The sequence below is a fragment of the Carassius carassius genome, chromosome 24, assembly GCF_963082965.1.
Source record: "Carassius carassius chromosome 24, fCarCar2.1, whole genome shotgun sequence".
Lineage (NCBI taxonomy): Eukaryota > Metazoa > Chordata > Actinopteri > Cypriniformes > Cyprinidae > Carassius > Carassius carassius.
This window is the reverse complement of record NC_081778.1, coordinates 19,595,861-19,717,756: the sequence shown is the minus strand read 5'-3', so window position 1 is coordinate 19,717,756 and position 121,896 is coordinate 19,595,861. Positions and strand designations below refer to the sequence as shown.

Sequence of the window (121,896 nt, the reverse complement as noted above, 5' to 3'; positions counted from 1 at the left end):
AACATTTCCTTACATAGCTTACTGCTGTTGAGATGTAAAGTATGTTTTTGGCCCACTTTCAAAGAGAACCTGGTGAAAACCAGTGTCAGCAGCGCACATGAATCTCCCAGGTCTGAAGTGTTGCTCTGCTGTCCATTTTTGGGTCCTGTTGGCGACAATCTTAGATATAGTGTTGTCTTTGCAACCCAGGACTTACAGCATGAATATTCGATTCCATAGACCATAATGGGTTCAGTATTGGATCTTCCTTGATTGTTGTCTTCACTCTGTCTGGTCTAATAAAACACACATTCACAGTAGTGAATAGATACCTGCTTCTCCTCTCAGGACTGACATATTTGACTCAGCTGCCTTTGAAGATTATATGTAAACAATGAGAAGAGTTCATATCTAACAGACACAGTTAAAAATTATCCAGGAGGAATGAGAGAGCTGGAAAACATTCTCTGAATTCCCCGCTAAGGCTCTGGGAGGCAAAAAGCCAGACAGACTTTTATCCCACTGACAAGCTTAAACCACTCAAACTTGACCATCCAAATCTCACACTGCATGTAGTTCTCTGTAGGATTTCTATTACAAATGATAAATTGTTATTTTTTTTTTAAGTTATATGACAACTAAAAAAAGTTGTACAACTTTATCATTATGACAACTTTCTACTAGAAATGACAATTTGACTCGCCAAATTGTACACAAGCTTTAACAGAAGCATATCACTTATCCCATTCACTTCCATTTTAAAGTATGTGCCTCACCATAACCTCTATTTTTGCTCATGTTTGTAGTTAATACAAAAAAAAAATGAGGCATAAGTCTAAATAATTTTTTTTGCAGTTATGCAAGTTAACTTATCTTCTGCTGAAACCAGAATACTCCTTTAATTTGGCCTGTCTGATAATTCTTGCTGCTAAAATGAACTTTTTCCTGAAATTTAGTTTTGTTAGTCGACAGCATTTGATTTGCACCACATCTTGCTTGCTTTGATTTAAAGCTTAATCCAAGTCTGACCATCTGAATACAATCTCCTTTCCTTCTGGTTTACTATTATACATTATTTGCAAACTCCAGATGTGCTTAATATAGTTCTTAAATAACAGCTTCATCTATCCTCTCGTGTTCTGTAGAGCTCTTTATATGACAGACTAGTGTACTTTTACTTTGGTCTCAGCAAATGAAGCCCTTCAGAATGACCATTTCTCTTCCTCCCCCAAACTGAATAACCATCAGCAAGAGGACAATTGCCTGAGATTAAAAAAATAAATAAAAAATTGGTTAAGTGTCCAAATACTTTCTATTCTACAGATGTCACTTTCTATTTCAGTGATGTTTGAAATAAACCATCCCAAAATAATTTCTCCTCCACATTATCTGTTCATTTACAAAGATTCCTTGAACTTTTGTTCTGCCAAGAACCAATCATAAACTCTGGCTGTGACACATGAAACCCTCCATGCTTTTACAGGTGCTGGTCATATAATTAGAATATCACCAAAAAGCTGATTTCACGAATTCCATACAAAAAGTGAAACTTGTATAATATATTCATTCATTACACACAGACTGATATATTTCAAATGTTTATTTCTTGTCATTTTGATGATTATAACTGACAACTAAGGAAAATCCCAAATTCAGTATCTCAGAAAATTAGAATGCAACTTAAGACCAATAAAAGAAAGGATTTTTAGAAATCTTGGCCAACTAAAAAATATGAACATGAAAAGTATGAGCATGTACAGCACTCAATCCTTTTGCCTGAATTACTGCAGCAATGTGGCATGGCATGGAGTCGATCAGTCTGTGGCACTGCTCAGGTGTTATGAGAGCCCAGGTTGCTCTGATAGTGGCCTTCAGCATTGTTGGGTCTGGCATACCGCATCTTCCTCTTCACAATACCCCATAGATTTTCTATGGGGTTAAGGTCAGACGAGTTTGCCGGCCAATTAAGAACAGGGCTACCATGGTCCTTAAACCAGGTACTGGTAGCTTCGGCACTATGTTCAGGTGCCGAGCCCTGTTGGAAAGAGAAATCTGCATCTCCATAAAGTTGGTCAGCAGCAGGAAGCATGAAGTGCTCTAAAACGTCCTGGTATATGGCTGCGTTGACCTTGGACCTCAGAAAATACAGTGGACCAACACCAGCAGATGACATGGCACCCCAAACCATCACTGACTGTGGAAACATCACACTTGATGTCAAGCAACATGGATTGTGTGCCTCTTCTCTCCTCCAGACTCTGGGACCCTGATTTCCAAAGGAAATGCAAAATGTACTTTCATCAGAAAACATAACTTTGGACCACTCAGCAGCAGTCCAGTCCTTTTTGAAGTGAGACGCTTCTGTTCAGTCTTCCCCATGATTGTGTAGCCTACAGAACTAGACTGAGAGACCATTTAAAGGCCTTTGCAGGTGTTTTGAGTTAATTAGCTGATTAGAGTGCGGCACCAGGTGTCTTCAATATTGAACCCTTCCACAATATTCTAATTTTCTGAGATACTGAATTTGGGATTTTCCTTAGTTGTCAGTTATAAAAATCTAAATTAAAAGAAATAAACATTTGAAATATATCAGTTTGTGTGTAATGAATGAATATAATATACAAGTTTCACTTTTTGAATGGAATTAGTGAAATAAACTTTATGATGATATTATGGTATGATATATGACCAGCACCTGTATATTCCAGACATACATTAATATTAGCGTCATCTAACTGAGAATAGAAGCAGTGAAGCACATGTCAAACACCAGATTGTTTAAAAGTCATAATAATATATACACGTGTCTTGGATTGCCTGCAGTGATACATGATAATGGCGAGCCATAACAGAATCTTTGACAGTGTGCACTTTGCAATGTTTATAGAGCGATGACTACAGCATCATCAACATTTACATCATTTTAGCCAAGACGGTTTATGATAATGATGCAACAAATGTCTGATAACTCCCTGCCGACCCAGATTCTTAAAAGAAACTATTAACAGGAACCACGCAGGCATGAAAAACCTCAATAGGCACAATTAATTTTCAAATTAAAGTTCTATATCCTGAATTCTGCATCTTGTTTTGAACTTATTTTCTCTGCCACTGAGTATTGCTTGTTTGATGTGGTGCCAAGTCGTTCCGCTAGAAGCTTAATGAAAAATTTGGTTCCACTAAATGTCGCTTTTATTTCTTTCAGTAATAATGTGGAATTTGGACAAGTCACTTGGCCCATGAAAGATGTGTTCCATATGTCACATGCACCCTTTGTGGGAACGATTTTAATTATCTCTTGGTCTGACCTTTACAGAGGAAACCAGAGCAGCTTGATCTGTGACCCTGAGGATCATGGGCCGCAACGATCACATCCTGAGACATCAAATTTATTTGATGGTTTGGTCTTAAACCCAACTCTGATTTAATCTTCAGTAACCAGTCAAAACAAATACAGATCATGACCATTTGATGCAAAGTTTAACTGCTAAGTCAGAGAAAAAACAAAACTCTGAAAATAAAACATTTCAGTTTATCAGTTATAAATGGGCCGGCTCAGAAGACAAAGTAAACCAAACAACCGACAACCATAGTAGCCAAGAAACACAAAAATCACTAAGAAACAAACTTTTTGACTTGAATGCCTCACATGGTTCAACAAACTATTCAAACACCCCTTCTATATTATTTCCTCCTGTTTTTTTCTGCTTTAATTATGACAAACCTAATTTTTGTGATTCAAGACTTAAGTGTAAATTGAATGTTATGTAATCGTAATCGATCATCAAACATAGCACCTACTTACCAATTGTACTTACCTAATCTGTGGCTACAGCAAAATAGCAGTTTTCCTGTAGTGGACAGTTACTGTCAGGAAGTAGTGAGTTCAAGTCACATGCATTTTTTTTTTCTACAAGAACATCATTGATATCCGATCTGCAGGTGTAGCCTTATGTTCCTAATGCTGTTGCTCTATGCCAGGATCTGCAACAGCTTCCTCTACTGACAGCGTAAGAACACATTCTGATTGGCAAGGTTAGTTTTTCAGTGAATACAAAAAATAAAGTGCTAGAAATTCTTTCAGTTATCTTTCTTATACAAGACAAACACACTACAGTCCAGACATGAAGAACAAAAGAGTTTATTTTAGTGAACCATCAGGATCAGAATAAATAAAGAGTGATTTGTCAGTGTTATTCTCCTCTCTCATGCAGATAATCCCTCCTGTCATTCCCGATTCCCTCCTGGAAGATTGGAACAAAGTTTAAATACTAAAATTGCCCTGTTCTCCCACTGTTGTTTGGTGCCCAGCATGGGGCTGTAGTGCATTCTTTAGTAAACCTGTCTAAACAGACTTCCTCTAAGAGCCAAGCGCTGCAGAACATGGCAGCTCCTCAGCTGACCTCTGACACACACAAATACTTGATGTCCAACCAGAGACTTTGGTCAAATGACCCCTTAAATATAAAATATAAATCTACTAATAATGAAACTTAAAAAAAAAGTAATATATATACAGTACAGACCAAAAGTTTGGAAACATTACTATTTTCAATGTTTTTGAAAGAAGTTTCTTCTGCTCATCAAGCCTGCATTTATTTGAACAAAAATACAGAAAAAACTGTAATATTGTGAAATATTATTACAACTTAAAATAATAGTTTTCTATTTAAATATACTTAAAAAAATAATTTATTCCTGTGATGCAAAGCTGAATTTTCAGCATCATTACTCCAGCCTTCAGTGTCACATGTAACATCCAGTCTATCACATGATCATTTAGAAATCATTCTAATATTCTGATTTATTATGAGTGTTGGAAACAGTTCTGCTGTCTAATATATTTGATGAATAAAAGGTTAAAAAGAACTGTAAAAACTATAAAAATAAAATTCTATATATATAAAATAATATATATTCTAATAATATATTTTCTTTACTATCACGTTTTATCATTTTAACACATCCTTGCTGAATAAAATTAATGATTTTATTTAAAAAAAAAAGAAAGAAAAAAAAAATTACTGACCCCAAATTACTGACCAGTAGTGTATATTGTTACTACAAAATATTTATATTTTAAAAACATAGCTTCTAATTTTTTTTTTTTTTACTTTTCATTCATCAAAGTATCCTAAAATAGTATCACATGTTCTGAAAAAATATTAAGCAGCAGAACTGTTTCCAACTTTGATAATGAATCATCATATTAGAATGATTTCTAAAGGATCATGTGATAATGACCTTAAAAATACAGCTTGCATCACAGAAATAAATGGTAATTTAAAGTATAATCCATTTAAAAACAATTATTTTAAATTGTAATAATATATCACAATATTAAATTTTTTTCTGTATTTTTGATCAAATAAATGCAGGCTTGATGAGCAGAAGAAACTTCTTTCAAAAACATTAAAAATAGTAATGTTTCCAAACTTTTGGTTTGTACTGTATATATTTATTTATTTAACAATTCCATAAATTACTCATAAGATTATCACATTTGGTGTGCTAATTCAAAGAATTTTCATTTTAGACCAGTAAAAAAAATTATGTAGAAAGTTAACAAAAACAATATGGACACCTGCAAAAGCAAATACATTCGGTATTCACAACAGATGGCAACAGAAAGAACAATTTTTAAATACTTTAAATACACTTTAAATACAAAATTTGCCCAATAATCAAGCCGGCTGAGATGTGTAAAAAGCTTTGTGTGAAAGTCAGGTGAAGGGCATCGCCTCTCATTTGAACTTCAGGTCCCTGTGTTGGCTTCAATGTAGTGCAGAGAGAGTGAGGAGTCCTATGAGCGTTCCTGAAGTCAGCGGGTTGTGCAGCCAGAGCAGGTGAAAGGTGAGACAAAGTTAATTGAGGGAGGGCGACCTTTCTGTGGTCCACAGGAGCTCGATGTAGAGCCATTTGGTCTGTAGACACCGCTTGACTGGGGTGTCGTCCGTACGTACCATAGGGTCCTCAAAACCCATGACCAAAAGCAGTACACTCAACGTAACTCACCTGGCAGAAAGAAACACAAGGGGTGAACATGCAACACAGGTATGCACAGTCACTTCCTGACCCTCTAAATAAAACCTTGCTTGTGGGAATACCAGTGTTTCTCTCTCTGTATGTGTCTCATTAGAGACCTGGCCTCTTGCTATGACATCATCAGATATGAGACAGTTAATTGGTTCCATATGGAGGGCGTCATATTGCCAGGAAGCAATCTGCCCTTGACAAAGTGTCACGATAATCATGCACCCTGTGTTTTGTGTTGTACATTGTTACAAGTGAATCTGAGAATCGTGTTTCACAGGTTCACTGGTGCCAATATTGAGTGTGATTGGAGATCCAATGACCCTTGATGATCTTTAAAACTAGGAGTTAAACTGTGCCGTCCACGATCATCAAGCCTCAGAGACATCCTTTTTCAAACAGGCAATCATAATTAACAAATTAACTTCCTTTAGGCGTTGCCTAATTCAACCTAGTCTCGAGCAAAAGCCATAAAGCTCCATGGTGCTCCCTCTGGTGGCAGCCACAAACATCTCTACACCAACATCGCCAGCCCATTATGCAGTGAGGTTCAGACATGCTTACAATCCCTGTGTTCAAACCATTGCAGTTCACAAGCAGATCACACACTTGAAAGATTCCACTTGTCATCTTTCTTCGAAGTAGCCAACTAACCTCTACTCAACCTTATGTTTCAGCAAAATCTTTTGCTTTTTTCATCAACCATGAATGTTCATCAGCTCTCCCAGCGTAACACACACTGATGCTCTCTGTGACTACAAAGAGGTGTTGATTTAAGACTGCAAAAGCAGCCAATAGACAGCTGAAGAAAAGGATGTTGAGAGATGATCTCTTGAACTTTAAGCATTCAGATGCTTAAACTTTCAAGATCTCCAAACCACCTTGGCTCAGATGACTGTATTACTACAATTACTTCCATATTTCTCAATCAGCCTATTTTACCCACTCCCATCAATCCCCATTTTACAGCTGTACTTTAGCCCTTGACAACAGAATACAATGGAAGGAAGAGCAACATCCTCCAGTGGACTAGACTGTGAACCATAACCAGCCATTTCAAGGCACAATAAAGCCTGACATCTTGCTAGAACTAGAAAGCACACATTCATCATTGCATCCAGTTAACTCTGGGAACATGGACCAGCAGGTTCGTCATGTTAATTAGAACATGTATTTCATAAAACTTGTCAAAACCTTATACGTTTACTTAATCCACACATTTTCACTGGTCAGTCAGATTTTATGTTCTGAAGGTTTTTGGCCTGTCCGGCTGAAGATACCAGTCCACTCTTGGTTAGCTGGACTTGGTTCAGTCTATGCTTTAAAATAAAAATTTCTTTAATTTAACGTGTTATAATTTTCAAAATAGTATTTAGAGTATATTTACAATCCAAGGTATCTATACATTACTGCCGCATTACATTGCTGAGGGTGAATAAACTATGACAGAATTTTCAATTTTGGGTGAGCTGTATTTTTAAGAGAACCACACTCCTGATAGTATCCGAAACAAATCAAATGATCTGAAATATCTAATAAGGAATGAACCATAGTGTGAAATCCTGTTAAAACCTGCTGATTTAGCTTAACAAACATCTTATGAATGTGTACTGAATTACAGCCAGCAGTAACAAATTTAATAAATTAAGCTTTTTGTCAAAGTACTCTGACAAAAAAAAAACTTGTTATCTAATCATACTGACTGCAGTGCGAAAGTGGTGAGCATGCACAAGTGACATGAAGCAGAAGTGCTGGAGGAAGACGGGATGAGAGCAGATCCCTTCGGATGATTATATGACTTTTATATATAGGAAGACGTCACTTCCTGTTTGTTGTTGGCGGCTGTACTGCGTTTGAGCTCCGTCACTATATTCTTTTCATTGACTATTTTTAACTCAAAAATCAATTGTATACATCATCGTTTCCGTTTATATAACGTGTGAATATATCCTCTATTGTATTCTACAACAAAAACAATCAGAGCGCCTCGCTATCACTAGTTTTATTTTGATCTCCCGGGTCCGCTATTAGCTTTTAGCCCGTTAGCATCAGCGGCGTGGTTGCAGCTAACTGCGCTAACATTGCTAATACTCTATTCACACACATTACCACTGCTGTACTCACTGTTACTTGCTTTAATGGCGGATGAATGTCTCCACTCTGTGCAGCTCGAGCTCGAGGCCGTGGGAAAGCAGATTCGCGACCTGGAGGTGAGGCAGGCCCAGCTGAGAGAGTGGAGAACCGCGCTGGAATCATCCCGGGCTGACGCTCACAAGTCCGGGGTAAGTATACAGCGATCTGTTAACAGTCCCACCACGTCTACTCCGTGTGTTTCTCTGCACAGGCCCGGTGCACCCAGGACGCGATCTTCCCAGATGTCCTTCACTGCGACGCCGGGACACCACGGACCCTGGGTGCATCCACAGCGGAGGACGCGAGCCGGGTCCCGGGCGACGACTTCTCCCCCTCCTGCCTTCGACATCTCCATCCGGAACCGCTTCGCTCCCCTCCGCGAGACAGGACGCGACGCTGTGATCACCGGAGACTCCATCGTCCGACACGTAAGTGCTACGTTAGCCGAAGGTAAAGTGCACACTCATTGTTTGCCTGGTGCTCGTGTTCTCGATGTTTCTGCGCAGATACCCACGATCCTGAAGGTCGACGAGAGCCCCAGAGCGGTCGTGCTTCACGCCGGGGTTAACGACACCACGCTGCGGCAGACGGAGACGCTGAAGAGGGACTTCAGCAGCCTGATCGAGACGGTTCGCAGCACGACGCCCGCGGCGACGATCGTCGTGTCAGGACCACTGCCCACGTATCGACGAGGACACGAAAGGTTCAGTAGACTTTTTGCTTTAAATGAATGGTTGTTGTCATGGTGTAAAGAACAGAAACTGCTATTTGTTAATAACTGGAATCTTTTCTGGGAGCGTCCTAGGCTGTTTCGCGCTGATGGATTACACCCCAGCAGAATCGGAGCGGAGCTGCTCTCTGACAACATCTCCAGGACACTTCGCTCCATGTGACTAGTAAGACAATTCTCTAATAACTATTATGATGAGTTTTGTTCCACCCGCTTAAATGATAAAAGTACTTGTGCTGTAAAAACTATTAAGACTGTGTCTGTTCCCCGAATAGTGAGGTCAAAATATAATGTAGGATCTAGAAAAAATCTTATCGTAATTAAACCAGAAAAATGTAAAGTAAATGAACAAAAACAATTTTTAAAGTTTGGGCTCATAAATATTAGATCACTCACACCCAAAGCAGTTATTGTAAATGAAATGATCACAGAAAATAGTTTTGATGTACTCTGCTTGACTGAAACCTGGCTAAAACCAAATGATTATTTTGGTCTAAATGAGTCTACTCCACCAAACTACTGTTATAAGCATGAGCCCCGTCAGACTGGTCGTGGAGGAGGTGTTGCAACAATATATAGTGATATTCTCAATGTTACCCAGAAAACAGGAGACAGGTTTAACTCTTTTGAAATACTTCTGCTAAATGTTACACTGTCAGACATGCAAAAGAAATCTAATGTATCTCTTGCTCTGGCTACTGTGTATAGACCACCAGGGCCGTATACAGAATTCCTAAAAGAATTTGCAGATTTCCTCTCAGACCTTCTAGTTACAGTTGATAAGGCGCTAATCATGGGAGATTTTAATATTCACGTTGATAATGCAAATGATACATTAGGACTTGCGTTTACTGACCTAATAAACTCCTTTGGAGTCAAGCAAAATGTCACCGGGCCCACTCATCGTTTTAATCATACACTAGATCTAATTATATCGCATGGAATCGATCTTACTGCTATAGATATTGTACCCCAATGTGATGATATTACAGACCATTTCCTTGTATCGTGCATGCTGCGTATAACTGATATGTCTCAGCGTTACCGTCTGGGCAGAACTATTGTTCCAGCCACCAAAGACAGATTCGCAAATAACCTGCCTGATCTATCTCAACTGCTATTTGTACCCAAAAATACACATGAATTAGACGAAATTACTGACAACATGGGCACTATTTTCTCTAATACATTAGAAGCTGTTGCCCCCATCAAATTGAAAAAGGTTAGAGAAAAACGTACTGTGCCATGGTATAACAGTAATACTCACTCTCTCAAGAAAGTAACTCGTAGTCTTGAACGCAAATGGAGAAAAACTAACTTGGAAGTTTTTAAAATTGCATGGAAAAACAGTATGTCCAGCTATAGACAGGCTCTAAAAACTGCTAGGGCAGAGCATATCCACAAACTCATTGAAAATAACCAAAACAATCCAAGGTTTTTATTTAGCACAGTGGCTAAATTAACAAATTACCAGACGCCACCTGATTCAAATATTCCACCAACGTTAAATAGTAATGACTTTATGAATTTCTTCACTGATAAAATAGATAACATTAGAAATACAATAGCGAATGTAGATTCTACAGCGTCTAACACTTCAGTTTCATCCATCGCACCCAAAAATAAACTGCAGTGCTTTACAAATATAGGACAGGAAGAGCTAAATAAACTTATCACTGTATCTAAACCAACAACATGTTTATTAGATCCTGTACCCACTAAATTACTAAAAGAGCTGTTACCTGTAGCCGAAGAACCGCTTCTCAATATCATTAACTCGTCGTTATCTTTAGGTCACGTCCCAAAACCATTCAAGCTGGCGGTTATCAAGCCTCTTATTAAGAAACCAAAACTAGATCCTAGTGTACTGGCAAATTATAGGCCTATTTCAAATCTTCCATTTATGTCTAAAATTTTAGAAAAAGTTGTGTCTGCTCAATTGAGCACCTTCCTGCATAAAAATGATCTGTATGAAGAATTTCAGTCAGGTTTTAGGCCCCACCATAGCACAGAAACTGCACTTGTTAAAATTACAAATGACCTGCTTCTTGCGTCAGATCAAGGCTGCATCTCATTTCTAGTCTGTCTTGATCTTAGTGCTGCGTTCGACACCATAGATCATGACATACTCATAGATCGATTACAAAACTATACAGGTATTCAAGGGCAGGCTCTAAGATGGTTTAGATCCTACCTGTCCGATCGCTACCATTTTGTTTACTTAAATGGGGTGTCATCTCATTTATCATCAGTAAAATATGGAGTGCCACAAGGATCCGTCCTAGGTCCCCTTCTATTTTCAATATACATGTTGCCCCTTGGTAATATTATTAGAAAATACGGAATTAGCTTCCACTATTATGCTTATGATACTCAGCTATATATTTCAACGAGACCAGATGAAACTTCCCAATTATCTAAGCTAACAGAGTGTGTTAAAAATGTAAAAGATTGGGGGGCGCGCAAGATGGCGGCTTGGAAGTAGCAGCAGTTTAAGGTTGCTCCTGTCACGCTTATTTATTTTCTATTAATAAGGTACGCAAACTCTGGATTTCAATTATAAATCTTCTGTAGTATGTCGCTAGAGACTTTCTGGCCGCAATCTTTGCCGAAAATGCCAAGACCTGCTAAGAAAACGGCGAAAAAAGACTCGGCCGTTGAGGGATCGGCCGACGAGCCCGAACAGAGTCAGGCAGATGCGGGCAGCGAGACTGACCTTAGCCCGGCGCTTGCAAAAGCACTTCAAATTATGACTGAGAAGATCTCTAATGCAATAGATGAAAAACTTGGCCCGTTGGCAGAAACAGTGCATAATCATACCCAGCAGCTGGAAAGTGTTAATGGTCGATTGGATGAGGCGGAGCGGAGAATCATGGCGGTTGAGGCATTTTCGGAGGACGCGCAATCTCGCGTTTTCACTCTTGAAAAACAAGTTGCCATGCTTACCGAACATATCGACGACCTGGAAAATAGAGGCCGGCGCAGAAATATCCGAATCCTGGGCCTTCGCGAAGAGGTAGAGGGTACCAATGCAGTTACCTTTCTTGAATCGTGGATCCCCGAATTTCTTGGCCTGCATACTAAGAGTGGTCGCATCAAGATTGAAAGGGCGCATCGTACGCTGGCTCCAAAACCGGGTGCTAAGGATAGGCCACGGCCACTGATTGTCCGGTTCCACAACTATGGTGACAAGCAGAGGGTTCTCGATGCCTGCAGGAAACGTTCAGCGGATGGGGATTTGCAGTATGAGGACAGAAAAATATCATGCTACCAGGATTTTTCGGCTTCAGTGATACGGAAGCGCAAGGATTTCAACGCGGTCAAGCAGCGACTCCGAGATATGGGTGCTCGCTATGCGATGCTGTATCCAGCCAAGCTACGAGTCAACATAGGAAGTACCCTTAAAGTATTCGAGACGGCGGCTGCTGTCTCGCAGTACCTGGATAAGAGTGATACAAATTCCAGCACGAGCACCTGATCCGTGTTGGGATTTCGACCAGACGAGTGCCTGGCGGACCTAGCTTCTTGAGTTCTAATAGCGACGTGAGTTTTAGTTTGCGTACTTTATTTTCTATTTCTCTCTTTTTTTTTTGAGTGACGGGGGCTATCTCGATAACTTTTTTTTTTGTATTTTGAGTGTACTTTTTTGTACCGTTGCTACTGGAGAAGTAACTGACTGTTTTTGGGATGAAGAATGTTCCCCTTGACGTGGGGAAACAGCCCCTTTTTTCCTATTTTTTTATTTCCGTACCGTGCTTTCTTTTTTTGCTTTTCTTTTTTCCTTTCATGTTGCCAGTTTGGCTTGTTCTGATTTATGTTATTGTTTACTGTAATGCCCTGACACACGCATATCTGTTTACTGGACCTAATGACAATATGGAAATGTTTGAAAGGGGGAGAGCACCATCTGTTCTATTCTTTAAGTAATGGCTGGTAACTTAAGACTTTGTACATGGAACGTAAGGGGTTTACACGGGCGAATTAAAATTCGTAAAGTGCTCACACGACTTCATAAGGAAAATATAGATGTAGCTTTATTACAAGAAACCCATTTGAGTGATAGCGAACATTTGAATCTAACACATTATAAATGGGTTGGTCAAATTCACTTCTCATCCTTTACGAAAAGTAGTAGAGGAGTAGCAATTTTAATTAGTAAAAGTATACCTTTTAATGTCACAGAGAGTATTAAGGACAAACATGGAAGATACATCATTATTAAGGGGACTTTGAACGCAGAGGAAATTTCACTTTTAAACATATATTGTCCCCCAAATTACTCCTCAGAATTTCTTACAAAAACTTTTCTTGAATTTAAAGAACGCGCATCTGGATTGTGTATTATTGGAGGAGACTTTAATTGTTTATTGAATTCATTATTAGACCGCTTTCCCCCCAGGGACTCTCTCTACACCAAACAGTCCAAAGCTCTTGCTGCACTGTGTGATGACTTAGAATACTTGGATGTTTGGCGCACTCTCAACCCGCATCAAAATAAATTCACTTTTTTTTCTCACCCACATAAGTGTCACTCTCGGATCGACTACTTTTTTGCGCCTAAGACTATAATGCATACAATTACACGCTGCAACATAGGAGATATTGTTATATCGGATCACGCTATAGTGGTGCTAGATATTTGTGTGAGGGGGTTTCTTAGACCTGTTAGACGTTGGAGATTTAATAATTTATTACTCAAAGATGATACATTTCTCTCATACTTTAATTCAGAGTTGAAGATATTTTTATCTATTAACTCAGAATCTACAAACAATCCCTCACTTCTCTGGGAGACGACTAAAGCATACATCAGAGGCCTTGCCATTTCATACTTTGCAACCAAAAAAAGAAAGCAGTTAGAGAAAGAGAAACACCTGGAGTCAGAATTAAATACTGCCACTAGTAGCTACTTGAACGATCCCTCCCCAACTTTGTTAGAAAAAATAAGTGCTGTGCGAACCTCTTTAAATTCATTGCTAACTTATCAGTCTCATTCAAATATATGTTATTCAAAGCAAAAATTATATGAATGGGGTAATAAACCTAGTAAATATCTAGCATATTTAACAAAGTCCAATTCTGACTCACAATTGATTACTTCTATAGTAGACCCCATGGGAGTGCGTTATTTTGATCCTATTATTATTAACAATATTTTTAAACAGTTCTACTCTGTTCTTTATCAGTCTCATCATTCTTCCCAAAAACATGACTACATGATATCTTTCTTTGACTGCCTAACCCTCCCTGTCGTTTCAGAAGAACAGAGGGAACTTCTCAATGCACCTATTTCAAGGGAGGAAGCAATAGTCGCACTCCATAGCTTGAAGTCTGGTAAATCTCCTGGGCCTGATGGCCTTGCATGCGAACTCTATAAAGAATTTGAGTATGTGCTTCTAGACCCTCTTTTAGCTATGCTCAATCATTCATTCTTGACTGACAGGTTACCCCCCTCACTCCGCGAAGCAAATATTTCTCTCATTTTAAAAAAAGGCAAGGACCCAGAAAATTGTGGCTCCTATAGGCCAATTGCTTTACTTAATTCAGATTTAAAATTGTTATCTAAGATTTTAGCGTTAAGATTGGAAAAGGTTCTGCCATATATCATTCATGAAGACCAGACAGGGTTTATTAAAGGCAGAAGCTCCACCCATAATGTCAGGAGGCTTTTAAACATTATTGAGCTTTCCCATAACCTCAGCTCTAGCTGTTGTATTTTATCCCTAGATGCGGAAAAAGCTTTCGATTCTGTGGAGTGGCCGTATCTGTTTTACACACTGGAAAAATTTGGCATTGGTGAATATTTCATTAAGTGGGTGAGAATACTCTATAAAGATCCCCTTTCCGTGGTTATTACCAATGGTCATAGATCTGTTAATTTTTCCTTATCCCGGGGTACAAGACAGGGCTGTCCCCTCTCTCCATTGCTCTTTGCGATAGCAATGGAGCCATTTGCTCAGAGGATAAGATAGAGTGCAGCTGTGTTGGGGGTGTCTCTGGGAGGTAGGCGGCACAAAATCTCCTTATATGCAGATGACGTGTTACTCTTTCTTTCGGACCCCAAGACCTCTGTACCAGCGGTTGTTGACCTCATTCAGGAATTTGGACAATTTTCCGGGTACAAGATAAATTTTTCTAAATCAGTTGCCCTATTTATAGGGAATAAGAAATCCCAAAATCAACCTTCCTCTTTTCCTTTTAAATATTCCGAGGAAGGTTTTATTTATTTAGGTATTAATATAACCCCTACTTTTAGGAAATTATACAAAGCTAATTTTACACCAGTGCTCGAAAAAATCAGAGATGATTTGACCAGGTGGATGACTCTCCCTCTGTCTTGGCTGGGACGGGTTGCCATGATAAAGATGAATGTCCTACCTCGGCTACTATACCCTATGCAGATGATTCCTATTTTACTGTCTAATAAGGTTATAAAAGAGCTTAATGGGTGGTTAAGTTCATTTATCTGGAGCAAAAGAAAACCCAGGTTGAAATTATCAAAGCTTCAGCTCCCTGGTGCAAAGGGTGGTTTGGATCTCCCAAATTTTAAACTGTATCAGTTGGCTTGCCAGCTTCGATTCATTGTTGAGTGGCTTAATGAAGATCCTAAATCAGGTTGGCTTGATCTTGAATCTTCACAGTCTAAATGCCCTTTGCAAAACTTACTATTTATCCGTGATTCTAAGCTGAGGAGAGCTATGTGTGATAACCCTTTAGTATGTAATACTCTTAAGGCATGGCGTGCTATTCAAAGATTAGAAGACAAGATCGACACAACCTCTCCTCTGTTGCCAATCCTGAACAATCCAGAGTTTCTGCCAAGTACTATGGACCTTGGTTTTAACCTTTGGCTGGCTAATGGTATACGTAGGATTTGTGATTTATTTGAGGAGGGATCACTATTGTCTTTCGATATTTTAGCCTCAAAATATAATTTACCTAGGCAACATTTTTTTAGATTCTTGCAAATTAGAGATTACATATTCAAAAATACTACACTCACTTCCAAATATTCACTTTCAGTAATTGAGAGGATGCTTTTAAACCCTCCTACAAAAAAGTTGATCTCCTTCTTCTATAAAGCCCTATGCTCCTATTCTACAGTTAATACCTCGCACCTCAGATTAACATGGGAAAGAGATCTTGGGGTGGTTATCTCGGAGAATGATTGGGAGATGGTTTGGTCTCTAGCCAATAGGCTTTCAGTTTGCAATAGAGTAAGAGCCATTCAGCTTAGGATTCTCCACAGAATACACATTACGCCTCTTCTAAGACACAAGTTCAACTCCGCTCACTCACCACTCTGCCCCAAATGTAAATCTAACATAGGAGATTATATTCACTGTATATGGGATTGTCATGTTATCCAGACCTACTGGTCCAGAATCATAGCTCAATTGAATAATATCTTAGGTTTGGCCTTGGATCCTGACCCTTTGTCTCTTCTCCTGGGTTTCCCATGTAAGCTTATTTCTAATAAGCATAAAAGACGTCTTTTTGACCTGTTAACTTTTGCTGCCAGGAAGAATTTACTTTTGTCGTGGATCAGCGATAAACCCCCCTCTATAAAGGGATGGCATTCAGTTATTAGAGAGACTATTCCTCTGGAACTCCTAACATCTTTTATTCACTCTACGACTGATACTTTTACTCGCACTTGGACACCTTATTTGGACAGCATAAATGCCTCTATTTCTGATATTCTGAGGTTTGGTATGATATAGTGCCTTCAGATGATCTATTACTCTTCTGGTCCTGTTGCACATTTCTGTTCACTGTAGAATGCCTTATGTTATGTATACTTTTGTGTTTATATTTGTTGTATGTCGGGCGATTTGTTACTTTGTTTTGTGTTTGTTTAATAAAAAAAAAAAAAAAAAAAAAAAAAAATTGTAAAAGATTGGATGACAAATAATTTTCTCCAATTAAATTCGGATAAGACAGAGATATTAATTATTGGACCAAAAAACACCACACAGAATCTTGTAGATTACAATCTGCAACTAGACGGATGTACTGTTACTTCCTCTACAGTCAGAAATCTGGGTGTTATATTAGACAGCAATTTGTCTTTTGAAAATCATATTTCCAATGTTACAAAAACCGCATTCTTCCATCTTAGAAACATTGCCAAGCTACGAAACATGTTGTCTGTTTCTGATGCAGAAAAGCTAGTTCATGCATTCATGACCTCGTATCTGTTACAAATTATCATTACTTACCTATAAGGCCCTAAATGGTTTAGCTCCTGCGTACCTAACTAGCCTTCTACCACGCTACAACCCATCACGCACCCTAAGGTCACAAAACGCTGGACTTTTGGTAGTTCCTAGGATAGCAAAGTCCACTAAAGGAGGTAGAGCTTTTTCACATTTGGCTCCCAAACTCTGGAATAGCCTTCCTGATAATGTTCGGGGTTCAGACACACTCTCTCTGTTTAAATCTAGATTAAAAACGCATCTCTTTCGCCAAGCATTCGAATAATGTATCTCTTAAATTGTGAGTGTAGTTGCATCTGCATTTTTATTCTTCAGCTTGGGTTAAACTAATTTTACTTTGTTGGATCAGCAGCTATGCTAATGATGTCTCTATTTTGTTTCTATGTTTTGCCACGGGATTTACATCCCGTGGTAACTAGGATTTACACAAGCTCCAGTCTGGATCCAGAACACCTGAGAAGAGATGATGCTGACCCTCAGAGGACCCCAGATGATCCTAACCTTGAATCAACAAACAGAACTAACAATTATTGCTACATGTGTGACTGCATCCTATAATTACTATTAATTAATAATATTGATAGTTCATCATCTAGCTGACTACATCTTGTATTATTATTATTATTTTTATTTTTCTAAAATCCTGTCAAACGTGCACAAACTACTAGCTTCTACTAAATATTGTAGAAACATAATTTTCTGTAAAGTTGCTTTGTAATGATTTGTATTGTTAAAAGCGCTATACAAATAAACTTGAATTGAATTGAATTGAATTGAATTGAACTTTTGGCAGAAAGGCAAACAGGCTTTGGCTTCCAAATGCCAGTATGGTCTGTGATACAGCCAGAGGAGCTCTTTACATTTTGCAAGGTGCTTGGTTCCTGAGAAAGGGCCCCAGTAAATATATGAGTGGCACAGAGGAAACCTCAACAAAGGCTGCACATTTTACTGCTACTGCTAATGCATTTGCCAGAGTAATGGAGAGTTACCTGGGTGTCCTCAGGGGCGTGATGTGGCAATTCCTACCCATTATCCCTAAAACTCCTGTCTATCTCCTTCTCATACACATACACTTCCATCAAAAAGTATAACAAACAAACAAACACACACACACACACACACACACACACACACACACACACACACAGTGATCAATGAACATACAAGGTGGTCAGGGGTGCTTTCTCTAGTGCTTAAGGATGGCATGTGTAAATGTCATTTATGGCGATGTGTATGGAATATGGGCAATGGTCCACAATAGTCAGAAAAAGCACTTAACTACCAGTGGCAATCTAGGGAACATTTAGGGAACATAGAGTTGAGAATGAGTACCTGGAACAACCTGAATATTAAATGAGAGAATATTAAAAGCATATAAAGGGTCTTTGTTTCAAGTGTTTTATCAAACTTATTTTAACAAGCAAAACAGACAAACTACTGGTTTAAATGCTTTTGTAATATTATAGCATATCACACAAAAATAATTTATATTATTTATAAATATTTATAAATTTGATCAGGTTTTGCCAAATTAACATTGGGGAACCACATGGGAACCAACAGAGATCATTCATAATATTTCCTTATGTGTTCCACAGAAGAAAGAAAATCTCTTATGGGTTATGACGGAATAGTGAATAAATTGTGACAATTTAATTATTATTGTAGCTATAATAGCTAAAACTACAATTTATAAAAAAAAAATGAGACCATAAAAAAACACTGAATGATAACTGACCGATAACAAAACCACTGAAGAAATCAAGCTGAAATTTTAAGTCAAATTGGAAATATAACATTAAAATGCATTTGAACGTGTCTTTTAAATTATGCAAATCGTGTTTCTCAGTTTGACTTTGTATAAACACAAAATCAAAATTAAGAGAGAACAGAGAGCCTGAGGCATTAGTCCAGTGAAACGGCTTCGATATACTCTTGATAGCTGTCAACACACACAGAAAAGACTTGAATGGCTAATCTGAGAGATCGTAGTCGTGTGGGCCCATAGGTCGTGGTGGCTCACAGACTCCACATCCCAGGGACCAGACAGGATGAGACCGACCCACCAGGGCTTTCATCCCAGTAGGGGCAATATGTGCTATTAAAGTGTGCTTGCATGCGTGGGCATTACAAAATGAGCATGAGTTTGTATCTTACCTTCTTATTATGGTTGGACTGCTTCAGGCCATTAGTGATACAAAGGAAATGAGTCTGGGATCACAAAACCCTGGAAAAGTGAGACAACACGCGTCAGTGCGGACATGTAAATCATCAAGTCTGTGGAACATCAGCAAACAGGTCTGTGTCCTTATTCACTGTGACATATACTGCCTAGACCTGACTCCATCCATAGAATGCCAGAAAAACATTTCAGTGAGTTAAGACAACTTAACCAAAATGTCCCATTCCAGCTCAAACACATCAAAACACGCTCCATAAACATGGACAAGAGAACTTAAAACAACAGTTCAGTGAATGGTTTTAGATGTAATGACATGCTCAAGACTGACAGTACACTGGAATTCATTGCTTTAAGTCCAAAACAATCACATACACCCCCCTGTGCAGCTGCTGAAGAGACCTGATTGACCAACTCAAACCAGCAGCAAGACCCAAGCACACAATCTTGACAAGAACCAAATACCTCTGTCTAGCCTCAATACCGCATGCCTCGCTGCCAAAACACGGGTGTGCATGTTTTTGAGTGGGCCTGAAACAGGGTTATAGTATTTGATTTGATGGTAAATTGAGGTCTTTTTGCTTGTATCCCTAAAGCCCTAATCTATTTAACACAAAGCAGTGAAGCTGCAAGTCCATGCCAACTATAACCATCAGCTTCTACCCCACCTCTCTCTCTCTGAGGGGCTACATGTACATAGATTTAATCTGGGGCTGATTGTAGGTTTATTTGAACATAATGAAAAAAAAACCAGTAAGATAAAATAAACAATGTTGAACAAGAGCAAAAATCAAGGGGGACAAAAAAAAAAAAAAAAAAAAACACAGGACAGCCATAATAGGAGAGGTAGCTATAATCCGAAATGTAGTGAGCTGCCTTCATAGGCAGCATCCTGACTAATGAACCTCATAAGTGACTGATTTTAGGCAGCCCCTCTGTGCACCACACAAATATTTAACTCACAGCTGATATAGATATTCAATTAGTTAGATATTCAATTCAAGGAGTTAGATGTTAGCATGTTACTAATGGCATGATAGTCTAATAAGCACTAATAAATAAAAATATATGCAGTCAAACCAAAATTAATTCAGACACCTTCAACATTTCACACCTTACCAGTTTATTCTTAATAGTTTAAGGAATTATTATAAAATATGACAAGAACTTAAAGAGTTAAACTGTGTCAGAACAAGTTCATCTTGATAATGTCAGATAACACTTAAGCAGTTCATGGTCAGGTGAAAGTGTCTGAATAATTTTTTGTCCCAATTTTTATAAATTTTTTCTGGTGGTCCACTGTATGAAGAATTTATGGGTATAATATGTCAAAGTTTACTTTATTTTGCTATCCTCACTCACATATATGAACTATAGTGTCCTGCACACACTAGTAAAAAAAAAAAATCAATACACTTAAAGTGTATTTATCTAAGGAAGTTCTGGTATTACAAGGTAACTACGTGGGGTAGGGTTAGGATCAGGGTTAGTACCTAGTTATTACATAGTTAATGTAATTGCTATACTAAGTACATAGTATGTACATGAGGAACTGGACCATAAAATATAGTGCTACCAAAAATTGTATCTGGTGTGAAGCCAGTCTCACTGTTATCCAATAAGATACCTCTACACATTTTCAATGGATACCTCTTTAATATTCTAAATTGACTAGGGCCTGTAAGCGACTACATTTTTTTTATCTAATTACATAATGTTGCGATAAATTAATATAATTAACTGCAAATAAATCCTCCTAAAATCCTCCTAAAATAATTTTATTTTGATAAAATTACATATACTATTTTGGACCATGAGGGTGAGTAAATTATGACACAATTGTCATTTTTGGGTGGGTGAACAATACCTTTAATAATTTATTTTATGAATTGTATTTTTATTACTATGGAAATATTAAATTATTTCTTTAATGAAATAATAGTCTAAATCAGGGTTCCTCAATTAGTTTTCGCCGAGGGCCGAATTCTGCCCTCAATACCAAGCCAAGGGCCACTGACCTATATACAGTATATAGAATATAAATATATAATAAATAGATTATTATTATTAATAATATTACAATTATTATATTATTGTTGGTTTTGTTAAAATAATCAAAAGATGGTCACAAGTTAAATATTCAGACCCCCCCCCCCCCCCCCCAGTAGTCTATTTTATTCAAACAATTATGAACATTTTTGCATTTAGATACACAACAGAGGGAGACACTTTATGATCGTCTCAAAGTCCAATGAGCTGTCCAATCATAGCATTTTGGACTTTGTAAACATGTTTAAACATTCAACCTGATCGAGAGAGACATGATGCATTAACTGATTAGAGAAGAACTCCTGCAGAAACTGACCTAGCAGAATAACACCCAACCCCTCTGGATCCAGCTTACTCTTCATCAGATTCACACTAAGAGCGAGAGAGAGAGAGACAGAGAGAGAGAGAGAAAGAATTAGAGAAATGGGGGACCATGAAAGGTGCAGTTCATTGTGTGTGCGATGTTGCATGTTTTTTTGCATGTATTGCTCATTGGCATCCTTAAGCAGTGAAATGTGTTGTTTGACGTGGTCGTCAAAATAAGCTTAATCATGAATTATGTTCAGATACTAAACATATAACAGTGAGTAATGCTTGGAATCTGACCTAATATTGTTTTAAAAACAACCTCAGTGATGTTAAAACAGGAGAGACTTTTCCTTTTAAAGTCATACAGTGAGATCGATAACATTACTAACTTTCTTTCACAGAGACTCAGCAATCAGAGGATGATAAATGCTTTCTAATGTGATCACAGGTCACTTTAACATACACATAAAAATTGACAATTGCCAAAACGCTGATTATGTTGTATATAGTTTCAGAAGAGGCTCAAAGAGGGTTCAGACTTCTTCAACACTTGACTAAACTGCTTTTGACATAACAGGGTGCTTTGTAAAAACAAACATGACCTAAACGTTATTCTGTAAATTAACTTTCACATAAAAAACCCTTTGAAAGGCTTCTTGAAAGACAAAAGTTGTCTTTTAAGCGGTCAAATGTTGATGTAAGAAAGCAGGTGGTTTAAAATTGCTCAGATTTAAGTGGGAAATTGTTTAAGAGGTGAAGGTTTCAAAGGGACTATGGTGAGTGGCTTTAAACAGGGCTTTAGATGGGAGGTTGGGACTTTACTCTCTATTTCTCTTCTTTGCTCTATAAGAGTAATGAGTCTATTTGAATGGCATGTGAACCCAAATTGTGCAATCAGAGGGAGCACAGTTTTAACATGCACAAACCTCTTCACACCACTTTATGACAAACACAAATATCACCTTGCTGATGGAGTTTGCGGTTGGCAAGATTTTGTTTTCGAAAAAGATTATGTTTTTGAAATGTGTTTATTATTGTGCTCTTATTATTATCACTGAAAACAGTTGAGCTGAGAATATTTTTGTGGAAACAGTGATGCATTTTTTCAGAATGTTCGGAGACAAGATCCAATGCTTTCATAACATCTTCAAGCAGTGTGTCTGGAATGAACCCATTATCTGAAGATAAGCAGAAAAGGAAAGAGGGAGATGATTAGAGCTTCTGTGAGTCTTGATCCCCACCCACACAACTGATGACTTATGCCCAACATAAAACATGAGTTTCATCTCTCAAATTGAAGACATTCTGCTGACCACGCACACAAACATGCTAAGACAATGGCTGATGAATGGATGAGTGAGTGGTGTATGTTGTTTTTCCTCCTCTCTGGTCTCCAAGTGTCTGACAGGATGTTTGCAGAGCAGCTGGTAGGCTAACTCTTTTCCGTTTGCTGTAAAATGAACTCTCTGCTTAAACTTTCCAGCAATGACTGGATTAGGAACAATAAATATTCTTTACCACTGTATGAAATTAGATACTCTAAGGTGTTTTGAATAATGCATTAGAAACTTTGGCTAAAATAGCTTCTATACTACTGACATAAAAAGGTATTCACAAAATGTTACTTCTGTGATGCGATACATTTCTGAGTGAAACAATATTCAGTGGGAAATGATGCGGGTGGCACCATCCATCAGGGTTTAACTGGATCATGACTTTCAGCTCAATATTTTATTGCCTTTTTTTTTCATAACTGCACCTTGGATGATTAATTTTGTAGGAGGTATACACAGTTTTCCATGAAAACAATGCACTGATTAATATTAAGACAAAGGGCATTTATTAGGAAATTTAATGGGGTAAATTTTGATTACACTACATAACCAGACTGTCAGAAGCATGAGAAGTTTTTCTTTCTCCATTGGACAAATGAAATGCATGTGCGCGCACACACACACACACACACACAGAGTATTGTTCTTATTAACGCAAGGAACAGGAATGTTGTTTATGACTTTGAAAGGCAAAAAGATGCCAAACAAGAACATCTAATCTTGTTCCTGATGACACTTTTGAGTGTGTATTGTAAATTAGAAACAAAACTGTGGAAGAACACTTATGTTCTCACTATGACACATTCAGTGATATATACACACAAACCTATACTACCTGACAGATATGAGAGTGCAGTGGGCGATCTCTGATCCAGGCTCTCATTTCTTCCATCAAATGTCCTCTCTACCTATTCTCTATATCATCACCAGGAGTCTTAGGTTTAATACAAGAGCAATAAGTATTAAGAGGAAAAGCTAGGGAGGAAAATATAACTTCATGCAACAGACTGTGGGAAAAAACATGAACAGGATTTACATGCAAGGATATACTGCACTGCATATGACTAAAGGGGCATCAGTGGTTTGTTCATAAAGCTATATTGCTGACTTTGCCGGCTATTTTAAATCGTAATAAATCACGTGAGACTTTCCTCCCCACAAATCCTCAGCAGAAATGCTCACAAATAAAACACTGCTGGCCATTACCGTATTTTTCCGGACTATAAGTCGCACTTTTTTTCATAGTTTGGCTGGTCCTGAGACTTATAGTCAGGTGCGACTTATTTATCAAAATTAATTTGACATGAACCGAGAGAAATGAACCAAGAGAAAACATTACCGTCTACAGCCGCGAGAGGGCACATCAACTTTCTTAGTATTCCTCAATCTATTCATTATAAACAACATAAGAAAAATATATGTATAAAAGAATGTCTGGTTTCTAATTGTTTTTTTTTTTGTAAAAAGTGTATAGGTCGCTAGCGACCCGAGGTATGAAATAGTGTAAGTAATATGATTTATTTTATCCTTTTGTAAATGTTTCTAAAATATCAGGAGAGTTTTAAGCTATTGCTGCAGTTACCGATCCATCCGGGTCGCACTTGATGAACTCCATCTCCGACAAAATTACTGCTCTTTTACCCCACTGAAATAACACCTTAAAATCAGATCAAATGTAGTCTGTTCTTTCTCATTTCCCACTCTCTCCTCGGTAACAGTAAAGTATCAACAAACACAAAGCCTTGGATCTTTACTTTGCCTCATAAGCTGGAGAGAGCATAAACTTGCTCTGGGTTTTGTGGAGCTAAAGTTTATCTTCCTCTCAGTGAAGGACGAGTTGACACAGCTGCTGGGGTTGAGATGACATTTTTGAGTTGTCATGCACAACATGAAATGCTTCCTTTTTAAATAATCTTACCTTCCGGGTCAAAGGTCTGGAAGACTCTTCTGGCCTGCTCTGAAGGAGACTCAGGGGCCACCAAAGCCATCTCCTAGATAGAAAGGGAAATATGAAATAGAAAAGAGTGTTATGGCATGGACAACATCATTTTTGTAATGCTAAAATATTCCTATTTCAAATTTAGAGATAACGGTAAATCATTCGTAAGTTGATTTTTCCTTCACAAAATCTCTTTGAGTACTGAGGAGGCATAAATCGATGATGCAATGTGCTTTAAGGGCCCTTGCTGAAATATACTACAGTAAATAACAGAAAATGTTTATATGAACTGTACTTGCGTCAATTTGTTTGTGTGTGTGTGTTTACTTGCAAAGGGACTGAGTGTGTGATTATGTTTTGTGTATGTGTGTGTGTGTGTGTGTGTGTGTGTACAATGAGTATAACTGATCTAAAGATAAACTCATAAAATGGCAAAATTGCCATTACATCAAGAAATCTCACAAATCTTTTAATGAAAGCAGCCTTCCATCTCTCTCCCACATGCACAAAACTCACAAACAGGCTGCAAACTTTGCTGATTAATAGAAAACAAACCAAATCCATGTGTGTTTGTTCATGTTTGAGTTACACTGGGATCACTGCCTCATCAATATGTGTTGCCTGAAGGACTTGGGACAACAAAACACATCTGTATGTGTGTAAAAACTACTCAAGCTGGAAAATATGCAGAGTCAGCATGCACAGCTGAATCACGTACAGCTAAAACACAGTTCACAGAGTTTTCCATATCTACATTCCAGTAACATTCAAAGTGTCTACACTACAAAGTATAAACAAAATATCTTCATCTACTATAAAGTATTTTAATCTTAATTTTTTTTAACAACCATTAAGTGATCAGTGAGATTCAAATCTGTGCCATTTCAGTTAGGATGCTGCTTAAGAAGTTAGCTGCCTATGTTTTTTTTGGAACAGAATTTGAGTGATCCAAACTTCTGAGCTGCCCCCTCTTTTAAACCCATTCACTTTAAGACTTTATTCTCGCCATCTGCGTTTCAATCGCACAAGCTCTGATTCTCATTATTAGGAAGGAAGGCAGTGGATTAAGGGGCTAACTAGTTCTCATGGTGACTGATGATAAGAAAAAGGTCATGTTTTCAAAACTCTGCATGGGAATTCATCAATACTCTTCAAATGTGAAGCATGAGAGTCAGACAAGTGTGTGTGTGTTTGAAAAAGCTCTATTCTGTTTAAATTAAAGTGTTGTCAAATGATGAGCAATAAACTGCACCCTAATATTTAAGCAGCACATGGCACACACACACACACACACACACACACACACACACACACACACACAAACACACACACACACACACACACACACACACACACACACACACACACACACAAACACACACTCACACACACACAGGCCAAGTATATTGCTTAACATTTTGCATACTGAGTGATTTGTTCAAACACCTAATCTAGGGCCCTATGATTTCTGAGAAGCAGAAAATACAGCCAGAATAAAAGAAGTCATTAAAACAAAATTTACTGAATAATGCAAAATGTCTCAGAATTTGGCAAATATTGGTTAATAAATCAAAAGTAGGGCTGCAGAATTAATCAAATTTTAATGGTGATATGGACTACTGTGTGTGATTATTTAACCACAAAAATATTGCAGTTTAAATATAAAAATTTACATGTTCTGTGTATCTCAGAGTGAAAAACAGGCCAAGTTTCATAGAGCTTTAAACTTCAGTATGTAAATCGCCCAACACAATTTGACCAAAGTACATAAAAATATGGCTAATTTAATATGGCCTGTTGAGAGATGAGCTATTACTGAAATAATGAGAAATAAAATCTTTGCCTACTGGATACGGAATGCCTTGGCACACCCTGGCAACCACCCACAACACTCTTGCATCAGTTCTGCACAGGTAAGAACCACTCATGCTTTCTTTAGAAAATCAAAAAGTCCAGTCAAACAAAGTGTTTTTACTGCAATTGAAAAGAGCAAACATTAGCAATGAATTAACAAACACGGTCATGGAAGAGTGAACATAAACACAGGCTGTATACTTTCACAGTATGGTTTCAGTGTAACACTTACAAATATCTCCTTTTGTTTAACAGAGTAAATTTACAGCTTTCAGTCAAAAAGAAAGAGGTTCAGAGCAATCTAGGAGATAAAATGAGAAAGAAAAAAGGAAGTACAAAAGGAATGAGAAAGTAGATGACAAGAAGGAGGAGCAGCAGCAGCTGAATACTGTCTTAATACCACAATCTGAGCTAGTACTCCACACAGTCAAACTGGACACCTCCACAGTCGAATGGCAGGTAGTCAAAACAAAATTAAACTTTCAGAGCCCTTGCCTGAGGCCAAGTGGAGTTATAAACCCTCATTCCTGAAGTAATGAAAAAGATTTGTAAGTTTTAACATATGGGAGCAGCACGAAGCTCAGCAGTGGTGTGAAACAGAGAAAAATGGACGAGTGCTTAATTATACAAGTGAGAAGTTTCAACAGGTAATGGATGGGGAGACTGGCATCAGTCACTGGCATCTTGACTGACATCAAGTATATCAGTCGTGACATGTTTGTGCACCTAAATCATTAACATCACCTTCCTTGCACACAAACATGCACTGCGGCTCCATGCTAATAGCAAATGAGTGCATGTTATTAAGTCTGACCCCTGGTGACAAAAACAGTTCCACTGATTTTCACACTAGGGCTGTGCGGTTAATCGAAATCGAAAATTTCTAAATAGCTTTATAGCACGATTTTCCGCGGCCCCGACCTCCCGCAGTATGTTATCTGAACCAATCAGGATGCAGCGCACCTAAGTAGAGCGCGAGAACAGAGCAGACTGGGCATATGCCTAACTCCAGGTTCACACACTCTGTCTGTGATGCCTAGCCTTTTTTTCGAGCCCATGTTAACGGATCTGGGGTGCGTTTCCCGTACAACGATGCAACTCGCTGGTTTAACTACGATAGTACGATGCATCTTTAAAGAAATCAACTAGCTAGTCACTACTGTTTCCCGAAACCATAGTACCTGTGTCGCAGATCCATCGTTCAAACTACGCTGGTTTGAGCCGTCGTTCTTCTTCTTCTTCGATCTAATGGCAGACGGGAGACATGAGCACATACCGCCACCTTCAGTAATTTGGTTTTATTTTATCTTTTCTTCGACTCGAATTACGCTTTTGAAATGATATTACGAGTCGAGTAATAACGAATCATTCATTTGTTCTGCAATACATTATATACACACACGGAGTTAAAAATGTGCTCTTTTCTGATCTCAATGTCAATAATTTCACAATTTCATATACATACTATTTCTTAGGCTATTTAGCTAATACTGATATAGGCTAATTAACCACAATTAAATTTTTTTTTTTTAACTGTGGTGTACTGTTGTGGACACCTGATGCTTATTGTGTTAAATTTTTCCTATTTAAGTCCCCTTGCCATTCTGCCATGCGTTAATGAAAATTAGCTGAAAACCCTAATTTCCAAAGCATGAAATTGCAGTTCTTTTGGAGGAGGGGGAAAATAATTAAGTCCAGCTATTTTCAAAGCTGCAAAACAGCATTACAAATGCTGACAAAAATAAAATCTGTGCAGAAATCACTCAAAAAAAAATTATGCTGGCTATGGATACGAACAAAGCCAAGAAAGTCAAGAATAATGGAGGGACTTCGCAATTGTGACCAAATGGAGGGCTACGGCACGTAAGAGGGAAGCAAACAAGACTGATGGGGTATCAATACAGTTCCTCCTCTCCCTCAGAGGAAGGAAAGGAGAAAGTTTTGGCCATCATGGGGCCTGTTGCAATGGAAGGATCCTTGGAGGTATACATGTGTATCAACCAGGCCTTTGCCTTCAAAGTTCAGGCCTCCAACATCAGGCCCTCTCCAGTCTGGCCCTTCAACATCAGGCCCTCTCCAGTCTGGCCCTCCAACATCAGGCCCTCTCCAGTCTGGCCCTCCAACATCAGGCCCTCTCCAGTCTGGCCCTCCAACATCAGGCCCTCTCCAGTCTGGCCCTCCAACATCAGGCCCTCTCCAGTCTGGCCCTCCAACATCAGGCCCTCTCCAGTCTGGCCCTTCAACATCAGGCCCCCTCCTGCCTGGTCCTCTAACATCAGGCTTCATATCTTCAGAGGGCAATAAGAAGAAACAACACCTTAAATTCAGTTGTTAACTACACTCCATTATTATGCTGTTGGAAATTTCTGGAGGTGGTGGGTGATGGCCTGATGGATGGGTGATGGAAGCACACATGACTCTTTTGTGTGGGCAACTTCTGCAGTTTGCAGGTGGCTGAAGAGGATGCATGGCTTTGGTGATAGCTGGCTGCTAGGAGACAGGATATCTTCTTCACCCATACCTCCTGTCACCTGTGCAGCATCCAGCCACCATTGCAGTTTAAACCATTTATTTAATCTGACATAACATCTGTTAAATATTTGGTTTATTTGCTGATATGCATTAAATGAACACTTAAAAACACGCACAAAAAAACAATTTTGCAAACAGTGTCTATACTGTGTGTCTGTCTCTCTCTCTCTCTCTCTCTCTCTCTCTATATATATATATATATATATACGTACATACACAAACACATTTGTAGAGAGTATTCTATTTTATAATTCTGTAAAAACAACAAATTCTCTCACATATTTATAAATTTTTGTTACTTTATTTTGGTACATTCATTTACTATAAAAGTACTTTGATTTGAGTGTTAACATTTTATATAAGTGAAAACCTCTAACACACTGTTTTACCAATATTGTTATATGACAAATATGTCTTTTGGAATGTTTTTACAAAGGTAACTCACTTGACAAACTCGCCGTTTCTTCGCACAAACGAAATGATGCGGCTGTGTTCCAATCGGCATGATTAATGCTTTCAGAGAGCACTTCGAAGGGAGAATAATTGCGAGGGCCACGTTGCTGTATAGTTTCAAACTGCATTTGTAATAAAAATAAAGAAGGCGAATTAGGTAATAAACTTTAACCACAACTTTAACTCTTTTAAATCATTAAAAGTGCATGGTGAAATCGTCTAAAGGAATTAGGGCATAGGGTCGATAACTCTGAATAGAACATAGCCCAGGTGCGGCGCAATCAACGACGTCGACACAGCAAACTAACGACGAACTATGCTTCTAACCATAGGTGGAGATCTGTCGTTCCAACGACACAAGTTTGCGATGCAATTTGCGAATGTTTGTTTGAACTATGGTTTCGGGAAACACCAAATCGTTGAACTACGTTGGTAACGACGGAACTTGCGACCATAGTTGGCTAACGATGCTTTCGGGAAACGCACCCCAGAACGTTCACACTGCACGCGGTAGAAAGATTAGAACAGAAAAGGTTATAAATAGAAAGGTGCGAAAATATTTAATATCTTGCGCTGTGAGCACAGAGAGAGTTGTAAGTGCACAGGACACAGGTTGAGCGAGAGGAGACACGTTGTAAGGCAGCATATATCTGAGCCTTATACAGTCTATGATCTGAGCACGCGCATCTGGTTTTGTTAACAGAGCAAAGGAAATCTGCGTGCGAGTCAGTGATGTGCGGGTTGATCCAAAATGAGCGGTTGCCTGCGGTTGCCCGTGGTTGCCCGCGGTTATGAGTCATCCAAAACTATTTTTAATGATATTCGGGTCCCGGTCGGTCGGGTCCTTTGAAATAAAAATGCCAATTAAACCTTTGTCACTTATATAGTACATTTTTTAAATACATAGGCCTACATTTTATTGGCTGAATAACTGGTGAAGATAACGCATGAGCTCAGTCTGCACGTAGAGATGGAGGCGGCAAAGAAGACTGCATGGGGAGCAACGTTGCTGTTTTTGGTAAAACATGATTTTGACGACTTCATTAAGTTTTGTTTTATAGAAAACTCTTTTTAAAAGATTTTCGTTTTATATAAATTGTATCTTAATTTTGATCAATGTTTTATCAATCAGTTGCCCGTATTTAATAAATAAGAAGCAAATATATAGCCTAGCAGACAATGTAATAAGGCGCCTGCACAATCACTTGCATTGCATGTGAACTAAACTCAGCGTGTGCCTCACATATTTGAGAAATATAGGCTGTAGGCCCTACATTACAGAAAGCTTGAAATGTCTTCTTTTAAACGAAAATATTCAAACCAAAATAAATGGGCTACTCTCTGATGATGTAATCCATATTAAATGTGCATTTCTCTCTGGCGTTCATGGCGAGTCTGCATTGTCGACTTCATCTTTGCAGCGACACAGAAAACACCAGTTTATTACTAAACAATTAAATGACTCCTTGCATATTTTCGAACCAGCAGGCCATTCTGGGTTGAGCGAGACCCCACGGAATGAGCGAGCGGATCGGGATATTCAGAAATGCGCTCTCCGCTCACGAGCTCTGATCGGAACAAACCCGAGCCTCAATGTCTGCTGACCTTGCAGAAACATACAAATAGACATAGCCAGACTAGCCTATTATAGTACAAATTATGAGCTTACTGACTATTTTTTATAATTCTTGACAAAATTATAACATAAGTTTTTTTTTTTTTGTGCCTAGTTTTGCCTACGTTCCTATTGCCCAATGACGCTACGATGAGCATTCCTACTGCTTTTTAAAAATGCGGTCCGAGTTGCGGGCGGGTTAGTTGAAAACGTCGGTCGGGTGCTATGGGATTTAAATCCTGCCATGATTCAAAACTGAAAATAAAGTTCTGAAAGGTTGAAACTAAGTGTTCGAAAACTCAAAATCTTACAAAAAAAAAGTTTTGCAAGATCGAAATATAAGATTTGCAAGCTTGCAAAATGTAAAAAAATAAAAATATCTCTGCAAACATTGTTGTTTTTGAGATTTCCTTCTTCAGAACTGCAAATTTTTTTTTACGATGTTGCACAAAGAATTTTTCAGTTTCAAATTTGTCACTGTTCTCCCACTGTATTAGATTGTTTTCCAGGTTTGAAACCGTACTCGGTTACTAAACGTAACCTCGGTTCTCTCTAGAAGAGCGAGCGGGTACTGCGTCTTAGCTAAGACGCTACGGGAAAAGTCTCTTTTCACGAAATACTGAAGCAAAAAATTATCCTTAATTTTGTATTTTTGTAAAGCGCATATGCAGCAGTACACAGCCATAGGCGAGACGGCTCGTTGGCTCATTGGCTTGTTCTGCGGTGCGCCCTTCTTGCCACTTCCCGCCGAAACGGGTGTGGCCCAACCTATAAAAGGAGCTCGAAAAGGCTGACTCACCTGATTTATTTCATCGCCGAAGCGAACCAGAGTGAATCGTGCGCACGGCAGAGAACGCAGTACTCGTTCGCTCTTCTAGAGAGAACCGAGGTTACGTTTAGTAACCGAGTACACTCTCTTACGAGAGCTCTCTCGTACTGCGTCTTAGCTAAGACGCTACGGGAACCCAATGTAAAACGCCGTGCACGCAGGGATCACACACCAATAAACCTGAAGCAACGCCCAGGATTTACAGTGCACAGTCACCTGAGGGACTCACAGAGAGTCCAGGACAGAAAAGGGGGAAAGCCCTCCGTCCCATATCTAGCAGCATCCGTAGATGCAGCAATATGACATCACACAGCTGAGGCAAAGCCTGACCAATGTGGCAATGCAGGTCTTACGCAATACTGCCCATATAACAGTCGGCAGCGCATAGCGCTCATGAACTCAGAATACCCCTCAGGGTCCTGATTCGACTATACCGACAGCAGCCTTGCTTGCAAGGCGGGAACCTCCAGGTTATAGAACCTGATAAATGTAGACGGCGAGGCCCAACCTGCCGCCATACATATATCCTGCAAGGAGGTCCCAGTAGACCACGCCCACGACGAGGCGACGCCTCTTGTGGGGTGTGCTCTGACGCCCAACAGGCACTGAAGGCCCCTGGAAGCTTAAGCTAACGCTATGGCGTCAACTATCCATCTGGATAGAGTCTGTCTCGAAACAGCCATTCCCTTGGAACGTCGACCGAACGAGACAAACAGCTGGAGCAGCGCGCTTTCGTTCTTGGAAAGGAACACAGGGCAGTGAGCGTTTTCGTGGGACGCGAAGAGGTCCACCTCCGCTCTGCCAAATCTCTCCCACAACAGCCGGACTGTTTGCGGGTGTAGAGACCATTCGCCCGTAGGAACATTGCCTCTGGACAGCCTGTCTGGACCCAGATTCTGTAGCCCAGGCACATGCACTGCCCTCAGCGAATGCACGTTGCGCTGAGCCCAAACCAGGAGGCGTTCCGCTAGCCTGTACAGGTTTCGGGACCCGAGACTGCCCTGGCGATTTATGTAGGACACCACAGACATGTCGCACGAACGGACTAAGACGTGGTGATTCTTGATTTGGGAACAAAAGCGCATCAGCGCGTTCTCCACTGCCAGCATTTCCAAACAGTTGATATGATGGAGCGGAAAGAACTCGCTGCGCGCTGAATGCCCATCACGCGCTGTGGTGACAGCCGCGCCGTCATGGAACACGAGTTCAGAACTATACCCAGAAACAGAATCGTCTGACTGGGGTTCAGCGAACTCTTCGCCCAATTGACACTGAGGCCGAGCTTCTCAAGGTGATCGAGTAAAACGGCCCTGTGGTCCACGAGCTCTGCTCGTGATCGGGCCAGAACCAGCCAGTCGTCCAAATAATTCAGCACTCGCATGCCTCTGAGTCTACGTAAACGTACGAGGAGCCACGGACAAGCCGAACGGCAGGACTGTAAACTGGTATGCCTGGCCCTCGAAGGCAAATCTCAAATATCGCCTGTGGTTTGACGCTATCTGTATTTGAAAATACGCGTCCTTCAGATCTATTGACATGAACCAGTCCCCTCTGCGAATCTGCGCGAGGAGCTTCCTGGTCGTAAGCATTTTGAAACTGCGTTTCATCAATACCTTGTTCAGCTGTCTTAGATCCAGTATGGGCCTGAGACCCCCGTCTCTCTTGGGCACCAGAAAGCATCTGCTGTACAGCCCCCCCTCGCTTTGAGCTTGAGACACAGGCTCTACAGCCCCTTTGCTCAACAGTTTTGATATTTCGGCCAGAAAGTATGTGTGCTACTACTGTTTTGACCGTAGTTTCGACGCGCGCTGAAAAGCGCGGAGGGCGTCGAAAAAAACTGTAGCGAGTAGCCTCTCTTTATAATGCCTAGCACCCAATTCGAAATCCATGGAAGCGCTGACCATGCATCTGCATGAATGGCTAAGGGCTGGATGTGAAGCGCGCTCTGTTGACTGGGCAACGGCGGCGCTCGGGTGTGCTGCGCATTTGAGGCGGGGAGCGCGCTGATCACAGCGGGCAGATCGCTCCTCCTCGACCCCGTCCCAGTGCTTAACCGACTGGGGGAAGGCTGAACAGGTCCCGTGGGACTCGATATGTCTGCGAGTAACTGTGGGCTGCATATGTGCACATTTACCACTTTCAACTCGCTGTCTGCCTGTGCAGAGCGTACGTGCGCGGGCCTCTTTTTTACAGAAGCCACGCGCCGTATGTGACATAGTGTATGTGGGCACTGGGGAGTGGGCACGTTTACTATGCGGCGCGCTCGACCGATCTGTGTCGATCTTATGTGCGCGAGCCCTGTGTGCAGGGCTGTGCTTACATGTGGAGATGGGCACTGAGAAGTGGGCATCGTCAATGCATTTATAGCACCATCGGCCGTGGCCGGACGAGCGTGCACGGGTTTCGTTTTTACAGAAACCACATGACGCGTGTGACATAGTAAATGTGGGCACTGAGGGGTGGGCACGCTTACTATGCAGTGTGCACGATCGACTTGAGACGCTTTTATGGGCGCAGGCCCTGTGTGCAGGGCTGTGCTTACATGTGGAGATGGGCACTGAGGAGTGGGCATCGTCACTGCATTTATAGCACCATCGGCCGTGGCCGGACGAACGTGCACGGGTTTAGTTTTTACAGAAACCACATGACGCGTGTGACATAGTGATTGTGGGCACTGAGGAGTGGGCACGTTTACTATGCAGTGCGCGTGATCGACTTGAGTCGCTTTTGTGGATGCGGGCCCTGCGTGCAGGACTGTGCTTACATGTGGAGATGGGCACTGAGGAGTGGGCATCGTCACTACATTTATAGCACCATCGGCCGTGGCCGGACGAACGTGAACGGGTTTCGTTTTTACAGAAACCACATGAAGCGTGTGACATAGTGATTGTGGGCACTGAGGAGTGGGCACGTTTACTATGTAGTGCTCGTGATCGACTTGAGTCGCTTTTATGGGCGTGAGCCCTGTGTGAAGGGCTGTGCTTATATGTGGAGATGGGCACTGAACAGTTGGCATCGTCACTACATTTATAGCAACATCGGCCGTGGCCGGGACACCAGAAATTACACCTTTTTTGGGAAATATCTGGGTAGCCGTGATAACGGTTTTTGTGTGCAGGCAAGCGGGCAACCGTACAGGCTTGCGCATTGCAAAAGACGCTGAAACAGTCACAATCTCTGGAACTGAAACAGCGGCGCGCTTAGGTGAGAGCCCGGCCACAGCGGAACTCTACACCGGCGCTTCGATGTTTTTTTTTTTTTTGTTTAAGCAGCCATCGTGTGTAGTGCAGACGCAGCGTCATGCAGCATGCATAGATGGCTTTCCTAGGATGGCTTCGGGGCTGCCGGCCTCACCGTAATCCTCTGCCGCGGTCCCCGCGGCGCGGGGAGACGGCCGGTAGAGCGAGAACGGGGGTCTCGAGCTGCGTTGCTGAAGCTGTTGTGATAACGGCTTTTGTGTGCAGGCAAGCGGGCAACTGTGCAGGCTTGCGCGTTACAGAAAACGCTGAGACAGTCACAATTCCTGAAACTGAAAAAGCGGCGCGCTTGGGTGAGAGCTCGGCCACAGCGGAACTCGTACACCTGCGCTTCGATGAAGCAGCCATCGCGAGTAGTGCAGCCGCAGCGTCACACAGCAGGCTTTAGATGGCAACACCGCTTTTGCCGCCGTCCAGCAGAGGGCGGACAAAGGTGCCTCGCTATCGCCTGTTCCCCCGGCGGAAGTGACTGGTAGTTCCTGTTTTTAGCATCATCCAGTGTGGAGAATGCTAGTGAGACAGACGAACGAGTTCGCGCTGAATATGGAGCGTTCCAAGCCTTCGCCACCTCTTCGTGAAGCTCAGGAAGAAATGAGGCGGGCTTTGAGAAGTACGCTCATCCAAAAGGAACATACCATCCAGCCGGGAATGAGAGGGGGGGCGCTGGTGCAGACCACTCGCGGCCGAGACACGTCGCGGCCAACGCGAGCACTCGCCCCGGCTCCTTCTCGATGTCAGCTCGTCTGCTGGGCTTCTGAGCAGAAGGCGCGAGATCCTCGGAGCTCGCCCAGCCCTCACTGCCCGAAGCTAGCAGAGAGCGCGTGTCCTCTTCCCCCGATGCGGCCCTGAGATCGACTTCCTCGGACGACGCGCCGGCAAACAGCGGGCGCTGTCCACCGGGAAGCGATGCAGGGGGGGCCGGTGAAGCAGGGCGAACCGGCGAGCTCGGTTGAGCTGAAGACGGTTCCGGAATCCGCTGGAAGCAACGCTTTTAGTGCGCCTCAGCGCAGCGGAGAATGCAGGCTCAGAGAAAAAGGCCAGGCGAGTCCTCAGAGTCACCATGGCAACAGCTCGCAGTAAGGGCATCCACCGTCAGCGAGCGCGAGCGCTGCATGATCTTCACCCAGGCAGGAGACACAGATGACGTACCGGTCTCCCTCGCTGAGTGGGGCTCTGACGAGCCGCAGGAAGGCATCTTAAAAAAGACGCGAGCTCTTTTACGAGTGTGTGTCGCAGGGCGAACACACACATAAAGAACAGTTGGATATAACAGAATTGAAAGGATATAGGCGCCGGACAGCGCAGCAGGAACGGCAGTGGAAGGCGGCGAAGGCCAGCAGCTTCAGAATGGCTCGTCCCGCTGATATCCATCTCAGACGGCGCTTGCTTCCTCCGTGATCCAGCGATGTGTGAGCTTCACTGAAGAGATGAAAAATCAGGTGAGTCAGCCTTTTCGAGCTCCTTTTATAGGTTGGGCCACACCCGTTTCGGCGGGAAGTGGCAAGAAGGGCGCGAAGCTCTTTTTAATGGTGTTGTCCAATCATTTTTTCAGAGTTTCGAATTTGTCACTGTTCTCATAGTGTATAGTTTGTTTTCAAGATTTGAAACCTTGTAAATAGTGATCTGAAAACTGGTGTGCCAATAGGTGAAAAAAAGTTTTGAAACTCTGAAAACTGAGGTTCGAAAGGGCGAAACTTTTTACATTACATTTGCACTCCTATTGCAGACAATTTTTTCAGAGCTGAGTTTACAACACCCACTTTGCGCAGATACGCCCACACAGTTGCGAGCTTGCGACTCACGTGATTTGTGGCAGCGTTGTCACGCAGCTCTGCTCTGAAACTCAGTGAGCAAAAATGAAGATTCGCAAACTCGCAACTAAAAAAAAAGCCTGTAGGGAGGGCCTTCTGCTCTTGTCCAATGCTTTGCTGTCTGCTGACGAGCAGTCCAATCACAAGTCGTATTTACTGGAAAGGTGGGATTGACCGACTGCTCCGCCAATGACAAAAGCGCACAGGATACGCAAAATAAACGGTCCTAAAATTTTAAAAAGGGGAATTAAAGGAACAAAACACCGTGTTAAGGGCCGTTCACATGTCACGCCTGAAAACGCGTCGCTTTCTCCTTCTTTCCAAAGCGCTCGGGCAGTTGCGCTTCTAAGAAAGTGAAAGTGACGTGACATTCAGCCAAGTATGGTGACCCATACTCAGAATTTGTGCTCTGCATTTAACCCATCCGAAGTGCACACACACACAGAGCAGTGAACACACACACACACACACTGTGAGCACACACCCGGAGCAGTGGGCAGCCATTTATGCTGCGGCGCCCGGGGAGGCGTCTGCTGTTGCTAAGCAACTATGACCTGCTCTCTCCATGAAGACGCGGAAATTTCAGCAAAGGATAAATTAATTTGCAGCACTAAAAATTGCAGTAGCTCTGCTACTAAATTTATTTCAAAATTCCTTCATCTTGGCTGAGCTTTCAATGTTGTTACTGGAAAGGATGAAGCTGATTGTTTGGTTCTGGTTACATGACCAGCACTGCGCTTGCGGCTCTCTGAAAAGATGAGAATTTTTTAACTCGATGCGGTGCGGGCTGATACTCAAGAATTGCTTAATGTTAAATGAATATAAATACGTAAAACGTTTTTTCATGGCTTAAATTATAAGGACATTCTAACTGTATTTATTAATTCTAACAAGCTTCATTGCGCAGTGAATGCTTTTGGACTCTTAGGACGTGTTTTTGTTGGGTTTTTGCAAAGTCGGTGAATCAAAATGTCAACTCTATCGTCTCTTAATCCGTCACAAACAGCGTATGAGGACAATGGAAGCAATAAAAAACAACAAAAGAGCAATGATATACAAGTGCTATAACAAGTCTCAGCTTACACGTAACAAAGGCTTTTAAATTATATAATAAAGAAAAAAGAAAACAGATAGAATAGAAAAAGAATGGAGCAAGCTAGTGTTAGAGGTCTTTTTTTACCTTTTGTTAATTGTATAATAAAAGAAAACCGATAGAATACAAAAGATTAGAAAGCCTAATATTATTATTTTTTAAAGAATAGTGAGTGTTAAAGTTAGAGGGTCAAATAAATTTGGAAGAGATGTGTTTTAAGCTGATTCTTGAAGATGGATAAGGATTGAGTACAGACAATCCAGTAAAGATTTACCCAAACGAAGGTCTGAGACTACAGAATATCCTCAATGCAGAAAGCACTCTCTTTCACATACACACAGTATCAATTTTAGTCATGTGGTGGTGAACAAATAGTTTATCATATGTTTTAAACATTATATATTTATTAGCCTACTTATTTATGTTATATATATACTTATATTTTATATAGATACTACTTATATAATATATGAAAATACAGATGTTTAGATTATAATTCAGGTTTATTTTTTATTATTTTTACAAAATATAGATTTTAAAATGTCTCAATACATATAGCCTATAGTGATTGCAGAAAATAAGTTAACCATGCGTTCATAAATTTGTAATAGGCAATTATTTATAATTTTACTTTAATATTTTAATGAAAGTAAAAAAAATACACTTTCTGAATATTTAAATATAATATCTAAATATCCTTTTGGATGCACTATAGAAGTCACTTAAATTGTAATAATCGGTCTCTACATGAAGAGAGAGTCAGTGGTCCACTGCGTGAGGAAAGTGAGTCACCAGCTGCGTGAGGAAAGTGAGGTGCCAGCTGCGTGAGGAAAGTGAGGTGCCAGCTGCGTGAGGAAAGTGAGTCACCAGCTGCGTGAGGTGCCAGCTGCGTGAGGAAAGTGAGTCGCCAGCTGCGTGAGGAAAGTTAGTCACCAGCTGCGTGAGGAAAGTGAGTCGTTCGCTGCGTGAGGAAAGTGAGTCATTCGCTGAGGAAAGTGAGTCGCCAGCTGAGGAAAGTGAGGTGAATGTGTATACTGACACAACGCCGGCATATCAGTGGTAAACTCAGTGGCTACTGGCAATTGTATGGTGAATTCCAGCGACAAGTCGGTAACCTTATTTTAGAACTGGACCGCACGCCATCCTAGACGGGACCGCCTTGTGGCCAGAAATCTGTGCATCCTCTGTTTGCTTATCCTGTGCGCTTTTGTCATTGGCGGAGCAGTCGGTCAATCCCACCTTTCCAGTAAATACGACTTGTGATTGGACAGCTCTGAAAAAATTGTCTGCAATAGGAGTGCAAATGTAATGTAATGTAATAAGTTTCGCCCTTTCGAACCTCAGTTTTCAGTTTCAAAACTTTTTTTTCACCTATTGGCACACCAGTTTTCAGATCACTATTTACAAGGTTTCAAATCTTGAAAACAAACTATACACTGGGAGAACAGTGACAAATTTGAAACTCTGAAAAAATGATTGCACAACACCATTAAAAAGAGTGTTGCACTTCTGAAGAAGGAAAACTCAATAAAAAAAAATTATGTTTGAAGAGATTTAATTTTTTTTACCACTTTGCAAGCCTGCAAAACTCTGTTTTCAGAGTTTCAAAACTTTTTTTCACACGTTCGCACACCAGTTTTCAGATCACCATTTAGAAGGTTTCAAACCTGGAAAATAATCTAATACAGTGGGAGAACAGTGACAAATTTGAAACTCAATCTCAAAACTCAAACTCAAAACTCAAGCGCAACATCGTAAAACAAATGTTGCAGTTCTGAAGAAGGAAATCTCAAAAACAACGTTTGCAGAGATATTTTTATTTTTTTACATTTTGCAAGCTTGCAAATCTTATTTTTCGATCTTGCAAAACTTTTTTTGTAAGATTTTGAGTTCTCCAACACTTTGTTTCAACCTTTCAGAACTTTATTTTCAGTTTTGAATCATGGCAGGATTTAAATCCCATAGGGTGCGGGTTATTAATACATTGACCCGCGCATCACTGGTGCGAGTGGATAGATTCAATTGTGCATTATTTTAATGTGCTTTCGCGTTACAATAATGCAATCTCGTTGCTGCTTCTGAACCGCGTACACACAACTTACTGTATACGCACTGCAGATTGAGTACGTGTGACCCTTGGGCAATAAATATATTGGGCAAAACACCTGAGGCACCGCTACAGTGAGCTTTATGACCAATGCATGGCAAAAAAAAAAAGGAAAAAAAGAAGAAAAAAAACCCTGAACACGGTTTTATTTTTTTATTTTAATTTTTTTTCCCATATGTCTAGACATTTTGTTTGACATCTTTACTTGGTGATTATTTTGACTTATGTCTGTTCTAGAGACATTTGATAAAGCTCTCATTGGTTTTCTTTTGGAAATATGTTTAAAATTTATACTGAATGCATTTATGACTAAAGCATGTCTGTGTGTGTCAAAATCCTGATTAAAATCGAAATCGCAAAATTGATCAAAATATCGTGATAGGTTTTTTTTGTCCATATCACACAGCCCTAGTTTACACTGTGGCTTCACAACACCACCACCAGTCATTTAAATCAACCCTGCTATTGACTAAAAAAAGGAACATGGTCTAAAATGGTCTTAAATTACAAATAGTAAAGGTCACAGTCAAGTCATACAGTGCCTTGTGCTTTAAGCATTTCTGTCAGGACACTGGTAATATTTAAATTTGCACTCATATACAGTGCTATTATATATACCTTTTTATCAACAGGCTCAGTGAGCATCATTTTCCAACATATCTATAAAGCAGAGTCACATGTTAAGAATCTTGAATCTGGCTTTCATTATTTTCTTGAGACCAAAATACATGAACTGTAGATGGCAACAGTTGGAGGCCATAGATGGAGATCATAGAGCTGGCTCATGCACAAGAGTGAGAAAAGCCATTAGATGCTGACGACTGAGCTTCAGAAATATCCATGAGACCATACACAAATCTCATGAATGCACACACAGATTCACGCCTCATGTGGCCTGATGGGATCCCTAGTTGCTGGTATCAGAACTCTTCTAAAAATCAAAAAACCTTCACCGCAAGCACTATAGTCCCCACTATAGTTCCTTATGAGCCAGCTCTTGTAATGAATAATAATAACACTTCTAAAAATATTTATAAGTATTTATAATATCAAAATATTTAAAAGAACAGATCTACACAGGAAATACTGAGTTTTTTCAGTTAGAATTGAATTGCATTAAATCGTTCGAGATAGTAAAGACTTTTACATAGCAACTTAGAATGATTTCTGAAGGACAATGTGACACTAAAGACCAGAGTAATGGCTGTTGAAAATTGTTTCCACAATATTAATGTTTTAATGTATTTTTAATCAAATAAATGCAGCCTTGATAAGCATAAGAGACTTCCCAAATTGGTAATGCAGCTTAAATGAATCAGAATTAAATCAAATTGAAAGCTTGTCGATCAGAATTGAATACCAGCCCTGGATACTACCTAGTAGAGCAGCTTAGCAACCTGCTGCAATTTAAATGGTTTTAGACAAAACAATCCTACTTTTGAATTGACCATGCTTTGCAAAAGACCACCTGTTGTCACTGAAACTTTCAACCAGATGGAATTAGTCTTGAAGGAAAGATTGGTATCTCTGTGAGAGTCTGGTTTAGGTGCAAGGGTTCATGGGTTTTGAGGTGAAAACCCATTCAAGGAGGTCTTCTCAGCAGTCAAACTCTGAACAACAAGCACAGTGTTTAACCAACATCAAAGCAACAGCAACAATTACACAGTCACATTAGTCACATTACCAATTACGGCTAATAGACCACTGTAACTCAAACTACGGGTAGATCTGCTCCTCTGAAGTTCTCAATGGCAGAGAAAATGTCACCAGCATCAGACAGCAGCGCTTTAGACACCCGATATGTCAGTGCTGGCTGGGTCACTGACTAGACTATCACATCCACTCTTTACTCCCTCTGGCGTCTCACTTTTGAAGTCGAGGTCTGTCCATTTGTACATTTAACAATATCTCTTCATCTCCCTGTCGTGTTCATTTCTTTTGTTGGTGAAGTATTCACTATACAGGCGTCAGTGTTAGTGAGAGGCCACTAAAGAAGCCATTGTTGTGGGTTAAGAGAGAATGTGAGGCCCTGCATGTATTACGAGTCCCTTGGGTATTAAGTAGTGTGTGTATGTTTGGCCATACAGCTATGTAGAGCCTTGATAGAAATGAAATACAAGGCAGGGCCGATGATGGCACATGTACGGTTATATGACTGATGAACAATAAAGACACTGACAGACAATTAGAACCCACTTGACATTGGAACGTAATTGTCCACTGATGTGGACACTAATATAGTTATCATTCTAGGTGTGAAAGGACCTCAATAGGTTATATTTCTTTCTCATAGAATTGCTAGTGCGTTCATATGTGTGCGTAAGTGCGGCACTACAAAGCTGAAGCTTGTATAATAGATCAGATCCCACTAAAGGAATGATTAATGATATGTCAGACAGCACAATGCCTCTGAGAGACAACTGTCTGATGAAACTGGAAATACATGGTATCTGATGAGACTGGAATCTATTAAGAGATATTATTTTCCTTCCCTCCTATTCTGCTCCTTTACATAATGTTAGTGTATATTCCACTGTGCCATCCTTTCATTAAGACATACAAGAATGTGATGATTGAAGTCTTTCAGGCTGACAGAAATCAGAGCCTGTGTTGGATCACATTCACTGTTGCGCTATCGCTGTGAGAACATGTTGGTCCTACGTGGCAGTACAAAAGATCGAGGGCACCTCACGGTAGCAAAGCAGGGCTCTACAGAAGCGCGACTGCAGCAGTGAGGTGAGCTACTGTGGGACTCATAAAAGTAAGGCGAGTGTTTGTGTTTAGGGGCATAGAGTCAGTAAATTAGCAGAGAATGACAGAGCCCTGGTGTGCACCAGACGACTTAACCAGCATTGCAGTTTCTTTTTCCTCTCAAAGAGCTCTGTTCCAAAACCTAGTGAGACTCACTGACTATTACCCATTCAGTTATATACAGAACCTTAGAAGTGACCAACTTAAAATGCTCCACGTAAAATTTTAATAGTTTGATGCTACCATGTTGTTAAGCTAAATAATGGGAAAAGGCTTACTATTCATTGTTTTCAGATGTTTTAGTAGTACAAAAATTTGAAAAATGGTTTGCTATGACTAATTAAAGTATTTAAATGGTCAAATAGTGGAACTTCTTAACATTCTTAACATCATAACAACAGTATATCCATCCATCCATCCGTTTGCTTCCTCCTCGATGGAAAAATTAAGCCTTTATGTCAAAAGATTACCTCTGAAGCCCCCGAATACTTTCTCCATAAGTATCTCACTATGTTTTGGAACCATTAAATTACATCCCTCATTTTTATAGCGCCATCATTTACGAAGTATTTTGCGCAGAGCAGAGGGCCGAATTGGAAACTGTACGAAAACAGCTTTGTGAGCTAAGGGCCGGTTGCAGTGGTTTGTGGGTATAAGAAGGGATCAGGCCCCTGAAGGGTGGACAGGAAGGAGAAGAGGTCCAAGGGATCAGTAAAGACATGAGGATGTTAACCTCATCAGAGCAGAGACAAAATGTGGTCTGATGAGTGGAACAAGGAACCGAGAGACGAGAAGGTTAACATCCCATACTTGCATACAGACTCCAGAAAAACAGAGCAGGATGGAAGGAAATAAGGGATGTGAAGCTCATCACCTCAAATCAAAGCAGAGCATGAAAGCAGATATAAGAGGAGAGGTAAAAAAAGTGAGTGTGTTCAAAGAGGGACACCATCATCTTGATGTCCAACAAAGGCCACAGCATCAGAAGACCCATTAATCACCATTCTGAGTGGGTGTGCGAGCAAGAGAAGCATCAGATTTGGTATAAACAGGGGTACTCTGGTTCAGTAGTCACAGATCATGTTTCTCTGCATTATACACGGTTATAGTCACCAGTGTGCTGTGCTAAAAGCTGCTATTCCATTACTCACTGTCCTCAGGGTATGTGTGGCTGTTCATCCACTGGGACCTGAGATCATTCCTCCAGTGTCCACTGCTGTGTCTGTGTGTGTCCATGGCCCTCTCAGGACCTCTGTGAAAGGTCATTTGTGTAGTGTCTGCTGCTTTGTGTGCACATAAATCAGATAAGAGTGGAACACAAACCCTATTAGAAGCTAAAAGCAGAGACAGAGAGACAAACAAAGACAATAATGGGAGTATAGATCTGCAGGGAAATGGGTTTAAAACTTGACATTAGAGACACTTAACTCATGCGCGCACACAGAGAGAGGGGGGGGGGCATTCCATGACACATTACAAACTAACTGCATTAACAGACAAATCCCATAAGAGAGAAATCTTTGTGTCTAAAATAAACTTAGGAAACCACTGAAAAAATGCAGAGGTCAACAAAAATTAGACCAGATCAACCACAAAACCATATAAATTCTCCACACCTAATGAGCAGCTGTCAAATATAAGGATATCATACTGAAACCAGTCTAGTCTAGTCTAAATAAACCAAAATTACATAATTATCAACCAATATTGGATATTTAATTTTATCCCCCTTTCCTAAATAATCAACCAAACATGATAATTTTGGACAGTTATCAAGAAATTGTGTACTCCTAATGATTAAAACAACAACAACAAACAGGCTATTTCAGGACAATCAAAAGGTCAAATAAACAGAATTTTATCATAAAACTAGCTAACTAGGCAATGCAAGCTCAACCTAATTAGTCCAAAGGCTTTAGTGAGCATCCTGTTAACAGCTGCTCTTTGAGTTGTTGCCCAAGAGCTTTTTCCCTCTCTGAGGGACTGGCAGAGTGGCTGACTCTACTGGTGACTCCAGCGGGAAAACTAAACCAGATGGACACAGAGAGAGCTCTGGGGGGAAAAGATCAGCTTTCCTACCGGAAATCGTGGCATTACTCACCTGAGGCTATGCTCCGCTAATCAGCCCCAGAAAGAAAGTGGAGAGAGAGCAGTGGGTGCCCTGTGAGAGCATAACTGATTGTTTGTGTGTGTGTGTGTGTGTGTGTGTCTGTGCACTGAACAGGGCTGATGTTTGTATAAGAGAGCAGATTAACAAGAGGTTCAGATCTTCACTAAGATGCTACATCCTCAATATTATTGAATAAAGAACTATGAAAAGCTAGTGAGAAACTGATGTTTAACAACTTCAAGAGATTCACAAATTAAAAGCACAGCTTTCTCTCCTATTGAAGTATTTCCTGAATAAACAAATATACATTAAATATTTGGACTGCAATTACTATATTATGTGAGAAGAAAAAGACCAGAATGATATGAGAAACATTAAAGTAGCATGTAGGAAATTGGTTGCCTAGGACAATGGTTACAATTATCCAATGTAGCAGTCATATAAAAACATTTGGCCACAGAACACCACAGCTGACTAATTAGAATGTATTCCAGAGAGCTGTGAAACAAATAGTGGTACACAAAACTGTATTTTATTAAATAACTATTTTAGGAGAAACGGAAGACAAATATAACAAAGAATTCTGAGATCATTGAGGAACAATTACACAAATCAATGAATCTGTGAACTGAATCAACCAATTTACTAAATAAGACAAAAGATGCTACTTGATAATAGAAGAAGCATCTGAACTACTGTTACATTACTGATTCTGAAGAATGTAATTATGTTAGGATCACAACAACTGACTACAATGGGGCTAACAGATTATACTGTAGTCAAGCTTAGATTTGGTCTAAGAAACTTGGGAAGTAACTAAGGAGTCTGAAAACGCAGGAGCAAGGGATGGGGAAACTATCAGTGTCTAATGATAGATGTGTAATGATATATCTTAGATGAGATGGATATTGTAAATTTTATAGCTAATATGTACACAGACTATATAGTTACTATACTAACAGACTATAACACACAGTACTACCGGCCTCCACACAGGAACAATGAAGGGTTATTCATGGGCAGAATTATTGAGATGAGTCTTTGTTAGTCCTAAAGATATTGATCCTGCAGCTCTAATCAGGATGAGACATCAATCATGAAAGACATAATTAAATTCTAGAAACAAAGTAACATTAGTGCTGCATACAGTATAGTAACATGGTAACATTTAACATGACATTGGTTATTTTGCAACTGTAAAATTAAGCATGAAGTATTTTGCGACATTCAAGAGGAAACGCTCACTGAATTTCAGAGAAAAAACATAATACATAAGAAAATGATAGGAGTACTCCATCTCAATCAGAAATTTCCTGAACAGGAAGGAAACAAATCATAGAAAAAAATTAGTCTCTAGTGTGACCCTCTCTCAGCACATGCACAAATGCCGGAAGCGAATAATGTACTGACAATAACTGGCCTTAAGTGTAAGACCAAGATTAATGCTTGCTGTCAATCTTGTTTTCCTCCAGGTGTAAACCTTTATGAGAAACAAGCATTTCTACCAGAAAGACTCGGGAGATAAAACGTACGAAGCATACATTTATTGACAACTCAGCAAGCATAATTATAAATTTCTTTGGCGGAAAGCCCCGTCCATGGTTCGTAATCCGAGGGTAGCGGACCTGCATTTCCTGCCTGAAGACGAAGGCAGGGGCGCAGCCGACCCCCCCTGGAAGGTAAGGACAGGACCATCCTGGTGGTGGTGGGGAGGGTGGAGGTTGTTATCACGTCGGCATCTGTGAACTCAAACATGTGTAAGTACGATCTTTTATACCAAAGTATAAAGACGTGATTGGATAATGAGGAAGGTAATTAGTGACGAAGTAATTGAGTCTTCCTGGCAGAACTTAGGCTAAAGCTTTCATTTCCTCTGTTGAATAAAAAGATAAAACATGGGTACTCACACAAAACTCAGTAAACACTATAATCCAGAGGGTTTTAAAAAGTATTGCTCTCATGTAGTTGAATAAAGCTTTAAGCTAATGCTGGGCGATAAAATGATAATTATCCTTGATAAACCAATAACAGAAGTTTGATAAATGTTCGATATAATATTCCCTATCGAACGGTCTCTCCTGTGGTGTTTAACATGCTTATGGGGAAACTCCTGTTAACTCTGATACTGAAGCATGATTTGTTAATGTTCACGTAACTGCACGAACAAATGGTATTTCAACCCACCAAAAGGGAGTAGCCCACTACTACTGTATATAAGTCGGCTTTGAAGGTCATTCATCAGAATTTTTCTCCTTCAGCGAAGATCATCTCTTCGTTGGACTCTTAAGAAAGAAGCCGAAGGAAGCATGATCTTGGATGAAGAAACAGCAGAGTATCAGGGACCAATCGAGCTTGAGTGAACTCACACCGCCACACAGCTCGTGATTCACCTGTGTGCTTCACACGTGAGGATCAGCACACCTCGGCTGCGAGTGGATTGATTTCCTTTGGCAGATCTGAGGAGGAAGTTGTCGCTGATGACTCTAAGTCATTGAACGCTTCTGACACAGAGGAGTGGGCGTGCTCCTGCTAAGATCCTGACACCCTCCTTTCATTTCAACGAACTCTGCCCATTGTGGAGAGTGAGCTGATCCACATTCTCATCAAGGCTGTAGAGGATTTTGGCCTAGCTTGGTCGGCTCCAGAAGAGCCTGCTCACAGCTTTTTAGACGAGTTGTTCCTGATAGGACACAGTCAATGTTCTTCTCGCCAGCGGCCCGCCCTGTTCTTCCTGGAAGTTCATAACAAACTCACCAGGATATGGCGCATCCCCTATTTGGTGTGTCATAAGTCCTCCACTTCTGCTGTTCTCATTACGGCGTTGAAGAAAGAGAATATGGAAAGCTCCCTCCTCTCGAAGAGGTGGTTGCTGAGCAGCAACCTCCTGCTTTTTCTCGTGAAGCCAACAAGGAAGTAACTAAAACTGAAATTCATCGACTGACCACTTGAGGCTGGCTCAGTCCCATAGACTCCCCATGTTAAAATGCCCAACTTACCAGCAGAAAAACTTTTACAGCCTGTTGCAAAAAATGATTTTGGTCTATATAGCTAATTGTGCCCTTGACAACTGTGAGGGGGGTGAATTTCTTTTTTTTAGAACTCATCTGTTTAAATTATATTACGCCTTAAAGTTCTGCATAATTAAGTGCGTGGTCACTTGAGTGACAGGTGGGCGTGGCTTCAGCAACCAGCTCCTGCCTTTTTGCCCATTTTTGAGTGTCCAGGAGAGTCGCGCGGTGACGCGCTGCCAAGATGGCGATGGCCCGCACTGTACACTTTAAGCTTCAAAAACTCTCTTCAGCACTCTACGGTTGACATTACGGACACCATGTCCATGTTTTTATACAGTCTATGGTAAAAACCCATGCAGTACATCCATCTAAGCCCTACAGGACAACCTCCACTCTGGCAAATAGAGCTTATTTATCTCAGGGACCTAGGTTACGTTAGTAACCGGAGTGTTTATGTACAAAAAAAAATACAAAAATCCCGATAATTTTCTGGGATTTTATCGATAACGGTAATTAAATAATATTTTGCTATAGACTGTGTTATTGTGCTGATATCTTATCTCTAATTGTGCTAACAGCTGGCGCCAGAATTTTTTTATGTTCTTCATCTTCTGTGTGTTCACAGCACTACTTTTATGGCCATTTTTACCTTCAAGACATTTTTTTCTAAAAGAGTGCACCAGATTATGAGTCCAATTCTCGCATTTGGGCTTTTACCGAGCAAATGAAATCAGTATAAACTAAATTAAACATGAGTCGATTTTCGTATTGGTCTGAACTCTGAACATATCAACTCATTCATTCTCTGCCAACAGGTGAAGCGTTTGGTAGAACATAACGGTTTCCCCGGTAACAGCAGAACACAAAGCAGCACAGAACTGAACTTTGAACGTGCAGCACTAATGTTTATTTAATGAAATCATAACGTTAGCCTTTTGAAGTTAAATTGTCACATTCAGCCATATTGCAATTCTGGTCTTTCCATCCCCAAATTTAAGACCTCTTGAAATCATAATTAAGACTTTCCTGTACAATTTAAGACTTTTTTTTAAGACCTGCGGAAACCCTGTAAATGTATTTAAACTACCGTTTCTCATATAAATTCCTAGAAACTATATAATTACATATTTATGATGGTAATGAGGTGCTATGTGTGTGGTTTTAACTGTGGTTACAGGGTATATAAAGGAATCGTGGAATTAAATTTGATACCTTTTGAAGACCCCTTATTTTTCCCACACATTTTAAGACCTCATTGTCACGATCATTAGATGGAGTGCCCATGAGCTTCAGTAGAGGGCACTCCAGTCAGGACCATTCCACCCATTCACCACCAGTTGTCACCTGGACACTAGCACCTCTCAAACTGTTGCACCACACCCGAACTACATTACCCATGAGTCACTGCATCACAATCACCCTGCCACACCTGCACCTCATTCATCAGCCAATTTCCTTGCCACACCTGCACCTCATTTACACACACATAAAAGCAGCACACTCACTCTCACTCACTGCGAAGTCTTGTTTAGCCAGTCTGACATTTCCGAGCGGTTTCCCTGTGTTTTGACCTTTGGACTGTTTATTCCGACTCTGATTCTCCGCTGCCTGTCCCGATCTCTGCTTGTTTCTGGTTATCCCTGACACACCTGACGCTATTCCTGATCTCTGCCTGTATGACCATTCTGTTTAATAAATGCTGCATATGGATCCGAACGCCTCCGACTCCTCGTCACAGAAGACTTCGCCATACCAGGATCCAGCAGCCCGGTATCCCCTTGTCACTGAGGTATCGGTTCCTGTTTTAATGTCAGCATCTCACCAATCCAGCCTAACCACAGATCCAGTTGACCTGCTGTTAGATCTTAAGCAAGGAGAATCAGAGTCGGAATAAACAGTCCAAAGGTCAAAACACAGGAATAACAAACACAGGGAAAACGCTCGGAAATGTCAGACTGGCTAAACAAGACTTTGCAGTGAGTGAGTGTGCTGCTTTTATGTGTGTGTGTAAATGAGGTGCAGGTGTGGCAAGGAAATTGGCTGATGAATGAGGTGCAGGTGTGGCAGGGTGATTGTGATGCAGTGACTCATGGGTAATGTTGTTCGGGTGTGGTGCAGCAGTTTGAGAGGTGCTAGTGTCCAGGTGACAACTGGTGGTGAATGGGTGGAATGGTCCTGACTGGAGTGCCCTCTACTGAAGCTCATGGGCACTCCATCTATTGATCGTGACACTCATAGCCACTTCAAGATTTAACCGGTTACATTGGCAACTTACATTTAGTATATATTGATTGTGAGACAGCACAATTAAACAGTCTTAGCTTGTGATAACTACTTATCAATGCAATATAATTCAGAAGAGTGGGAAAGAAGCACACGATAATAAATTGAGTGACCAACCCAATGAGAGGTTTATTAGAAAGAGAAACCAGAAACCAGAAATAGACCAATAAACAAAACGATTGTCAAAAATTAATGAAGAGGGAAAATAATGGGACAATTAGTACACATAGTATATTCAAAAGACATATTTGTAACATCAATTATTATAACTGTCTGCAGAACATAGCTCTTTTGTGGAACACTTCTCATGACAAACACCTGACTGGTCAGACTGGTTTAATTGTGATTACGGAGTGCCTGATCAGATGCACCAGAGCAAGTCCTTCAAACATTGGGTAAATGTCAGTTCTGCACCTGATCAAATCTGAATGATCATGGAAGGTAAAATAATGATCACAATTATTACAATTGTGTATCCTGTGTGCAGTGTAGTAAATGGACTAAGGGTGTACTCACACTAGGCGATCTGAACCCTGCCCTAGGCCAGAGCATGGTTCAGTTGGGGTCGGGCGTGGAACACATGTCGAGTGATCGCTAACCGTGCTAACATTAACATACAACCTCTTTGGATATATCTGGACAAAAGTGAATACCTTGGAAAGTGCATTTAAGACTTTTTAATACTCTTTAAGACCCCGCGGACACCCTAGGTTAAATGTATGCTACTATGGAAAACCAACAGTTAATTTGAATAAAACTCAAACAGTCATAATAATTAAATCTCACCATGTAAAAATTAGGCTGTTACAGTTTTTACAGACATTACCGCTTTAGATAATGAACATAAATTTACATTTGATCTTTGTCAGGCAGTTGGTTTCTACAACTTTCACTTAGGAGCAAATATCTGCATTTAAACTTGTAAGAAATAAAAATTTGGAATTTATTGTGATAATTATCGATATCGACTGATATGAAACATTTTATTGTGATAATATTTGGCCATATTGCCCAGCCTTACTTTAAGCCATGAGAAGTCATGCACTGCATTGACTTTACCATTGTTAAGCGAGATATTAGGCATGACAAAATAAAATGGTGACAACGGCAATATGATAAAAACCACAACCATCACCATTTCTATTGCTCATACTTACAGTCTGAAGACGAAAACATACCCATATCCTCAAGTATTAAACCTCAGGACGTAACATGTCTCACAGGATTTGTCCTGTTCACATGAATGAAACCTCAAAAAGTGCAGCCTGAGGTGTGCTATTACTTTTCCAAGCTATGGGATGAGGGTTTTCAACTGGGCAACAATAAAATGGCTGGAAAGAATTCACTAAAAGATGGACCCAGGCCATATCTAGGGACCAAAATACCACAAAGACTTGGAATGAGCTCTTTTGACACTGGTCAGTGAGCGAGTAGCCATAACAGTTTAACAACCATATGGCAAATAGGGCTGGGCGATATGGGCGATATTAATCACAATATTTTCTCCATATCATATGACATTGATTAAAATCCACAGAGTAAGCTACCTTTTAATTTAGGGCCCCATAAAATTCATTAGATTTTTCCCTAAATTATGTGTTTTCTGTCTGTATTTTATGATTAACTACAAATTTATCATCAAAATTGTGTTTAATGAAATTAATCAAACTAATTAATAAAACTTTCAATTCAAACAATCTTTAATCAAATGAAAATATAAGGATTCATTTAAAACAAAACATTGCATTATTTGTCAAAAGAGATGCTACACAACAGATCTGTATAAACTACCACTGTGTACACACTGTGGTAAGGTTCATTTCTGCAGTGACAGGCTGTCAGTTTAATCATTACATAGTAAAATCTTCAAAGCTTATCGTCGTTAACAACATAATGTTCATAACATAACTTCATGATCTTAAAATGATATCATTTACCAGCCAGCCCTAATGACAGCACTCTGGAAATCCATGGAATCAGAATCATAAGGATGTGCTTTAACACCACATACTACAGTTATATGAACTGACATTTCCACTCAGAAACAGGATACACCTCACATTAGCCATCCCTCTCCGTGAGCATGTTGGAGTGCCAAATCTCACCGCATGCTATGTGGGCTGAATTCAGGACACACCACACTGGATGCCTTATAAGTCCAAAAACCTTTCTGCCTCTCATCATCCATCCCATACTGCCCCTCTCTTTGTCCTTTTCTCTTCCAAAAGATGTCAAAAGCACTAAATCTATCTGCTAGCACATTCTTGGGTTTTTGATTCTTCACTCAATAACGAAATAAAATAAAAGCAAATAAGAAAGAGAGAGAGTAGAAGAGTGAGGGAAGGAAGAAAGGAGCTTATTTAACTCACCTTAGTAAAGAATACTGAGAGATGAGTCTCGCTGCCAAAGATCCAAATAGGGAACTTTGGAGATTTGAGAAACACGCCAACCTTTAAAAGCAGAAAAACGAAACAGCAGTTGAGCACCAATCTCCATACCAATGCCATGACGGCCTGGCCAGCCACATTCCAGAACCATCACAAACAGGTTGATTCACTGTGATAAGATGATTGGTAATACTTATAGGAACTGCCAACTATTCAATCATTTAGCTAATGAAAATGTTTTGAAGCCATTTTATACCCAAACACTAAAATGTTCACTATAATTATGAATGGTTGATTGTACAACCCGAATTCCGGAAAAGTTGGGACGTTTTTTAAATTTTAATAAAATGAAAACTAAAAGACTTTCAAATCACATGAGCCAATATTTTATTCACAATAGAACATAGATAACATAGCAAATGTTTAAACTGAGAAAGTTTACAATTTTATGCACAAAATGAGCTCATTTCAATTTTGATTTCTGCTACAGGTCTCAAAATAGTTGGGACGGGGCATGTTTACCATGGTGTAGCATCTCCTTTTCTTTTCAAAACAGTTTGAAGACGTCTGGGCATTGAGGCTATGAGTTGCTGGAGTTTTGCTGTTGGAATTTGGTCCCATTCTTGCCTTATATAGATTTCCAGCTGCTGAAGAGTTCGTGGTCGTCTTTGACGTATTTTTCGTTTAATGATGCGCCAAATGTTCTCTATAGGTGAAAGATCTGGACTGCAGGCAGGCCAGGTTAGCACCCAGACTCTTCTACGACGAAGCCATGCTGTTGTTATAGCTGCAGTATGTGGTTTTGCATTGTCCTGCTGAAATAAACAAGGCCTTCCCTGAAATAGACGTTGTTTGGAGGGAAGCATATGTTGCTCTAAAACCTTTATATACCTTTCAGCATTCACAGAGCCTTCCAAAACATGCAAGCTGCCCATACCGTATGCACTTATGCACCCCCATACCATCAGAGATGCTGGCTTTTGAACTGAACGCTGATAACATGCTGGAAGGTCTCCCTCCTCTTTAGACCGGAGGACACGGCGTCCGTGATTTCCAACAAGAATGTCAAATTTGGACTCGTCTGACCATAAAACACTATTCCACTTTGAAATAGTCCATTTTAAATGAGCCTTGGCCCACAGGACACGACGGCGCTTCTGGACCATGTTCACATATGGCTTCCTTTTTGCATGATAGAGCTTTAGTTGGCATCTGCTGATGGCACGGCGGATTGTGTTTACCGACAGTGGTTTCTGAAAGTATTCCTGGGCCCATTTAGTAATGTCATTGACACAATCATGCCGATGAGTGATGCAGTGTCGTCTGAGAGCCCGAAGACCACGGGCATCCAATAAAGGTCTCCGGCCTTGTCCCTTACGCACAGAGATTTCTCCAGTTTCTCTGAATCTTTTGATGATGTTATGCACTGTAGATGATGAGATTTGCAAAGCCTTTGCAATTTGACGTTGAGGAACATTGTTTTTAAAGTTTTCCACAATTTTTTTTACGCAGTCTTTCACAGATTGGAGAGCCTCTGCCCATCTTTACTTCTGAGAGACTCTGCTTCTCTAAGACAAAGCTTTTATAGCTAATCATGTTATAGACCTGATATCAATTAACTTAATTAATCACTAGATGTTCTCCCAGCTGAATCTTTTCAAAACTGCTTGCTTTTTTAGCCATTTGTTGCCCCCGTGCCAACTTTTTTGAGACCTGTAGCAGGCATTAAATTTTAAATGAGCTAATTAAGTGGATAAAAGTGTAAAATTTCTCAGTTTAAACATTTGCTACGTTATCTATGTTCTATTGTGAATAAAATATTGGCTCATGTGATTTGAAATTCCTTTAGTTTTCATTTTATTAAAATTTAAAAAACGTCCCAACTTTTCCGGAATTCGGGTTGTATTCTGTGAACATTGAAACATGTTCTACATCAGGGGTGGGGAACATCAACTCCTGGCTATATATGACCCCAGAGCCCATTTAAATAGTCTTGCAAGGTCATTTAAAAATTTAATTTAAAAAGCATAAAAATAGCCCTGATTTTATTATATAAAAAACTTGTAATTTAAAATAACTATCAAAAGATAAAATATAAATATTTCTATTTTTTTAAATGTAACAATGTTTATTTCTCTGATGTGTTATCACAAGCATGTACAGAATCAGTTCATTTCAATCAACAATTTAAAATGCCTACCGTCAAGAAAATAAAGGTGAATGCATTTTCAGCCATTGCATTTAAAGTAACTTCGGCCGTCAATGTTCTGCAAAATGCAATTTTTTTCATCAAAAGAGTCTGCTATTGTATGCAGACTATCCGCGGATGCAAAAATTGGGCTGTGCATGGACGGTCCAAGTCAACATCGCAGGCGCAAGATGAATGTTAAGATGTTACTGTGGACATACAGTGGAGATCAAAATTAGAGAATCTATAAATACTTGATTGTTTCAGAAATATTGTTAATCTTCATTGCTCAAAATATAAAGGAATGTCAGCTGTGGGTTTTTTCCCTGTTATACTGTACTATTGAAAAAATAATCAAGGCATTTCAACAAAACAGGGGCGCCCCCAAGGGGTGGCCACGGCCACCACTGAATAAACTCTGGCCACCCCTGTGGCCACCCCTAGGATGATTTTCAGTGTGTAACCTACTATAAATTTAAATGCAGAATGTAAATTCGTAATAGTTTAAGAAGTGGGGGAAAAAATAAATAAAAATGCACCACATGCCTGCAGCCACCAAAAAAGATCGCAGATTGGCAGCACCGGAGTAGTCCTCCCCCCGTCGCCCTCCCCCGTCCAAACAAATCACAGAGTGTGCACATACGTCTAGATGGTCTAGACTGGTTCGCATACGCATTTGTAGTGCGTTCTTTCACTGGAAATTTAGAATTATCAAATTTTTCAAGATATGGGGCAGAAAATTTATAGATCTATATAGTTTATATAATTTAATATAGTTATTATCACACGAAGAGTTACATTTTTCTCTAAAAGTCAGCATAATTACAAGTGTGACATTGCTTTTATACAACAGTTCAAACAAAAATCATTCCAAACACAGCCACTGTTTTGCGTCTCTGAGCAACATGACAGTGATTCGTTCCTGAATAAATCAACCGTTTAAATGATTCGGTTCAATCGCAATGACTCACTTATTAACAGTGACTCACTTCCACCTACTGCTGGTTTTAATTTAACATTTACGGTACCTTCTTATTTTTTAAATAATTTTGAACATCAGTTTTCAATGTTTTATTTTTAAAATATCAGAACATTATTTATTCATTTATAACTGCAGGCTAAAGTTACCATGTCCCACAGAGCTGCATTAAACAGTTTGTAAAAACATCTCAATGGCACTTCAGATGCAGCTTCTGTTTTCGCTGCATTACAAAGATCATTTTTGTTGATACTGATTGCATTTGCTTGGTAACAGCCCAAATGCAAGTATTTGACCTAAAAGATGGTGCACACTTCTAGAAAAAATGGCGTAAAGGTAAAAAAAAAAAATTCAGGAGTCATCTGTCAGCACAATTAGAAATTAGATATCAGCACAATTAAAGTGACATTATTGTCTATTTATTGTTATCGATAAAATCCCAGAAATACCAGGGATACCATTTTTTTGTCAATATTGGAAACCCTTAATTATTTTCTCTTTATTTTGGTGTGCCACCCCAAGATTTACTGTGGCCTCATCTGGCCACCCCTGTTAAAATTTTCTGGGGGCGCCACTGCAACAAAAACCTTTATTTTGTGGAAGACACACTGATCCAAATTAGAGAACAGTAACCACTGCAGCACACTGCGCTGGTGTGATCTTGGTCCACTCTTCTTCCAATCTCTTCCAAGTTCGGCAACTGTAGTGGGTTATATAGCCATAACTTTGCTATAAAGCATTTTCCAGAGATTTCAGTCTGGTTTAGATCAGGACTCTGGGCCAGCCATTTCATAATTTCAATGTTCTTAACTTTAAGTACCTGCTTTATATGTTTTGCAGTGTGACGAAGACATTGTTTTGCATGAAAATTGCATGCTGATTGGGAGGTGCTTGCAGGGAAGGAACTGCATGTTGCTGAAGGGGGTTCTGATAAACATTTACATTCACCTTCCATGTAGCTGTACAAGTCCTGCTGCACAAAACATCCAACAAACCATGACACATCCTTTTCCACCTTCCACATACTTCTTCACTTGGGCGTCAGTCTTTCACCAGTTTGACACGGAGCATAATGTTTCCCATTGTTGTGATATTTTAGTCATAAATATGAGGTATGGTTATAAATATTATCAATATACTCATCAATATGGTGATTGTTTCAATGATAGCTTCAACACTGGATGTCTTAATATAGACTGTGACCCCTTAATATAGGGTGCCCCCTAATGGTGAAGTATTGGGCTTTCCATTGGGCATCACCAATGAACTAGAGTGAACTAGTGAACTTTGTGTGACTTCCAAGAAGGACACCTGCATCCAGTGGGAGGGATCAGATAAAAACAAGTGTCTGGAGAATGGGTGGAGTAAGACTAATCAGAGGCCGAATCGTAATTCTTTGGTTGAAAAGACTGATAAGAATGAGGTATAAATATTGGTGCCCAGACAGACAAAGACTAAGATGCGGTGGCTGTCACCTCGGCTTTATTACAGTGTTCAATAAAGTCTTGTTTTGACATCTGGAACTCTGCTTCTTGAGCTTTATTGACAAATTTGAGAAGACCATTGTTTGTTTCCACGACACCATCAGACTCAAATTTATTTAACTTGCTCTCATCACTAATGTCAAGTTCACACTACAGGATCTTAAGCCCGATTTAAACCTGATTTGCAAGTCAACGAGCTTGTCGACAGCACAGGCTGTGATCCGGGGCAAATCAGCGGGTGATCAGTACTCTGATACTTTTGTGTTAGAACTACTCCATAACATATCAAAGTGCCTCTCCAACACCAAACAAATATCTAGCATGCTTAATATTTGTACCAGTCGGCTAACTCGACATCCTGTGGTGTCAGGTGTCACGATGTGCTACAGCCAATGAGAGAGCAAGACATGGGTTGAGGTCAGAAGAAGAAAAATAGCATGCTCCTCAGCAAAGGTGAGTCTAGCTTTTACATTCTTTTTGCTGACGAGAGGATTCGCCACAGCAGTGTGCTGTCAGCCCGACTTAAACATGCTGAGACAGATCCTTACTCTGGTGCCACCAGGTGCCAGATTAACACCAATAACTTGGAGGTATCTGTAAGTGTTCCCTAATTTTGAGTGCTTTTTCAAATATCTCATTGTGCTTCAGAATACAATTTATTCATGAAATATGCCTAAAAACTGATCTTCTACTCCTGTTAGGATAACTTCAAACAGGACTAAACAGTGACCTTGAAACTTAAGAAACTGTACATTGTTCTCTAATTTTGATCTCTCCTGTATATTATTGCATACTTTTTTACATATATATAACTTACTGACCCCAAACTTTTGAACGGCAATGTACATGAACGGGTCTTCTTATGAAAAGTCCGCCACCCCGATCTACATACAAAGGTTGCAGGCACACAAACCACATCGATTAATCAAAACCAAATTAAAACGGAATGAGATGAGAGTCAGCAGCATAACACAAGCCTGCAGAATATTCAAGAGTTCCAAGTATAGCTCTGCACACTCTGCCTACTGTTCGATCTCCATCAGTGCATCCAAACACTAAAAAGCCCTCACACTCAGCTCACATCACTCAACAGGTGAGTATCAGCAGCAGATTTGGGTAAGAAGGTATTACAGTGGTATGTGGATTAAAATGATCATAAATATTGTGATGGGGGCTTGGATGGTTCTAAATAGAAGGCAATACATTCCTGCATTTCTCTAGTCCAAGCACAGCTCACTGCACATATCCTGAAGCTCTGCTTAGCACAGTGTCATTCCAAAAAAAGCAGCTTCTTAATTACTTTTTCCACAGGTTAAAACAATAGAGCCATTCCTGCCCAGGAGTGTGCAGGTGCCAGATCTCTGATGTTCGCCTTTTAGAGTGCAATACATTAATTAGGGAGCAGATGAGCATCTAGCTTCTGGAAAAAATAAAAATACTACTAACTGCATTTAATGACAGTGTAATTTCTCCTCCTGAAATGCTGGAAAAATGAAAATAAATGTAAATTTATTGATTGCAAGGTTGAGTATGCACAGAATATATTTAGTGCTTATTACTGGCAAGACGTGATTTGCAGGATGTGATGACATACTTAAATGAAACAATAAAAAAGTAAACCAAAGTAGAACACTTTATCTAATTTATATAAGATAAAACATTCAGAACCATCACAAACAGGTTGATTCACTGTGATAAGATGATTGGTAATACTTATAGGAACTGCCAACTATTCAATCATTTAGCTTATGAAAATGTTTTGAAGCCATTTTATACCCAAACACTAAAATGTTCACTATAATTATGAATGGTTGATTGTATTATGTGAACACTGAAACATGTTCTACATCAGGGGTGGGGAACATCAACTCCTGGCTATATATGACCCCAGAGCCCATTTAAACGGTCTTGCAAGGTCTTTTAAATTATTTTTTTTTAAAGTATAAAAATAGCCCTGATTTTATTATTATTTGAAAAAATATATTTTACATTTAATTATATTTAAATTTAAAATAACTATCAAAAGATAAAATATAAATATTTTTATTTTTTTAAATGTAACAATGTTTATTTCTCTGATGTGTTATCACAAGCATGTACAGAATCAGTTCATTTCAATCAACAATTTAAAATGCCTACCGTCAAGAAAATAAAGGTGAATGCATTTTCAGCCATTGCATTTAAAGTAACTTCGGCCGTCAATGTTCTGCAAAATGCAATTGTTTTCATCAGAAGAGTCTGCTATTGTATGCAGACTATCCGCGGATGCAAAAATTGGGCTGTGCATGGACGGTCCAAGTACAACATCGCAGGCGCAAGATGAATGTTAAGATGTTACTGTGGACATACAGTGGAGATCAAAATTAGAGAATCTATAAATACTTGATTGTTTCAGAAATATTGTTAATCTTCATTGCTCAAAATATAAAGGAATATCAGCTGTGGGTCGTATCCCTGCTATACTGTACTAACATGTTTGAAAAAATAATCAAGGCATTTCAACAAAAACCTTTATTTTGTGGAAGACACACTGATCCAAATTAGAGAACAGTAACCACTGCAGCACACTGTGCTGGTGTGATCTTCAATTTATATTAAGTCTCCCTTGAAACATGGTAGATGGCATTTGTTTAACAGTGAGGCCTGCTGGGAAATGATGCTTCGCTAAAATTGTTTTGGAAAAATAAATGAAAATAGAGAAATGAAAAAGGACATATAAAAAGAAATGTTAAACAGAAGAGAGAAAAAAAAGAAAGGACATGAACAAAAAGGGAAAAAAAGACGAAGAAAATAAACAGACCACAGAACTCCCCTTGAACTACAAAGAAATTACATAATTGTTTTACATGTGAGAACAAATCTAGTGTTTGATTGTTCCATTATCACAAACACTATTCAAGAACCAAAAAAAGTGATGACTCTGAAACCAGTCTGTTCAATGCAGTCAATATTTCAGTAGATTGTTATGTTTCATTCAATTTTACAAATTCTCTGTGAGATGTACAGCTGGAGACCAGCAAAACCACGAAGAAACTGTTAGCTTTGGCATCTGGACACTCTGCAACATTCAATTCAAACTTGCCAAAATTGGATTCTAGATTTATCAACACAGCAGACAGTGGGTACACCATCTATACCACATAAATTATAAATCTAACTACAGTATTGTAAGCTCTTGTGAGGGTGCTTAGGAGTAGACAACCACTTTGCAATAGCGCAGTGATTCCATTAGTGTGAGGAAGCCAACAGAGGCCTGCTGGTGAATGCCACGAAGCTCTAGAGAAAAAAACTAAGATTATTTAGACTCCTCTATCAACTGTACAAAAATAAACTGTTGAATAAAAAAACACTCTTTGAAACCTAAAGACATTAGCATTTTCTCAGCAAGCATTTTTTAAAGTGCGCTAAAGCTTGAGCAAAACAGTAGATAACGCTGCCATCAAGTGGTCTGCAAATACAGGACAACTGTGACCTACTGTAACTCAAGAGTTATTTCAAACAAACAGTATGACAACACATTACTATTCAGTAAAAATATAAAACATACTCATTCCAGAACATTCTCTATCACCATCCCACACGTTAGACACAGCATGACCCGTCACCAGAAGGTTGATTAGACTTTGACTAAAAATTATGGAAAGAAGAATAAAGGTTAACACAAAACAGTCAGCATTCACTTAGTTTATAGTACATTACAGATAAATCTATCAGAATACAATCCAACTAGAACACGATCAAATATAAAGCTAAGAACTTGAACTCCCATCATGCATTTTACCTGCCATGGCCATACACAGGGTCAATCAGAGGTTCAGAGGTGCCTTCAATCTCATTCTTTGTGTTCTCAGTTACCTTCAAGTTGAAATCAGACCATAAATACAAACACAGACACATGGATGAGCATGGATGGTAAATGACACACTACAAAGGTCACAATCTGTACACTATCGTTCAAAAGTGTGGACTATTTTTTTAAATGTTGGTTGCTGAAAATTCTGCTTTGCAAAAATTATTTCTTTTTCATTTTAAAATGTATTAAAATGAATATAAAACAAATAGTTTAAATGCTATTAATATTAAAGGAGCATTGCCTTCTTTCCATCCACAGAGTCCATTTGAAAACACTATTGCCGCTGCTTACTATTAATGGCTGGCGTGCCGTAAGGTTGTAAGCCCAAGTAGACGAGAACGCACATGACGTCACATTTTGTGAATTTTCACGCCAATTCGGGCCCGACTCCTCCACACACAATTGAGCCTACAGGCTGATAGAGGCAACCGTGGTGGACAGTCGATGTGTCATTCTTTTTTTTACATCATGGTTGGCTCATACATGTACAAATTAAAACTCTATCTTAAAGATTTTTTTAAGTAAAAACCTCCACATTGCTCCTTTAGCCATCACCCTGACTCGGGTGTCCTCAACTCCCCGTGTTCGAACGTGTCAATGTTTACGAATAGAATAAATGAAACGGGCCAAATTTAATCTTGACTAAATATATATCATTATAAAGCTCTAAGCCTCAAGCATCGACGACAGATCACTGTTTTTCCAATGGAAAGCTTATAAAGAATGTATTTGCTAGATTTGTGTAAGCAGTATACATCAAAAAATGAAGAATAAAAACGCAGTTCATACCAGATTCATCATAATAACGAGTAATAAACACATCCACAGCTGTAAATCCCGATTTAGTTAGGAAGGTAAGGGTCCACTGAACGAAATCTCATGGAGCACGTTTAGTCCAACGAAGCAATAACGTTGTAATATGGATGATAATTCCTTTGTTTATGTTTTTCAGGGACAGAACTGTTTGTGTCTGTTATGGAATAACTCACAGTCAGAAACTGCATCTTGGTAGTAAAAAAAACGGCATGGTTTTGCAGCGTACAGTGTCATAAAAAACAGAATGAGACGATCCACAAAAAAAAAAAAAAAATGAAAGAAAGAAAGGCGGAAGATAGTTTATTTGAATTCTGGCGCTCTCGCGTGATGGCTCGTGACGCACTCTGACGCACCTGTCATCTGATGGAGGCGGAACTTAGCGATCGCCTTTTTCTTTGTTTTATTTTTCAACAATTTTCATATATGTGTGATGCCGGTGACACACTGGCTGCGTGGCGTGAGCGTGGCGTGTCTGCTGCGTGTCAGTAGCGTGGCGGCTGCCTCGCATTTTCTGTGTCTTTACACACCAGAACCGTGCCTGTCGCGGCGCTGGTGCGCTGCTGCTGCTGTAGGTGACATAGAGGGAGGCCGCCGAAAGACCAGGCTCTTGTCTTCATGACAACAATATCTATATTTCATCTTAAGCATATATATATAAAGCCTACTGATAAAGCACACCGTCAAAAGTAGACTATGTTTCACAGGTGCAATATTTGAAAATCGATAATTATTTATTTCATTGTTTTATTACATTTATATCTGAATTTGTCAACCTATAGACTTTCAAACATCAAAATGTCATGAATTAATATGTATTTGTGGACAAAATTACATATAAACATATTTTCCTATTCTATTTTGGAAACGCTTCCAACACGCTTGCGTGTCGCGTGAAAAATAGGCGTAGGTTCTATTTCTAGCATGCACGCGTTTTCCACGCGGCTCGAGTCGCGCCTGAGATGCACGTCTCACACAGGCAGTCTGCAAGCTCTAACCTGTTAACATGGGAGCAGAATTAAAAATGGACATGCCACGCAGCTGAGACGCTTGCGCCACGCATCCAGTGTGTCGCCGGCCTGAGTGTGTTTTATGTTGAATGTGCCTGTATCTGCATGATTACCATCTGTTTGAGCGCAAATCAGCTCGCTATTACTGTGTAATCACGGCTATCAATGTGAACGACATCTATATGAATAGAGAGTGGTTTATTGACTTTATGGCACATCTCTTTGATTACCATCTCTATAACTGGCCATCAGCACATCAGCATGTATTTTCATTGCAATTCATTGTAAATGCTGCATTTCTAGCAATCTCAGGATGTTCTGTAATTGGCATACAAAGTTTTTTTTTTTTAATCTTTTTAATTTTATTTATTTTTCTTACTCAAATTATTCTTATTGTATTTTTCTACTGCTCAAATGCAGTGATATTGTTAATGACTAAAATAGTTTTTAAAACCCTTCAATACCGTTGGTAAATATTTTTTTACATTTGTGGGGGTGGGGCGACTAGACATAGTCTCAGAAAAATGGTTGCAGAAATCTCATTTTTCATGGTATCTCCTTCAGTTTTGAAATATAAACTCATGAGATATTTGACTTTCAACCCATTACTTTTCTAGATTGCTCCAGGACTGATTTCATGTATTTTTATATTAAATTAAAAAACAAAATTCAGTGTGGTAAAAATATTTATGGCACTTCAGTGTCTATAACTAAGGTGGCCAGGTGAAAGGTCTGTGTCTTATTGAGACAGGCAGACTCCAGTATCTCACTGGGGAGGGTGGAGCACAGGACTGTCCTCTGCTCTTCCTCTGTAAGGATTCACAGCACATACGTAAAGCCATGAATCTGATTTCTGTGTTGCATTAAAGTTGCTGAACTGACTAAGAGTAAGCAAGTCGATTTTTTTTTTCTGCTAGATGATGTGTTGGAACACCCTTTTGTAGTCAAGCTAGAAAATCCTTATTTCTACAAACTGTGACCCAGGGTAGCTGCATTAAATTTGCATCTAAGCATTAACTGCATTTGTGTACAATTCAAATGTCTTGCAAAACCCCATGAAACTAATCCTGCGGCTTAACACATTTTAGTTAGTAGGACATGACTGTTCTTTCTGTTTATGATGATGAAGCAGCATTCCAAGCAAGATACCAAATGAAAATACTAATGAGGGTAACAGCTAAGAATGTCAAATATGATCATTACAAAGAAGTGAAGAGGAGATGAAAGGAAAAGAAAACAAAATCACTTCAGCTATAAAACAAAAGGACGCAATCTCTCCAACAACGCCGTGCAGTGAGCTGTGCTAAAATTGTGCTAAAACTTTGTGCTAAAAGTGATTAAAAAAATTTGCACCAAAAAAATAAATTTGAACAGTAGTATTATGGGTGACAGACAGATAATACAAAGTTTTTAGAATGTTGCACTTATAATTAGACCACATGAAGACATAAGCCAAATTTACTAAGCTTTAGCATGAGAGCACAATCCCATTTAAGCACTGATGCAAGTGCAAAGTTCTGCAGGTGATTTACTGACAATGTGCGATATAAAGAACACAGACGCAGCCAGCACATTTACATAATGACCAAAGCAATCTACCAAGAGCAGCGCAAACAGGCAGAGCCTACGACAATAATGTGCGTGTAATCCACTAACAACACAGGTGCAAATCAGTTAAGACATGCTTTTTTTTGGGCAGTTAATTATGCCGCAAACACCAGTAAACTGATAAGTGCAAACCTTAGTAATTCATGTTGCATGATTAATTTAAATACTCTCCTCCCATTAATTTTACATTTGAAAAGAAAACTCCTACAAATGCATATACAATAAGGTCAGCCACAAAAATGACTATGCCTTTTCATCATTTTTCGCTGTGCGTCTTTAGTCAACCCTGACAGTATTTTTAATGCCAAAACAAGGTGTGGGCTGGTGCAAGCTGTTAGTAAATCTGAGCCATTGTGAAGCACCACTTTCACCAATTTTAACCACACAGTAAGACTACAATATATATATATGTCTATAATAAGATTCAGGATGATATCTTTAATTTTGGAAATATGAGATGTAAAAAAAAAAAAAAAGAAAGAAAAGTGCATTAAAAATTCCACCGTAATGCTTTGATTTATGTATTGACACCACTAGGGCTGTGCGATATGGTGAAAATATCTAATTGCAATTCTTTTGACAGATATTGCGATTTGAATGGCTTTGCTATTTAAAATTTGCAAAGTCAAGCTTCAGGTCAATATTGTCAATAATGTGCAGCACAGTATCAATAGCCTGCTGAAAAAAAAACACACAGAAATTATTAGTTTCCATTAAAGCATTACAAAATTCCTTTTAGTTTTTAGCAGTATTGTTCTATTGGTTGCCATCTGCCAGATTACATCCCACCAATAGAATCCATCAAATAGACACCATTGTAGTTTACATTAAAACCAATACAATTCCCATTATAACTCTGAAATCCATTCAATTTTCAGTTGTGGTTTGGGAGGGGTTCTATATACTTTTATTTAATTTTTTTTTCAGCAGACAAGATTATAATGGTACTACTTTTAGAGAATTAACTTAATTACTGAATTTTACTGGAAAGATTTATTTTATTTTTATAAATAAAGAACTGTATTTCTTTAAATGGTAAATGGACTGCATTTATATAGCGCTTTCAACAGACCACATGGCCATCCAAAGCGCTTTACAGTTTGCCTCACATTCACCCATTCACACACTCATTCACACTCCGACTGTGGTGTCAGCCATTCAAGGCGCCATCCAGCTCGTCGGGAGCAGGTGGGGTTAGGTGTCTTGCTCAAGGACACCTTGACACTTGGTCAGGTGGAGCCGGGGATTGAACCACCAACCTTCCGGTTTGTAGACAACCTACATGAACCACTGAGCCACTGCCGCCTTTCTTTAGTCAGTTATTAAAGTATTACATATGTTACACTTATATTTGTGAATTTTAAGAACAAGTGGAAAATGTGCTGAATGTTTCATTTCACCCAAGTGAAATTAGCAAGTAGTTAGACTGAATTTACAATTGTTTTAAATGCGGAGCCCATAGACAGTAAAAGAAATGGACACAGCGACCCCATTGGAACTCAATTGAGTGAAGCCCATTTTTAGCGTTTTTTAGCACTTCCGTTTCTGACGCGCAGACTCAAACTAAGCTTGATGACGTCAGCAACCTGTCTGACAGATGTAAATCTTCTAGTGGCTGTGCGTGCAAACTGCCATCGTTAATCTTGCAAAGACGGCGAGCTTGAGCGGGGAGTTCTTTGGCGTGAGTGAGCAGGAGTAAGTATTCTGATTAATTATTTTGTATAGTATTTTAAAATGTAACGCCAGTACGCCATATTAAGTTAATTGCCTGCGAGCTTCTCCTCCTGTCTGAACGGTAATGCGACAGAGAGTCGAGTGGTTATGACGCAATCGTTAGCCTATTTTTTACAAAAACTGTTTCTACAGGGCCATAATGTAACATAGAAGGTAATGGAGCCCTTTATACATTGTCGTGTATCTTTAGAAATAAATAATGGACAAACGGAGTCTTTAAACGCCTCAGATGTAAAGTTATTCGCTGTCAAAGTGACGCCAAAATGAATGGGAGTCAATGGGAATGCTAACGCAAGTGAAGTTCTGCTACAAGATGGCGGCCCGCGGCCGACTTCAACTTCCGGTCGACTTCCTTGCCGCCTGGCGGAGCCAGGTGCGACCTGACGAAGGTTGCACGCATGCGGTTGCATCCATACTGCCAGATGCGCTCGTGGAGATTTGCGTTGTAGTGTGCGAGCGAATATAAACCAGTGTTACGAAACAGGCTGCGTGAGTGCGACAAGTGTGAACGGCTCGTCCGTGACGTGGGATCCGCGCCGCATGGGGAAGAGAGGGGCGAGTATGAGAAGCATTCAGAGACAAAGGCTGTTTGTGCGCTCTTCTGAACATGCAATAAGAGATGCTCTTGATATGCATTGTGACGCAGCTCTTGCAAAATACCTTTTTTGTTCGTTGTCTGTCGTTTCGAAGCCTAAGTTACATAACGGTTTTCTTTAGTTTTAATTAGCCTAACTACTGAGCTGACCCTGTATTTTTTACTTTTTTTGGGGGGGGGGGGGGTTTACACGGTTGAATAGAGCAGTGCTGATAGGGGAGAACGGAGGTGCGCTCACTCTATTGGTTAGTAAGACTGTCACTCAAGGCTGACAGTCATGCATATGCCCTGGAACAGAGTAATATCGCGTCCACATCACAGGCTTTTGCGATTAGCAAATCGCAACGTCTCAAATCGCGATTTCGATTCAATTTCAATTAATCGCACAGCCCTAGGCACCACCTAAATATAAAATTAATAAATTATGTGTTTTTGTGAAGGCTGTAAAATCTCAAAACAAAGCTTACAATATATTTATGTTTATTATGATATTTATTATTACAACCCGAATTCCGGAAAAGTTGGGACGTTTTTTAAATTTTAATAAAATGAAAACTAAAAGACTTTCAAATCACATGAGCCAATATTTTATTCACAATAGAACATAGATAACATAGCAAATGTTTAAACTGAGAAAGTTTACAATTTTATGCACAAAATGAGCTCATTTCAATTTTGATTTCTGCTACAGGTCTCAAAATAGTTGGGACGGGGCATGTTTACCATGGTGTAGCATCTCCTTTTCTTTTTAAAACAGTTTGAAGACGTCTGGGCATTGAGGCTATGAGTTGCTGTAGTTTTGCTGTTGGAATTTGGTTCCATTCTTGCCTTATATAGATTTCCAGCTGCTGAAGAGTTTGTGGTCGTCTTTGACGTGTTTTCCGTTTAATGATGCGCCAAATGTTCTCTATAGGTGAAAGATCTGGACTGCAGGCAGGCCAGGTTAGCACCCGGACTCTTCTACGACGAAGCCATGCTGTTGTTATAGCTGCAGTATGTGGTTTTGCATTGTCCTGCTGAAATAAACAAGGCCTTCCCTGAAATAGACGTTGTTTGGAGGGAAGCATATGTTGCTCTAAAACCTTTATATACCTTTCAGCATTCACAGAGCCTTCCAAAACATGCAAGCTGCCCATACCGTATGCACTTATGCACCCCCATACCATCAGAGATGCTGGCTTTTGAACTGAACGCTGATAACATGCTGGAAGGTCTCCCTCCTCTTTAGCCCGGAGGACATGGCGTCCGTGATTTCCAACAAGAATGTCAAATTTGGACTCGTCTGACCATAAAACACTATTCCACTTTGAAATAGTCCATTTTAAATGAGCCTTGGCCCACAGGACACGACGGCGCTTCTGGACCATGTTCACATATGGCTTCCTTTTTGCATGATAGAGCTTTAGTTGGCATCTGCTGATGGCACGGCGGATTGTGTTTACCGACAGTGGTTTCTGAAAGTATTCCTGGGCCCATTTAGTAATGTCATTGACACAATCATGCCGATGAGTGATGCAGTGTCGTCTGAGAGCCCGAAGACCACGGGCATCCAATAAAGGTCTCCGGCCTTGTCCCTTACGCACAGAGATTTCTCCAGTTTCTCTGAATCTTTTGATGATGTTATGCACTGTAGATGATGAGATTTGCAAAGCCTTTGCAATTTGACGTTGAGGAACATTGTTTTTAAAGTTTTCCACAATTTTTTTACGCAGTCTTTCACAGATTGGAGAGCCTCTGCCCATCTTAACTTCTGAGAGACTCTGCTTCTCTAAGACAAAGCTTTTATAGCTAATCATGTTACAGACCTGATATCAATTAACTTAATTAGTCACTAGATGTTCTCCCAGCTGAATCCTTTCAAAACTGCTTGCTTTTTTAGCCATTTGTTGCCCCCGTGCCAACTTTTTTGAGACCTGTAGCAGGCATTAAATTTTAAATGAGCTAATTAAGTGGATAAAAGTGTAAAATTTCTCAGTTTAAACATTTGCTACGTTATCTATGTTCTATTGTGAATAAAATATTGGCTCATTTGATTTGAAATTCCTTTAGTTTTCATTTTATTAAAATTTAAAAAACGTCCCAACTTTTCCGGAATTCGGGTTGTACATGCACTTTTTAAGTCAAGGAAAAGAATATACTGTAATGACACTGGATTCAGAAACTTTTAAGACTGAGATGTTTATAAATGCCTGGTCTGAGTGTTACTGAGGGCACAAAAGTGAAACAAGATGAGATATCTTTATGAGATATGAGATATGAGAGATATCTTTCCAGTTTGAGCCTTCAGTGTTAAACAAAATGTTCTTCAACAGGAAAGCCTGAGAAATAACACAGACAAAACACACAAATCATTATGGCTCCACTTAACCAGCCAAAAGGAATCTGACAACAAACCATGTCTACTTATTTAAGTCCGTTCAGATAGCATTTTCACCACAGTGTTACAGAGATAGAGGTTAAGACTCGTCCTCACTTTCTCGTCCAGACTGCAAATTGGGACAAAAATCCTTGCAAAAGTCAGGTAGTCTATTCCAGCCTTAAGATGGGTGACAAATTAAAGGAAAACCTTTGAGTGTCTTAGTAAGATGTTGGGCCACCATGTGCCACCACAACAGCTTATCTGGAACTCTACTGTTAGCATGGAATACCATTCTTATAAAGATATTCCTTCAATTATTGTTTTAATCATGGCGTTGGGAGGGTGCATCAAAGGGTTAAAAAAAAATGTTTATACTGTTGTCTGAGGTCCACTTATGATGTTTGCATGGTTTTACATACACAAACATCAAAATCAATGAGCAACCAGCTATTTTCTACCCTGGTTTTGATGCTGGCTTGAGAAACGCTCGGGTTTTATTGGCGTGCTACAATGAAGACTTACCGTAATTCCTCAAATAAAAACCGGTAGTCAAATAAACGCCGGGCCTCTTATAGTGGCCGGGGGCGTGGTCAACACGGACAAATAAAGGCCGGTCTTAAATAAAGGCCTGGGGGAATTTGTGCAGCAGAGCCAGATAACGAATGTACGTTTCTCGTTCTCGAGTAAAGAACTGGCTGCATCAGTTTTCGGATCACCAGTACACTGAACCGAGAACCGTTTCTGTCAGACGCGTTCGATTCGAGAACCGAGGAGCTGATGATACTGTGCATGTGTGATTCAGTGTGAAGCAGACTGACACAAAGCACGTCTGAACTGAACTGATTCTTTTGGTGATTGATTCTGAACTGATTCTGTGCTAATGTTATGATCTCTGACCACTGGAACGCTATCGCTTTTAATTTAAAACGGGTTATTTAAAACAATTAATTATCAAATTAGAAATAAAGGCTTGCCTCTACTAAAAGCCTGCTTCAAATAAAAGCCTGTTACCTTCTGCAGTTCAGGTAAATAAAGGCCCCGGATTTTATTTGAGGATTTACGGTATGCTTATGATTGCATAACAGTTTTCATAGTAAACTTTCTGCGTCTGTTTGACAAGCTATGTCCTTCACAGTTGGAGCCTTCTGTGATTTTAGTTAGACACGCACACACATAATCAGAACATATCAAGCGATCTCTAAAAAAGCAATAGTAACACATACCTGGCAAGACGAATCTGGGAGCAGACATGCTTTCGCGGAGCAATGTCCCCTCGGATGAGTGGATGCTCCATCCCCAGACGGTTCTCAAAATCTGGGAGATTTTCGGGAAGGCAGAGGTCGACCTCTTCGCCTCAGAAAGCAACTCTCATTGCCCAACTTATTTGGACACAGATAAGCTGGCCCACGACTGGCCCAGCCTCCTACTTTATGCTTTTCCCCCGATCCCTCTGATCCCTCAGGTCATCAGACGAGTCAGGGAAGACAGGCACAGAGTCCTCCTGGTGGCCCCACTCTGGAGGAGCCAAGTTTGGTCCTCGGAGCTATTCAGGCTTTCCATGAAAGCCCCATGGCCGATCCCCCTGAGGCGGGACCTCCTCTCTCAGGCGAACAGAACAATCTGGCATCCACAGCCAGAACTCTGGGCTATGCATGTATGGTCCTTTGATGGGAGCATCTGAGCCTTCCAGGGGACGTGCTACACACCATTGCTCAGGCAAGAGCCCCGTCTACAAGACGCCTCTATGCCCAGAAATGGTCAGTCTTCATTGACTGGTGCTCAGCACAAAACGAAGACCCTGTTGAGTGTGACGTATCTCCGATACTGTCATTTCTCCAAGAGCGTCTAGACAGGGGTCTCACCCCTTCCACGCTCAAGGTTTACGTAGCAGCCATCGCAGCATTTCATGCTCCTATTGCTGGCCAATCAGTGGGTCGAAACAGCCTCATTTTGCGTTTCCTGAGAGGTTCTAGGTGGTTGAAGCCCCCACGTCCTCTCTCCGTTCCCACTTAGGACCTTCACACGGTCCTTGGAGCACTCAAAGGACCTCCCTTGGAACCGCTGCGGTCAGCTGACCTTCGGCCCCTAACGCTCAAAACCCCTCTGCTACTTGCTCTAGCATCAGTCAAGCGTGTTGGTGATTTGCAGGCCCTCTCAGTGAGCCCTGCATGCCTTGAGTTTGGGCCCAATGACTCGAAGGTCATTTTAAAACCCAGGCATGGCTACGTCCCTAAAGTGCTCTCGACGCCATTCAGACCACAGGTGATATCCCTCTCAGCACTGCCTCCGTTGTCAGGTGAGCGAGAGCTGCATTTACTCTGCCCAGTGAGGGCTTTGAGGATATACGTTGAGTGGTCACAGCCGTTCAGGCAATCTGACCAGCTTTTTGTCTGCTTTGGTGGCCGCACCAAGGGGTCTTCGGTCTCAAAGCAACACCTCTCGCGTTGGATAGTTGAAGCTATCACCTTATGTTACTCCTCTATGGGCCTTGAGTGCCCCATAGGAGTAAGAGCCCACTCTACTAGAGGGATGGCCTCTTCATGGGCCTGGTCTAGTGGTGTCTCTATCAAGGACATCTGTGAGGCGGCCGGCTGGTCCTCGCCATCCACTTTTGTCAAATTCTATAACTTGGATATCCCGACCTTGCACGCTCGGGTTCTTTCGGTTTGATACGACGGCCTCTATCAGACTCCGTCATCATACCACCTCCAGGGAGCTAGCTCCATCTTAGCAGTGTAAAGAACTTTAAAGAAACCTGAAAAACATGCATCACCGTTCTCTTACGAGAGTTCTCTCGTACTGCGTCTTAACTAAGACGCTACGGGAAAAGTCTCTTTTCACGAAATACTGAAGCAAAAAATTATCCTTAATTTAGAATTTTTGTAAAGCCCATTTGCAGCAGTACACAGCCATAGGCCAGACGGCTCGCTCGCTCATTGGCTGCTCTGCAGCAAGTGCACAGCCTATCGAGCGCAGGCTGATGCAATATCAGACCAATTAGGACGCTTCGCGCCCATCACAACACTTCCTGCCGAAACGGGTGTGGCCCAACCCTATAAAAGGAGCTCGAAAAGGCTGACTCACCTGATTTTTCATCTCTTCAGCGAAGCTCACGCATCGCTGGATCACGGAGGAAGCAAGCGCCGTCTGAGAAGCATCTCAGCGGGACGAGCCATTCTGAAGCTGCTGGCCTTCGCCGCCTTCCACTGCCGTTCCTGCTGCGCTATCCGGTGCCTATATCCTTTATATATATATCCTTGTGTGTGTTCGCCCTGCGACGCACACTCATAAAAGAGCTGCATCTCGTGCAGAGCCCCGCTCAGCGAAGGAGATCGTCACGTCATCTGCGTCTCCTGCCTGGGTGAGGACCATGCAGCGCTCGCGCTCGCTGACGGCGGCTGCCCTCACTGCGAGCTAATGCCTATGGTGACTCTTAGGACTCGTCGGCCGTTCTTCTCGAAGCCTGCATCATCCGCTGTGCCGCAGCGCCGTAAAAAGCGCCGCTCGCAGCGTCTACCGGAACCGCCTCCAGCTCTGCCGAGCTCGCCAGTTCCCTCCGCTTCACAGGCCTCCCCTGCATCGCTTCCCGATGGTCAGCGTCCGCTGTCTGGCGCCGCGTCATCCGAGGAAGTGGATCTCAGGGCCGCGTCGGAGGAAGAGGACACGTGCTCTCTGCTTGCTTAGGGCAGTGAGGGTTGGGCGAGCTCCGTGGATCTCGCGCCTTCTGCCCAGAGGCCCAGCAGACGAGCGGATATCGATAAAGAGCTGATGCGAGTGCTCACGCTGGCCGCGGCGAGCCGCGGGCCTCGAGTGGTCTGCACCAGCGCCCCCTTCTCGTTCCCGGCTGGATGGTAGCTTTCTCCCGGATGAGCGTTTTTCTCCCAGCTCAAAGCACGCCCCCTTTCTTCCTGAGCTTCACGAAGAAGTGGCGAAAGCTTGGAATGCTCCATTCTCGGCGAGAGTTCATTCATCTGTTTCACCAGCATTCTCCACACTGGACGATGCTAAAAACAGAGGCTACCTCTCACTTCCGCCGGTGGAACAGGCTATAGCAGCGCACCTTTGCCCGCCCTCTGCTGGACGGCGGACTAAGGCGGCGTTGCCATCCAAAGCCTGCCGCATGACGTCATCGCTGCTCGCACGGATCTTCTCTGCTGCTGGGCAGGCTGCGTCTGCGCTGCACACCATGGCCACGCTGCAGATTTTCCAGGGCAATCTCCTCCGCAAGCTGGATGAGATGGGACCTGAAGCGATCTGTCTCGAGGATCTGAGGAGTGCTTCAGATCTCTCCCTCCGCGCTACTAAGTCCGCTGCACAGGCCATGGGACGGGTTATGGCTTCCGCTACGGTGGCTGAGAGGCATTTGTGGCTGACGCTTTCTGACATCGCGGAGTCTGAGCGCGCTGCGTTCCTCGACGCGCCGCTGACTCCTGCTGGCCTCTTCGGATCATCTGTCAACGAGTTTGTGGAGAGATTCGCCGAGGACCAGAAAGCGTCACAGGCGTTCAAGCACTTCTTGCCAAAACGCTCCGGTTCTGCAGCTAGCCGCGCTAGACCGGCCCCACAGAGCTCTCAGTCACGCCCACCGCCTCCAGCTGCGTCATCGCGACAGAGTCAGCAACGCAGCTCGGGAACCCGTTCTCGCTCTTCCAGCCGTCGCCCCGCGCCGCGGGAGCCGAGGATTACGGTGAAGCCAGAAGCCCCGAAAACATCCTAGCACTGCTAGGAAAGCACCGGTGTACGAGTTCCGATGCGGCCGAGCTCTCACCCAAGCGCGCCGCTGTTGCAGTTCCAAGAATTGTGACTATCTCAGCATCTTCTGCAATGCGCAAGCCTGCACGAGTGCCCGCTTGCCTGCACCCAAAAGCCGTTATCACGGCTACCCAGATATTTCCCGTAAAGAGTGTTATTTCTGGTGTTCCGGCCACGGCCGATGGTGCTATAAATGTAGTGACGATGCCCACTCCTCAGTGCCCATCTCCACATATAAGCACAGCCTGCACACAGGGCTCGCGCCTATAAGATCGACTCAGATCGGTCACGCGCACCACATAGTAAACGTGCCCACTCCTCAGTGCCCACAAACACTATGTCACACACGGCGCGTGGTTTCTGTAAAAACGAAACCCGTGCACGTACGCTCTGCCCAGGCAGACAGCGAGTCAAAAGCAGTAAATGTGCACATTTGCAGCCAACAGTTACTCGCAGACATCACGAGGCCCATGGGACCCGCTCAGCCCTCCCTCGATCGGTTAAGCGCCGGGACAGGGTCGAGGAGGAGCGATCTGCCCGCTGTGATCAGCGCACTCCCCGCCTCAAATGCCACAGGCGTGACGCCCATGTTAAAGCACACCGAAGCGCCGCCGTTGCCCAGGCAACAGAGCGCGCTTCGCATCCAGCCCTTAGCCATTCATGCAGATGCATGGTCAGCGCTTACAGGGATTTCGGATTGGGTGCTAGGCATTATAAAAAGAGGCTACTCGCTACAGTTTTCTCGACGCCCTCCGCGCTTTTTAGCGCGCATCGAAACCACGGTCAAAACAGAAGTAGCACACCTACTTCGGGCCGAAATATCAAAACTGTTGAGCAAAGGGGCTGTAGAGCCTGTGTCTCAAGCTCAAAGCGAGGGGGACTGTAAGCTGAACAAGGCATTGGTGAAACACAGTTTCAGAATGCTTATGACCAGGAAGCTCCTAGCGCATATTCGCAGAGGAGACTGGTTCATGTCAATAAATCTGAAGGACGCGTATTTTCAAATACAGATAGCGTCAAATCACAGGCGATATTTGAGATTCGCCTTCGAGGGCCAGGCATACCAGTTTACAGTCCTGCCGTTCGGCTTGTCCGTAGCTCCTCGTACGTTTACGAGGTGCATGGACGCAGCGCTCGCTCCTCTCAGACTCAGAGGCATGCGAGTGCTGAACTATTTGGACGACTGGCTAATTCTGGCTCAATCACGAGGAGCTCGTGGAGCACAGGACCGTTTTACTCGATCACCTCGAGAGACTCGGTCTCAGTGTCAACTGGGCAAAGAGTTCGCTGAACCCCAGTCAGACGATACTGTTTTTGGGTTTAGCTCTGGACTCATGTTCCATGACGCATGCGCCCCCTGCAGTTCTGGCTGAAAGCGCGGGTATCTGGTCGACTGCGTCTCAAGGTCAATCAAGGCTGCGTTACAGCCCTGAAACCCTGGACAGCAAACGACTGGTACCAATCAGGTGTAAGCCTGGGGACTTCCTCGAAAGTGAAGATGGTGTCGACGGACGCCTCCACTTCGGGATGGGGAGCGCTGCTCAAGGGCAGACCGTCCTTTGGCCTGTGGTCAGAACGGGAAAAGCTCCAACATATCTACTGTCTGGAAATGCTGGCAGTGGAGAACGCGCTGACGCGCTTTTGTCCCCGAATCAAGGGCCACCACGTCTTAGTCCGTTCGGACAACATGTCTGTGGTGTCCTACATAAATCGCCAGGGCGGTCTCGGGTCCTGAAACCTGTACAGGCTGACGGAACGCCTCCTGGTTTGGGCTCAGTGCAACTTGTGCTCGCTGAGGGCAGTTGCTGTGCCTGGGCTACAGAATCTGGGTCCAGACAGGCTGTCCAGAAACAACATTCCCACGGGCGAATGGTCTCTACACCCGCAAACAGTCCGGCTGTTGTGGGAGAGATTTGGCAGGGCGGAGGTGGACCTCTTCGCGTCCCACGAAAACGCTCACTGCCCCGCGTTCTTTTCCAAGAACGAAAGCGCGCTGTCATGGAGATGGCCATGCTGCCCGCTTTATGCTTTCCCTCCCGTCTCCCTGCTTCCGCAGGTGATAGAACGGGTGAGAGAAACGAGATGTTCAATACTGCTTGTAGCACCTTTTTGGAAGAACCAACCATGGTTCCCAGATTTGATGCGCTTAGCAGACATCGCCCGGTGGCCAGTGCCGTGGAGGAGGGACCTCCTCTCGCAGGCCAGGGGCTCGATTTGGCACCCTCAACCGGAGTTGTGGTCCCTCCATATGTGGGCGCTCAACGGTTACCCGCTGATCTCTCAGTGGGAGTGCTAAATACCATCACTCAGTCTAGGGCTCCGTCGACGCGACGGCTGTATGCCTCGAAGTGGTCGGTGTTGTCCAGCTGGTGTACAGCTCGGGGATGTTCACCCCTTAGTTGTGAGGTGATGGAGGTTCTCTCCTTCCTGCAAGAGCTGTTGGATAAGGGCAGAGCCCCATCCACGCTCAAAGTTTATGTGGCGACCATCGCAGCATTTTCTGAAACAGCGCTCAGTCAGTCAATAGGAAGGAACGATTTGGTCATCCGCTTCCTTAGAGGAGCTAGGAGGCTGAATCCTCCCAGACCTCCGTCAGTCCCTATATGGGACCTCGCGACGGTTTTGGAGGCCATGAAGGGTCCCCTTTTGAGCCTATTCAATCGATTAGCCTCCAGCATCTGTCGTTCAAGACGGTATTCAAGACGGCTCTCGCTTCAGTGAAGCGTGTGGGTGACCTGCACGCGCTCTCGGTGAGCCAGTCATGCTTGGAGTTTGGGCCTAATGACTCAAGGGTCATACTCAAACCTAGGCACGGTTATGTGCCAAAGTCCCTCAACACGCCATTTCGGGCTCAGGTTATTGCCCTGTCTGCCCTGTCGGTGTCAGGAGAGGATGGAGACTCGAGTCTTCTTTGCCCTGTTAGGGTTTTAAGAGCTTATGTGTCTCGCTCCGCTGTCTTTCGACAGACTGAGCAGCTGTTTGTCTCGTTCAGTGGACGTTCCAAGGGAATGGCTGTTTCGAGACAGACTCTATCCAGATGGATAGTTGACGCCATAGCGTTAGCTTATGCTTCCAAGGGCCTTCAGTGCCCACTGGGCGTCAGAGAACACTCCACAAGAGGCGTCGCCTCGTCGTGGGTGTGGTCTACTGGGATCTCCTTGCAGGATATATGTATGGCAGCAGGTTGGGCCTCGCCGTCTACATTTATCAGGTTTTATAACCTGGAGGTTCCCGCCTTGCAAGCAAGGCTGCTGTCGGTATAGCCGAATCAGGGCCCTGATGGGAATTCTGAGTTTGTGAGCGTTATGCGCTGCCGACTGTTATATGGGCAGTATTACGTAAGACCCGCATTGCCACATTGGTCATGCCTTGCCTTGACTGTGTGATGATTGTATTGCCGCATCTACGGGTGCTGCTAGATATGGGACGGAGGGCTTCCCCCCCTCTCCTGTCCTGGGCTCTCTGTGAGTCCCTCGGGTGACTGTGCACTGTAAATCCTGGGCGTTGCTTCAGGTTTATTGGTGTGTGATCCCTGCGCGCACGGCGTTTTACATGGGGTTCCCGTAGCGTCTTAGCTAAGACGCAGTACGAGAGAACTCTCGTAAGAGAACGTACTCAGTTACTAACGTAAACTCGGTTCTCTCTAGAAGAGGGAACGAGTACTGCATTCTCTGCCGTGCGTACGATTCACTCTGGTTCGCTTCGGTGATGAAATAAATCAGGTGAGTCAGCCTTTTCGAGCTCCTTTTATAGGGTTGGGCCACACCCGTTTCGGCGGGAAGTGGCGTGATGGGCGCGAAGCGTCCTAATTGGTCTGATATTGCATCAGCCTGCGCTCGATAGGCTGTGCACTTGCTGCAGAGCAGCCAATGAGCGAGCGAGTCGTCTCGCCTATGGCTGTGTACTGCTGCAAATGCACTTTACAAAAATTCTAAATTAAGGATAATTTTTTGCTTCAGTATTTCGTGAAAAGAGACTTTTCCCGTAGCGCCTTAGCTAAGACGCAGTACTCGTTCCCTCTTCTAGAGAGAACCGAGGTTACGTTAGTAACCGAGTACGTTTTCTCAAAAATGTTAAGCAGTATTAAATGTTAAATTGTTTTCAACAGTAATAAGAGTAAGAAAAGTTTCTAGAGCAGGGGTCTCCAACCTTTTTTACACCACGGACCAGTTGTATTTTGAAAATATTCTTGTGGACTGGCTGGAGGGGAGTGGGGTGTATATATATTATAGTAGTTCACTATAATATATATCATATATATCTTTTATATATTAGTGGTTCAATGGATCATATTGTGGTTTCTGATTCATGGATGGGATGATTTTTCAGATGAGCAAGAAAAAAATAAAGCACAGACAATGAGAATGCAGGTAATTTTATGTGCATGTACAGTATCGCAAAAGCAAGGAGACATGAAAGAGGAATCAACTTGGTGTTCTCTCGCTGTCTGAAACATGTCTCTGTGCGTGTGCGCTCTCCGGGTGCATGCAGCTGCTGTGAGTAACAAACCAAGCTCTCTCGCTTCTTCTTCCTTCTTCCCAGAACGTTCTTGCGTCCCGGTAGTAACACTTCCACGGCAAAGTTTTGGGTCGCGATCCGGTGGTTGGGGATTTTTGATCTAGAGCACCAAATCAGTTTATTAGAATGATTTCTGAAGAATCATGTGACACAGAACATTGGAGTAATGGCTCTTGAAAGTTCATCTATGCCTTTGCAAGAATAAATTACATTTTAAAGTGTAAATACAGTATACTGTATGTTGCAATATTACTGTTTTACTGTATTTTTTATCAAATAAATACAGCTTTGTTCCACATAATAGACTTCTATCAAAACCATTTTAAAAATCTTGCCAAACCAAATCTTTTGAATGATAGTGTTCATATTTTTGGCAGTTTCTAATGTACTGTAAAGGGACATTTACACATAGGGAGGTTTATCCATGGTTGTATTAAGGTAAATAAGTATTCTGAGTTTTCTAACTCTTTGTATCCATTCATATAAGTGCTTGTTTCAGTAACATTAGTTTCATATGATGGTTTCAAACAGCTACAAACCCGATTCCAAAAAAGTTGTGACACTGTACAAATTGTGAATAAAAAGAGAATGCAATGATGTGGAAGTTTCAAATTTCAATATTGTATTCAGAATACAACACAGATGACATATCAAATGTTTAAACTGAGAAAATGTACCATTTTAAAAGGGAAGAAAATTTGATTTTAAATTTAATGGCATCAACATATCTCAAAAAAGTTGGGACAAGTCCATGTTTACCACTGTGTGGCATCCCCTCTTCTTTTTATAACAGTCTGCAAACGTCTGGGGACTGAGGAGACAAGATGCTCAAGTTTAGGAATAGGAATGTTGTCCAATTCTTGTCAAATACATGCTAGTTGCTCACCTGTCTTAGGTCTTCTTTGTCGCATCTTCCTCTTTATGATGCACCAAATGTTTTCTATGGGTGAAAGATCTGGACTGCAGGCTCGCCATTTCAGTACCAGATCCTTGTTCTACGCAGCCATGATGTTGTAATTGATGCAGTATGTGGTCTGGCATTGTCATGTTGGAAAATGCAAGGTCTTCTCTGAAAGAGACGATGTCTGCATGGGAGCATATGTTGTTCTAGAACTCGGATATACCTTTCAGCACTGATGGTGCCTTTCCAGATGTGTAAGCTGCCCATGCCACACGCACTCATGTAACCCCATACCATCAGAGATGCAGGCTTCTGAACTGAGCGCTGATAACAACCTGGGTTGTCCTTGTCCTCTTTAGTCCGGATGACATGGCATCCCAGTTTTCCAAAAAGAACTTAAAATTTTGATTCGTCTGACCACAGAACAGTTTTCCACTTTGCCACAGTCCATTTTAAATGAGCCTTGGCCCAGAGAAAACGCCTATGCTTTTGGATCATGTTAAGATATGGCTTCTTTTTGCCCTATAGAGTTTTAGCCGGCAATGGCGAATGGCACAGTGGATTGTGTTCACCGACAATGTTTTCTGGAAGTATTCCTTTCTGATATTGCTCCGCTATTTTTCGCTGCAGCACTGGGGGAATTGGTGATCCTCTGCCCATCTTGACTTCTGAGAGACACTGCCACTCTGAGAGGCCCTTTTTATCATGTTGCCAATTTACCTAATAAGTTGCAAATTGGTCCTCCAGCTGTTCCTTATATGTACATTTAACTTTTTCTGCTTCTTATTGCTACCTGCCCCAACTTTTTTGGAATGTGTAGCTCTCATGAAATCCAAAATGAGCCAATATTTGGCATGACCTTTCAAAATGTCTCACTTTCAACATTTTATGTTATCTATATTCTATTGTGAATAAAATATGTTTATAAGATTTGTAAATTATTCCATTCCTTTTTTCCTCACAATTTGTACAGTGTCCCAACTTTTTTGTAATCGTGTTTGTAATTCAGAACTCTGAATTAAATTAGAAAAATTACAATACGTTGCCTATACAGAAACTGACATTGAAAAATCAACCTATTCTTAAGTAAACCATGTGCCAACCAGCCCCAGTCTACTATACGTTGTGTTAAACAGGTAGATAATACTACAAAAGAAGTGCTGAGACTAAACCTCAAGTGCTGGTCTAGTGTTGCACGTGCAGTTCTAGGTTAGTAAATATCGAAGATATAAGTAATAAGATGAGGCAGTAAGTCAAAGCTAGAATAAACCAGATAGTATTTTTAACAAAACACAGTATTGTAGCCGGTTAACACAGTAAAAGAAGATGTGATTGTATTTATCTGAAAAGATACAAAGGAATTTTCATTTAGTTGGGAACCCTCACAGCTTTGGCTGATAAATAATGGATGCATTCCATCATTGTGGTGCATTTTCCCAGTGGACAGGACTTTCTTTGGATTGATTACCAAGTTAGCTGCTGAATCAGAGTAATGCTTTCTGGAAGGCACAAAATTAGCACTGACATAATAGCAGGAGGCATTTAGTTATGCTGAGCTGGTCTCATAGTATGCCTGTTTACGTCTGTCTACACCGGACTGGTAAATTGAATACCAATAGGTAGAGAGCTATTGAAAATCCAGCTGGTCACAGACATTGTTTTACATCAAAGCAAACTGTGATCAATTGCAATGACCACACAAGCCCTGCATACATTACTGTGTATTGGATTCAGATGCTGTGAATAATACTCTGAGCATTGGGCAGACCCTTAGTGGTCTAAATAACTTGTCTTGAGGGATAGTTGTAATTAGTTTGAACAGAGGATCTAGGGTTTTTTCAGTGCTAAGTCTGCAGCTCAATCTTTCAGCACTAGAGGGCAATGAAATATAAGCAGATAATGAAACCCTGTTGGGCAGAGGTTCTCAACTTCTCAACCTTTTTGTTTTGAAGAGCTACCATTGTCCAACACAGTATTTAAAGGCCAGCTATAATAAATTTATAAAAAATTAATAAATATTATACGGTTTAAAATATTATAAATTATATTATATATCATAATAAATATTATGTTTCACCATAAAAATATTATAAATCTTTCGTGGGATATATGAAGCCATAGAATAGCTGTGTGATGAACAGGTGGCATTTTTATTTTGAGAGTCTCTGTAGCAGTGGATAATGACTTAATTTTGGTGTGTTTATCACTCACAGCTGTCATGTTGGAATATAGTGCATGATTCTATGGTGATTTTTATCCTTATTGGAGTTTGAGAGCCTGTGGTCACTAGTATGAACAGTTTGTTTTTGTTAAAAATAACATTAGACAGTTTACAATAACATAAGGTGAGTCAACAATGACTTGGTAAATTATTATTATTGTTATTATCATACAAGTTTTTTATTTATAAGTCATTGTCATGTGTAGTTCTGTGGCCTGATAGGCTAGTGCATTTGGAGCAGCTGCATTTCCATCTGAGTGTGTTGTCACAAAGAAGGATGTGTCTGTGGCCTTCTGTTCCATCGCTGAGATCTTCTTCACTGATCTCTGGTAAATATCTTTCTTTTTTTACACAGATATATGCTGGCCCTTTTCTCAGCTTCTGCCCATCTATGTTTGCTCTGGCCTTTCTCACTCATTTCATTTCTCCTTTTTTTCTCTTTTTGGCTTCGTGTACCTGATGAGATGATGTGGCACACACACACACACACACACACACACACACACACACACACACACACACACACACACACACGCACACACACACACACACACACACACACACACACACACACACACACACACACACACACACAGACATACACACCTGGGATGCTGAAGACTGGAGCCCATCTGCTCTGAGGCCTGCAGAAAAGATCTAATCACAGACTGGTTGATAGAGGGATAGAAAGAGGGAGAGGGTTGGGAATTCAGAATTGGAGAAGTGGTAGGAGAGAGATGAAATGGAGATTTGGATTGGATTCCCAAGGATTTTTGGACGACATGAATTCATTCAAACCCTGAGATTGAAATTCAAAGCATGAGGGAAAGGTCATGTTTAGTGACATAAATAAGCACCATACCATTTCACACATCAGTTTACATTATGAAGGCACAGCAGTAGCCTCTAGCAAAGTACAGTACATCTCTGTGCCTTTTCTCTTGATCTACTACAGTATATGGTTGTATGTGTGTATCAGGGTTGTTGTTGTGGTAGATGTTTGCTGGAGGCAATAACTGTAAAATCAAAAGCAGAAAAGAGTGTGTGTGCTAACAAATAACATTTTCTTCACTAGTGTTGATGCCCCTGGGTGCTGTAGAAACTCTTGTTTTGTTAAATTATTGGTCAAACTTTTTTGGGGGGTGTAGACATTGTACCTAGACAAAGCTACACAGTGTATGTTACTTTTGGCTCATTTCCACTTAGCGGTACGGTACAGTACAGTACAATTCAGTATGGGTAACCTTGATCAGGCTTGCGTTTTCACTGCCAAAATAGTACCTTTACTTGGTAGCCATGGTGTATGACGGAAAGTAGCAATCGACAATGAACAGTGACAATAAGCCTAACTCTTAACTTTTTTGTTAAATGTCAGTTTTAATGAACAATAATAGCCATTATAAAAGTATAAGTATGAAGTATAAAGGCTTATATAAGAGGAAATGAAGACAAAAGCAAACCGTTCAGTCAAACGTATGCTTCAAAGTTAGCGCTGTACTAGGGTAAAATGTAATTTATATATATATAAAGATAAACATAACTTTGTGCTCAGCCAAAACGATATGACCAGGAACAAACAAACTGTATCTCATGTTTAATCACTAAGTTACAGAGACATCTGAGCACCCGGAGCTCCGAAATCGATATAGCAAATTCTTTATAAATAAACCGCAGATTTGAGTTTTAAACAATTACATTCGCACCTGAAAAACTCTTAAAACTAGGTTTCATGACACAATAACAGTAATATTTAGAAAATTATGCGGGTTTTTGGGTGATGCCGTTTTACAAGTCCACAAGAATGGACAAGAACGCATATTGAGAAACTGTTATTTTCTGTGTGAAAATATAAATTATAAAGCACTCCATTTGAAAGCAGGTGATGGGGATTTACCGCTAATCATGGAACAGGTTTTACTGACGAGATACGCATGATCATATCGTTCGATATTTTGTCCAGCCCTTCTCATTCATCTTTGCTTTCATCCTACATTTTCTTAACCCCTCTTCCTTTTATCCTATATTGCTTCTTCTCATCCTATATTTCTTAACATATATTATTAGCTGTTTTCCTGTTCTGTATTTTATCCTCAATTTTTTGTTTGGAATGCATTTAAGATATGATTGATTGATCCTAATTACTTGAAAACATTTGCAAAAATATGTACTGTACCTAAACATGGTTAGTGTCAATGATTTTAATAACACTGACTGATTTTTTATGGGCTTCACATTGCTTTATAACTGTTTTATTGTTTGACAGCCTGGAGGAGGGAGCCTGGGACCTGTTCAGCATCGAGGAAATTTTAAGATGACCCAGAATTCCCTCACTGTCTCACTTGTTCACTGCAGCGTTCTGAGCAGTGGGCCATTATGCAGTCATAAGTAGTGTAGGTGGAGAACAGCTGAGAGAGCTGAGTCATGTATTTCTGAGAAGGACACCGATATAAATTGTGTGTGAGAGAACGAGTGAGTAAGAAAGGCAGGTTTTGGTCATGTATGCTTGTTTTTGTTTGAGGGATAGACAAAGATGGCAGATGAGAGAGTTAGGTCTCAGCTCATGAATTACAAGCCATTAATAGAACAAGCTTATTGAATATGACTCAATGTGGGACAGATTTACTACTAGTTCAAACACACATGCTTTGATGCAGTTCCTCACTGAACCACTAGGGTTCAGCTGATCTTGAGTGATTCTCTGAGTAGAGCTTCAGTCTGCAGCTTAAAGCTTTTGTAACATTTGTGGGTATTTTCACTTCAGAAGACACTTCCATTTCCCTTCAGAGAGCTGACAGCAAAACTTAACTCAACTGTCATTAACTTGAATCTCTTTGTGTCCTCTAACCTCAACCGTTTTTCAGGCTTGTACTTTTTTCATCTCAGCCTATGTCACTGCTTCTCTTCCTATGCTCCTCGCTTTTGTCCTTTATCACATGCTCTTATCCTGTCTATCTTCTTATTCGTGCTATTTGCTATGCTTTATTACTTCCTTTCATTTAGTACCACTTCCTCTGTCTCATCCTATTCATATTCACTTCCTCTCTTGTTATCCTTCCCTTGTTCATCTCAAACCATCATCTGTTATCCTACTTTCTGTCATGTTTTTGACACCATTTCCTATCATCTTATAGAGCATCTTGTTGTCCTATTCTACCTTTTGTAATCCTATTCTACTTCCTAATTTTTCATATGCTTACCTATTTCCTCTGTTCCTAGACAGTTTTCTCTCTATTAATTTTCATCCCATTTTACTTCCTCTCATCCTATATTTTTCCCTATTGTCCTTTACCAATTTCTCTTATCCTTCTCCATCTTATTGATGCTAATTCCTGTCTTCTTATGCTCCTTGCATTTTATACCAGTTCCTCCTGTTTTATATTTCTTCCTCTAATCCTACATTCTTTCCTCATGTACCACTACTGCCTGTTATCCTACATTTTCACTTCTTTTCATGCTATGCTACTTCCTCTCAGTCAACCATTTCTTATTGCTCATGCGGTTTTCTGCAGTACTTCTTTGCATTATATACAATACCGCTTCCTCTTATCTTTTATCACTTCCTCATCTCATTTTCTCTCTCCCTGACCTACTTCCTTTCATCCTATTCTGCTTCCTCTCAATGTATTCTACTTCCTTATACCACTTTCTGTTATTTTACTTTGTCAACCCCTCTCATCCCTTAAAAAAATAAGAACAAAGATTTTAATCATCATCCTCTTTGGCCTAAATATCTGCCATTCTTTTTTTTTTTTTTTTACCCTGAAAGGCTTTGTCTTTATAATATGGAAATAAGTTTGGCTGTACTGCTCAGACAACTTGCAAAATACTAAAACCAACATGAATCATGAATCCTGATATAAGAAAACAAAAATTGTGAAATGATATTTTTTCCATATCGCCCACCCCTACCATCTTACTTCCTCTCATCCTATACCACTTTTCAATGGCCATGCTGTCTACTGCTACTTTGCATTATATGCCACTTCCTCTCAGACCGTCTTTACTTCCTATTGTCCTATCCTGCCTCCTCTCAAAATGTTCTACTCCCTTTTATCCTTTACAGCTTCCTTTCACCCTATCCTACTTCCTTTTATCTCATACCTCTACTTATTATCCTACTTACTCTCATCCTATACTTCTTCTAGAGCTTCCTGTTGTCATATCCTACTGTTTGTCATCCTATTCTACTTCCTAATTCCTCTCATATAACCTTTTCTGAAAGAGGCATGTTTCTGTATTTTTACAATCATCATACCTAGAGGAGAGGCTCTTTCAACTTAATTTTATCATGTTTTTATGCAGGAGGGGCTTGAGTGCCTGAAGAAGAGTGTGTAGTCATGGTTACCTAGCCTACAGAAAGAGGAAGAGTCATTGGCGAGCACAGAGCCTGACATGGAGGAAGAAAAAGATCAGAAAAAGGTGTGTGCACAGGTGTTTGTGTTTCAAAGGCATCAGAGAAATAAAGATTGGATGCATCATGACCTCTCCCTTGACCTCTTTCTGATGGCATGGAAGGAAATAGTACTGTGGTTTAAAAAGTTTTTAGTCTGGGAAAGATAAGGGAAGAAAGGAAACAAACTAGTTTATTTTACCTTTCCTTTTTACTCTCAATGCCAGGCCAAGGCTGTGCAGTCTGCTGCAAGGCTGGCCTTGGGACCACACACACAGACACACACACACACACTCACTCACACACACACACACACACACACACACACACACACACACACACACACACACACACACACACACACACACACACACACACACACACACACACACACACACACACAGAGATCCCTAATCAAGTGATCATGATTCCCTGCTGACAGTCTTGCGACTCTTAAGAACATTGTTTTTGGCTTAAGGCTACACGTTTCATGCTTTTTCAAAGACATACTTTCATTTCCGTGTGCCTAAATGAATTTTCGCAGTTCATCTGTTAAGTAGCGCTCTACGCAGCTGAAGAAACCACAGAAAACAAGCCTCACCTGAACTGACTTGTCTAAAAGTTGTTTACTTTCCTGCTGGTTAAAATCTCAGGGAACTTGCTTGGCACTAAACATAAATTTGACATGTAGATGTAGCTTTGCGACATTTGGAAAATCTTGGAAGGTGGGAGAGTATAGCCTGTTTGAAGTGTGATGTAATCGGGCTCAGCGCTTTTATCAACTCTTTTTAAAAAACTGATTTATAAACCATTTATTCTGTATAGAGACTAGAGATTTTGTTTGTATATACAATACAAAAATGAGCTTGATAACATCAAAGACAGGCTACATTTAATGCAAGTGGCCTTGATGGTTTGATGATATATTGAAAGAGAAAATAGTTTTTGTAAAGATGGCTTATTGAAATGTCCATTGAGACCTTGAAAGAAAATCAGTCACAACCAGAACTTTTATTTATTTAATGGCTAATTAGTCTAATGCACATCTGAAGATGTTTTTTTCCCATTTCCTGCTAGTAGACAATAAAATATTTGGCTTCTTCTGTCCTAAAGTAGTTTTCAAACAACTGTATTATTTGCTGTAATGTCATGAAGAAAATGATCTACCAAATTCAAGCAGTGTTGTGAATAACAAATGAGAAGGTTTATCGAAAGCATTCGTGGCATGCCATTGATTACTACTGACAATACCTTTGATGTCAACACAAATGCTTCTGCTTAAATGCTTTGTTTGAGGTTTAAAGAGTGAAGATCTTTGTTGTATAACTTAACATACAACTCTTCGACAGTTTCATTATTTTATAGACCTGCAGTACAAAGAATAATCAGTGATGAATAATGTACACTAAAAGAACAGAAATTAATACTTGTGTTCAGCAAGGACACATTAAAAAAATCTAAAATGACAGTAAAGATTTTTACATTGGCAAAAACAAATGATTGATGTATTAAATAAATGCTAATTAATTGAATATTAGGCAGAAAAACTGTTTTCAGTAATAATGAGAAATGTTTCTTGAAGTACAGCATATTGGAATGATTTCTGAAGGGTCATGAGCTTAAAAATCAGCTTTGCCGATACAGTAATAAATTCAATTTTAAAATATATTAAAATAGGAACATATTTAAATAAATTATATTTTTATATTTTTGTATTTTTTTAACAAACAAATGCAGCCTTGGAGAGAATAAGAGTCTTTCTTCAAAAACAGTAAAAAAAATATATTTTGAATGGTTTAAAAATGTTTAATACTGTATCTCTTGAAATGTCAGCAGGACAGCTATTAGTGACCTAAAGATGTTTATTGTTTCTGTGGCTGTCGTGAGGATGGTGAGGTGAACAAATCAGTTAGCTACACTTGTTAACCCATTAGGAATTATTATTATTATTATTATTATTAAATAAACACTTTTGTTAACTTAAAACAGATTTTAAATGCATGTGTTCCTGTTCCTGTTGAGTGCATGCGGACACTTTAATAATCCCGTTCATGCTGTCTAGCTAGGCAGTTGACTTGTTTGTGAGACACAACCATTCAAAAGTTGAGGTGAATTGTCTAGTCCTTCAGTGTTTGTTAGTAGTTTTGTCTTTTGTATCAGTGTGACGGTGTCCCACAGCTCTTTTGGAGCTCCGATCGAAACAGTGTTCACAGTTAATAAGGCTAAGAGTATTTGTTTCTGTTTAAACCCTTTTCTCCTTTCTCTATCGGTGCTTAGGTGTCCTTTGAATAATGTAGGATTGGTATTTTATTTGCACTTTACCGTGACCTTTGCAGTTGAGTTTGAGTGTGCAGTAGTGAATGGCCTGACACCTGTCCAGCACTCAGAGAAAGGTATCAGAAAAAGTAAGAGAACTGAGAATTTAAATAATAGCGGAGATGTAAAAGGAAGAATGATGGGGTTGAGAGACAGAATGAAGTAAGGCAGGACCAGGATGAGATGCTGTAAAAGTGAAAGTCGGTTTGTGAGGGAGAGAGAATGATAAATTGACAGCTGTGAGGAGCACACTTTTCTTTAGTTCTGTTTCACACTTGCTTAGGTTTTTTCAGTTCATCTTGAGGAGACAGTGAAGGACTGAAGGCTGCAGCCTGACTTTTAAAAAGCGTCTGCTCTTCCTTATAAGAACATAAATAGAATCTCCTCTCAGCATGGGGGACATATTAATATTAAAACCAGTCACCTGGCTGTCTGTCAAAATGATGCCAAAGGTTGCAGGGTCGTCTCTGCGACAGCGCGTCTTTAGACAGAAGCCGGGCCCCCCAGTAGCAAGGGACTTTGATTGGACAGCTGGGAAAGGTGAGCACTTCTAAACAGAGAGAAAGGGAGAAGGAAAGAAAACGATGATGGAAGATACTGGTGTAAAAACAAAATCAGTTTTTGAACATTCAGCATAATAAAAAATAAGGCCTACATTTTTCGAAGAACCTTTTTTTGTAATATATGTCCTTATATTTTAAATGATTCATTGGAACACGCCAAAAACAGAATTATAATAAAATAAATAAGGGACTACATAAAATGTATAAAATTATATATAAAAAACACAAAAAGTTTGTTTTTTTCACCATAAATTAAATAGTAATCCATAGTTTTTACTTTCAGAAACCACAATTTTTATAGCATTTTACACTAACATACACTAATATAATACATATAATGCATGTAAATGTAAAAACATTTTTCGGTTTCTGATAATTTATATTTAATGTATAGTAATTAAAAACTGTATCAATTGTTAAATTTATACTCTTTCATGTGTATTGGAAATTGTTATATAGCTAGTTCAGACTTTGGTCAAAACATGAGCAATTATTTAAAGGAAGGTACAGGTACAGGTACATTTAAAGGTACAGGTCGTAGGATCTGCCACTAGAGGGCTCACTACGTAAACAATAACAATCGCGTGGTTTGATGACGCTAAGAAGGAGGGTGGAATGATGGGATTTGTTGTCTTCTACCCAACCGCTGACGGCCATCAATCAGACGGAAAGATAAATCATGGATTTAACGTGAGTTCAACGATTAGCGTGAATAGATTACATACAAAGTCAATGCAAAGACGCGATCAGATCAGACTATGTACCAGAGGCAATGCCCCTCGTTTGGCGTGTATGCCCCATAATACTAATCTTGTTGATCGTTATAATAGCCTACGTTTTCTGTAATGATACAAATCAAAACAATTCACCTGTCGAGTAAAACACAAGTGAGAACGGCATCTCTTTCTAGATGAAGTTTGTCGAGAAGGTACTTCCGCATTTGTCCACGATGCTGTTGTCACGTGGTTTCTGCATCAGTAAAGGCGGTAACAAAGGGTAACTAACATCATTGACATGGGATTGCACTGCCCCGTGTCACTGTTTAGAATGGGGATTTTCTCATAATTTACAAGTAGTTGAAAACATTAGAGATATTGTTAGTGATCAGCTGGACAAAATATATAAAACTAGTGGTTTTTGGATATTTTACTGCAAATATCTTACAAATTGTACCTTTAACAAAATTATCATTAATTTTAATATTCAGACACCATATATTGAGGTAAAATGTTGAAATACTTTGAAATAGTGATTTTGTAATTTTTTTTATTTCATGTTATTCTTTGGAGGGAGCGAAGGAAGAAAGACTCTGTTCTTATTATAGGGGTGGAGTTTATAGAGTATGTGTAAGTGCCCTTGTGCTGTAATATCCTGCATGAACACATTCAGTATTAGTTTGGTTGGCTATGTACGTAACTGTCAGACAGTGGCAATTCAAAATGAGTTTTGAGGACTCGAGAGAGTGTGTGTAATGGCAGTGTATGCTTCATGAGCTAACTCAATATTAGCAAGGCCTTTTTCCTGCTCCACTCCAGCTGGGTCAAAGCCTGACACACTCTGTGACAGCACAAGATTGATGTCTTGCTTTGTTAGTGGGCTGAACAAAGGGAGAAGAGTAAGAGAGACACAGCCAGTGGAATGAGTGGGAGGGATGGAGAGAGCTGTAAGAGATATAGTTGTTTGAAATGCATTAGTTGGGAGGAGAAGTTAGTCTTGCCTTTTAAAAGTGATGACTGTACTGTTTAATGTCAGTAGCGGAGGACTTAATTATCTGTAAAGAGGGAGCTATTTAAAAGAAACTCAAACCCTAGGGACCACACAAGGTTATACACACACCTAGACCCCTGTGCTATTTAGACTATTGGAGCTTATGACCACACACCAGCGAACTACTTTAAATAAAACTGAACTTTTTATCTGTGAACACTGCAGCTTGCAACTCAGCCAAGTGTGCAGTAACCCCAACAAGTATCTGGATACTTAAGCCACACTTAAATGTATGAATGTCATTGCACTGCATAACAAAATATTAAATGTCTTTTCATTTGGGTTGGTTTTGGTTGAACCTAACTTGGTTAAACCTAATTAATCAAAATGCTAAGTAAGGATCCAGATCATTTGTTTGCAGATTTCAGTTTCACTTCTTTTTTGTTATTCTGTAACTGAAAGGGATTCATTCAGATTGGTCCTAGTTGTGGCTTTTGTGACCAAATATTTTATGGAGCAAATTTGAGTTTATTTAAAGGGATAGTTATATATATATATATATATATATATATAAATGAAAAATCTGTTTTTTTGATGCACCAACACTTGAAGCTCTTTTGAGCCAAATGTTTTCAATGAATCGATTCATCCTGTTAACAAAGCCTGAATGATTCATTCATTTTTGGATGAACTATCCCTTTGAAAAGACACAAGGACAGGCTATTTTTCAAGCAATAGTTTGTCAGTTAGCTCTCAGTTAGGCTCTTTGGAAATGATTTAAAATACGTAATACAGCACACAGTAGAATTCATGTAACATCTCCTGTGGGGTTTGAACATTTTGGTTTGGATTGCTACACCATGCTACTCTATGATGTGATTTGTACTCGTCAGAATTTCTTACTCTAAGGGTTTCGTTGATGTCAGGACACCTTTATACAGGATTAACATCTTGTCAGCTATAGAAGTGGCTTCTGTATTTTCCTTTGAGTAAAGGAACATATAACAGTCTCTTAGAGCCTAAGCTGGCTTTAAGTCTTTAACACATTTCCACATCTTCACTGGGTATGAATAATGTTCTCTCTTTTTTCCATCTCTTTCTCATTCCAGTCTTTTGTTGTGTGTGTGTGTGTGTCGGAGCTCAGCGAGAGAGTCATCAGTAATCCAGACCGGCTCTGATAAGAATGATAATTTGGGAAGATATTCTCTTCCCTCGCGTCAACCTCAGGAGGCTGACAAAAAGGACTGAGGAGTATTTGTAAGAACCTAATAAGCCATACATGTGTGTAAAGGTTGAGGTCATCTTTGGTGTTTTCATTTATTGATAATATGTTTTAGTCTTTTTCTTCTTTTTCTTCTTGTTTGAATTCCTGTTCCTCCAGTGACAGATGACTCTGAGTGTTTGTAGCTCCTTGCAAATTGCTGCTGTGATTGCTGCCGTGATGTAATAAGGCTACAAAAAAGAACTGCATCTACGTTTGATTACAGACAGATTGTTTTGATTTTGGTCTCTTGAGATGATATCAAAACAGGTTTGCTCTGTTTGTTTGAGCATCCCAACCAGCCCGATACAGCAGCGTTGGCTCTACCATGACATCATTTTGAGGCAGGATTGTTGTTTTGACTGACCAATGGCAGGTGATGGGAGAGTTCGCAAAATTAGTTTGAAACTGCCGTTATTTTAGTATTTTCATTTAGTACTGCTAGGGATGACGAAATGTTTAAATATATATTTAAAAACCTATTTAAATTGCTTAAAATCAGATTCTCAAATTAAAACTACCTGCGAAATGTCTTCCACTACTCACAATAAATGTGGCTTTTTGGCAAGAAAAATGTGATTAATAATATGCATGCATGCATGATTTTTTACATTTAAATTACCCTGATGCCCATCATCTAATGCTCACTTAAATTTGAAAAACACTAATAATTTAGTAACAGTTAATAAAATAATTTGAGTAAATTCCAAATTAAATATTTAGACAAAATAGTATATATGTATATATTATTATTATTTTTTATTTTCTTGTATTAAACTTCCATACTATTCTGAAAAACTCAATATATATATATATATATATATATAGTTTATATTTTTCAGAATAGTAATATATAATCTCTCTCTCTCTCTCTCTCTCTCTCTCTCTCTCTCTCTCTATATATATATATATATATACATTTATGAGTTTATATTTTTCTGAATAGTATGCAAGTTTAATACAAGAAAATAAAAAATAGTAATTAGATGATAATGAGAAAATAAGAATTTTTAGAGGCCAAGTACAATTTTTTTTAACTTTGGATATGGACAAAAATCTCCAGTTTCATTCAGGTTTACTTTTTGAGAGTTTTACTCTTTATGAATATGTATTGTTTCGTTGTTTTTAGTTAGTCATTATATTGTTAATTACTGCACCTTTATCAGACTTTTTACAAATTTAATTACTCTCTAGTTTCTCTTTTGCTTGTCTTTTTGAAAAAGTGCTGTGATGGTGTTTTAATTATAAGCTCATAGGTAAAGTAAATAAAACCAAACATTTTCATCTCTGTCAGCAGTGCGAACTGTAAAGAGAGATATTTCTGAAGCGTCTCCGCAACCATGGTGTTGTGTGCTAATGTGTTTTCATCCCTTCACGTAGGACTCATAAGCTCACTCCCAGTCTAATGCCAATCTGAGCTTTTCTCTAATTGAGATAATGCTTCCCGGCTGCTCTTAGCTGGAATGATCAGCTGACACGTTTATTAGCGGTTAGAGGAACTTTTAGCTGATGAAAAGAATGAAATGTTCATCAGGCCCTGACACTGAATTATTGAGCACAAATTTATTTTTGATATTATTTGATATTTGATATGACTTTGAAGCTTTGGAGAGAGCTGAAAGGCTTGTGTGATGCACCATTTAATTGTGAAAACACGCACGTGCACGCATGCATTTAGTTTTCAAGAACTTTGACATAAAGATGGTAGAGGCTGTTTGTTCAGAATTTCTCATATCTTTAATCAGAAGTTTCTGCAAGGAGCTCTTAACTTTGAATTTCAGTTTAAGAGAGCAAGGACTATGCATTCACTGGGTTATACTGACCTGCCTATTCCCCAATCTTCTATTCTTAATAAAATCATTCATCAATATTCAGTAATATATAATATAAGGTTCTTGTCAGATTATAGATGTGCACATTAGATATAATGCAAAATCATTTACAGTCCTTAGTACGTACAGCATGATTTAAATTGCTTAAATTGCAGTTTAATGCTGAATTATGTCACTGGATCTTGCAGACTAAATAATGAATTAATTCTAAAAAGAAATGTATATATACAAACGCCTTTTTTGTTGTGTTTCTCAATCTCTATATGGTTCTGAACTCAGTAATGAATGGTGAACTAAGCAGTAATAGGATCACACTATTCGCATACAAGTTTTTATACATAACACAATTAATCATGTGTTTCTCACCCTCACTACTTAAAGGAATTGTTCATACAATTGTTTATGATAGTTCACAGTACAGTGCAGTTTGTCATTTTTATTTTTATTTAAAGGTATATATTGTATACCTAACATTTTTATGAGGAAATTTGTGCATGAGCTTGATGCTTTTTTTGTCTTTAGAGGGCAGAATATATATTTTTATTATTATTGTTCATACAACTTGATGTGAGTAAATGAGTTTAATCCAAGCTTCATTTTCAGATGAAATATTCATAGAAAAAAAAAGTGTTGCAGTTTTTACCAGGTAATGTAAGACCACACTTAAACATTAGCTTTCATTTCACTATAAGATTACATAAGTAAATCTGGATGTAAATTGAATTCACGTGATATGAATATGAAAGCTTCGACATCAAATCTCTTGATAATTTTCAAATATTTGCTAGATAGATGCATAAAATAAAGTCTTATCCACAGACAAACACACTCTTAGCTATTGAGGTAAACAGCTGATAAGTAATGCAACGGTCGGGCTTAATTAGAAGCTGCTGATGAGTCATAACTTCTCACTTGAAAATTTGGTCCCAGTGAACCCTCATTACTAAAACGAGCTGGCCATAATCATTCATCATTCGTTGTCTTCCCTATCTACAGTGATTGCTGGGGAAGAAAGCTTGTTTGCTCTTTAACATGGCACTAGAGCCCAGGCAGGGATAAAGTGATCTAAAAAGATTAAATGGACAGTGTATGTGTTGCAAATGTAGAGGCCTGCTGCATTGTGGGACATTTTAGTGTTATTAGCCTGTACATTTGCAGGCCTGCACAATGTGGGACATTTTAGGCTAATGACACTATTCATGATTAATATGTTCTTCTGTGTTCGTGCATGGATGCACACATGTGTGTTTGCACAGTGTAACACCCTCATAAGTCATATTTGGAGATCAGAAGAATGTGTCTTGTCATAAGGTCATATGAACGAGGTTAACGGTGTGTGCGGTTACCTTTTCACATACTCTCCGTAGACTTGAGATGGGCCATTAGCTCTTTTCCCAGACATTTTCTCATTCACAAAGCGTTTTGACTGGGCCAGGAACACAAACCTGGATTAAATCTTGCCTGGAAGCGTTTTATGCCATGTCAGCCCAGCTTTATATTACTGCATTTGCACTGCATCAGGTCAGGTATGTACTGTACTGTATAGGCAGGCCAGGGCCTCTATTTCCACCTGACCAAAGCAGGGACGACTTGAGCCAACATGGACCAATGAGACCCACAATAGACTGTGGTGCGACGCGATGGTGCGTTTGATGAAGAATTCAGTTTGTGAACAGAAACACACAAACCACAAAATACAAGAGTCAATTAGTTAGACATTCAATAGTCATAAATACTGACATTTACACTCAGGGGAACTGTGTAACGAATGCATCGCAGATGCAAATGGGGGAAATAATTTTTTGTGTTCCTACTAAAATAAAGTTAACATTGGCCGGCCGCATATCACGTTGTTTAAGTTTAGCAGAAACTGGAGCTTCACAAACCAAATAATCCACACATATGATTCAATCAACATATGTAAGGAGCATTCGATGAAGCCTGTGTGCACTACGGTGTACTTTAACTGTAAAGAGATTTCCATGAAGGAAATTAGCAAATAGGCTATCCTGCAGACTTTGAAGCATAGTATACTGCCACATAAAACTCTGTGTGATTACCTATACATGTATATGAGCTACTAAAAATGAAAACTGCTCAAACAGAGTTTTATCTAGGTCTGGTTCCAGAATTAAATAGGGTGTTTCAGAAATTAGTGAGTGTGTTCTAGCCTCAGTACACGTACATTTTAATGTATATTTTGTTTTTTCAAGTCTGAATTCTGCATGAATATGCAAATGTTTTTTCCGAAACTTTACAGCGTGTATGTGGCTGAAAAACCAAAAATACATATAAATCTAAATGGATAGTATAGCCTAGAAAGCAGCTAAAGAGCACTCCCTTTATAATGGCTAAAACTCTTCCTCATTTTAGTTCATTGCAATCTCAGATAGTTTTGTTATAATGAGGGGATTCTTGGAAAACCCAGCAGTGGGCTCTGTGTTTGGAGTGGTGAGTGGATTCTGACTTAAACTCCTCAGATTGGCAAATTGCATTCAAGAAATCAACAAATATGTCTGCGATTGGCTACATTGCCCAGTGCTGCAGAAAACAAGATGTAAATAAACCTTTTGACGCTCTCCAGAGCGCAAACACAAATATTAACTGGACAGTTTGCCAGATCTGTTTCGCCAACATGATAGTGAATACAGAATATCTCAAGATTGGTGGATTCTTGTGGCAAAAAGGGAAAAACAACAACAAAAATGTTTCCACTGACAGTCTTTTATAAAAATAGCTGAGTATTCTAACATACATCTAAAATATATTCTTCGCTAGCAGCATATAAAAAGCAAACATTTAATCATAATATCGTAGAAGTTTTACCAGTATTTAACTGTATGAAATGGACTTATTTTTTTCCCAGTTTGCTTGCTTTCACATTTCGGCTCATAAACCAGCTGAAAAGTTGCTAGTGAAGGGATCAGGACTCTTCACATTTTTGTGGCAGCCTCAGCCAGTCAGTGCTGCGAGAACATTAATTTCATTTTTTTTTTTTTTTTAGATCCCAACACATTTCATTTAGGCATTGGAAAAATGCCTACTATAATATAATGAAATATCTGCAGTTTATATTTTGCTTGCAAAAAAAATACATTTTTCAGAATGCTTGGCTACTATTAAATTGCTGTCAGTGCAGAAAAATGTGTTTTTCCTTTATAATGCTGTATTTATGGAATCTTCCACCAGGTCTAACTTGGGACAACCAACCTGACCATCCAATTCTATATGATTTCAGATATATCCATATGTTACAAGGCAAATAATTATTATCTTTAATCAATGTGAGTTGTGAAATTTATATTAAAGTATTTTCTTCTATTTTCATCTCTTTAATGCAGGGGTGTCAAACTCAATTCCTGGAGGGCCGGAGCCCTGCAGAGTTTTGATTCAACCCTAATCAAACACACCTGATCCAACTGATCAAGTCCTTCAGGCTTACAGTATTTGAAAACTACATGGTATGTTTGTTGGAGCAGGGTTAGAACTAAACTCTGCAGGGCTCCGGCGCTCCAGGATCTGACACCTCTGGTTTAATGTTTTACCTGATTATCATCATATAGAAGTCGTCCGATGTCCTATTATTTATTTATTTATTTTTTGTTTGTTTTATATTCTATTTGTGACAAGTTGATCTCAGACAATTGTTTGAGACTGCAAAAAAATAAAAAATAATAAAATAAATAAATTCTGTTTTCAGTAAAAATATCTAAGTATCCTAAAACATGTTTACTGTATATGCAAAGCTGCATACACTAAAAAACAAAAGATAATTTAAAAAATATTATGATTATGATAAAAAACACCTTTGAACTTTGTTAATAACGTGTGGTACCTAGTCACCTTTACATGTCATTCAGTTGTTCTTTTCCTGTCTTGAGAGGGTGACAGGCCAGAATAAGTTGTAAAATGGACCAGACTTTTTGCTGAAATTCTAATTCTTGGTTTCAGGTGTTGTTTCTTTTATTGCTGAATGGGCTTTTTGTTTTTACTGGTATTGTTTTAATGTCTGTCTGGAAGTGCTTTGTGCTGAATGTGTTTGTGTGTCTATACAAAATATATGTCTGAGGGGAGGGCATAAGACAGTCTCTGTCTGTCTTGGTTTGTGTAATAATAAACAGTGCTGGCTCTAATAAATCATTAATGTTCTGTTTACCCAGCCTAATGAACCACCGCTGATGAGGGTGTGAGTGTGTGCATGTGTCTGTAGGAGTGAATGTGTGTGTGCATCGCAGGGCTCTGAAACAGGGGGGAATAGTGAAAGAATGCATGTGTTATTGTTTTTTTTTCTGATAATGTGATTATGCGATAGTGGTAGAAAAGGAACAAATGCTAAGTATTATATTTCAGAGTTTGTATATGGGTATGTTTGGTCTTTTTTGTTAAGTTAATGACTTGTATTTGTCTGTTCTATTGGGTCTGTGTGTGTTTTTGTCAAACTCCCGATTGATTGTTGTTAGCTTTGTGTATTCCTTTGGCTCTAGTTTGCTCTAATCTTTTTGTCAATGATGCCCTTGTCATCCAATAACTGACTAGTTGTCATGGCAACACGTTTGTTCTCATATAGCCCTGTCAGTCATTCAAAGAGTTCTAATGAGTTGTTTTGCCTTTGATGTGAATGCAGAGAAGATCAGCTCCAGAAATACAGCACAGCTTTGGGTTTCCTCCAACTTACAGCATCAGCGGGAAATTTGATTCCCTACTGGCTTTTCATCTAGCTTTCAGAAACTTACCAACATCCACTTTTAGCTGAACTTGAGATCATTTAGCATCAAATTATTATTTTAAGTTAACGTATCCAAAGGTGTGTGGCAAGTGGGCTCATGCTGCCCGAGATGATTTGTATGCAAAGCATTTTTAAAGAACTATTAATATGCAATTTTTGGTTGTTTTAGTGTTATATAATAACACTAGCTAATGCTGCCTCTAATTCCTCCTGGGAATTTTGTAGTTAACTTGAAAGGGATAATATTTTGGATAAAAAAAAAAATTAAATCATGTACACTCATAAAAGTGGTGGTTCTCAATCAGAGGGCTGGGGCCCACTAGGGGGCCTCAGTAAACTTCCAAGATTACTTAAAATTATATAAAAAAAGCCAAAACAACAAAAAAATTAAATATTTCTTATTTTAATTCAACCCTTAGATTTTTTTCCTTAAAAAGCCTCTCAGAAGCAGGATTTCCACAGTCTTAAACAACCTGGATAAATGAGAGAGCCTAATTTTCAAATTGCGATGTCTAGACTTAGTCAAGTCATGCATAATAATAAAATATTACTCCACTGGCATTTTTATAATGGGGAAAATATAATTGTGTCTGTAGTCTTATAAGAGCGGTTTTATTTGACATGCCGTGGGTCATCTCATGAGGTCACATGATCAGCTTGATCCTCTTTCACAGTGTGTAGTGCATTTCTACAATCAGAAAACTTTTTTTTTTCTTTTGTATGATGCTGCATTCACAACATATGTATAAGTCAGAGATTTTCTAGGACAGCACATTTAACTGGCCATTTGGAACACTGGGGCTAAAAGAAGAGTAGTTATGTTGGTAACTGGCCTTGTTGTACTGTTTCATGTGAAATTATGTAAAAAAAAAATAAAATAAAAAATATATATATATTTAAATAAAAAATATATCATTCACATGTGATTGAAAGACTTCATACTTAATAGTAAATAGTAATTTGCTGTCATCAGCACATTGTATTTTTAGTCCCTCTGTCTTTAGGCATGAGGTTGCTGCTTTGTTAACACTTCTGAAGTCTGTGCCACTTTGAATCTGTCAAATGAAATGTGCCGATAATTTATGTAATCCTGTGTAAAAGGTGTCTTCCCAATGGGCTAATGCTTTTATCTCTGTGATACAGAGTTTGTTTGTGTGTATGAGAGAGAGAGAGAGAGTGCAGATGAATATTCTTCCATCTCCTTGACAGCCTCTCATTGATATCCCATGGATGAGATTAACATCTCCTAGGACTGGCAGTGCTTCTAAATTGGCACAAGTGCTTCATCTTCAGCTTTTCTTTGCCACGTGTAAGCCGCCGGCATGTCATGCAAGCAAACTGACACTTCCCTTTGTTTGGAGTCCTGTCAGCAAGCGTCTGCTCTCTCCTGGCTGTCAGTCAGAGCACTCAGCTCTACTCCAGCGTCACAAGAGCCGCGGCACGCGACTGACAGCTCCGCCGCTGCTGAAATCAAACTCTCGCACTGAATGTCTCTGAATGTCTCAGAGAGCAGGAAGGGAATGTGTTGTTGTTTGTCTGTTAGTGTGTTTGTTTCGTTACAGAACAAGGTGAAGGCATGTGTGTCTTTTTACCTAATTCAGCACACGTTGAGCTCTGGTGCTCACATGGATGGCGAGGTTTGATTTCAGCTTGGAACATTTTCAAACCACATTCCCTCATTCCGTCATTTTCTGCCACTTTTTACTTGGGATGGGCATGTGTAATCGACTGGTAGATTTTCTAGGTTGGAAAAAAGCATACATGTTTTATTGTTTGTTGTTTTATATATATATATATATATATATATATATATATATATATATATATATATATATATATATATATATATATATATATATATATAATTTTAGATTAATTTACTTTTTATTTTTATAAAATTTTTTACAATCAAATTGTAGGTTATTAGCTTATTTTGACAACATTATTGATTATTTGATATTTGTGATTCTGTAATTTGTGAATCTATAAAACTAAATCTATAAATAAAAAATATATATTTATTTTAATGTTCCATTATACTTTTCAAATACTAGGGTATGTTAACTGTTTAAAAAACATGTTTTTTTGTTGTTGTTGTTTTGACTATAAAACTACCCTAAATGCCCATCCATCTGCAATGCATGTATAAATCAACCCTTTACACTGCGAGTAAATCACTCACATATGTGACTAAAACTTCACTCTGAATGACTAAATTATGTATAATACTAGCCACTGGCTAATAAATTCTCAGATTTTTCAGTGTGTGAGTTGGAGGCTAAGTACATGTTTAGCACAGATATATTTTCACTCTCTGAACACTCAGATTGAGCTGGGAATGGCTGAAGAGAGACTTTTATTTGTATCACAGTGTGGGGTGTAAAAAATGACATCCTATTTTTTTTCTAGCAACGTTTCTTGCTCCTTCATTGAGGAAGTGATGCTGTGATTTTGAACTGTACAGCTGAGTGGACTATAAGCTTCTCTTGACATTATATGGCCATGGCAGACTAATGAACTACATGCGATCGGAAGAGCTGAGCTGCAGCCACATCAGCATGTTTTTATGTTGGTCAATACCACGTAACAAACAATAGTGGTTGTTTCATCTATCCTTTTTTTCACAAAAGTGATGTGGTGTCATGGTACAGTGACTGTTTCAGATGGAAATGCCAGTATTTAAAATGTACTTGTAGCATATATTTTACATGTAGTTATACTTGCAGATTGATGTTAATCTTTTTCTAATTTAATTAGTGTAGCATTTCATTTTTATTAGATATAGCATTATAAAAAAGTGGCACCCATGCATAAGACACTGAAAAATAGGAATGTTGCTCTGCATGTGTATGTAGACCAACAATAATAATAATGGTCTATGAGTAATCAGGGGTGCACATAAGTTTTTCAGTCTGGTCTCGATGTGGTCTCTCCATGAGAGTACCTGGAGATTTGGTTTTGTACTCACACTGCACATAGTGCGACTCATTAAATATAACTATAAAAAATAAAATCATTATTAATATTGAATGATATTATTGCAGTTATTTGTTTTGCATTTTAATCAAATAAATAAAATAATAAACAAAATAATCAGTGTGATAGTACTATTATATTTAAAAGTAAATTGAGTATAAAATAAAAATACATTATTTTAATATAAAATAAAAATATAGTTATTTTATAGTACATTTAAAAACACATTGCTGATATTAACTGTTTTAAAATAAATGTTCATAATTTTCAAATTTTTATTTTGGCAGGTCGGGTGTTGTGTCCTATTTTGACCCCCTGCCAAATTATTATCTGGCGGGGGCCAAAATTGGGCACAACATTGGCAAGTAAGCATATGCCCTCCCGGGTTAAGCGCTGCTGAGTGAAGCGTGTTAGTGAATCAAATGTCAATTTGTATTTTGCTCTGAAACCGGCAGCACATAGCCTTGATTTTTGCTTTCAGTTTGAGTGCAAATCTTAAACAGTATTATTGTTAGTCGATCTAAAATAGTGCTTGTGCATTAACAGCTGTTAACAATGTCGGTAGACTAATGAGCGGTCTGAACATATTTACACATCACATTTTTTAGTTTGGTCGCACATGCACACCTGCATACCCTATGTGTACCCCTGTGTATAATTATATAGTGCATATACATTTTTAAAAGTAAAGCATTTCCCCTGGTACTTTTTTTAATGCCATGCTTCAGTTTCCATCTCCATTTGTCCCTTCTCTATCTTTGTCAAATCTCTCATCTCTCTCTCTCATTGTCTTTTTCTCTCTAACTTTTCTCTCTCTCTCTCTCTCTCTCTCTCTCTCTCTCTCTCTCTCTCTTTCACACACACACACACACACACACACACACACACACACACACACACACACACACACACACACGCACACAAACACACACACACATACACACACACCATTACTCTTTTGCACATGCATTTAGTTAAGAACAGTGTACAAGGTTGTGGTGTTTAGTGTATTTTAGGCGCCATGTTGACAGAACATCAATATTAATCCTAATAAGGTCTTTGAGTGTTAGTACGAGTGTATGCTTATATGCAGGTAGAGGGAAATCTATTTGTCTTGCCGGCAGAGGTCAGGGAGGGCATGTAGTAGCGTCAAAGCTCCGCAGGAGTAGCAGAAGAAAGAAAACGTAGATTGAATTAGTGGAGAGAACAGAGAAGGCACTGTTTCAAACACACAAATGCTCACAGAGAGAGATGTTGATACACGTGTGTAACAGCATCAGCACAGAGATGCAGTGAGACTCACACTACATCTGGAGGAGCGACAGGGCTGCGTTCTCTTTCTCACTCAATCAATACCTCTATTAGCAGAGGCCATGAAAGATCAGACATGCACAATCCTAAAAGCAGATAACAAGAGGGGTTGCTTTGTGTTATCTGTCCTGTGTGTTTGTCACTCTCAGTCTGTCACCCTTTTAACTAAAAGAGAGATCAAACATTCACTTCTCTAAAAGCAGTTTACAGACTGGAATGCTTTATGTTTGTGTTTTAGTGCTTTCAATGTCATGCTCTTTTCATGTACAACACACAACACACTTAACTTTCATTGTTAACAAGATCGATGGCGTTGGGTAACTGTCCTCTTTCTTAACTCTCTTTCTTTCTCTGTTAGATTTTATTTATTTTGTTCAATAGTGAATATTTAATTGTGCTTACTCATTTCCTTTTTTTTTACGTCGTCTAACACTCATCAGTTAATATTTAAAAACCTTAATTATTATAGTTATAAAAATAACACTCTTAAAATAATCTTTAAATCTCAAAATAATAATAATAAAAAAATAATATTTTACATTATAAAGTCAAGATTCCTAAATTCATTATATATATATATATATATATATATATATATATATTTATTTATTTATTAAATTTTTGTGGCCATCTTATCCTTACATTTATATAAACCATTATTGACTAACAAGTTTTGCCCAATTTGACACTTACTTCACTCCCATTTTCTGTTTCCACACATTTACAAAACCATTTTTTAATATATATATTTGTATCGCTTTCCATTTCTATTAAATAAGCTGTTTTGCTTCAGGGCAGAATAGAATTGATCTGCCTTTTTTTTTTATCACATTTGTTGTATAAGGGCCTTTAAATGGCACAAAGCATCATACATTTAAAATTAATTAATTATAGTACAATTGACAATTAAAATAAATTTACAGGTTAAGGAAATATAAAAATGAGAGCGGAAGTAATATGTGTCTGTTATACTGAAGCAGGCACATAATGTGTTGCTATAGCTCAGCTGTTCTTGAAAATGACCAGTGTATGGTGTATATATTTAATTGCAAATTTCTGGGTAAAGTTTTCCTGGATATATCAGATTCTTTTGTTATTTTGTGTATTCTCTCAGAAAGGGCTCAACATGAGTGGTCTGGCTGCGCACAGTCATTCGTGGTATTTTGTTATGGTATCTGCTCTGAAAACCCCTCTTGAGCTGTGCCCAATCAGCAGTGATAGACTGGGCACAGGCATGATGGCAGACAGAGCAGCCCATATCCACGCCTCTCGGCATGTGCTTTCTCCTGCATTACGGCGCTCTCTGGCTTAATAAGGATTTCATCAGGTCTCCCCTAATACGCCTCTCATCAACGCACTCTAATGAATTATTCCCTCTAATGGAAATACTCAATTCTGTCTCATTTTCTTTCTTTGTCTCACTGTCCCACATTTGCCACAGTGATAGAAAACCCATAACTTGTCTATTTTGTGTCTGTGTGTATGTTTTCCAACAGGAATAAGCATAATAATTTTTTGCTAAATATTTTTACTCACAATATCTACCCAATAATTATTTATTTAATATTCATAAAAAATGCCAATGAAGTAAGATATGATTGATCAACTGTACATGACTTTTCCAAGTCTAGAAATCATACTTTTAAACTTAGAGAAACTTAAAGAACTTAAAGAAAAAAGAAAATATTTAGATTTTTTACAAATGTTTTGGCTTATTTTCTTATTATGTAAATATACATAAACCAAAATCACCTTCCATAAGTTCATATCCTCTTGTGGGCCACCTCCTAATCTCAGTGTTTTTCCTTTTACTTTCATGCACTCCAGAGTTAATCAAATTCACAATCAAACTCGGAGTTGACAGAGAATTTATCAGGAATTGGAAGCCCACTGAACTTAGTCTAAACAGGTTTGATTTATTTTTTTAATAGATATATTTATTATTAAATTATTTATTTTGTTTCATTGGTAAACCTCGGGGCCAACAGTTAGTTCATCTTTCTTTGTGTGAGCCAGACCTCTAATTGTACACGTTACTTTATCCTTAACTTTTAATATTTGTTCTAAATCTAACATTCAGGATCCTTCTTTCATTTTCATTCTGAGTGTTTATGTCTGTCTAAAGTAAAAAGTAGTAATTTGGTGTCTAGATGAATGACTTGTTTCTTGCAGCTTTATGGAGCTGAAAACTCCTTCACAGGAAATTAGGTTTGTTACAATAGCAGAAGTCATGTTCAGACCTTACACACAGACAACAACAATCTGCCTACCTGTCTACATTCCTAAAATATTCCCATAAAACATACTACACTCTAAACATACTATACCAAATACTGATAATTCAACAACGAATAACATTCAAATCTAAACATTCTCAACTTAATAACATAATAACAGTAGGCAGGAACGACTTACGATGCCATTCAGTCTTGCAGTACATTTGTTAGAATCACCCTGCCTCTGGAAGTGCTATACTGAAACACCTTATAACGGCATGTAGTGGGTGCATGGCATTGTTCATGTTGTGTTCCAGAGCATTTAATTACTTTTTCCTTACTCCTTTTTTCTATCTCTCTCTCTCTCTCTCTCTCTCTCTCATCCCAGTCTAATTATGTCTGACCTGACATTTGGCTTCCTCTTCTTAATTTCTCTCATTTGGCTGCTGTTCTTGTCTTCAGACTCATCCTCCTCTCTTTCTGTTTACCTTATTATAATGTCCCTCAAGGCTCCGTGCCTCAGAGCAAACTAAAATATATTTTATTTCTCCATGATTAGTAGTTTGTTTTTAATTACAAAAATACACACTGAACCTATCACATGGACAAATCTATTTGAATATTTTTCATCCTGAAGAGGGTTGAAGAGTAGTGGTTGACCGATATATCGCCAAGGCCGATATATCGGCCTTTATTTGGCATTATTCAAATATTTGCACCGACTGATACGTTTTTCTGCTCAGCCGATGTGTTTGAAGCGGGACTTTTATTTTGACGGCGCTAAAAATGGCAGCACCTGAGCTCACAGTGCTTACACTCTCCTTCTTGTTAACAGTCCTGTCTAATATGGATAGAAATCTTTCCAATAATCAAAATGTATACAAAAATAATTATAACGATTGCTTTTATATTATTAGTAATAGAAAGGCAAACATTATAATACTTTCTCGTTTTCCGTCAGCATTAAGCAAATATACATTTATATCATTTAAACAAATCTTTGAATGACTGATAAATATTTAATTTCACAAACCTTGCAAACTTATTCGAATCCAGCTGTGAGATCCTGTGAAGTGTGCTTTTTCATCCAGCATGATCGCGTGTTCTCTGTGTGACGGTCGGTCCATGTGAATTGAATGCTCTAAACTTTAAACTCGTGAATTCAGATTATGCTGCACTTTATGCATTTGCCCACTGTCATATTAATGTAATTCTCTCTGTGTTGCTGTATGTAAAATGAGTGTTACCCTGGCTTTATTTGAAAAATATGATTCCCGATGCACACAAACTTCCCAGAATACTGAGTGCCCTGTTGGTTACAGTGTTTACTTCCTTTTTATTATATTTTTCATTAAATAATTATTCATTTATTATAAAGTATCTATATATATCTAATCCATTGTCAAATGATTTCAAATTTCTTAAATATGAATTGAAATAAAATAAAAATTATATCGGCTTTATATCAGCTAATGGCTCCCCTGCCTTCCAAGATATCGGCATCGGCTGTCAAAAAACCAATTTCGGTTGACCCCTATTGAAGAGCCATGAACTGCCTTTCTAACAATAGTATATTTTTATTCTGGCATTTATTTTTTTTTCCTCTTGAAAACGTGACTTGATTTCCTGACAGGAAAGCTTCTTTGTCTACCTTTGATACTGCAAATAGGCTGCTTATCATCCATTCAGTTATCGTCCTGTGACGGTTTGTTGGGAAAGTAAATAGAGAGGACACTGAATTGTGTTACTTTGATCGTCACAAGAGGCTGTGTCACTTTCAAATTCTGAGTGAGAGTGTTTTGAGTGTTGTGTTGTCTGTCCCTTTGTGCTGGCTGTGAATGACAGGCTTTTTGCACAGTTTCATCTCTCTGCTTTTCAATTTTCCAGCACCTGCTATCCAGTGACCCAGTGTTCACTTATCAAGACTTTTTTTTGCTGTACACATTTACATTTCTTTAAACATTTATAGGCTTTTTGTAATTCTGAAGACCTTTTCATGTAATTCTGATTAAGAGTTGGATCTTCATTTTATACTTTCATACGACCTCTAACTAAATGGTTTTAATGCTTGAATCCTTGAAAAGAGTTTTGAACCTGGATGTTTTTTTTTTCTTTTTCTTTCCTTTTCTCTTTTGGAAACTCATGGGAAACAAAGACAGGGCAGTTTTATTGTTACAAAAGCTGAAAAATGTGTTGATGTTTTATCTATTGAGAGAAGACAGATGCATTTGAGACATGAAGGATGACTTTCTAAAGAATGTTTTTGGGTCAGAAATATGGATACGCTTATTAGTGCAGGATGTGTATAGTTCTTTCAACTTTTAGGGGTGCCTTAAATTGTGAAAAACTAGAAATATCAAGAATGCATTGTTGGTTGTTTATGTTGATATCCAGGCCTCGGAACAGTTAATAAAATAGACTGCTAAAAAGATCCAAGACAGTATGTGAGGTATTAAGCTAATCAACACGAAGTATATTTTTGAATATTTAATTCTTTTATCATTTGTATTTCATTCTTTTTTCATGTTTTGCTTTAAAGAAGGTTTTATAATCTAACATTTGCATCAAGTTTGTTTCTGTATGTTTTCATCCAGATTTGCATATTATTGGAATGGCAATGATTCATTTTCTCAATAAGCATTGTTACACATTTCATTTGCTCAGTTGCTCAACCTCATGTCATTCCAAACATTTATTTCCTCTGTGGAAGAAATATTATTAGTATTATTATATAGGTAATATTATTATTATTTTTTTTTTTATTTTGAACAGTGGAAGTCAGTGGTAACCAAAACTGTTTGATTACCAACATTATTCCAGAAATAATTTATTTTGTGTTCCACAGAAGAAAGTAAGTCACACAGGTTTGAAATGATATTGAAATGAGTAACAGATGACAGAAGTATACCTTAGTAATGTAAAATATTAAAAGTGCTGTTAGCACTTGAAGATCTAACACAGTTGTTACTGTGTCAAATTGACCCTACATGACAAATCACAGCTCAGGAGTCATAGTTTGCTGTTTGTGAGTGGGAAATATGGTGTGTGAGAGACACACCATGTGTTTTGAAAGAGACATGGTGCTATTTGTCATGTTGGCATGAACTTTCAGGTTGAAAAGTTGACTCCAAAATTGCAATAAATCTGTCTAAAATGGTTCAAGATGATCCACAACAGCTCACAGGTCAAAGAACACTGAAAATTGCACTGAAAGATTATGAATAACATGAAAAGGACCTCATGAGGGAACAAAAATCTCAATTGTGATTTGACCCATTTAAGTCGGGGTTAGTAATTATATAAAATCTTCAAAAAGATTTACACCACCTTGCTTCAAATCTGAAACATTTGTGTGACCAGTACAATAAATGATAATGCTATAGCCCCACAGAAAACATTAGTATTGCAATGTTATAATATTATAATTATAATAAAATAACTGTTTTCGGTTTTAATATATTTTAAATGTAATTAACATTTCCTGTGATGGCAAAGCTGAATATTCTACAGACATTACTCCAGTCTTCAGTTGTGCATCTTAATATTTAAAACCATGTGCCTTTTTTCCAGGATTTTTCAATTAATAGAAACTGAAGTGTACTTTGTTTTAATCTTAATTAATTTATATATGCTTAATCATAGTAATAATAATTTCAAAGCTAGGTAATCTTTAAATACTTCGCTTACACACTTGAGTTGAGTAAATGTGGCGTTTCCCTCTGTCTGGGGTGTTGGAGAGGATGGATTGGAGATGGAGATAATTAATCAGCCTGTAGGACTGTTTGCCTGCCATTATTACTCCATGTTCATAAACATCATTATAATTGGCATGTATTCTCATCAGAAATCTGTCAGAATGGAGTTTTCACTCTATTGTCTTTAAGCTTACTGGACCCATTGTTTGCATACACTCCATACCCACACGGTCTGTTCAGGGATTCATTGTTAATTTACACTTAATGCACAACAGTGTTCTGCTAATGCTTAATTTTGCAGTTGGGTTCACATGTATATGATGCATTTGAGAGTGTATTTGCATGTATGCATGCAGGAAAGTGTGAGAGAGGGATAGGAAACAAGTGCTCCTAATTAACCTACTTGGTTGAATTTGGTTTGTCACATGGCTCCACACTTCTTTCTTATCAAATTTCCCTCTATCTATCTAACCCTGCTGGCTGGATTGAAGAGCGTTTGGTCATCTCTTGCTTAAGTGGGTTAATTTGATGTTAGCATAATGTTTCATCCTCCTTTGGCCTTATTAGCTTCTTGACTCTTACCTGTCCTTCATTATTCTCTCTTTTCCACTCTCTTTCTCACTGAAGAATAGAAAGCACAAACAACACACACTTTGAGGAAACATCGCTGGGAATTTTGTTTACCTTTTGAACTTTTGGTTATGTCTACAAGATGCAATGCAATTTCAATCTACTGTACGTGCCAAAAAGAGAGAGCAGCAAAACACTGAGGAGATTGACAAAAAGATGAATTATTAGTCTCTTTGCCTTTAAAGTCTCTCTCTACACTTGATTACCTGAAAGAAAACTTAAAGAGCAGTGCAGTTTTGACTTACAATACTTTTGCGATATTTTTATATGTTGCTCTGGTTGGGTCCTTCTAAAGGACCAAAGAATTGATGAGAATCTTACAGCATATTGATTTTGCTTCCCTGTATTATTGCAGGAAAACGTCTTGATTACAGTACTGAGCAACTGTCATGGAGCAGCTCTAATGTACACTGTGCTATTAAATTAAAGATGAAATACAGTAGAGCAATAAAATGATCAGTGAAAGTAACAAAAGCTTGTTCACATAAAAACTCCCATAGGGTCAGGGTGCGGATGACTTGTTTTATTTTGGTGCAGGAACTTTCATTAGTGTGAGTGACTTTTGCTGTGTTTAGACAACCTTGTTGGTGTCCCAGAACTCATTTTTCATTTTCTGTAACTCCCCTGAGCCATTTAAATGTATGAAACTATGCAGGTTTCCTGTATGACTTGTTCTCCATATGTTATTTAATATCAATGCTTATGACATGCTGCAATAGAGCAGAATTGTCTTTCTTCCTGTCTCGCTAGCTTTCAGATGTCTGCGCGCACACATACACAGTCGGCTTTGGAGGATTTGTGCTTAGCCCTGCTGCAGACTCAAATTTGTGGTGAAGTGGAGGAAATGAAATGAAAGACGGATCTTGCTTTTAGACAAAAGAGTGGAAGGATCAGAGAGCAATTATAGGAGCACACACACACACACACACACACTCCGAGGGATTCAGCACAAGTCTCTCTGACATCCTCGTGTTCAAATTTCATAAACATCTCCAGATGCACTCAAACCACAAACATCACATGCTGAATGTACCTCTCATCTTTGTCCTCTTTCAATTTTATTTGTTTTAATTGAACGTAAATAAAGGTGTGCAGTGACGTCTTTTTGCAAGATGCCCTCTGAAGTTCATTCATGTTTATTTCATGCTATGAATAGTAAAAAGGGAAGAGATGATCGGATCACGTTGCTTGAACTGATGTGCTACAGTGATCTGTTACTACACATTAAAGCGCCACAAAACAGTATTTATTGTTTGAATTTCTTTAAAAAAATTCAAATATTTGAATGCTCAGACTTTTTCATATCAAAAGTAACTTGCCCTTCCTGGTCTGTCGGCGTGGGGGGGAGGGGTGTCTTTGCGAAAGGTCAGTTGCATACATTGAAAAAATGTCCAATTTGAAATATAAAGAACAAATAACCAAGTCAAATTAACAAATCATTATTGCAAGATAAAATACATTTAAAGTGCCTAAACTAAGAAAGAGGCAATAACTTCTTTGCATTTTTTAAAATAAATAAATACATGTATGCTTTATAACTAAAAATTAATACATTAAAGCAGTAATATGAATTGAACAAGTAATCAGGCATTTTTCAGCAGTTATTTAGACTCACATGATCTTTTAGAAATCATTCTAAAATGCTAATTTGCTGCTCAGAAAACGCATTTCTTTTTCTTGCTGCAGTACATTAATATTTGTGGAAACAGTATTTCTTTTTTTTATTCAGGATTCTTTGATTAATATAAAGCTTAAAAGAACATTGAGCACACCTATGACCAGTTAAACATTCAAGGCTTTGTGAAAAAGTAGTTTTAGTTAAATAAATATGCCACAGATAATTTCAGACCAATTTCAATTAACTTTTTTTAATTTAGCAAAATTCACATGCAATTTATTGATTTTGCACACACTACCCAGGCTTTCTCACAAAGAGTGTAAAAGGAAACTCCGCCACTGCATTCATTGCTCTCTGTTTCTCACACATACACACGTTTGCTCCCCGTTGCTGCCTACACTCGGGCATCTGTTACTCCATGTGGTGTACGTCAGTGATAAGCGAGGCTTGGCTGAACCGACCCCCAGGGACCAATCCCTGCAGAGCGCTGGCTCACCTGTCGCCAGGTAACCATCACGAGGCGAACCTGTCACCACACCAACCGATTGCTCAGGCAAAAACATGTCACCATGGTAAAACTGTCACTGCTGGGGACTCATCCGTGACTAATCCACTATATTATTTACTTTTCGGCTTCAGTCTGCAATGTTTGAATCTGAAATCTGAAAGCAAGTGTATCTGAAAATATAAATCTCGCTGTGTCTTCCTGCAGTGGTTTGTCTTGTTATTGATTCATTCAATTTGTATTTTGACTTTTAAATGTTTCTGTTTGTTTCTGCAGTCTGCAGTTCAAACAAGCAGCTGTTGTAAATTAACATTTCAAAATTAAAAATGTTAATATGAATCAATATTTAATCATAATTTTTTTCCAAATTAAAATTCAGGTTTCATTTACTACCCCTTATGTCATTCAAAACCTGTATGACTTTCTTATTATTAATTGTATGACTGACTTTCTTATTATTAATTTCTTAAGATCTTTTGCAGTTCAGTTTAAATTTAAATTTTTCAAAATTAAAAATAATATTAATATTTGAATTAAAAAAAAATTTGAATGAATAAAAAATACAGTTTCATATATTTAAATGTTTAAGACTTTTTTTTGAATAACTGATTGAAGTGAATAATTTCGAATCAATTCATTTTAAATTTTGATTTGATTTGTTGAATTGGTTTGTTTAAATGTGGTTTGACCTGATTAATTGGAATGAACTCAATGTAATTTTATTTAATAAATATAAATCAATATAACTTTGATTCAGAGATTGTGGTAAAACTTCTGTTTTAACACTCTTAAGTCTTAAGACTTTAATTAATCAACTTCAATTCAATTAAGACTTCAGTTCCCAGGAAACACACGTACTGGACTTAAATTCACTGAATTCAAGTCGCTTTGGATAAAAGCATCTGCTAAATGCATAAATGTAAGTGTAAATGTTTCTAAGTGCTCTTGAGCTGCAAGCAGGTTTGTTATACTTGGTCCTAATAGCCAGAAAAGCACATTAAAATCGTTGTGGTACAGTGTTGACAAGTTTAATATTGCAAGCAAAATCATGGTGAATATATTGTGAAATTTGATGCATCACCCAACCCTGCTTCTTAATATCAGGCCAATGTCACATTGTGTGCATCATCTCATTTCCCACACTGAAGTGTGTGTGGCTGTATTTCTTTCTCTGTACTAACCTAATCCATCCACATTTCCAGCGGTAGTCTTTCACCCAGAAAGAGAGATGGGAAGGCTAACTGAGGACGGAAGCAAGCAAAAAAATAGACCTCAAGCCTAGAGGATCAATTTTTAATTTGGCCGATGTGAGTGTGTGTGTGAGTGTTTGTTTGTTTGGCCACTCTGCTTTTGTTGAAGGAGATTTGGCAGAGGCTCAATTGACTGACTCCTGTTTAGGGTCTCACCCTTCCATAAAGCAAGATGCTGCACATCCATTTTAGATTACTTTTTAGAACTTTCCATTAAAAACAAAGATAGCTGATGTTCAACAGCATTACCAGAAAGCACATCACACGTCACCTATCATACGCAGATGAGCCCGAGATGAAAGCCAGCGAGAGAAGGGTCAGAGCTATCACCTGCTGTTTGAGCCGAGCTGATGATAACATTATGGTTATTCTAATGTGTTCTGTGCTCTCATAATTGCCTCTTTTCTCTCAGTGCAGACTGAAAGTGCTTCACCTCTAAAGTGGAGAGCAATAAACGCCATTTGAGTGGCCTCTCAGAAATCCTTGAAGTATGCACACGCACGCGCACGTAAATGCACCCGCACACCTTCATTCGCTCAATAAATAGCTAGGCACAAAGCAACCTTAATTTCGACTGTATGTGTTTGCCCGTGAATCTGCTCTCACACCCTTAGTGTGCCACCATGCTGATGACACATGACATCACATCACATGTCCAGCAGGTGATAGACGAAGAAAGAGAGGGAGAAAAGAGAGGGACGGTAATGTCATATTATTGAACATTATGGTTGGATGCACCATTTTGGGGATGCAAATTGGAGCCTCAGTTTGTCTCTTCTTCTCTGTCTCCTTACCTGGAGCCATCTCCCCAGTTAGTGCTGCAGCAGATGATCTGGGGATGTCAGAATTCAGTGGGAAGTGAAGTGGTGCCCTTTTATTATTATAATTGATTTAAAAACAGTTTTTACAAACATGCTTCAGTTTGTTATATCAGCCTTCTTTCCTTTCTGAATCCAAGACACACATTCAGCAGTGGTGGTTGTTTAAAAGATATAGTTCACCCAAAAAGTTCACTGTTATCAGTTACTCACCCTCATACCATAGCAGACCTGTATGACTTTCTTTATTTTGTGGAACAGAAAATTAGATATTTTGAAAAATAGAATGTCATAGAAGGAATGACAGGTGGACTAGCCTCTAATGGGAGCCTGATTTCCACTAAAATGGCATCAAAAATGCAGTTATAGCATTTATCTATGCTAATTAATCTACATTACTGTTCAAAAAATGTATTTCTTTTTAAGAAATTAACACTTTTATTCAGTATCGTTTGACGGAGTAATTGCTGCTTTCAAAAATTCAGCTTTGCCATCACAGGAATATATTATATTTTAAAAATGTATTAAAATAGAGCGCAGTTATTTTACATTGTAATGTTGTTTCACAATATTTCAGTTTTTACTGAATTTTCAGTCAAATAAATTCATCTTTAGTGGGCATAAGAGATTTTGTAAAAAAAAAAAAAAAAAACTCCTTCCACGGTAGTGTTTGTTACATTTCACTCCTGGTAAATTTCCAAATAATTTATCCATCTATCGTATTTTTTACATATTACATTTAAAAAAAAAAACTCAATCTCAAATAGATAGAGGATGTGCTTGTATATGACTTTGATTACAGCCCTGACACATTTTAAGACTCTTTTTGTCTCAGTAAACAAGTCAGACATTACTAACTAGCCTAATACAGTAAATATGTTCATCAGTCATAACCAGCACTGGTAGAGGGTTAAAATCGTACTCGGTTACTAACGTAACCTCGGTTCTCTCTAAAAGAGGGAACGAGTACTGCGTCTTAGCTAAGATGCTACGGGAAAAGTCTCTTTTCACGAAATACTGAAGCAAAAAATTATCCTTAATTTTGAATTTTTGTAAAGCGCATTTGCAGCAGTACACAGCCATAGGCGAGACGGCTCGCTCGCTCATTGGCTGCTCTGCAGCAAGTGCACAGCCTATCGAGTGCAGGCTGATGCAATATCAGACCAATTAGGACGCTTCGCGCCCATCACGCCACTTCCCGCCTAGAGAGAACCGAGGTTACGTTAGTAACCGAGTACGTTCTCTTACGAGAGTTCTCTCGTACTGCGAACCCCATGTAAACCCCATGTACGGGAACCCCATGTAAAACGCCGTGCGCGCAGGGATCACACACCAATAAACCTGAAGCAACGCCCAGGATTTACAGTGCACAGTCACCCGAGGGACTCACAGAGAGTCCAGGACAGGAAAGGGGGGGGCCCTCCGTCCCATATCTAGCAGCACCCGTAGATGCGGCAATATAACATCACACAGTCGAGGCAAGGCCTGACCAATGTGGCAATGTGGGTCTTACGCAATACTGCCCATATAACAGTCGGCAGCGCATAATGCTCACGAACTCAGAATTCCCATCAGGGCCCTGATTCGGCTATACCGACAGCAGCCTTGCTTGCAAGGCGGGAACCTCCAGGTTATAGAACCTGATAAATGCAGACGGCGAGGCCCAACCTGCCGCCATAGATATATCCTGCAAGGAAATCCCAGTAGACCATGCCCATGACGAGGCGACGCCCCTTGTGGAGTGTGCTCTGACGCCCAGTGGGCACTGAAGGCCCCTGGAAGCGTGAGCTAACGCTATGGCGTCAACTATCCATCTGGATAGAGTCTGTCTCGAAATAGCCATTCCCTTGGAACGTCCACTGAACGAGACAAACAGCTGCTCAGTCTGTCGAAAGACAGCGGAGCGAGACACATAAGCTCTTAAAACCCTAACAGGGCAAAGAAGACTCGAGTCTCCATCCTCTCCTGACACCGACAGGGCAGACAGGGCAATAACCTGAGCCCGAAACGGCGTGTTGAGGGACTTCGGCACATAACCGTGCCTAGGTTTGAGTATGACCCTTGAGTCATTAGGCCCAAACTCCAAGCATGTCAGGCTCACAGAGAGCGCGTGCAGATCACCCACACGCTTCACTGAAGCGAGAGCCAACAAGAATACTGTCTTGAACGACAGATGCTGGAGGCTAATCGATTGGATAGGCTCAGAAGGGGGACCCCTCATGGCCTCCAAAACCACCGCGAGGTCCCATATAGGGACTGACAGAGGTCTGGGAGGATTCAGCCTCCTAGCTCCTCTAAGGAAGCGGATGACCAAATCGTTCCTTCCTATTGACTGACCGAGTGCTGTTCAGAAAGCGCTGCGATGGCCGCCACATAAACTTTGAGCGTGGATGGGGCTCTGCCCTTATCCAACAGCTCCTGTAGGAAGGAGAGAACCTCCGTCACCTCACAACTAAGGGGTGAACATCCCCGAGCCGTGCACCAGCTGGAGAACACCGACCACTTCGAGGCATACAGCCGTCGTGTCGACGGAGCTCTAGCCTGAGTGATGTTATTTAGCACTCCCACTGAGAGATCAGTGGGTAACCGTTAAGCGCCCACACATGGAGGGACCACGACTCCGGTTGAGGGTGCCAAATCAAGCGCCTGGCCTGCGAGAGGAGGTCCCTCCTCAACGGCACTGGCCACGGGGCGATGTCTGCTAACTGCATCAAATCTGGGAACCATGGTTGGTTCTTCCAAAAAGGTGCACCTGCGGAACCATGGTTGGTTCTTCTAGCACCTGCGGAAGGAGGGAGACGGGAGGGAAAGCATAAAGCGGGCAGCACGGCCATCTCCGTGACAGCGCGCTTTCGTCCTTGGAAAAGAACGCGGGGCAGTGAGCGTTTTCGTGGGACGCAAAGAGGTCCACCTCCGCCCTGCCAAATCTCTCCCACAACAGCCGGACTGTTTGCGGGTGTAGAGACCATTTGCCCGTGGGAATATTGCTTCTGGACAGCCTGTCTGGACCCAGATTCTGTAGCCCAGGCACATGAACTGCCCTCAGCGAGCGCAAATTGCGCTGAGCCCAAACCAGGAGGCGTTCTGCCAACCTGTACAGGTTTCGGGACCCGAGACCGCCCTGGCGATTTTTGTAGGACACCACAGACATGTCATCCGAATGTACTAAGACGTGGTGTCCCTTGATTCGGGGACAAAAGCGCGTCAGCACGTTCTCCACTGCCAGCATTTCCAGGCAGTTGATATGTTGGAGCCTTTCCCGTTCTGACCACAGGCCAAAGGACGGTGTGCCCTCGAGCTGCGCCCCCCATCCCGAAGTGGAGGCGTCCGTCGACACCTTCTTCACTTTCGAGGAAGTCCCCAGGCTTACACCTGATTGGTACCAGTCGTTTGCTGTCCAGGGTTTCAGGGCTGTAACACAGCCCTGATTGACCTTGAGACGCAGTCGACCAGATACCCGTGCTTTCAGCCAGAACTGCAGGTGGCGCATGCGGAGCAGGCCCAACTGCAGAACCGGAGATGCTGAGGCCATGAGACCCAGCAATCTCTGAGCGAAACGGTCGCGCCTTAGCGGAGAGAACTCGCCGCGCGCTGAATGCCCAATGCGCGCTGTGGTGACAGCCGCGCCGTCATGGAACGTGAGTCCAGAACTAAACCCAAAACAGTATCGTCTGACTGGGGTTCAGCGACTCTTCATCCAGTTGACACTGAGACAGAGTTTCTCGAGGTGATCGAGTAAAACGGCCCTGTGCTCCACGAGCTCCGCTCGTGATTGAGCCAGAATCAGCCAGTCGTCCAAATAGTTCAGCACTCGCATGCCTCTGAGTCTGAGAGGAGCGAGCGCTGCGTCCATGCACCTCGTAAACATACGAGGAGCTACGGACCAGCCGAACGGCAGGACTGCAAACTGGTATGCCTGGCCCTCGAAGCCGAATCTCAAATATCGCCTGTGACTTGACGCCATCTGTATTTGAAAATACGCGTCCTTCAGATTTATTGACATGAACCAGTTTCCTCTGCGAATATGCGCGAGGAGCTTCCTGGTCGTAAGCATTCTGAAACTGCGTTTCACCAATGCCTTGTTCAGCTGTCTTAGATCCAGTATGGGCCTGAGACCCCCGTCTCTCTTGGGCACTAGAAAGTATCTGCTGTACAGCCCCCCTTGCTTTGAGCTTGAGACACAGGCTCTACAGCCCCTCTGCTCAACAGTTTTGATATTTTGGCCCGAAGTATGCATGCTACTTCTGTTTTGACCGTGGTTTCGACGCGCGCTAAAAAGCGCGGAGGGCGTCGAAAAAACTGTAGCAAGTAGCCTCTCCTTATAATGCCTAGCACCCAATCCGAAACCCCTGGAAGCGCTGAACATGCATCTGCATGAATGGCTAAGGGCTGGATGCGAAGCGCGCTCTGTTGACTGAGCAACGGCGGCGCTTTGGTGTACTGTAACATGGGCGTTACGCCTGTGGCATTTGAGGCGGGGAGCGCGCTGATCACAGCGGGCAGATCGCGCCTCTAGGCGCTGAGGATTGGGCACGTTTACTATGTGGAGCGCGTGACCGATTTGAGTCGATCTTATAGGCGCAAGCCCTGTGTGCAAGGCTGTGCTTACATGCGGAGATGGGCACTGAGGAGTGGGCATCGTCACAACATTTATAGCACCATCGGCCGTGGCCGGACGAACGTGCACGGGTTTCATTTTTACAGAAACCACATGACGCGTGTGACATAGTGATTGTGGGCACTGAGGAGTGGGCACGTTTACTATGCAGTGCGCGCGATCGACTTGAGTCGCTTTTATGGACGCGAGCCCATAGCATCATCCAGTGTGGAGAATGCTAGTGAGACAGACGAACGAGTTCGCGCTGAATATGGAGCGTTCCAAGCCTTTGCCACCTCTTCGTGAAGCTCAGGAAGAAATGAGGCGGGCTTTGAGAAGTACGCTCATCCGAAAGGAAACTACCATCCAGCCGGGAACGAGAAGGGGGGCGCTGGTGCAGACCACTCGAGGCCAAGACTCGTCGCGGCCAGCGTGAGCACTCGCCTCGGCTCCTTCTCGATGTCAGCTCGTTTGCTCGGCTTCTGAGCAGAAGGTGCGAGATCCTCGGAGCTCGCCCAGCACTCACTGCCCGAAGCTAGCAGAGTGCGGCGCCTCAGCGCAGCGGAGAATGCAGGCTCAGAGAAAAGGCCAAGCGAGTCCTCAGAGTCACCATGGCAACAGCTCGCAGTGAGGGCATCCGCCGTCAGTGAGCGCGAGCGCTGCATGATCTTCACCCAGGAAGGAGACACAGATGACCTACCGGTCTCCCTCGCTGAGTGGAGTTCTGACGAGCCGCAGGAAGGCATCTTAAAAAAGACGCAAGCTCTTTTCGAGTGTCGCAGGGCGAACACACACACACACGCATGCATAAAGAACAGCTGGATACAGAATTGAAAGGATATGTGCTCCGGACAGCGCAGCAGGAACGGCAGTAGAAGGCGGCGAAGGCCAGCAGCTTCAGAATGGCTCGTCCCGCTGAGATGCTTCTCAGACGGCACTTGCTTCCTCCGTGATCCAGCGATGCGTGAGCTTCGCTGAATAGATGAAAAATCATGTGAGTCAGCCTTTTCGAGCTCCTTTTATAGGGTTGGGCCACACCCGTTTCGGCGGGAAGTGGCGTGATGGGCGCGAAGCGTCCTAATTGGTCTGATATTGCATCAGCCTGCGCTCGATAGGCTGTGCACTTGCTGCAGAGCAGCCAATGAGCGAGCGAGCCATCTCGCCTATGGCTGTGTACTGCTGCAAATGCGCTTTACAAAAATTCAAAATTAAGGATAATTTTTTGCTTCAGTATTTCGTGAAAAGAGACTTTTCCCGTAGCGTCTTGGCTAAGACGCAGTACGAGAGAACGCTCGTAAGAGAACACGCAGGGCCTCATAGAGCTGAGCTGATGTGTTTGCAGGTTCTTGTTGGTTTTAACTAGACTATAAATCATTCTACGACACTGAAAGGACCCTCTTGCCTTCTCGAAGTATCATCAGGAGGGCTCAAGTTCTATGAAGCAAGATGTTTAATAAATCCCCATTTCTGTAAACTGTTGACTCTCTTTTCACAAATTTCAACCTCACTGAACAACATTTATGTAAAAGCAAATGTTTGAAGCATTTAATCTCAGTGACCTGAACCTCCATAGTGTCCCTGGCCTCCAGGACCCCATCTTAAAAACAAAGATGAATAAAACAACTTGTGGTTCCATGAAAAATACATGACAGGGTAAAGCTGATCTGAGGGGGGCTGCATCATAAGGTTAGAAATTCATTCATCCTTCCACAATCCAAATCCATTATGGATGAGCCCACAATGCAGGGTGTTTTGTAGAGAGAATAAGGACCGCTTTCTAAGTCTGTGTGTAGAGGAAAAAAGACTGGGATGCTATTAATGAGTTTTACTTTAAATGTTAAACACTTCTCAAAACTTCAAAGACATAAGCTGTTCACATTCAGGCATATCCGTCAATGCCCTGTCAAGATATATTGTGTTTATTGATGAAGCGCTAATAAGTGAAGCCTTATAATGCCTAGCACCCAATCCGAAACCCCTGGAAGCGCTGAACATGCATCTGCATGAATGGCTAAGGGCTGGATGCGAAGCGCGCTCTGTTGACTGAGCAACGGCGGCGCTTCGGTGTGCTGTAACATGGGCATTACGCCTGTGGCATTTGAGGCGGGGAGCGCGCTGATCACAGCGGGCAGATCGCTCCTCCTCGACCCCGTCCAGGCGCTTAACCGATTGAGGGAGGGCTGAGCGGGTCCCATGGGACTCGTGATGTCTGCGAGTAACTGTGGGCTGCAAGTGTGCACATTTACTGCTTTCGAAACTACCATCCAGCCGGGAACGAGAGGGGGGGGGCGCTGGTGCAGACCACTCGAGGCCGAGACTCGTCGCGGCCAGCGTGAGCACTCATCTCGGCTCCTTCTCGATGTCAGCTCGTTTGCTGGGCTTCTGATCAGAAGGTGCTAGATCCTCAGAGCTCGCCCAGCCCTCACTGCCCGAAGCTAGCAGAGTGCGGCGCCTCAGCGCAGCGGAGAATGCAGGCTCAGAGAAAAGGCCAAGCGAGTCCTCAGAGTCACCATGGCAACAGCTCGCAGTGAGGGCATCCGCCGTCAGTGAGCGCGAGCGCTGCATGATCTTCACCCAGGAAGGAGACACAGATGACGTACCGGTCTCCCTCGCTGAGTGGGGCTCTGATGAGCCGCAGGAAGGCATCTTAAAAAAGACACAAGCTCTTTTACGAGTGTCGCAGGGCGAACACACACACACGCATAAAGAACAGCTGGATATAACAGAATTGAAAGGATATGTGCGCCGGACAGCGCAGCAGGAACGGCAGTAGAAGGCCAGCAGCTTCAGAATGGCTCGTCCCGCTGAGATGCTTCTCAGACGGCGCTTGCTTCCTCCATGATCCAGCGATGTGTGAGTTTTGCTGAAGAGATGAAAAATCAGGTGAGTCAGCCTTTTCGAGCTCCTTTTTGTAGGGTTGGGCCACACCCGTTTCGGCGGGAAGTGGCGTGATGGGGGCGAAGCTTCCTAATTGGTCTGATATTGCATCAGCCTGCGCTCGATAGGCTGTGCACTTGCTGCAGAGCAGCCAATGAGCGAGCGAGCCGTCTCGCCGATGGCTGTGTATTGCTGCAAATGCGCTTTACAAAAATTCACAATTAAGGATAATTTTTTGCTTCAGTATTTCGTGAAAAGAGACTTTTCCCGTAGCGTCTTAGCTAAGACGCAGTACGAGAGAACGCTCGTAAGAGAACACGCAGGGCCTCATAGAGCTGAGCTGATGTGTTTGCAGGTTCTTGTTGGTTTTAACTAGACTATAAATCACTCTACGACACTGAAAGGACCCTCTTGCCTTCTCGAAGTATCATCAGGAGGGCTCAAGTTCTATGAAGCAAGATGTTTAATAAATCCCCATTTCTGTAAACTGTTGACTCTCTTTTCACAAATTTCAACCTCACTGAACAACATTTATGTGAAAGCAAATGTTTGAAGCGTTTAATCTCAGTGACCTGAACCTCCATAGTGTCCCTGGC

General features: G+C 40.2%; 1 protein-coding gene and 1 pseudogene across 1 annotated transcript; one reads left to right on the top strand and one right to left on the bottom strand.

The window, feature by feature from the left end:
- Nucleotides 1-5,742: 5,742 nt before the first annotated feature.
- On the bottom strand, nt 5,743-70,914 carry LOC132103506 (ubiquitin carboxyl-terminal hydrolase MINDY-3-like; annotated as a pseudogene).
- Nucleotides 8,269-17,586, top strand: LOC132103651 (uncharacterized). The gene is made up of 2 exons (XM_059508742.1): nt 8,269-9,041; nt 17,514-17,586. Exon 1 carries the CDS (start codon nt 8,388-8,390, stop codon nt 9,036-9,038), a length of 651 nt encoding a protein of 216 aa, XP_059364725.1. The 5' UTR covers nt 8,269-8,387; the 3' UTR covers nt 9,039-9,041; nt 17,514-17,586.
- Nucleotides 70,915-121,896: the final 50,982 nt, after the last annotated feature.

Coding starts and splice junctions, on each gene's coding strand:
- LOC132103651 (XM_059508742.1), top strand. CDS start 8,388: ATGTCCTTCACTGCGACGCCGGGACACCACGGACCCTGGGTGCATCCA.